The 101,413-nt window shown below is 41.8% G+C and overlaps 4 protein-coding genes across 7 annotated transcripts; 2 read left to right on the top strand and 2 right to left on the bottom strand.

The window, feature by feature from the left end:
• Window positions 1–26,277: 26,277 nt before the first annotated feature.
• On the bottom strand, window positions 26,278–61,202 carry MFSD11 (major facilitator superfamily domain containing 11). The gene is made up of 14 exons (XM_081935277.1): window positions 60,612–61,202; window positions 60,320–60,494; window positions 58,943–58,998; window positions 57,905–58,012; window positions 55,463–55,542; window positions 53,663–53,759; window positions 51,725–51,783; window positions 39,523–39,661; window positions 38,978–39,018; window positions 38,512–38,577; window positions 36,328–36,453; window positions 34,899–35,073; window positions 33,006–33,141; window positions 26,278–31,638 (listed from the first exon to the last, which is right to left on the bottom strand). The coding sequence occupies exons 2-14, from the start codon at window positions 60,413–60,415 to the stop codon at window positions 31,483–31,485; spliced, it is 1,335 nt and encodes a 444-aa protein (XP_081791403.1). The 5' UTR covers window positions 60,416–60,494; window positions 60,612–61,202; the 3' UTR covers window positions 26,278–31,482.
• Window positions 61,203–67,814: 6,612 nt separating this feature from the next.
• On the top strand, window positions 67,815–71,220 carry SRSF2 (serine and arginine rich splicing factor 2). 3 transcript variants are annotated; one of them, XR_014173750.1, is made up of 4 exons: window positions 67,815–68,348; window positions 68,644–68,955; window positions 69,856–69,969; window positions 70,423–71,220. XR_014173750.1 is itself a non-coding variant. In XM_081935224.1 (3 exons), the coding sequence occupies exons 1-2, from the start codon at window positions 67,987–67,989 to the stop codon at window positions 68,945–68,947; spliced, it is 666 nt and encodes a 221-aa protein (XP_081791350.1). In that variant the 5' UTR covers window positions 67,815–67,986; the 3' UTR covers window positions 68,948–68,955; window positions 69,856–71,220. The 3 variants fall into 3 exon arrangements, 2 of the variants coding, with proteins under 2 accessions (XP_081791350.1, XP_081791351.1); XM_081935224.1 differs by having other exon boundaries at window positions 69,856–71,220; XM_081935225.1 differs by having other exon boundaries at window positions 69,221–71,220.
• METTL23 (methyltransferase 23, arginine) lies at window positions 71,219–77,581 on the bottom strand. 2 transcript variants are annotated; one of them, XM_081935223.1, is made up of 6 exons: window positions 77,463–77,581; window positions 76,564–76,771; window positions 74,738–74,842; window positions 72,578–72,815; window positions 71,573–71,657; window positions 71,219–71,399 (listed from the first exon to the last, which is right to left on the bottom strand). In XM_081935223.1, the coding sequence occupies exons 2-6, from the start codon at window positions 76,672–76,674 to the stop codon at window positions 71,222–71,224; spliced, it is 717 nt and encodes a 238-aa protein (XP_081791349.1). In that variant the 5' UTR covers window positions 76,675–76,771; window positions 77,463–77,581; the 3' UTR covers window positions 71,219–71,221. The 2 variants fall into 2 exon arrangements, with proteins under 2 accessions (XP_081791349.1, XP_081791348.1); XM_081935222.1 differs by having other exon boundaries at window positions 71,219–71,657.
• Window positions 77,582–77,730: 149 nt separating this feature from the next.
• On the top strand, window positions 77,731–96,751 carry JMJD6 (jumonji domain containing 6, arginine demethylase and lysine hydroxylase). Its single transcript, XM_081940584.1, has 7 exons — window positions 77,731–78,000; window positions 81,488–81,876; window positions 84,573–84,859; window positions 90,556–90,691; window positions 91,978–92,116; window positions 94,934–95,061; window positions 96,380–96,751. Exons 1-7 carry the CDS (start codon window positions 77,872–77,874, stop codon window positions 96,414–96,416), a joined length of 1,245 nt encoding a protein of 414 aa, XP_081796710.1. The 5' UTR covers window positions 77,731–77,871; the 3' UTR covers window positions 96,417–96,751.
• Window positions 96,752–101,413: the final 4,662 nt, after the last annotated feature.

The raw sequence follows: 101,413 nt of genomic DNA, 5'->3' as shown, positions 1-101,413 counted from the left end.
TGGAAGGGAGGCAGGGAAGGAGGGAGGGAGAAAGGAAGGATAGGAGGATAGGGAAAGAGGAAAGAAGGCAGGCAGGCAGAAGGGAGGGAGGTGCAAGGAAGGAAGGAAGCATAGATAAGCAGGAGGGAAAGAAGGCAGGCAGGCAGGAGGAAAGAGGAAGGAGGGAACTGGAAGGGAGGCAGGAAGGAAGGGAAGGAGGAAGGGAGGGTGGAAGGAAGGATAGACAAGCAAGAGGGAAAGAGGAAAGAAGGCAAGCAGGCAGGAAGGAGGCAGAAGGAAGGAGGGAAGAATGGAACTGGAAGGGAGGCAGGGAAGGAGGGAGGGAGAAAGGAAGGATAGGAGGATAGGGAAAGAGGAAAGAAGGCAGGCAGGCAGGAGGAAAGAGGAAGGAGGGAACTGGAAGGGAGGCAGGAAGGAAGGGAAGGAGGAAGGGAGGGTGGAAGGAAGGATAGACAAGTAAGAGGGAAAGAGGAAAGAAAGCATGCGACTACGGTGGGAGACGAGGAAAGACCGGTGTGCTATGTTATGCAGAGGTGTACTTATAACAATTTTATAGACAAATGATACTATTTACAGTCGCGCGGGGGGGGGGCGAAATGTTTTCTTCTTCCTAGGGGGGGCATGACAGAAAATAATTGAGAAGCACTGGTTTAGGGGCACCTCCAGGTCCCAGAGTGATTTAGCAGGCTAAGCTCTCAACAGAAAGAGTTTAGCCATCCTTTCAAGATTAACTCACTGAGTGTCTTTAGTATTAGTCTGAGCATTAGACTTGTATGGCACTCCTCACTAGTTGGTCTTCAGGTAAGGTAATGATAAAGGTTCCCCTTGTACACATGTGCTAGTCATTCCCGACTCTAGGGGGCGGTGCTCATCTCCCTTTCAAAGCCAAAGAGTCAGCATTGCCTGAAGACATCTCTGTTATCATGTGGCCGGCATGACTAAATGCTGAAGGCGCATGGAGCACTGTTACTTTCCCTTTTTCTACTTGCATTTTTACATGCTTTCAAACTGCTAGATTGGCAGATGCTGGGACACGTAATGGGAGCTCACCCAATTACACGGCACTAGGGATTCGAACCGCCGAACTGCCAACCTTTCTGATCGACAAGCTCAGCATCTTAGCTACTGAGCCATCACGTCCCTTCTTGGTCTTCAGAGCAAAACTGCAGTATACTCAATAGCCACAATGACTGAGAAATCAAATGAAATAACAGGACGGACGGACGGAAGGAAGGAAGGAAGGAAGGAAGGAAGGAAGGAAGGAAGGAAGGAAGGAAGGAAGGAAGGAAGGAAGGAAGGCCATTTCATGAGAAGTGGGAAACCACTTCTACATTGACACCACTTTTCTTTACCCCCAGAGATTTGCTGGGAAAGGAGCAAATTGTTTTTGAACTCTAGACAAAGAAGGGAGAAAAAATCCCTTCCCTTCCTCTTTTTATTCAATCCTATCAAACTTCACATTTTCAAAACTCCATCACTCTTCACATTATACCACATAGGTTCTTCATGTGGATGAAGATACAGGTATGCTCGCAAAAGAAGGTATGTTTGATTTTTAAAGAGGGTGACAAAAGAGAATGTAGATAAAGGCAAGAAAACTTATCCCTTGCAGAAAATGCATTAGCTACTATCAAAATATGCACATTGAAAGAAGCACCCACAAATGTCTTGTTGAATTTCTGGGAGGATCATTTTAACCATTGTCCAACTGATGGAGAAATGGAACAATCGGATTTGAGATTTGAAAAAACAGGTATCTTAAATAGTCAGGTTTACCCATTAGTATTTATAAATAGCCTTTAAAATTAAGAGAGTCTTCAGATGTACTTCTGTGATCTAACCTAGTAAAATCACCCCTCTGAGACCCCCCTCCTCCTCCTCCCTCCACCTCCAGCACAAAAAGCAAAGGTGTACCTGCCACCCTTTATTTTGATTTGATTAGACGGGAAGGCTGTTTTTCCCAAGAATACCAGAAACCCCATCCTTTTTCTATTCCTCTCTCTCTTTCTCTGCAAGGTCCTACAGTTTAAGCGTATCAAATAGTTGTCGTATTCAATTTCTTTAGAATGAAAGATCCAGCCAGATGGCCGTCCACATGAAAAACATAGCAAAATCTGTTCTATTTTTTGCTTTTTCAGTGGGGGGAAAAAAATACCGTGAGTGCAAACATTACAAAAATAACTCAAAACCCCATTCTGTTCCTTAATGTCAATAGGAAGCAATTTTGAGATCATCCACAGCCACCCAGCCCTCATTATGCCAAAATAATTATAACGAGGACAGACTTGACATTGTCTCCACGGTGGCTAGAAGAAGCTTGGAGGCAGTAGTGGGGATTCTACTTTAATTAACTGGGATATACATTTAAAGGTCTCTGTAGAGGATTAAACTTCATAGTGCTAATTCATCTGAGCTGCAATCTTATGCTTATTTAAGAATAAGATGCACTGAAGGCTCTTCCTTGGGTTTATAAATGATGCTAAGCTTACATTAGATAGACTTGCTTCTAATGCGATGTGCAAGCCTTATTATGGTTCATTAAACCATGGTTTATGTATTAATGCTTTTGTGCAGAAAATACCCAGTTTAAATAAGGGACCAAAATGACTAGAGAAGGATGCAGCAAAGTATATTTTATTAGCATGTACAATTACAGGATCCCAGCCAAAGCATTGCGGATGAGCCCTGAACAAGTAGGGATACAGATTGTGTACATTTGATTCCTTACACTACATAAAATAAAGGAAAAAAGCACCAGACTAGAAACCACAAGAACATGAGTTCTAGTCTTGCCTTGGGCATGAAAGCTGGCTGGGTGATTTGGGGCCAGTCACTCTTTCTCAGCCCAGGGCACCTCACAGGGTTGTTGTTGTGGGGAAAACAGGAAGAGGAAGGGGTATTAGATACATTTGCCACTTTGAGTTATTTACAGTTGTTGTGGTCCGCCAGCAGCCTGCGGAGCTGGCAACAGAGTCGGACAGCAAGGAGGTTGGGGAGGAACATGGGCCAGTTCTGGAGTCTGGGGAAGGCTCGGAAGAGGACTCTGCGTCGGAGGCAGAAAGGGGGCCAGGGCCATCTGGGAGTTATGTGCTGCCTCCAGAGCCAGACATCAGCAAGGCAGAGGAACAGGCTCCCCTTGTTCCCAGTGCACGCATGCACAGAGCTGCCAGAAGGCAAGAACAGTTAAGACAGAAGGGATGACTTGGGAGTAAGGCCTGGAGGTGATTTGCCCCTCCCATAGGGCATAAAGGAGGAGCAAAGGCATGTGAGCCTTTGCAGAAAGCAACTTGGTTCATGCTGGTCAGTTTACCTTCTGAAGCTCTGCTTTGACTCTTTGCTTCATGTAGCCTTGCTAATTGCCAATTAAGTCGTTGAGAGCGTTTCAAGTAAGATAAAGATGGGTGCTTATCAGCCTTAGCCCGAAGGACTTTGGCAGCCTACTATAGGACTCTTCGCAACTATTTGGGATTCATTATGGGCTATGAATGAACATAATTCACAGCCTTTGGAATAAAGAGGGTTTTTGGGACTAAGCATGGGCTTTTTACTATATCAGGAAGCCTAGGTCAGAACAATAGTTGTCGACTTATGATCACAACTGGGACCAGAACTTCCTGTGCTAAGTGAGACAGTTGCCCAAGTGGGGTTGTGTTTAATTTTATGATTTTTTTGGTGCGATCACTAATCACCATGGTCATTAAATGAATTGCAGTTATTAAGCAAATCAAGATTCCCCCATTGACTTTGCTTGTTGGAAACTGGCTTGAGAGGGTTGCAGATGGCAGTTGATGATGATGATGGCAAACCATGTCAACCAAGCCGGTTGCTGGCTATCCAAATTTTGATCCCATGATTGCAAGGACATTGCGACAATCGTAAGTGCAAGGAGATCAATTTTTCCCCAGCACTGTAGGCACTTTCAACTATTGGCCATAAGATGAGGGCTGCTGTATACAAATAATAAAAGTGGAATAAAACTCTTTTCTAAAAACACTTTTTCTTGGAATCCCCTTGATAAGGGATACATTGATGACCTTACTATGGTGCCCCACCATTCCTTTACACTTTAAATATTCTACCCAGAATATGTTGATATCATCTGTGAACAATGGCCTGTGTTGTATCTACATACAAAGTTCCTCTTTTAACACTCAAGGACTACCACAAAGAAGAGGGAGTCAAGCTGTTCTCCAAAGCACGTGAGGGCAGGACAAGAAGCAATGGGGGGAAACTAATCAATGAGAAAAGCAACTTAGAACTGAGGATACATTTCCTGACAGTTAGAACGATTAATTATCAGAACAACTTGCCTCCAGAAGTTGTGAATGCTCCAACACTGGACGTTTTTAAGGAGATGTTGGATAACCATTTGTCTGAAGTGATGTAGGATCACCTACAAAGGTTGTAGGTAAGGAAAATGAGCATAAATCACTTTTTGAATGCCATTGTAGATGCTCAGATGCTCTATAGGGGTAAAAGAGAATTGATGTCTTGTCCTGGTTTCAGGCGTCAATGAAAGCTAGGTAAGCAGAGGAGGTGGTAACAAACTCATTCTATGGAAAATAAACCATCCCTGTGGACTGCAGAAGAATAGCAAATGCTCCCAGGGCAATAACAATGCTGGCAACCTTGCCATTTTTAAAGAGAACATTGGCACACCATTACTGGGGGAAATGCCAAAAGAGGGAGGAAGAGGCATCAATTATTCACAGGAAGTCTTGTGCATCATAAAAAAAAAGTGTCCGTAAGTGGACTAAATCAACTGTCTGGAATAGCTGTAGATAATTTCTAGACTGCTTATTTGGGAAAGCCTTGAATAGTCTTTCTAGGATCAAACCTGATTTGAGAGCAGTTTAATGAACTATCATGGCCTCTTGGAAAGAATTATGGGAGCTGTAGTAGTTCCATTATGATGCCTTGCTTATAAAATTACATTTCCTGAATTCCTTGAAGATGCCACTCGTGCCAAATTAACTGGACAGCTAGAACATGTTCGACTTTTCCATTCCTAACCATATATGCTTAGTTCAGATCTTTCAATGCACCCTGTGGAACAGACTTTCCCAACCTGATTAGATGTATCCAGATTGCAGTTGGAAGAGGCTGCTTTGACATACGAACAGTAGAAAGGTTCAGTTAACAACTCAATCGGTTTTTAAAAAGCAAATATTTGAGCAGAAAACAAGCAAACCCAGGGATGATGTTGTACTCCATTCAATTCCATTGTTCTCTCTGACTACAGACAAGATACCCTCACAATCACTTAAGAATCTTTTCAACCTTTTAAATTGAAGGATCACATCACAGGCTTTTGGACATTTTTATTCTGTCCTGGCAAATTGAGTTCACTAACGACTTTTGTCCATGTTAAATAAGCCATCTGGCTGATAACAAGCTAGCATCTGTGTCTGCGCAAGAGATGGCCAGCAGCAAAATTCCTCCACAAAAAGAAGGGGGGAAAAAACTGTCAGGCTACGGGGTGAGGTGGGACAGATTGTGTGACCTCAGCTAATTCCCCATATAAACTGTGGCTGCCAAGAGTCAAGAGTTTCTCGGGACAGTTATGTCAACAATCAACACTTGCTCTGTTAGAATCTGGAGCGGAGCTGAGGAGAGGAGGGAAAAGGCTGGCTCACCTGAGGCACCGATGGGGAGGAAAGGGCTGAAAGGGGATCCTGTCTAAAACTCTGCAGGGTTTGTCTAGCAGTTGCGCAGTGAGAGCTTTAGTCTGGAAAGATTCCTGTCTGTAGGCAAGCAGCAACAACCAGTGACGTGCAGTCAGGGGAGGCAGGGGAGGCAGAGCCTCACCGCTCTCATCATGAAAAGAAAAGAAAAAATCTCCCCTTTTCTCTTTCTTCTCTTTCTTGCATGTGCAAGCAAAATACCCCAGGATCACGGTGGCGGGGACAGCAACTCCTTCCACTGCGCTGCGGAGAAGAGCCACAGGAAGGAGGGAAATGGGACCACATGTGCAGGAGGCAGCCCTTCATGTTGGCTCAGGAAGGAGGGGAATGGGACCACGTGTGCAGGGGAAGGGGACCGCGGCTCACACTGATCTGAGGCTGGTGCTGAGAAGCCTCCTGCACACGTCCCATTCCCCTCCTTCCGGTGGCTCTTCTCCGCAGCACAGCGGAAGGAGTTGCTGTCCCCGCCACCGTGATCCTGGGGTATTTTGCTTGCACGCTTGCAAAGATCAAAGTTGTCACAGTCCTCCCTTCCTGATAATTTGATGACATCGCCAGCCTCACCAGTCCTAAACCTCACCGCACGTCACTGGCAACAACCATACCACTCTGATCAGCTACATAATGCTGTTTTTGGTTCCTTGCACCTGACGGTGGCCCAGCTTCAAGACCAAGAAGTCCATTAAACCGTAGGAGGGATGTCAAGAACCCAAGTTAAACTTCTGTGGTAAACTTAAAACAGCACCTGTATCTTCCTGCTGGCCAAGGAACAATCCATTCTATCAGTGGCTTCTTCCAGTAAAGGTTCTTATCTAAGTGGGCCAAGTTGTCTGTCTCAAAAATGGATGTGAATTTAGGCCCCAATCACGCCTTGCCAAGAATTGGGAGAGTTGTCCTGGTGGGCCTGAGGCCGTGTCTCACAATACAGGTTGTCCTTGAACTTAGGATCACCCTTGAGCCCCAAATTTACGTTAATAAATGAGGCCATTGTTAAGTGAGATTTGCCCCATTTTTTTTACAATATTTTATCACAGTTGTTAAGCGAATCACTGCAATTGTTAAGTGAATCAGGCGGTCGTTAAGCAAATATGGTTTCCTCCATTGATTCCGTTTGTCTGAAGCTGTCTGGGAAGGTTACAAATGGTGATCACATGACCCAGGACAGTGCAACTGTCATAAGTACTTGCCAGTCGCTAAGGGCCCGAATTTTGATCTTGTGACTCTGGGGATGCTTCAAAGATCCTAAGTGTGAAAAACGGCCCTACGTTACTTTCTTCAGTGCCACTGTAACTTCCAATGGCCACTAACCAAATGGCTGTAAGTCAAGGACTACCTGTGTAGCAAATGAGGACCCGAATTGCTCAATTTCATGACATATTAGAGAAAAAATTACTGTGATGCATCTAGAGCCAACTTTGTTTGTGGACTTCAAAGGCCAGCTACAGCTGATGCTTCAGATATGGCCCATAATGCTGGTGGTTTTGATTTACAGCGTTGTATGAAGTAGTTGGTAAGTGAATCATAAGTTGTGGCTTACCGTTTAATTCAAATCTAACCAACTGTGATTTCTTCAAATATACCATGGATAAGCATATCATAACTTAGAGCACTATGGATACTAGTTCAAAAATTGCCACTACACAAGGAGTTTCATAGCTAAAACCTTAATCCAAATCATTTTACAGTGACTTCAAAAGAATAATTGCACAAGGGGAAAGGGAGGGGACAGACAGAGGTAAGTCTACTAGATTTGCCACTTGTTGTTAGTTGTGAAGTCATGTCCGACCCACTGCGACCCCATGGACAATGTTCCTCCAGGCCTTCCTGTCCTGTGCCATTCCCTGGAGTCCATTTAAGCACACACAGACTGCTTCGGTGACTCCATCCAGGCACCTCATTCTCTGTCGTCCCCTTCTTCTTTTGCCCTCAATCGTTCCCAGCATTAGGCTCTTCTCCAGTGAGTCCTTCCTTCTCATTAGGTGGCCAAAGTACTTGAGTTTCATCTTCAGGATCCGGCCTTCTAAAGAGCAGTCAGGGTTGATCTCCTCTAGAACTGATTGGTTTGATTTGCCACTAGATGGCAGCAAAGGTTTAGAGTTTTGTGTATGTCTTTGCTACTATTTAGTGCATGTCTGGATTTATGCAGGCTAGAAACAGAGGATGTTTTGGATCCAGTGTCCTTTCTGAGATGTAGTAAGCTAGAAATTTGCCCAAAAAAAAGTATTGGAGGAAGAAAACGGAAAGCAACTTCAAAATTGTTGCCCAGACACAACTAAAAATCAAACTTGACTCTAAGGATTTATATGTATATAAACTTAACTTCTTAGGAGGGTCCGTGTGCAAATTACTGCATGTGGTAGTTTCTCCCTGCCATAAAACATAATAGGATGGGATTTGAGTTGTTCCCTAAATCAAATATTTTGATCACTGCTATCTTCATTTGGCTGCCTCATTCAAGAGTGTCTTATTCTGCCGGTAGGAAGGAAAGGGGCGATGTTTAAAGCGATCATCAATTCCTTTATTTCGTCAGATGGAAGAGAGAGAGAAATTGCAACTCCTTTCTATAATTAATACTGAATGCATTAAGAGACTTTATTAGAAATGGCCTAATAATGATGAATGAGATGCTCACAAAAGAGAGTCTGAAGCGTTTATTGGAAGTAATCAATACGTTACGTGTGCACGTAAAGATGATGAGAAAGCAATCAACTAAGAGCGAGAAAGCAAGAGAGGGTGTGAATCACACATCACGCCACACGGCTTTCTCACCCCCTCTCTTCCTTTAGCTGCATTTTAGACTACACTAGCTGATAACCTTCGCGGTTTAAGAGGCAGGCTTCTTGTCAGAGCCGACCTGGGCTAGGTTTAATTGAAAGTCTCCTGTTGGCAGTGGGAGTGAGATATTGGAAAGGGCACCTTCGGAGGACGGCGGCGGCGGCGGCGGCGGCGTACCACAAAGTGACTTTTGAAGCTGGAGAAGGACGCTGGGAAACTGGATAGATTACGTGGGGGCGGGAGAAGGAGCAGTATGAAGCAGAAGCGAGGGAAGAGTGCCCTCTGCTGGTCAGCTTCGGTAAACAGAAATCACCGCTTGCGCAGGATGCAAATAAAAAGGAGTGGAGAGAGAGAGAGAGAATGATGACCCTCCACCTTGTATGTTGTTGTTGTTCATGGGACTGTTGGAAGAAATGTCCTTCTGGGTTCAGTTCCAAGTGGGGGAAAAGACACTGGAAACATGGAGGCTGCTTGGAAAGATGGTTTAATGGTGGACAGGATCACATGGCTTGAGCTCCTGAACAGAAAATGGGGCATCACGTGCTTTCAAATGTTGAGTGAATAAGAAAAAGAGAGTGAGGTGCTGAACGTCCCTGGTTTTATGCCCTCTCTGGGCTTTGATCTTGATCTTGTATTCTGATTGGTTGTCAGACTCCCATGGGGCCATGCAGGGCAACTCTGTAGGCTGTGTTTTGAGTCCAAGTTTGGTTGAGCATTGCTTTTTCTCAGGTACCCTATGGTGAGATGGTGTTGGAAGAAATATCCTTCTGGGTTCGGCTCCAAGTGTGGAAAAAAAGACACTGGAGACATGGAGGCTGCTTGGAAAGATGGTTTTAATGGTGGACAGGACCACATGGCTTGAGCTCCTGAACAGAAAATGTGATCGCATGCTTCAATGTTGGTGGAGAAGAGAAGGGCTGCTGAGATGCTGAGTCCCTGGTTTTATGCCCTGTCTAGCCTTTGATCTTGAGCTTGTATTCTGATTGGTTGTCAGACTCCCATGGGGCCATGCAGGGGCAACTCTCTAGGCTGTGTTTTGAATCCAGGTTTGGTTGAGTTCTCAGATGCCATGTGGTGAGTGAATAAAGGCTGATCATACCTTAATCCCATCACCTTGGAGCTGAAGGGGAGAACTCTTTATTATGTAAAGGGACTGGCTTGGGCAATGGCCCATTGACCAAGGGGGATGGGCAGGAAGCTGCAGTGAGCTACTCTCAATTTAAAACACGTTTCTTCCTTTTCACATCCAGGGAAATATAATATTCTGCCTTTTCAATATTTCCTAGGATATTTCATTTTTCTGGGAGAGGGCTGGGTGATAACTTCCTACAATGGTAAAGGACTAATACTACCATACCTTAATCCAGCGGTTCTCAAATAGTGGGGCGCGCCCCCCTGGGGGGGCGCGAGGCTCTGTAAAGGGGGGCGCGAAGGCTCCCTTTCCATCTGGGTGCAACGGCGGCGAAGGTGTGGGCGAGGCATAATATATCCCGCCTGGAAGTGGCAGCACTTCGGACTGGATTTTCATTGGAGCCGCGGGCTGGAGCTGTGCAAGAAGCCTGCTCGGGCGGGGGTGGGAGGGAGGGAAGCAAGGGACCGCCCGTCTTCGCCACCGCGTAGCTCGCCTCCCCGCCAGCAGCTCCACTGCCAGCATTCCATCTGGAAGCGGAAGCGCAACAGCCGCTGTTGGGGAAGGGACAAAGGGGCGGCGGTCGCCCGATCTTGCCACCGCCACCCCTTCGCCCCTGGTAACGGCAACTGTTGTGCTGCTGCTTCCAGCTGGGATGCTGGAGGAGCTGCTGGCAGGGAGGGAGGGAAGAAGGGCAGAAGGGAGGTGGAAGGAAGGAAAGAAAAGCAGACACGCCGGAGGGAAAGAGGAAAGAAGGCAAGCAGGCAGGAAGGAGGCAGAAGGAAGGAGGGAAGAATGGAACTGGAAGGGAGGCAGGGAAGGAGGGAGGGAGAAAGGAAGGATAGGAGGATAGGGAAAGAGGAAAGAAGGCAGGCAGGCAGAAGGGAGGGAGGTGCAAGGAAGGAAGAAAGCATAGATAAGCAGGAGGGAAAGAAGGCAGGCAGGCAGGAGGAAAGAGGAAGGAGGGAACTGGAAGGGAGGCAGGGAAGGAGGGAGGGAGAAAGGAAGGATAGGAGGATAGGGAAAGAGAAAAGAAGGCAGGCAGGCAGAAGGGAGGGAGGTGCAAGGAAGGAAGGAAGCATAGATAAGCAGGAGGGAAAGAAGGCAGGCAGGCAGGAGGAAAGAGGAAGGAGGGAACTGGAAGGGAGGCAGGGAAGGAGGGAGGGAGAAAGGAAGGATAGGAGGATAGGGAAAGAGGAAAGAAGGCAGGCAGGCAGAAGGGAGGGAGGTGCAAGGAAGGAAGGAAGCATAGATAAGCAGGAGGGAAAGAAGGCAGGCAGGCAGGGGGAAAGAGGAAGGAGGGAACTGGAAGGGAGGCAGGAAGGAAGGGAAGGAGGAAGGGAGGGTGGAAGGAAGGATAGACAAGTAAGAGGGAAAGAGGAAAGAAAGCATGTGACTACGGTGGGAGACGAGGAAAGACCGGTGTGCTATGTTATGCAGAGGTGTACTTATAACAATTTTATAGACAAATGATACTATTTACAGTCGCGCGGGGGGGGGGGCGAAATGTTTTCTTCTTCCTAGGGGGGGCATGACAGAAAATAATTGAGAAGCACTGCCTTAATCCCATCACCCTGGAGCCAAAGTGGGAGATCTTTGTTATGTAGAATACACTGACTCAGGCATTTTATTGGCCCATTGACAAAGGTGGGGGCTATTAAGAGTGAGTCTGCTTCCTGCCTAAAAACATGTTTTTCCCTTTCTGATCCAGGGAAATATAATATCCTGCCTTTTCAATATTTCCCAGGATATTTCATTTTTCTAGGAGGGAGTGGTTGCTAACTTCCTACAATACCACCACCACAAATTTTGGGAACTAAAAACTGCACACCATCAGTAAATGTGCATCCAGAGCAAAATGCCTTATTAAGGAAGTTTCAGGCTCCAAGCAGCAAAGTCCCCAATTCAGACCTCTAGCAACACCGATGGGGCTCATACATCATGAGGAGCAACAAGGTAGCTTGCCTGATGAATCCACCCAGGGTGGCTGGCTAACTATGGTTTTGTCTTAGTACATTAGGTGAATGCAACCAATAGTATATTATGTAATAACCCATGACTAAACAATACATAATTTAATCTGATTCCTGTACATAGAAAAAATGAAAATAAAAGAGGTGAACTTGCCTGATTTCAGAAGGGGATATTTATCAGTCTCTTTATTTAATTTCATTTTATGAAAGACAGTGTGTCAGCAACTTTGATGCACCGAAAATTCTCACCTCTGATTTACAAAAGGAACATCTGTAATCTCCCCTTCATCTTAAGTCATTTTTATGCCTTTTTGTCTTCATAATTTTTTTTCTTTTCTGGTTGTCTCTTCAGGCAATCATTTTATTGTGATTTATCTGCATATTCTGTCACATTTTTAGCTTTGACACCATTCAAGCCAATCCTGTAAAGAAATAAAACTCTAATAAACGTGTCGACGTTTGAAAAGGAATGCGATCCATCAAAGTACAGCCTCATTGATCCCGCCTCTCCAAAGGCAATTTTTCCAAAAGCAACCTTGGAAAGAACAAGCATTTCTCCACTGTGATGAAAGCTGAGTAATATCTACAACACCAAAAGGCGGACAGATAACTGAATTGCAGGGCGGCTGTTTGGCCGCTTCCAAACAGAGGAGAAGATCTAATCACTTCTTCGGCTGACCTATTCTCTGGGCAGTAATCACATAATGCAATTGTCAAGGACATAACACTGAGATAGTTCTCAGCTGCTTCTTGCAGTTTCAAGGGTGCCATGCTGCAAGCAGGAACTCTCATAGCAGAAACAGCAAAAGTGGGGAGGAAAGCCATTGCGTTAGTGGGCCGCAGTAGGCAAGAACAGATCAGCATAGATACAACGGCATTTATTGACTCAAAGTGTAATTGAGAAACAGCAGGCAAATCCCTGTAATGTATATTCTGGGCCCACAGGCCTTAACCAATCATAATACTTGAAAGAGCCTGCCCAAATATGAATGTTCTAAGTTTCCCTCCAAAACGGTTGAACTTAACGGTTAGGGTCGAAAGGTTAGTTTCACTTTAGCAGGGCTTAACACAACTATATCTTAGGTTAGGCATGTCCAAAGTGCGGCCCCGGGGCCAAATGCGGCCCTTTTTCAAATTGCAAGCGGCCCGCAGCCTCTTCTCCCCACCGGAGTTATTTGTTTAGTCTTTCATAAAATACCGTATTTTTCGGAGTATAAAGATGCATCTTTTTCCCCTCAAAAAAGAGGCTAAAAATCTGGGTGCATCTTATACACTGAATACAGCATTTTCTGCCTCCCAAAACTCTGTCCCCTTCACCAAAATGGCTGTGCATAGCCTTTACGAGGTTTTCAGAGTGCTCCTGAGGGCTGTGGAGGGCATAAATGAGCAACAAACCGGGCCGTTTTTTGCTCAACTTTGCCCCCCCCCCCAGCCCCCAGGAGCACTCTAGAAGCCTCTTAAGGGCTATTCATGGCCTTTTTAAAAAAAAGGCCCATTTTCACGAAAAATGGGCCGTTTTGGGGAGAGTTGAAAAACTTTTTTTAAAATTTGCCTCTTCAAAATCTTGGTGTGTCTTATACTCCGAAAAATGCGGTAGTTAATTCGCATTTAATGTTAAGGATTCAAAGAATGTCAGGCTGAATGATCGGCCCCACATATTTTCACCTCACCAAATCTGGCCCTCCTTGCAAAAAGTTTGGACACCCCTGTCTTAGGTGATTATTCAGCAGGTTCTGACCAGTTCTGGAGAACCGGTAGTGGAAATTTTGAGTAGTTCGGAGAACCAGTAAATACCACCTCTGACTGGTTCCGCCTCCATCTATTATCTGCCTCCTGAGGCCCAGCTGATCGGGAGGGAATGGGGATTTTGCAGTATCCTTCCCCTGGAGTGGGGAGGGAATGGAGATTTTACAGTATCCTTTCCCTGCCATGCCCACCAAGCCACGCCCACCAAGCCACACCACACCCACCAAGCCACACCACACCCACCAAGCCACGCCCACAGAACCGGTAGTAAAAAAATTGAATCCCACCACTGAACTATATATATTCAATACATAACAAAAGCTACTTGAATAAAGGAGTCACAATATAGCAGGAAAAGCAAGTCAGCAGCTCACCACCATTATAAACATACAAACCAGTTCATGGTTCAAGGCCCAAGTATCTTTAAGACTGACTTTCTTCAACTGTTTCTGCCCATAAGATGATGTGGCAACCAGACTAATATGCTCAAGATCCAAGTGATAATGTAATGTCATTTGATGGCGCCTTGGAGATGGGTCTTCTCTAAAGCTGCCCCACATTAAACAACTAAACAAAAAAATGAACAATAATGGCAGCAATATGAAACAACATACCCAGGAAACTCTCCATCCCATCCCACTCAAATTCATACATCCCATTTCATCGGCATGGGCACAAAGCATCCCGGGCCTCTTTTCCAAAAATCAGGAGGATTTGGGGCTATCCTGATCTCAGGAGGGATGTTCTTCAAAGGGTTGGGGAAGAAAAGGGCACAAGGGTTGTAGTGGGGAAAAACCTTACAGCAAAGCTGTAGTTTGCCCACAGGTTTCCATTTGAATGGGTCCCTGTGCTGTTCCTCCATGGACAGACTTTTTCAGTACAGTGAAGAGGACAAAGTCCAGGCGCAAGTTCCTTCAACAGCAAAGCCACTCTTCTTCCTGATAACTATAACAACAGCAATTTGGCAGTTCAAATCTCACCAGGCTCAAGGTTGACTCAGCCTTCCATCCTTCCGAAGTGGGTAAAAGGAAGACTCAGATTGTTGGGGGCAATATGCTGACTTTGTAAAACTGCTTAGAAAAGGGCTGTAGGGGTGGGTTCCTGCCAGTTCTAACCTCTTCTATAGAAGAGGTTCCACAAATCTATAGTGCCGTTTAGAACTGGTTCCAGCTCCCTCCCTCTGCCTGTCCACACATCATCAAGATGAAGAGCGAGACGAGGAATTCTGGGAGTTGAAGTCAACAAGTCTTAAAAGCTGTCAAGTTTGGGGGGTTTTTTTCTAAAGGGTTAGGGGTGCAAGGGTCTTGTAACTTGACAACTTGCACACTTCAATGCCAGAGTTCCTGAGCCAACATTTTGGTTGCTAAGCAAGAGCGTTGTTAAGTGAGTTTCACCACATTTTACAAGTTGGCCACTCCCACCCAGTCACATGGCTGGCAAGCCACTCCCACCCAGTCACATGGCTGGCAAGCCACTCCCACCCAGTCACATGGCCGGCAAGCCACTCCCACAAAGCAGGCCACACTTACAGAAGAGGTTCTAAAAAAAATTGAAACCCACCACTGGCTGTAAAGCACTATGAAGCGGTATATAAGGCTATTGCTATATGCCCTGGTGGCACATTGTTTTGCAAGTGCAGTATTGCAGGCTAACTCTGCCCACAGTCTGGAGTTCAATCCTGATGGGGCTCAAAGTTGACTCAGCCTTCCAGCCTTCCAAGATTGGTAAAATGCAGACTCAGATTGTTGGAGGCAATATGCAAATGATGCTTCTTCATTGTAAACCACCCAGAGAGTCTTGTAAAGCATTATAAGGCATCATATAAGCTTATATGCTATTGCTGTTTCTAATGCTATGTTGGAAGAAATGGCCATCTGGGTTCAGTTCCAATTTCAAAACAATGAAAGTAGGCTTTTCCTGAGTCTGCTGATCCAACATTCAAGAAACCCTATCCTTTCATTGATTTGGGTAGTAAGTCAATAAAAATCCTCCTAACCATTGTTGGAAGAAATGTCCTTCTGGGTTCAATTCCAAGTGGGGAAAAAGACACTGGAAACATGGAGGCTGATTTGAAAGATAGTTTAATGGTGGACAGGACCACATGGTTTGAGGTCCTGGGCAATCAAGCACATAGGAGAGAGAGAGAAGGAGAGGGGGAGGGGGAGGGGGAGATTTATACCCTCTCTTTTGGTCCCTGCCTTGGAGCCTCCTGTTCCTGTGTAAGAAATGTATTCTGATTGGTTGTCAGACTCCCATGGGGCCATATAGGGGTAACTTTGTAGGTTGTCTTGAGTCCCAGGCTTGGTTGCGTCTTGCTGGGTGATGTAATGAAGGGGCTTTGGGCAATTCCTATTATGGCTTAATGGCTTTGTCCTGGTTTGGATCTTTAGTGAGGACTAATCCTATCACCCTGGAGTTGAAGGTCTCTTGTAGATAAGATGGCCCAGTCTTTTGTCTTGTAGATAGGTTGGCACCAGTCTTTCGGGGGCCATTAACAAAGGTGGGAGCTGCTTTTATAAGAGCATGTTTCTCCTTTTCTCATCCAGGGAGGTATAATATTCTGCCTTTTTAATATTTCCTAGACTATTTCATTCTTCTAGCAGAGGGGTGGGTGCTGACTTCCTACAGCTATAAGCAACACACACAATAACCAAGAAAAAGTTCACATTCAAAATTGGCAGAAAATTAGGTTTTGTATTTGCCCCTAGTTTTATTTAAGTTTTAAATAAACCCAGAGTATTAGAAAAGCTTATTACATTTCAAATGATTCTCTTCCATCTTGTATCTTAATCACAACCAAGCCTTCTGCTCAAGGAAGCCCACCTCACTCCTGAAATTGATTTTCACGTACAATTGCAGAGTGTGAGAAGGAATTGAGGTAACAATGTGAAACACTGCCATCTGCCGTGGTTAGATGAAAAATAGGTTAGGTTTCAAAGGTACAGCCCTTTCTAACAAAAGGTGTCTGGAAATATATTTGGTAGGGAAATCTCAATGACATGTTGCAATCACGTTGTCTTCAGCCTGATATTTGCCGGTCCTTATCTCACCATTTTCTCTACCACAAATAATCCACTTTGCTCATAAAAACCACCATATTACTCTTACTACTCCAGGTTCCATCAGGTCCACAATGCTAGCATGACAAGAGATGGTTTGGGAGGGTTTTTTTGAGACACCAGGTATATTTATCTACTTATTAAAATGTTATTTATTTCCCATCTTTTAGTTTTAGAAATAACTCAAGGCAGCAAACATTTAATACTCCTTTGTCTGTTTATTTTCCTCACAACAATCCTGTGAGTTGGGCTGAGAGAGGGTGACTGATCCAAAGTCACCCAGCCGGCTTTCATCCCTAAATCAAACTAGAACTCCCAATCTCCTATCCTGGCCACTAGGACAAATTGGCTTATATTATTACCTCAGTATAAACTAAGATGCACAACATGTGCAATTATGCATGGTACCCCTGCTATCAAATTATGCTTTCTAAGGCTTCCTGACCCTACCCCCTACCCCAATTTGCTGCTGGGACTTAGTAATATCCCTGCAAGACAGCTTACCCCCAAATTCATTTTTTAAAAAAAATACGGTTACTCTCCGTATGGACACCAGAATAGCTTTTGTTTGTATGTGTTATGCTTATTGATATTTACTGTATTAAAAATTAAAATGGGTACATTCACTGGTGCTGCTGACACTTCTCATAATTGTTGAGTGGGATTTTAATGTTGTATTATTTTTCAATATAGGCTGGGATATAATTTTGATTTTGAGGAGGCCTGAAGGCTCTTGTTGGAAACACACTTTAAAGAAATACTGCTTTAGATGGTTCCATGGAAGCCATTGGTGCAGGCATGAAATCTTCTTAGCTTTGCTACCGGATCGGAACTGGGAGCTCGCACGGACGCTTCTGCGCATGCGCAGAACATCCGTGATGACATCTGGGCAGGTGAGCGGACCCTCCCGCCACCGCCACTACTGGTTCACCCAAACAGGGGTAAACTGACAGAATGCCACCTCTGCATTGGTGCCTTTGGAGGAGTGGAAAGGGGAGGGAAATGATGTCATAAATATGATGATATCATCATATAAATGGAGTGTCTTGTATATTCACATGTCATGTAACAGGTATGTAATTATGGTATTTGTGGTGATGTACCATATTTTTCAGAGTATAAGAAGCACCTTCCCCCCCCCCCCCAAAAAAAAAGAGCGTGGAAATGTTGGTGTGAAGGCAAAAACACTCGTTTTTACAAAAAATGGGTGGAAAAATGGGCCATTTTTTGCAAAAACGGAAGCATTTTTGCCTTTCCCCTCCCCCCAGCCCCCAGGAGCACTCTGCAGGCTTCAGCGGGGCTGGGGGAAAGCAAAAACACCTCTGCTTTTGTGAAAAACAGCCCATTTTCTGCCCATTTTTTGTAAAAACGGAAGCATTTTTGCCTTCCCCTAGCCCTGCTGAAGCCTCCAGGGTGCTCCTGGGGCCTGTGGAGGACAAAACCTTTTTTTTTCTTACTTACCTCTTAGAGAAATCTTGGTGCTTCTTATACACCGGTGTGTTTTATAGTCCAAAAAAACATGGTAATTCCTGCCTGTTATCATTTTCCCAACACTGTGGGTTTCTTATGGACACTGCTGATTGATGGTACCACTGATAAAGTAGTGAGAAAAAAATCAGGATCACCCCCACATTATTTCTTTGGTTTTGATTTAGCATGATTCCTGAATCTACCCACTGTGATTTGTCAATTGCAGTTCATGGCGTTGTACAAGAATACAAGCATTAGGGCTTGTTAAAACAAAAACACACACCTTCGTATAGGTGAACCCAAACAGAATTCAACATCCCATACTTTATGTAAAATAAAAATAGCAAATGATCTTTCGTAAAAATACAGGTACCTAACATGAAAATCAAAATGTCCCATAGTTTTGGGCCCATGTGATTGTGACTTACTATTATCTCCACAGCAGCCATTGTCGTAACTAATTACAGATATATGGCACAATATCAAAACTTAAACTTCAAACAAAACTCAATCATATTCATATAGAGTATTTCAACTCTGTAGTGAGAACAATTACACTTGTACATAAATTGATGGAGCCGGTGTCTCTAGACTTACTGGAAAATTTCCAGGAGAAAGAATGAAAGTCAAGTCAACCTAGACTGAGAGGAATGAAGTCATGAACTCTGCATTATTCTCACCAAACAAAACAACCAGATTTTTATGAAGAAATAGTTGTTCTGCTTGCAATGATTATCACGAGGACTATAAACAAAGATTAGGGAAATGGTTTGCCTTTGTCCGCTTCCTAGAGCTGAGAGAGAGAGAAAGAAACTGGCCGAAGGTCACCCAGATGGCTTTGTGCCTAAGATCTCACAGTCTCCTGGCCTCTTGCCTTAATGCCTTAACCGCTATACAGGACTAGTTCTCTTGCTCCACGTGCCATATATCATGGCTTTATTGCTCATTGATAGTATGGTTATTTTTCTTAGTTCCTTTGGGGTCTATTACGGTCTTGAAATCATTTAATTTGAATTTGACATTTGCATGAAATGGAACTGTGGGTAGCAGGTTCCTGCAGGACTTAACCCTAAGGAGGTGGGAGCCCAATAACAACTCAGAATATTAGTGCATCAATCCACTCCAGAGTCATTGGCATAAAGTTAACTGATATTTTTCAAACTGGAGTAGAACTGTCAAGGATTGACCTAGGATAGTGATGGCGAACCTTTTTTGTGCCAAGTGCCCAAACCGAAATGTACGTGCATGCACATGCGCCGAAGCACCGAAAACCCAAAGACCAGCTGACCGGTGCATGCATGTCTGTTTTTTGGCAGTTTTGGCTGGTTTTTTCAGGCCGTTTTTCGGGCCATTTTCTGGTGCTCCAGCACCCACGAAAACCAGCTAGAAACCAGAAGAGCAGCTGGCGGCAGCGCGCATGCCCACAGAGAGGGCTCTGTGTACCACCTCTGGCATGCATGCCATAGGTTCACCATCACAGACCTAGGACATATCTCTGCCTTTCAACTGCAGCTCCTCCTCAACAAGGATGTTCCTGAGGAGAACTTGTTCCATAAGGAACAATTCCACAAATTAGTGTCACATCATCCATTGGCAGATGCCTTGTTGTAAGGGTTCCCTTGACAATATTTTCAAAGCATTATGTAAGAGGGTTTGTTGCACCACTCACTATCTTCTCTTTGGCTAATAAAATGACTCCAATTTAATGATATGCAAAGATTTTTAAAAATATAAATTAAAATGATATTAAAATAGATGTCCCTCCATCTTCCCTGGGTCTTTATGTCACCCAGGCTCGGGTCGGTGCTGAGGCTCAGGACCCTGGGAAGCACCCCAAAATTCGGGGTAGCTGGTGAAGTATTTTAATGGAGATTCGGGTTAAGGTCAGGATTGCAAATAGCATCCAAATGTAAATCAGAGTCCAAGGCAAAGTATTGCTCAAAATTCTAATTTATTTAGAGAACCATGTTGGCACATCTGGGAAAACACGAATCTGAAAGCTTCCTGGTTTTCCCCACCTAGTTGAAAGTTCAAGATCTTGCCCCCATGCCCACAAGTCCATCACATGGTACAATCTCTCACTGCCATGCTGGCAGTTCCACCCATCCCATTCTGGTCAGGTGCAGAGGTGCAGAGACAAAGGATGACCTTGGCTTTCTAAAAAGAATTTTGTTATGGCTACACAGTATGTGACTCCTTACAATCCCCCTTCCCATTTTCCCACAATAGAAAATGCATAGCAGACTAATAGAAAGTGTGGCAGGCCAAAGATCCAAAAGAAAAGATGGCTGCAGGACTGACAATAGAAACAGCAGAGGGCAGAGTCATTTGCCAATTCATGAATTAAAACAGAAAGATAATTCAATGATAGCCTGTTCCCAATGCTTTTTCAGACACAGAGGAAACAGAGGGGTCCTTGCTGCTCTCTGAGCTTGCTTGTTTTCTTGCCCAAATTATAAGGGTTTACCCCTTATATACAGAACAACAATGACACTGAAATCCCCTAAACTCCGCTGAAGATGTTACCTAGCCTGGTAACAAAATGTTCCGAAACCAACCCACAAGCTTGGAGAATGAACTATCCTACACCTAAGCTACAGATATTCGCCACTATTGCAAACCATCATCAGTGCTAGTAAGGAGTATGGTTTGCTATCAGTTTATATTCTTGTGACTTGCCCTGTCAGTGTTGGTGGGCGTTAATAATGTTAGAGGAAACTTTTCGGCTGGCATTTCCCTGGTCATATGGAGATTTATGAGGCAAGACTGGAGCTTTCACACATTATATTTTTGTTTTTGCCATGGAGTTGATTATATTGAAATCAGTTTCAGAATGGTAGCAGAAAGGCATTTCAGCTGGAATGGCATTTTTCCCAGTCACAAAATGCTGCAAATGGATTAAATGGAGAGAATGAATGATATTGCCTACAACATCATTTGTCACTTGGTTGAAAGATATATGGAACTGGATGCAGTTATCAATCAGAAATGCTCAGTTTTGTTGTAAAAAGAATAACTGGTCCTGATCACACTGGCTTCCTGTTGAATCACGTAGAAACATTTATATAATTGAAATCAAGTCAGAGGTGATTTTGATTGATGGAAGACACAGACGAGGCAGTTGAAAAGGAGACTTTGGAGATATAATTGAGAAGAGAGGTGAGATGAAAGAAGGCATGAAAGCAGGTAGGAAGGAAGGTGACAGAGAGAGACATGTTTATTTTATTTATTCTAATATTTATTTTTTTATTTGGTTTGTCAAACACGTACAAAATAACAGGTATAAGTATAAACATGGACATGAACAAAGGAAATGAGTACAAAAAATTGGGGATAGTAGGCCAGGGATGGTAGGCATGTTGGTGCGCTTATGCATGCCCCCTTTACGAACCCCTTGGGAATGGGGTGAGGTCCACGGTAGACAGTTTGAGTTTGAAGCTATGGGGTTTAGAGGATGTAACAACGGAGTCAGGTAGAGCATTCCAGGCGTTGACTGCTCTGTTGCTGAAGTTGTATTTTCTGCAGTCGAGTTTGGAGAAGTTTACCTTGAGTTTGTATCTATTGTTTGCCGGTGTATTATTGAGGTTAAAGCTGAAGTAGTCGCTGACAGGTAGGATGTTGTAGCAAACAATTTTGTGTAATATGCTTATGTTGATCTCTCTCAGATTCAATTTCCATAAAAATCTGGATGTTGGCATATGAAGATTAATTGATTGATTGATTAGAAACGCTGTTTCCCTGCTAGACCACTTTGATCCAGCTTCAGCCAGCTTCAACTGCCATCAAGATGGAGACTCTGTTGTGATGATATATCCTCAAGTGGTAGGCAGACCATCTCAGCACTGGGCTGAACCATATGTGTGGATGAGGCTTAAAAATGTCCAACTAAGGGAGTTGAGGGATTACATTTCCACAACTTGTTTTTTTTTAAAAAAACAAGACTTTTAATGAGGTCTTTTTTGTAATATATAACTGAAGGTGGTGAACGCAGCTAATACTCCTCCCTCCTCCTATTTTCCCAACAACAACAACCCTGTGAGGTAGGCTGGGCTGAGAGAGAGTGACTGGCCCAAAGTCACCCAGCCAGTTTTTCAAGCCTGAGGTGGGACAATAACTCACTGTCTCCCAGTTTCTTCATCACTAAACCAAACTGGCTCTCAATTTTCTCATTACTTCAACATTTTGGGGAAATGAATGAGACTGAAAAACAAATAGAAATATTTGCCAAAGAGACCAACTGAAGTAATAGAGAAGAAAGAGATGGGAAAGCATAGAATTACACAAGATTAGAAAAATTCCAATATGGAGTAGCAATCCATTCACAGACTATACATTAGAAGGAAGTATAAAAGAATAAACCAGGAAATATTCCATCTTCTCCCCCACCAAATACACCAAACAAATCAATTACATAAAAATAGGGAAAGTCAGCATTATTACATGGGGGAGGGGGGGAGCTAGAGGATTTGCCAAATGATCGGGATGTGACATGGGGGCACAAACGGGCCATTTCAATTCCACAAGGGTTGTACCATTCAATTCAGTGAAAGAGATTTATTGTTCTCAAAATAGCTGCTATAGAACTCAAGGTCAATTGCATTATCATTTCACATTGACCCGAACAGCTTGATCTGAATTACCATAATACAGAATTAACATTGTCTAGATATCCCAGTTTATTGTTCTCGGATCGCCTTACTTCCCTATTTTAATCTTCACCTTACTAAGTGTGCATTTACTCCTTATTCAGTTTTAAATTATATGCACTGACAAAAGTTTGCCCCATAATAAATGTGCTTGTTTTTTAAAGTTGGGAATGGATACACTGCAAACCAGCCAATTATGGCTTTCTTATACTTTGGTTTGAAATGTTTTCAATAAAAAAAAAATAAAAGTAGGCTTTTCCTCTGTTCATGAGTCTGCTGATCCAACATTCAAGGAAACCCTAGCCTTTCATTGATTTGGGTAGTAGATCAATAAAAAATCCTCCTAACCTTTATTGCATCATCTCCCTAATTCAACCATCTATATTTACTCTTGAAGTCTTCATAGATCTATGAATTGCAAATATTAAAAGCTCAATTCTTCCTTCTTTGGAATATATATCTCCATCCAGTGGTGGGCTTCAAATTTTTTTAGAACCTATTCTGTGGGTATGGCCTGTTTTGTGGGAGTGGCTTGGCAGTCATGTGACCAGGTAGGAGTGGCCAACTTGATTTCACTCACCAGGAGATGTCATGGATTGGGTAAAATATGGTGAAGCTCACTTAACAACGCTCTTGCTTAGCAACCAAAATTTTGGGCTCAATTGTAGTCATAAGTCAAGGACTATCTCTGCCTTCCTCTGCAAGGCAGCCTTGTCCTAGTAAACTATTTCTCCAATTTTCCTCTCTGTTAGAGGCACCAAAATAATCCATACAATGTAAGGTTTCTTGCTGCAGCAGGGGGTTGGACTAGATGATCTCTTAGTACATTCTAGCCCTAAATTGCTGTGCTGCTTTTCTTTCTTTCTGCTAACAAGGAAATCTGCCTGAGGCTCATTCCACATGCCTGCCAGATAGAGATAATGAAATAATGATCCTTTAGAAAGTTTGGCTCCATTCACAAGCAGGGAATCATCCAAACCCTTTTAGAAACACAATGCTCATATTGCACAAGCCCCAAAACTTCAAAAACATAAAACCATATAACATATAACCAATTTGTTCTTTCTTACACCTTTTCAATTTAAAATTAAGACTTGTGGACTTCAACTCCCAGAATTCCACAGCCAGGCATGCTCAGTTCCTATTTAAAGCGACAGCATTTGTTTTTCTCCTTTGCGAAAGAAGTTTCCTTCTTTTTCTTCTCCCTTCCCCTCCTTCCTCCCTCCCCCCTCTCTCAAACACACACAGAGAGAAGTTGGATTGGATTATCTCTCCTACCCCCTTCCCTCTCTCTCTCTCTCTCTCTCTCAAACAAATGAACAAACACACATACACACACAGAAAAGTTGGATTGGATATCTTTTCCAATGGCTGCCACCCCCCCCATTCCCCCACTGCCTTCCCCAAACACCTCCCCCATTGCAAATGCAGCCTGCTGTCTGGGTGGGAAATGCCTGGAATGCAATAAAGCCCACCCACTCACCTCCTGCTGGCAGGCTGGGGTGAGAGGAGGCAGAGAAGCCAGTGGGGAGCCAATCAGAGCCTTCTGAAAGAAAGAGGCTGGGGGAAAGTGTGTGTGCTACAGCATGGCTCTTTGCCTGGCTTGCTGCCTTCTCCTGTGGTCTCCTCAGTGCTCGCTTGTGCTCTCCCTCCCCAAGAGTAGTTTGATTGCAGGCGGAGCCACGTTGCCTTTTCAAACTTGTAATCAGTGAAGCTGGGCTGGATTTTTACATAGCTTTATCCAGCTGTGTGTGTGAGAGAGAGAGAAATGGATGGGGGTCTGGGGAAGTCACTACACTTAGAGAGGGAGACCACAAACGAGCACTGAGGAGACCACAGGAGGAGGCAGCAAGCCAGGCAAAGAGCCATGCTGTAACACACACACTTTCCCCCAGCCCCGGAAGGCTCAGATCCGCTATGTAAAAATCCAGCCCACTGATTACGTTTGAAAAGAAGTGGCTCCACCTGCAATCAAACTACACCTGGGGAGGGAGAGCACAAGCGAGCCAGGTACTTCTCTCCAGCCTTTGCCCAGAGCCCCGCACAGCACCAGGAGGATGAAGTTTGAATTCCTCTCCCTCCCTCGGACTCACATACACTTTTTCCAGCTGCTTCAGAGGACTTCAACTCTGCTCTTGCCTGTGGTCCTCTGTAGAAGCCCCACCCTCGCTTCCTTCTCTTTGAGAAGCACCTTGCAAATGGGCTGCAGGGCAGGGAAGCGTACCGGTATGGGGGCATGGCCGTGGAATTGGTATGCAAAAGTACGGCAAATTTCTGGAACCGGTACGCCCGAAGAGGTGCAAACCGGCAGGAACCTATCTCTGTCTCCATCTTAAATGAACTCATTTAACTGTGGTTTCTGAGTATAACAAATTTCTGCTTCTTTTCTGCATATCAGCTTATTTTAACATGGACCAAGAGGCTACTTTGTCAAAAAAATCATCTTTTTATTTAGCAAATGGATAGGCAAAATTCTTGGTGCTCTCTGAGCTTGGTTGTTTGCAGAAGTTTCATTACCCAACTAGATAATATTATCAGTGCAAGTGAGTGTTCTTATGTTACCTTGGTTAGTTAAAATGGCTGCAACCACAACCAAGTTCAAAGAGCACCAAAAACTTCACAGTTCAACCATGAGCTACAGATATTCTCTTCTACTGAAGACCATGACTGTGTGAAACATATTTTAGGATGAAATGTTGCCAAGTCCTCTCCTAATATTTTAGCCTTCGCCTACCCAGTGCTCTCTAGACCCAATTAGGCAATATAATCAGTGCTGGTGAACGTGGGGCTTCGTAAAGCTGGAAATATGGCCAAATTTAAAAGGATACTACACAAATTTCTCTCAAGATAGTAGATCTGTATGGTTCCCATAGTTTACTTCACTGAATTTATCATGCAGCTTATACTTTATGTACCGTAAATGAAATTTCTGCTGAAGGAGTGGCTATTAGTATTAAAAACTGTCTAGATCTTAAGGAATAACTTGTCAAAAAAAGTAACAGCAACATCTTGTTCACAGGATCAGGATTATGATAGATTTTCAACTATTACTTTTCTGCTTGCAAAATACTCCTCCAAATTCCCAATTAAGGGATGTTACTTCCTGCGGAGTTAAAGTGTCATCCACCCTTTCAGTTAACAAAAATATATGCTAGCATGAAATTTGTTGATCCTGTTGCCAATCCGTATTGTCTACTTCGACTTATTTCTGAATGGTGCTGTTCCCAATTTTGAATGTGTTAGCATGCGGTAGGCAAAGCAATTGCTTGAGTTCCCTGGCTTTGCTGTTTTCCCTCTCTGAATCGCCAGATAACAAGAAAAACGTCCACTGATCACAGTGCTAAAGGAGGAACAATTCTGACTCTTCTAAGCTTCTGCCCTCGCCTCTGCTCCTAAAGCCTCTTTATTCATAACTTAGAGTATGCTCTTGCAGACTTACTTTACAAATGAAACAAGCAATGTTTTCACTAAGATTTCCCTTTCTGTAGGCAACAAATGCCAACTTCCAGATGGCTCAATATTCTATTCCAGCCCTGCCCTAACTTAGCAGGATTTAGAGGATTTCTAGCAAAGTACTTAGCTACTGCTATTGCAGTTTTAATAGACAACTGGCATAGCACTGTTGAGGCCAGCTTTTTAAAGGCAGTAGAGTGGCAGCAAGCAAGGTTGTCATGGCCCATTGGGGAGGGGGGTGTTTACCTTGGCCTAGAACAGATGGTATCAACACCCTGATTCCACCCATTAGTAGTCCCTCAGCTACATCTGTGAGATGGGTAGCAAAACAATAGATTTTATGCACCTGGCAGCTCTTATATTTTATCAGCTAATAGCACCCCCAGCCTTAGTCGGGGTTAGTTTGGGTGAACAGGAAAAGGGAAGTGAAAATCTATTTGTCTTGGATGTGCGTGTTTACATTATCTTTTCTATTCCCTGCATTCAGAAGATGTAAATAAAAATCATGTAACCTCAAAATAATTCCAAACCAAGTGTTTCTTTTTTTAAACTCCCAATGCAACTGTTACTCCTAGGGGCTGCCCCAAGAGCTACCAATAAAAAGATAAAAACAATAACAACCCCCCCACAACTTTTAATACTGTAAGTATTAACAATAGTTTAAACCTATTTCACTCATGGGATAGGAATAAAATGTAGGTACGGTATGCACATACAGAAAAAGTAGCATTTGTATTATGTTAAGTTTCATACCTTGGGAAAAAAATGGTAAGATTCTACAGCTTCTGGTAGGGAAGGATAGTATATTGACTTCACTTCAGACTCAGAACAATTTTTACTGTATGTTGTAAATGTTTTATAAATACTAATGTATAAATGTTTTATAAAATACTATGAATTTTAGAAAAATAAATGTTATGATTTTTTAAAATGCCAGTGTGTTAAAATTCCATTTACCATTAGCAGTATTTTAAAAATGGTTTAAAACCAGCATAAAATTAGGAGCAATTAATGCCATTATTAAATAGATAGGCATCATTATCAAATACATGGTGAAACAGGTTAGTAGTACAACACAGTTGCGTGGCTATTTTTTAACAAGCACTATTTTTAAAATGTGCATAATCATTGCATACAGTACAATTACATTAAAAGCCTCTTAAGGTTTTTTTTGCAAAATTTATTTATTGATTTCATTCATTTTATTTCTGTAATCATAAAAAGAAATAAGCAGTATTAATTTTTAAAAGTATTTCAATCCATATCATGTGACTGAGAATAGTTTCATATTTTTTTTAAAAAAATGATGAACATCTAGACATAACACAACTACATCAACACAATCAAAATGGCTAGTTTGTTGAACACATGGTTGACAACATAGAATAAGACTCTGTTTTCTGCTTATCTTTTATATTTTGTTTTTAAGATTGTAAAAATTGTGAGTTTTGGATGGATTTCTATCACTAGTGTGGGAGCTGCCAAAAAATTTTATATATCCCCTTACCTTTCCCCATAAATGTTTAAAAACCAATAAAATTCCTTTTTTAAAAATGGCTAGTTTGTGAAATCATTTGGCTGGACATAACCACTTGGAATAACTAAGCATATATGCCAATATCTAATTGCTCAAACTAATCATTTTTCAGTCAAGTGGGGATTTTTAAAGTAGCCCAGCCTGTTTTAATGAGCTTCTGTATCACCTGAATAGATGCAATTAATATTGGCACTAATTCCCTACATTTGCAAAGGCTGAGGATCATTAGGGTCTTTGGTAGTTTTGCTTTCTGTCAACATTCAGAATCAAAACTGTATCTCAAGGATACAAATAACTACGTCTAGGCCAATATACAGATAAACTGTTTTGTTTTTTAATCAGAATAATTTACTCTGACAATCTTTCGCTCTCAAATCCACAAACATGATGCTGGATTATAAACTTAAGGAGATGATTACAAAAAAAATAGTTTGGCTTAAATTACTTTTGGGTTTTTTGGCAATTATTTGTTTGGATCTAAGGAACAAATCAATTAACCCTGTCATACGCAATCTTCACATGGAGTCAAGAATTGGAAAGATTTTAATGTTCCTGGTTTTATGAAGTAAAATCAATTCTGTAATTCTTTCTGCTGCATTCAAAGCTACCACTTTGAAATCTGTTAATAAAAATTGCCTTGCTAAATGGCAAAACTTTCCCCTAGCTCTTAGTATTGACAGATATGTCTCTTAAAAGTGATTAGCTGTTATGGCTAGACTACTAAATAAATAACATTCAGTATCAATGCTACCATGATTTTAGATGTACAAATAAGAAAGTATATACTGAACACAAAAACTATTCACTGTTTTTATGCAATACTGTTTCTCCGCATAGTACTGTTTCAACAGAATGGTAAGCAAAAGTATTATTTTATACACAAAGTAGTAATAACGAGGTTTTGAAACATGCTATTTTCAAAACTGAGATACAGTTCTGTGTCCACATTTTTCTAGAACTGATCATAATTTTTATGTTCCCTTATAGCTGACTTCAGACATGTTCTGCATTGAGAATGCAAAACTCTGGCTTATGAGTTCTATAATTACATAAGATTGTGTGTGATATTCCTCAGTTAAAGCAATGGGGGGAGGGGGAGAGAGGATTGTATTGTATCATTGTCTGTTATTTATTCTTTATTTGTGAAAGTACCCCAGGGATTGGACAACTCTTTGGAAGCAAAGTGCACTCCATACAAAAAGCTGAATTGAATTTATGTCTATTATTTAATCAAAGAACGTCTAAATCGACCATACTTTTTAACTGATTACAGTGTCAATCCTACAGTCAATTGACTTAAGCAGCTCCCCTGACTCACTAAAGTTTGCTCCCACTCCCAGGTGAATATTGATTGCAGTTTGAATATACATGGATTCACATGTGAATTAAAACAGGCAAAATCATCTTGATTAAACTAATCAAACATTTTAGGTATGCTTCAGTTTAGCACCTGACAAAATATTTGTAGATATTGTACTATAGATATACATTCATAACATCTCAGTGCTTGTCTCTCCAGCGAAATTATGGCACTAAAATGTAGTGTATAATGAATTGAAGCTATAAACTGATAATCTAATTAAATCATACTTATCCCTGTACTGGATGGGCAATAAACAGCCCTAGGCCTTCAAGTGAACTCTTTTTGTGACTCTTAGCTTTTTCTTCTCATGACTTCTGAAGACCAATGACAATTTCCCACCATTTTGAGTTCAGAAATACATTAAAAAGTTCTAAAATAGAGGTGAAACTCGAAAAATTAGAATATCGTGCAAAAGTTCATTTATTTCAGTAATGCAACTTAAAAGGTGCTTTTGGCAGTGGGCAGCTGGAAAATGAAGTCAGCATCCCCATAAAGCTCGTCTGTGGAAGGAGGCATTAAGTGCTCCAAAATCTCCTGGTAGACGGCTGCGTTGACCCTGGTCTTAATGAAGCACAGTGGTCCAAAGTCCTGTTGCTCCTTGGTCCAAAGTCCTCTTCTCTGATGAGAGCAACTTTTGCCAAAAACACCAAACTGGTTCAATGACTGTGGGATTACTGTGCTTGATTGGCCTCTCCATTCTTCCTCCATACTCTGAGTCCTTGGTTTCCAAATGAGATGCAAAAGTTGAGATTTATGGGGATGCTGACTTCATTTTCCAGCTGCCCACACTGCCAAAAGCACCAAAACCTGGTTCAATGACTGTTGGATTGCTGTGCTTGATTGGCCAGCAAACTCGCCTGACCTGAACCCCATAGAGAATCTATGGGGCATTGCCAAGAGAAAGATGAGAGACATGAGACCGAACAATGCAGAAGAGCTGAAGGCGGCTATTGAAGCATCCTGGTCTTCCATAACACCTCAGCAGTGCCACAGGCTGATAGCTTCCATGCCATGCCGCATTGAGGCAGTAATTGCTGCAAAAGGGGCCCAAACCAAGTACTGAGTACATATGCATGCTTATACTTTTCAGAGGTCCGATATTGTTCTATGTACAATCCTTGTTTTATAGATTGCATGTAATATTCTAATTTTCTGAGATGGTGGATTTGGGGTTTTCATGAGCTGTACGCCATAATCATCATAATTATGACCAATCACGGCTTGAACTATCTTGCTTTGCATGTAATGGGTCTTATCTCATATATTAGTTGCACCTTTTAAGTTGCATTGCTGAAATAAATTAACTTTTGCACGATATTCTAATTTTTCGAGTTTCACCTGTTTGTATATAACAACAAAAACACTCCCAGAAATCCAACCTTATCTCTACATATGACTTTACAGACATCAACATTAAGTGCAACATCAGCTACCAAAAGGTAAAGCATCCTTATTTTGCACTTTAGTGCTATACTTTGGCTCAGTGGTGGGCTCTGGCAGAGACTACTCAGAGGCGTGGCGCGCACATGCACATGCACAGTGCAACAAAAATGCTTCTGCACATGCGCAGAAGTCAAAAACAATATGGCGGTGCCTACGGCACTGCCGGGACAACAGCGGGGCTGTGGCAGGCCTGGTCGCCAAGCTACTACTGGTTCAGCCAAACCAGTCCGAACCGGTAGAAACCAACCACTGATTTGGCTCCAATGATGATGTTCAGCAAATCAATACAAAGTAAGTACGGTAGATACAAAACATTCCATATATGAAGTGTTCTCTTTTGGGTGGCCCACATCCAGACCTGGAACATGCATGTTCCAGCAGAAATGTTTCAGATACGGATAACAGGAAAATGCCAAGGACGTCAGCAAGGTAGGGAGGTAGGAAAATCGGTGGCATCAATTTAGGGGAGATAATCAAAGGGAGATCCTATGAAAAACTAGGATAGATATGTCACCCTTGAAAAAGAAAACAGTGGCAACTAAGGAGAAGCAGGAAAAGAAATACCCTGAGAAAATCAGCAGGCAGGCTAATTTACAGCCTTTGTAGAGAAAGAGAAAAATATACCTGGGCAAAGTGTTTGAGATTGTAAGATCTTTCCAGAATTGTTTCAGCACAAACCCAGAATAATCAAAATGTTCCAGGTTTCAATTCCCACCAAACTGTAATCTATGCAGAACTGTTTATCAGAACATGTAAAATACAATGTGTTTATTTCAATTAGAAACTCACTTTCCAGTTTCCTATGCTCTTATTAGAAATGCACAGTGATGAATTTTGCAGAAAGAAATACAATAAGGTTGCAATCCTATACCTAGTTTCAAGTCTCAGTGAATTTGAATACGGTTCAAATAACCACGTGTGTATTAAAAGAACAGCAATAGTAGAATTTCCATAATGGCTATTCTTAAGCTCAAGTAGATCTGATTTAAAAAAAGAGTGCCTCTCTGTCTGAATTGAATTGAATTGTCCCCTCTACAGGGTTCTTTCTTCACATTGTAGTCTGTGATCTCCATCACTATTGATTGATGAGGGAATAAAACCTTTTAGAACTGTGGTGTTAAATATATCTGTATTCCATAGTCTTTCCAATCAATTTGTGGTTTGGAAAGATGACTATTGCTTCAGGATGACCACACTACATTTATCAAATGTTGTGATAACCTGTACTTCTGGCTGCTGCTTCCCATTCCACTCTGAAAAACGTAATTGTTCCAAAAAATCCAACAACTGCCATTATTAAAAGTTGCCACTGAAGAAACAAATAGTTGCTGTAGAAGAAAGCAATAGCTGCACAGATAGACTGAAAAGAAAAAAAAACATGTTGTAAGTGCAATCTTAATGACAAGCCAACTAAGTTATAGACATTGATTTTTAATGCCATCTCACCTCCACTTTTAATTACTGGAACATAAACTTTCCTATTCATGTTTCTTTATAGAGGCAAATACACTTATTCCAAACTGGACATGTCTAATATACAGATTACTTTTTGTGAGAGTGTTGTTTGTGTATACAAAATCCAGCACAGTATTTTAAATTGTAGGTTGAATGGCCTAGCATTATTGATATACATGAATTTTGCATTTCATTTAAATATCATGTAATGTATAAATGGATTATGTCTCATTTGGAGTAAATGAGATCAGTAGCAATTACTTCTGAATAAATATAAGACAGTGTTGCAAAAATACCAAAATATCTTTTCTATATAAGCATACCACCTTGAACTCCAGGGTAATTTTGATGGAGGAAAGGCAGGCTACATATTGAACAACAAAAATATACTATTGTGGATGCATTCTTTGCTACCATAATGCAACTGTTACTTTATAGTTTTTACTTGATAATATCACAGGAACTTTTCTCAGAAATTAATTCTACTCTTGCTTTTTCTTAGCACAAAGGGCAAAGTTTCTTTTAAGCCATGCTCAATTTCTAATGGCTAAATACACAGAGCCATAAAATTCTTTGGCAAGTGTACAGCAATATAGTATGGTATTACTTCCAGAATGTGGTAATCATGGGTGGGTGTTAGCCCAGTCTATATGGTTTTCTGATAATTTCTTGCCAAATATTATCAAGCCTAATTATACTTAGTAAGCAAGTGAGACAAGATTGGCTAAGTGCTATGACCTTCTGAGACATTTTCCCCAATGAAAATGGAAGTTATTAGGTACCTCCACTTTTGGGCTTAGTAGTATCAGGCTAAAGACTGGGAAGCTATGAGTTCTAGTCCCACTTTAGGTACAAAGCCTGTTGGGTGACCTTGGATCAATTATTCTCTTTCTCAACCCTATGAAGAAGGAAAATCACTTCCAAAAAATCTTGAACTGCATGGATTACAATTGTCCTCAACTCACAACCACAATTGGGAGTAGAATTTCCATTGCTAAGGTTGTTAAGGGAGTCATGTCCCAATTTTGTGTAATAATGTATGCCAGCTACTAAGTGCCAGTGACCATGGTGGGAGTGCTATGATAATTGTAAGTGTGAGCATTGTTTATAAGTCACTTTTTTCAGTGCTGTTGTAACTTTGAATATTTGTTAAACAAATTGTTGTAAGTCGAGGGCTATCTGTAGTCCAGGCAGCTGCTGGAAGTCCAAAACTGACGAAAAAGCACCAAACATCACCACCATCTGGTTCTGCCACTTGGAAGTAGATATTACCTGAATGAATTTAAATATAGCAAAGGCAGGTGCACTGTCTTCAGAATACAAGAATCCCAAAATACTAAGGAGTTGAGTGTTGAAACAGCTATCTCCAAAGCCCAGTAAGAAACTGCAAAAAATGGCCAATTCTTTGCTAAAATAAAGAAGCAATAAACAATAAACTCAAAATTATAACTGAAAAACAGTATTATGCTCAGTTCTATCATTTTTTATTTTCTTCAGGTTTGAGAAATACAACAGAAAAGTGGTCAATCACTTATTCATTCAATTTTTATAGCCGCCGGTCTTAAATGTATGACTCATAAACAAGCAACATTTAAAACACCAACACTATTTTAAAAACTGCAGTTTAAAACAATAAAAATACTGCATATAAAAAACCCATTAAAATCACACATAGTTTGTTTAGCACAGATATCAGAGTAAATGCTAGAGGGCCATGTTTCTCTAATAATACCTTCTCTCAGGAATTGTGTATCATTTGTTTGTACATAACCTTTCATATACATTTACAAAATAGCTGACAACAATGGAATTAGATTCCTGTAATTCTTCCAACCTTCAATATGCTTTGATTGGGACTATTAATAGTGTTCTCTTTTAGTGTCACTGATTTCATGTAAGGTTCGATAATCATCAAACTTAATATGCCTCTTCCTCATAACATTGTCATGGCATTTTATCTCAAACAGAAAAAGATTGCTGTTGTTTTACTATGATGCCTTTTTGATCAGTCTAACTTTATGGCATTCCAGTACTTGAACCGATGGGTTCTGATCAGGGGTGAAATGCTACCGGTGTAGCAAAAAATGCTAAGGTTCGCCCGAACCGGTAGTAAAAAAATGCTTTAAAAAGTGAAAAAAAAGGTTCCGACAATCACACAGCATAGCTGATTGTCATGGAACCTTTTTTTCCCACTTTTTAAAGCATCTTTTTACTATCTATTCACCCAAACTGGCAGGACAAAAATGCTTTAAAAAGTGAAATAAAGAGGGTCTGGAAATCGCACAGCTCACAACTGATCCACACGATCATTGGAACCATTTTTTCCACTTTTTAAAGCATTTTTTTCCTGCCCGTTCGGGTGAATAGGTACGAAAAAAATGCTGTGAGTCACGTGATCGTCAGACCCTCTTTATTTCACTTTTTAAGGCATTTTTTTCCTACCTGGAAAAAAGTTGCCCACGCTCACCCGGTCACATGACCACCACCAGCAAGCCAGACTCACAGAACCAGTGGCATAAAAAATAAAATAGATTTCACCACTGGTTCTGATGCATCCATTTTACAGTAGAGAAGCACAAATCTATCCTGAATTATCCTGTGTTACTTCAAGATTTATGCATGTGATATAGAGACCATATTTTGCTTGTTATTATTTGATTAAATAATAATTTGTGACCATTAAACAATATATTGAATATTAATCAAGATTCATAATTCATTTCAGAATAAACTGGAGATAGCTTAAGGTACTTGAATTCTAGTAATTTAGCTATAATTTCACCTAAGAAAAGTTTAACCCCACCCTGTCCATCTTCGAACAGATCTTATATGACTGAAGAATTTCCAGTTATGAAATTCTATAAAATTTCTAGTTCTATTCCATAATAGGGAAACACAAATGCAAAAAAATAGCACAATACTGGAATTTGAAACTGAAAGTTAAATATGTCATCCTGACAATGAAACTTAAAAAATGATCTTCAAATGCTAGTAATTCTTATAACAAAATGATTGTGTCCAAGAAGAAGAAGAAACTACAAGAAATGGGCAATAATTCCAGATTCTGTGAGTTAGCTACATTTTCATTTATTACTTCTGCAAAAAATATATATACAATAATTGTCTTTTTAAAATAATCTGGACGGAAGAAGCAAAAATACGTACTTTGGTTCCATGAATGCAATGCTATCTGTTCCTTCCATGGAGGCAATAGGTGCATCATTTGGTATATTACAAAAAATCAAATAGAAAGCTATGAAATGGATCACAATGCCTAACATCACCACTGGGTTCCTGCCAAATCTGTGGTTCTTACTTAGGAGGCCAAAGATTCCTCCACCTGTAACAGTAAATATATAATTATTATCCATTAAAAATTGTTTTCTTTAATGCAGATGCTCACAGGGTAAATTAAGGAACAAGCTTTTTATTGAAAATGTTAAAAGGAAAGTGTTTTCTTGAAGACTGGTTTCTTAAGATTTCCAACATTAAGGAAGTATCTTAACTGGAATAGTTAGAACCTACCTTAGCAGCACTGTACTATAAAATTCCAATAGCTGCCAGTTTGTTACCATCATCCATAAGGATGCTATGATAATCTGCTGGTGGCACTGTCTCTTTAAGGAGACTCAGTAAATGCATACTAGTACATGTCAAGCAAGAACTCTAAAAACACTCTGTCTTTGTTTTCTTGCATATGCTTCATTATCCAACTAGGTAACATCATCGGTGCTAAAAGGGAGTAGGGTTTGCTCTCTGTTTATATACAGTGCCTTGCCCTGTCAGTGTTGGGTTACAAGTGGACTGGTGTCACAACAAATTGGAGTGTTGGCCAACAAATGGACTGGTGTCATAGCAAACTGAAACAGCGCTACATTAATAATAGCATTACACTGTAATAATAATAGCATTACATTGGAATAATAATAGATTACAATGGAGCATTACACATGTCATTATATCAAAACAATATGTCTGCTTTTTATATTGTACAATGTACTGAACTCACATATTCTATAACGGGGTGTCAAACTCATAGCGTCACATTGTCGTCACGTGACATATCACAACTTTTTCCCCTTCACTAAAACGGGGGTGGGCATGGCTAGCATGTGATGCATCTAGCCCAAGGGCCGCGGGTTTGACACCCCTGTTCTATAGTGACACATAGGATGAAGGCAAAGAATAAATATGTAATACAACCTTATTCATGAATTTAAAGCAAAAATAAATAAATAAATCCTCTGACAATGCTTTGTGGAGTCTTGTTTAACCTTTGTTCATTTATTTTGCAATGGTAAAGTGAGGACAACTGAGAACTTAGGGTGAGACCTGCCTACTTGATCATTCCTCTACAAGGAAAATTTAACAATTAATTTTGGACTTCTAGTATCTTAGTTCTTTGCTGAATTACTTTATCTACCTGTATATTATATACATGTACTCATTGATCACATTTATTATTAAATTTATTTATTTAATATCAGAAAATATTTTCTTTTATTTAGAATAATAGAAAATATTTTCTATTATTTACAAGTTTCTCAAAGTTTGTTGTATCATTTCATTTTGTTGAGAAGCAGTTTGAACTCACCTAATATTTCTCCAATGCCAATGAAAATACCAGAGAGTCCAATAAGACTTTTTTCTTCAGCACCAAATTTCTTTATAGCGCCTATACAAGTTCCATATACTCCAGAGAAGAATGTTAATTCCAGCCCTTGAAAAACAACATTATTTCAGTCATTATTATATGCAAGTATTTATCCTTAAGTAAAACACTTTCAGAGGAACTTTCAATAAATATTTCAATGATAATTATTTAGCAAAATTCCCATACCCCTCACAAGACTCAAAAAAATGAACACCACTTAGAAACAAACAGTGTAAAGACCTCTTTGAATAAAGAAACCAGCAACTATCCCTGCTCTTTGCTAACTGTATAGTAACCTGACAGATCATGAGGGCCAGAATTGCATTTTTACCATAAACATGCCCCAAATTCAACAACTCAATTCCAAAGTAAATTAAAAACTTCCAGAGTTAAACTTGGCATGTTGGCTACTTGGATATGTCCATTAAGGTTTTTTGGCAATAATATAAGATGTTTCTTTTTCAATTTCCCAACCAAAGATAGAACTACAATTTTCTGGAGACTCTTATCCAAGCTCAAATCATTCAATACAGCTTGGCATTTTTTAAATCAATCATTAAGTAGATGCCCCTGCCATGGGCTCTCAAGGCCTCCCCCCACCCATGGTACCCCAAACTCCACTACCCACTCTTTGTGGTTGCAGCAGTCCTTGGCCCTGCTTCCCACCCCATCAGGTCCCACATCATCATACTTGAATCACCCATCATGCACTTATCTTTTGAAGGTCTCCGGAGTTCAGGTTAGAGAAGCAAAGCAAGCTGCTCTGTTGCTGGGCCACATGGTGCAATCCTGGAAGTGGCCACCATTTTCCAAGTGGATGCAATTCAATGCAGCTGCTTGGAAAATAATGGCCACTTCTAGGATTGCACCATGTGGCCCCACAGCCTGCCTCCTTCCCTAACTCGAGCTAGAGATCTTCCAAAGGTAAGTGAGTAGGAGAGTGTGAGGCCCCGTGGGGTGGGCAGCCAACAACACCTAGAGGAATCTAGTGGGAGAGATATGTAAGGGTGCTGCAACATCCCTGCAGTTGATTGTAGGGGAAACAACTGTGGTGGAACAGCAGTGACCATAACTTCAGGACTAGATTATAAGTAACTTTTGAAGGTCTTCAAACAGTCAACCAGTCATAAGTCAAAGACTCATAACTACCATGTTTCACTGAAAATATGACATGTCCTGATAATAAGGCCATGCTACATTTTTCTGGTGGGCAAAAATATAAGCCCTCCCCCGCAAATAGGCCCCCTGGACAACCCCCACCTCCGGCCAGGTAGAGCACCGCTCACCAACATAGCGGTATCCTGAAGGTGCCAAGCCGTGGGAACCGGGGAGGAGGCAAAGGTGATTGCGTTGCTTCGGGGTACCGCTAGGTTGGTGAGCAGCGCTGTGCCCAGCTGAAAAGGGGGGTTTCCGGGTGGCTGCTCTCTTGTGAGCGGGCTGCCAAAGAGCCGGGCACAGCCTCATTGGCTAATAGCTGTGTTGCGCTGTCACAGCAGTGCAACACAACAGCCATAAAGCGACCATGCTCACGAGCAGCCAGTCGGCAAATCCCCTTTCCAGCCGGGCACAGCGCCATTCACTGACCTAGGGGTATTGCCAAGGCATGTGAGTGCCTGCTCCCGCGGCTTGGCGCCTTCAAAATGCCAGTGAAAGGTGCTCTGCACGGCTGCAGAGAGGGGTTGTACGAGCGGCTGTTCCGCTCCCACTCGCGCGCCTCCCAGCCTCACGATGCCCTGGCCCAGCTCTCCCCACAGAGCCAGAGCACCTCCGCTGCTGCAGCCGTCACTATCCCAGCATGGCCTTTTCGGCGGCTTCCAAACCGAATCTTCTGGCAGTGGCCACTCTGGGCATACGCTCTATGGTTGTGGGCCAGCTGTGGGACCCTGTCTTATTTTCGGGGAAACACAGTACCAAACATAAGTCAAGGACGATCTGTAGTTTCCTCGCAGCCCCATGGAATTACAGTGACATCAACTAATGCAATAATGTCAGGAAAAAAAGGTCATTAGTTGATTTTCATGAAGAAACAAAATATTGGACATTTAGAAAAAAATGTAAGCAATATAAGAAATGTCTGTACTGCATAAACTTTCAAGATTGGTATTTGCAGTCTTGTTCCATTACCTGTGTAGGCTGTTGGGACACTAAGTAGCAAAATCCGTTTTGTAGCACACAATTTGAATGATCTTTCTACAAAGAATGCAAAATGGAAATATTTAATTAAACTTGATGTGAAGAGAATCTTCATTGATTTGTAATTCAAAAATTGGAAACTGGGCTTAATTCCAATACCCCTTTCTCTCTCAATGACAATGAGCTCTTTTCTGGTGGTACTCACAGTTTTGACGTAAGTACACTATGGAGCTTAACAAATCAGTGGACTATACCTTGTGAGCCAAAGCAGGATAAACAATTAATCCAGCTGCACCAAAAATAGGCAATGTTACAAGATTTATAGTAATGTTGCTACTAACATTATATCTCTGCCTCCTTGAGGAGGGAAATCTCAGAAAGAAGTTACAAGGAATTGTAACCATTTGTATTTGACTCTTGCTGAGCATGTAAAAATGCCCTGGGAACTTTTACTTACTTATTGCATCCACGGCCCTTGATGTTTTGCTTTGACTGGACCTGATAAAACAAGTATTTATTTAACGTGAAAAAATATGCAATATATTAAGAAAATCATTATCTTGCATCATTATCAATGTTTTCCTTTACTCAGTACCATTTGTCATTTAAAAAAATAAAATATCAATATAGGAAATATTGATTTAGAAATAAGCCATTAACCTAAACTATATGTGCATTAAACTTTTGACATCACTTTTTTTTCATGAATCCCCCCTACACATCAAAATAGGTCTGCCCAATATCATGCAACATAAAAATGTATCAACACAAATTAACTTTCCTAGATAAATTAGGTATGTAGTTTCATGTAAATTATCTTGTAGCTGTACAGTTTAAATCTATGCATCCTTCCTACGCTGAATAACTGGGGCAAACTGATTATTTTCTAGTTACAATGCCTCTCTGCATTAAATACAAGCATCCTTTCTTAGTCAAAAAAGAGCAGAAATATTTGACTAAGAATATACTGATATAACAAAAAAATCAACCATTAGCACCTACACTCTCTCTGCAATGTTTTCAGCAGTGGTTTCCTCTTCTTCTGAATTTGTTTCTTCTGGAGTTCTAATGAGAAAAAACAAAACAGTGCCCACTAGACTGATCACCGTCAGAGAGATGAAGACAGTCCTACGGTCACTTTCTGTGGAGAAGAAAAATAGTGTGTTATACCTTCTTCAATGAACAGTGTACTCATTCAAAGTTGCCAAAACATTCAGGCTATTTTTCAGATAAAACAAAATATAAAGTACAGAACAAAATTTACATTCATAACAAATGTCAGTAAATTTTCACGAATCAAACCAAGATTCTGTATTTGAAGATAACTATCCATATTAAAATATTGCTTTAGTATGGTCATGGAGTTAGTCACTTAATTAGGCAATTATTAGGAAATAAAGCAGAAAAGCATCCAAAACTTTTAATATATTCAGAGGAAGAACTCTGCATAAATATTCTGGTAGATAGTTTTAATAGGCATAATACTGCCTTTGTATTTAAATTCATATTTACAGTAACATAAGGAGGAAATTATCTTCCCAAATGCTTTCACAAATGGTTTTTCTAGTTCTCTCAATTACAAATATAAATGCTTATATATATGTATATATGCATATATGTATACATACACACACACACACACACACAGGATATGTGCATGTGTATCTAGAGATATTAATATAGAGATATAGATTTGATGATTTAGAATATATATATATATATATATATATATATATATATATATATATATATGAGAGAGAGAGAGAGAGAGAGAGAGAGAGAGAGAGAGAGAGAGAGAGAGAGAGAGAGAGAGAGAGAGAGAGAGAGAGAGAGAGAGATCAGTTGAAAATTTCAGTCTTCAAAGAAGTCTGACTGTATCTGTTTTCTCTGGTTCCCTATTCTTCACTTGTCTTTTAGCTTACTATAGCTGATTGGTAAGTAAGGAAAGCAAATTTTACAGTTTTTCAGAATGTAATGTGTTAGATATTAACATATATCGTAGGAAGTCTCCTCTCTGGTCCGCTGCTACAGCGGGAAACAGGTATCGCTCTGATTGGTCGAGAGGCGTACCCGAGTCCTATAAAAGGGGAACCCTCCGGCCACAGAGCAAGCTGGATCACTACTACTACTAATAAAGAGCTGTTAAGTCACTTCGTGTCCGCAGTCTGTTCTCTCGTTGCCCAGATCTAACATTGGCGATGAGGGTGGTATCGAGAGACAGATAGGACGAAGAACGCTACTTCAGAATCTTCGGATTTGATCCAGCCTAGGAATTCGGCAGAAAATCCGGCAGCCATCTCAGGACACCGCAGCGCGGCAAATTCAAACAAGAGAAGATGGCGATGCACACTCCCCCCGCTCCATTCGACCCAGCGAACGACGAATGGGAAGCCTTCATGATTCGTTTCGAGTGTTTTCTCGAAGCGAACGAATACACGGGGATAACCGACGCCCGAAAGAAAAACATCTTCCTTGGCTACTGTGGAAAGGAAGTCTTCAACACGGCCAGAGACCTCACCGCGCCTACTCCGATACAAGCGGTATCATGGACGGTGTTGCAACAGGCTCTACAGACTCATTACGCGCCAAAACCTTCCCGCCACGTTTGCCGCCAGGAATTCAACACGCGGAACCAGAAGGCGGGAGAATCAATCAACCAATATGTTGCAGCCCTGCGTAAAGCAGCAACTCACTGCGAGTTCAGGGATCTGGACGAGCATATCCTGGCACAATTTGTCTGTGGGTTAAAAGACATTTCACTACAAAAGAAGCTGTTGGCAAACCCAAATTTAACCCTACAGATAGCACTGAACGAAGCAAGGGCATCAGAGTCAGCGGAGAAATCATCGGTAACCATACAACGCGGTTTCAGCGTAAGCCAGCCAGCACCCAGGCAAACCAGAGTTCACTACGAGGACACAAACCCCGACTACGAGGATCCCGAGTTCGAGGACAGTCACCTGATGCGGAGCAGTCACATGAGGCCTGGGGGGAGACCCGGATTCCGTTTGCCGCCCTGCGCAAGCTGCGGAGGTAATCACCCCCGGTCTACCTGTAGGTTCAGGAACGTTGTTTGTTCACACTGCAACAAACTTGGGCACATCGCACGAGTGTGCCGGAGCGAAGTCCCTGCCTCACGGCAGCCACCTATGTACCGCCAACAGAAGCCCAACCCAGGGGCTTGGCGAAATCAAAAAGGGCGCCCAGAGAGAAATCCACAAGTGTTTACCCAGAGAGAAAATCCCCAAAGAGCTGAGCGAGCGTATTCCCAGAGAGATTACACACAAAGAGCTGAGAGAGCGTTCTATCAAGACGCTCAACGAGAGTATTTTCAGGATACAGATGCTGAGATAGAGTTGACCCAGAGAGAGGAATTGCGAACGTATCTCACCACAATAAGTCAGGTCCGCACCAAGCGGCCAAAAAAGCTGAAAGTCACAGTCCTCTTGGAGGGCTCACCTTGCGAGCTGGAAGTTGACACAGGATCGTCCCTGACGATCATTTCATGGGCATCCATGAAACAGGCTATCCCTAGTCTCAAAAAGAGCCAACTACGCGTTCCAGACATCCTGCTTCGAGACTACCAGGGGAACCGAGTCCCCATCGTGGGCCAAGGCACATTCCAGATCCGTTTCAAGGACATCGTAGCCCAGCTGCCCGTGACCATCGCCAGCGCACCGTTACAGAACCTTTTGGGACTAGATTGGTTTGAAGCCTTGGGGTTAGAAGTCACCGGAATCAACGCCGTGGAGAACAGCAGCGCTGAGCAGATATTTAAGGAGTTCGAGCATGTGTTCAGCCCCGGTCTTGGTAAGTATGTGGGTAAACCAATCTCATTCAATTTAGACCCCAAAGTGGCGCCAATCCGACTTAAACCGAGACGAGTGCCTTTTGCACTCCGCCCAAAAATAGATAAGGAAATAGATAAGTTAGTGGAGCAAGGAATCCTTGAGCCGGTGGATCACGCGCGCTGGGAAACTCCCACTGTGACCCCAGTCAAGCCAGACGGGTCAGTCCGCATCTGCGCGGACTATAAATGCACAATTAATGTCGCACTACAACAAAGCGCATATCCTGTGCCAGTAGTACAACACTTATTGCACTCGTTGGGGCCAGGGAAAATATTTGCTAAATTAGACATGGCACAAGCTTACCAGCAATTGCCCGTGGATAGCGCCACAGCGGAGGCCCAAACTATAGTGACGCATAGAGGAGCATTCAAATGCAACCGGCTACAATTCGGTGTGAGCATTGCTCCAGGTTTGTTCCAGAGCGTCATGGAACGACTTTTGCAAGGGATACCGGGAGTCGTCCCCTATTTCGACGACATCTTAGTGTCCGCTGCAAACGAGGAGCAATTAAATAAAAGAGTCAGAACTGTTTTGGCCAGAATCAGAGAGAAGGGTCTCCACCTTAAAAAGGAAAAATGCCAAATTAACTTGCCTAGCGTAGAATTCCTGGGATATAGAATCGATGGTCAGGGAATACACCCCACTTCAAAGAAAATTAAGGCGATCCAGGACGCCCCCACACCACGGAATCAGACCGAGTTGCAGGCCTTCCTCCGACTATTTAACTTCTACAGCGTTTTTCTGAGACAGAAGGCGACCGTTGCTGAGCCGTTACATCGACTACTCCAGAGGAACGCACCATGGAGATGGGGACGATCCGAAGCAGCAGCTTTTGCCGCAGTAAAGCGCCTGCTCACCACTGACTCGCTGTTAGTCCAATACAGCCAGACACTACCGCTGGTATTGACCTGCGACGCATCACCTTTTGGAGTTGGCGCAGTCCTTAGCCACAGGATGCCAAACGGAAACGAAGCACCCATCGCTTTCTACTCTAGGACTCTTTCATCGGCCGAGAGGAACTACAGCCAGATGGACAGGGAAGCGTTAGCTGCTGTAGCTGGAGTAAAACGTTTCCATGAATACCTCTACGGCCGCGATTTTGAACTAATTACAGATCACAAACCGCTGTTGGGGCTTTTGGCGGGAAACCGCCCCACTCCAGTCTCCCTTTCTCCACGCATGACCAGGTGGACTGTTTTCCTGGCTGTGTACTCCTACAAGTTAATTCATCGACCGGGCTCCACTCTAGGACACGCAGACGCACTCAGCCGTTGCCCACTACCGGACCTTTTGCCAGACCCCACTCCCGAAGTACCGGTGTTGCTCATTGACTGTTTGGACTCAGGACCGGTTTCTTCCTGCGACGTTGCAAGGTTCTCCTCTAAAGACAATATAATAAAGCAAGTTCAAACTTGGGTTTGGAGGGGGTGGCCGAAGGGAAACGTGGGCCCGGAATTCAAAGTGTTTTGGTCGAAACGGGACGAACTCTCAGTGTTACAAGGTTGTTTATTGTGGGGGGATCGAGTTGTTATTCCTTATGCTTTACGTAGAAATGTGTTAGATGCATTACATGTTGGGCATCCGGGGATCGTTAGGATGAAGGCGTTAGCGAGAAGTTACGTTTGGTGGCCAAACATGGACAAAGAGATAGAGGAGTGGGTGGCCACTTGCGATCCATGCCAAGAATCGAGACCAGCACCCCCGGAAGCGCCCGCCACAGAATGGGAAAAGCCAAAAGCACCCTGGTCGAGAATACACATCGACTTCGCAGGGCCAGTTCAAGGTCAGACGTTCCTTATAGTTGTGGATGCATACTCCAAATGGCTAGAAGTAGTCCTAATGACTTCAACCACGGCAGAGGCAGTCATTAAGGTTCTACGGCGACTTTTCGCCACTCATGGCCTGCCCGACCTCCTGGTCTCCAATAACGGGCCCCAGTTCACGGCCATGCAATTCGAAACATACTTAGCAGGTCAGGGAATTCGGCATGCCCTCGTCGCGCCATTCCATCCGGCATCAAACGGACAGGCGGAGAGAATGGTGCGATCCGCAAAAGAGGCCCTCGCTAGGATGGGTCCAGGTGATTGGCAAACACGCATTGATCATTACCTATTAATCCAACACATTACCCCCAGCGCAATGACGGGTAGGAGCCCCGCTGAGCTACTCATAGGCCGCCGTCTACGGTCTCACCTGGACCGTCTTCACCCAAATTACTCTGCCACAGCACCCCCAGACTCCACAAGCAAGATTCGGAGCTTTAGCATAGGGGATTCAGTATACACCCACAACTATGCAGGGGGGACATTGTGGATGCCGGCAAGGGTCATTGGCATCATGGGTCCACGATCGTATCTGTTAGAACTGGAAGACAGACGGAACTGGAAAAGGCACATCGATCAAATTCGGGGTCGCCTGGCACACTCAGACCTACGAACCGAGAACGAGAGCTACCAACCAATGCAAAGCCAGCCACTCGAGAGCCCCAACACAGAGAACTACGACACCTGCGAGCCCAGGACAGCACAAGAGGCCGAGCGCGAAATGGAACAACCCCCAAGCAACGTAAGCAAACAGACCCCCGAACGCCCAAGCAACGAAAGCCTGCAAACCCCCGAACTCGAAACAGAGAAAGCAACCGATCCTGCAACGACTTCTGACCAACCCGAACTGCGACGCTCCACCCGAGTAAGGCAAACGCCTACATACCTTAAGGACTACATAACTAACCGCAATGTTCCGTCTAAGAGGGGAGGGGTGTTAGATATTAACATATATCGTAGGAAGTCTCCTCTCTGGTCCGCTGCTACAGCGGGAAACAGGTATCGCTCTGATTGGTCGAGAGGCGTACCCGAGTCCTATAAAAGGGGAACCCTCCGGCCACAGAGCAAGCTGGATCACTACTACTACTAATAAAGAGCTGTTAAGTCACTTCGTGTCCGCAGTCTGTTCTCTCGTTGCCCAGATCTAACATAATGCTTTATTACAGTATGTATACAGGCTGAATTAGATTCCCAAAGACTCTACTGATGCAGTTTGCAAGTTTACGGCTACCCTCCTCCAAGGAGGAGGAGGAGCTTCCAATGATGATGGCAGGTGTCTCCTGAGCTCCAAGAACACCATGGAGCTCCCGCCCGATTAAGGGTTGCTGCCGGCCCCCGTATCATCCGAGGGGGCCGAGAGTTCGATAGCCCCACCACCCAGGCATGTTTCGGGCTTGTTTTGGCCCACCAGGGTGGTCGGTGAAGACCGGAGGGAGGAGAGGACTGGAGGGCTGCAAACGGCTGCAAACGGCCACCGGCAGGAAAAAGCAATGGCTGCGCCGGCGGGAAACGCTGAGAAACACCAAGAATAGAAGAGAAACACCGAAAAACCCTAAAAGAGCCGGAAAAGAGCCGGAAAAGCTGAAGGAGAGTGAGAAGAAGGGGGAGAAGAAGGGGGTGAGAGGCCCCGGAGGCATTGGAGGCATTGGAGGCACCGGAGAGATCCCTGAAACATCAAAGGACCCGAGGGAGAGAAACAGGAAACATTTGATAGGTGAGAAGGACTGGGAGGCAGCCGGAGGCTGCTGGAAGAGACAAGGGGAGATGACTGCGACGATGGTTGAATGGAGGAAGTTGCAGCCAGGGACCCCTTGGGATATTTTGTCATCTTGTCATTCCTGGCTACTTGCTTCTGGCTACTCCCATTCCCCCCCCTCCCGGGCCCCTGCTGGCTCGAGCGGACTAACATTGGGAGCCTAGCAGCTGGGCCAAGAATGCCCCCCCATCCATCGGGGGGGGCCACATACACCATGAAACAGGTGAATGGAACTATCACCTATCCTGTGCCTACATTTTCCATTTACCACCTTTGCCTTTCCCCCCACCATCTGGGATATTCAATCATGGCTTGCTCTCCCCCCCCCCTTTCTCTCCAAGTTCTAAGTACCACCTGGACGTTGAAAAACCCTCAGCCCTCCATTGAGACTCTAGCCCACTGGTTTTTAACTATTAACTTTTATATCATCTGCACCCTTACCCTATCGGGATGGTCAACAACCTACCAATTTACTCGAGGACAGACCTGCTTCGCCTGCGGGAGGCCCCTCCCTTGCAGGTATGGCCCTTGGCTCTCTCAAGGGCCAGCCTTGATGACGGGTTCGTGAACCCCGAGAGGTGGAAGAAGAGGAAGCTGAGGGGCTTTTTAGTAAAATGTTTTATACTGTTTTTAGGGGGTTCTGGGAAGGGGAGGGGGGATAACCAGGCCAGGAGGGAAGCCAGTGCCACACGAAGAGGTGAGTCCAGGAGGGAAGTGAGCGGAGTGGGGGGGGAGAGGGAACAAACTATTCCAGTAGAGGGTTGTTTTATTACAACGGTCGCGGGGAGGGGGGGATGCGAGGACAAGAGAAGATCACAAGGTCGGTTGGGAGACCGTGGCTGCTGGCTATGCCCGGTCGTTTGTACCAACCCCCGCAACCTAGGTGGTCGGGATCTACAGAGACAGGGCCTGCGGCTGATGCTTTGCAATGCAAGGTCCGTGACTAACAAGGCCCCCCTCATTAATGAGCTGATCTCTGAGGGGGAGCTGGACCTTGCAGGAATAACAGAGACCTGGTTGGGTCACGAGGGTGGTTTGCCCCTCGTGGAAATGTGCCCACCAGGTTTCCATGCATTTCATCAGCCCCGGGCCCTGGGTAAGGGTGGAGGGGTGGCGGTGGTTATACGGGATGGTCTAGAGCCGAGGGAGTTCACTGTTTCTCAGATACCCGGGTGTGAGTCACTTGGTGTGAAATGGGGCCCAGGGAGGCAGTGGGGTCTGCTGATTGTATACTTGGCTCCTCGCTATACGTCAGCAGCCCTGCCCGAGCTCCTCGAGCTGATCTCGGAGACGGCGGTGGAGATCCCCAAACTTTTGGTTATGGGGGATTTCAACCTACCGTCGACGGGAGCAGCATCCGAGGTGGCTCGGGAGTTCATGGCTTCCATGACAGCCATGGGCCTGACCCAACTAATTCAGGGCCCCACACATGAAGGTGGCCACACACTGGACCTTGTTTTTGTATCTGAGCAGTGGACGAGTGATCTGGGAATAGGGGACTTAGACATTACTCCCCTGTCATGGTCAGATCACTCCTGTCTCCGGCTAGACTTCCCTGGCGCTACCCCCCACCGCGAGGAGGCGGAACCAGTTTGTCCAAGCTGGTACCGCCCCAAGCATCTGATGGAACCTGATAGGTTCCAGTCGGAGCTTGGGCCGCTACCTGTAGCCCTGACCCGCGCTCGGTCGGAGGACCTAGTGGCCGCCTGGAATAGGGCGACGGCTGGGGCCTTGGACCGGGTTGCGCCTTTGCGACATCTCCTACGGCAGCGACCCACCCGGGCTCCCTGGTATACCGAGGAGCTGAGGGTGATGAAGCGCCAGAGGAGACGTCTAGAGAGCAGGTGGAGGTCCTCACGCTCCGAGTCTGACCGAACACAGGTAAGAGCCTATTTACGGACTTACCTTGTGGCATTGAGAGCGGCCAAACGTAGACATTGTGCCGCTCTTATTGCGTCTGCGGATAACCGCCCTGCCGCCCTGTTTAGGGTCACCCGCTCCCTCTTGGTGCAAGAGACGCGGGGGGCACCCTTACAGGGTAGAGCAGAGGAGTTTGGAGAATATCTGCAGAACAAAGTCGCTCAGATCCGGAGCGGATGGGCCCCCTCCAGTGGTCTGGACGGGCCGTCAACAGTGAGTCTTGTGAGTCCACTCTGGGAGGAGTTTGACTCTGTTGCCCCCGAGGATTTAGACAGGTTGCGTGGAAGGCTGCGACCCACCACATGTTCATTGGACCCGTGTCCCTCCTGGCTGGTACTGGCATCCTGGGAGGTGACACGAGGCTGGCTTCTGGGCCTGGTGAATGCCTCGTTGGGTGAGGGATCCTTACCTACCGTCTTGAAAGAGGCGGTGGTGAGGCCCTTACTCAAGAGGCCTTCACTCGACCAAATGGAGCTAGCTAATCATCGTCCAGTCTCCAACCTCCCTTTTTTGGCGAAGGTTGTTGAGAATGTGGTGGCGCAGCAGTTTCCGCGTCACCTCGATGAATCCGATTATCTAGACCCACGCCAGTCCGGCTTCCGACCTGGGCACAGCACTGAGACAGCCTTGGTCGCGTTGGTTGATGATCTCTGGAGGGCCAGAGATAGAGGTTGTTCCTCTATCCTGGTCCTATTAGATCTCTCAGCTGCTTTTGATACCATCGACCATGGTATCCTTCTGCGCCGGCTGGAGGGGATGGGAGTCGGAGGCACCGTGTTACGGTGGTTCGACTCTTACCTCTCCGGCCGGATGCAATATGTGTTGACAGGGGGGCAGAGATCGACCCCGAGGCCACTCTCTTGTGGGGTGCCGCAGGGGTCGGTTCTCTCGCCCCTTCTGTTCAATGCATACGTGAAGCCGCTGGGCGAGATCATCCGTGGTTTTGGGGTTGAATACCATCTGTACGCTGATGATACGCAGCTGTACATTTCAACCCCAAACCACCCCAACGAGGCTGTTGCAGTGATGTCCCGGTGTCTGGAAGCCGTCGGGGTCTGGATGGGGGACAACAGAATCAAACTCAACCCCTCCAAGACTGAGTGGCTGTGGCTTCCGGCACCTCGGTTCAGCCAGCTGACTCCATCGCTGGCCATAGGGGACGAGCTACTGCCCCCTGTGGAACGGGCGCGCAATTTGGGCGTCCTCCTTGATGCCCGGCTGTCAATGGATGACCATGTCGCAGCCGTGGCAAGGGGGGCGTTCCACCAGGTTCGCCTGGTGCGCCAATTGCGCCCCCTACTGGACCGAGATGCCCTACGCACAGTCACTCATGCGCTGGTGACGTCTCGCCTAGATTACTGTAATGCTCTCTACATGGGGCTTCCCTTGGGACGCGCCCGGAGACTGCAGCTAGTCCAGAACGCGGCCGCGCGGGTTATCATGGGGAGGTCTAGATACTCCCACGTAACACTGATCCTGCGCGAGCTGCACTGGCTACCTGTGGTTTTTCGGGTGCGTTTCAAGGTCCTGATTACTATCTTTAAAGCGCTCCATGGCTCAGGACCTAGTTACTTGCGGGATCGCATCCTCCCACATACATCCCTGCGGCCAATCCGCTCTCACAGAGAGGGCCTTCTCCAGGTGCCGTCCACTAGGCAATGCCAGCGGGCGGCGCCGAGGAGTAGAGCCTTCTCTGTGATGGGCCCAACCCTCTGGAATGACCTCCCCCCCGACATTAGAACCACCTCGGACTTCCGCTCCTTCCATCAAAAATTGAAGACTCACCTGTTCCGACTAGCTGGCCTGGCATGATTATAAATGTTACATCTATGAACTCCTGGTAGTATATTCTCATCTGGTTATTTTAAGGGTAATGTTTTAGTTTTAATTGTTTTTAGGGCTTTTAGCTTCATATTTATTTATTCTTCTGTACAGGACTCTTAATTTTAACCTCCTCCACACACATACATACATACATATATTTATAACCCTATTTATATTTGTATTTTATCTGTGATTTATTGTGGACTGTACACCGCCCCGAGTCCCTTTATGGGAGAGGGGGCGGTTTAGAAATGTGAATAAATAAATTAATAATAATAATAATAATAATAATAATAATAATAATAATAATAATAATAATAATAATAATAATAATAATAATAATAATAATAATAAGGTTTTTCTCACTTCCCAGTCTAGTCAACAGCCTTGGAATTCTCAGTATTTCCACTTGCAAGCATTGATCAGATGTGCCTGCTTAGCTTCTAAGATCAGTCAAAGTGCTGTGGCTCTAGGATTAAGCTCTGGATGAATTGAATGACACCCCAAAATAGATATGCATTTTAATTACAATACAGTATGCATCATTGAGATAATAATCAGGCCTCTGAGAGAATGACGTTGGAGTTGCTCTCTGCTCTATTCAAAAGTAGCTGCAGTTGTGCAGATAAGCGCGCGCACATACGCACACACTTTCCTCAAGTATCCATCAATTTCTTCAGAAAAATACTCACAGGCATTTAAGTCTATGTTCCAAATGCCCAATTAATTGAACCACACCCTGGTGTTTTCAAGAACATGCTGACATCTAGAGGCAGCCTCACCCCATCCAATCTTTTGAGCCTAACATAGACTTAAATGCCTGTGAGTATTGTTCTGAAGAAATTGATGGATACTTGAGGAAAGTGTGTGTGTGTGTGTGCGCGCGCGCGCTTATGAAAGCAAATACTAAGACAGAGTGGATAGGAGAAAAGACGATAAACAATCCTGGTGGGAGTCCTGCCTGGAACCTGGAGCTTTGTCTATGCCAACTAGGAAAGAAGCAACTGCACAAAAATAGCATTCCATCGTAAATAACACAGGAACTTGGGTGGCAAGGCAAAAGTTGTATGCTACAGAAAAGAATGTGAGACTTCTATATGAACTGAGTATTAAAAGACGGTCTATAAAGGCCTGAGTATTAAAGATGTATTTTCATGGCAACATCACCTTGAAAGGCCTAGAAGGGTAGGGTTGATCCAGAGCAATAGCCTGTTGATGGGGAATGCATGTGTTGCAATAAAGCATTGTGTACAGTTTTACTTCACTGAACTGTGTTCAGTCCTTGAAACACAAAGAACCTCACAAGGCAGAAAATGAAGATTAGGGAATGAGGAAAAATAAGAAACAGGATTCCTTTTTAAATTAATGTTTTACTATGAATTATAAGAATTGGCATTAGTCTTCAAAGTTTCACACAGGGTCAATCCAGAATTATTTTTAAAAGGAAAAATGGCAAAACCTTGTTCAAATACATGGTTAGGAAACTGTACATACTTTAAATATCTTAAATCATTGTTCAATGCACACATAACATCACAGTGTGAGACAATTATTTGTCTCTCCTACCCCATCCAATATTTTATTTGTATCCCTTTATTATTTTTACAAATAATTGAAGGTGGCAAATATATTCAACACACTTTCCTCCTCCTATTTTTCCCCAAACAGCAGCCCCCGTGAGGTGGGTTGGGCTGAGAGAGAGTGACTGGCCCAAAGTCACCCAGTTGTCTTGGTAGGTAGTTGGCTAGGCCAAGGGATAATGGAAATGGAAAAGAAGAGAAGAGTGGGAAAGCATTTGCTTGTCCACTTCAGGCAAAAAATTGCTTTCACACAAGCTTTTCCTTTTCTTATCTAACTGCCGAGACAGTAAATTATTCTGCTTGTCTGGGTGTAGGTGATTAAATATCAAGGGACACAACATATTTTAAAATGGGATTTGTACGGTATTCAGTGAGATATTGTAAAAATTCAAAGATGGAGACAGTAGGCTGAATACACAGGCTTCAAAGGATTTCATGAACAATACCAACCTGATATGTAAGTTTTCCCTTGCCAGGCAAAATATATGTAGAGATTTCCAAAAAACAAGCTGTAAACAAAAGATAAGTAGTGGTTAATGCATTATTTGTGATATAAGAAAGAAAAAGGTGAATTATAGTTCAAATCAAGATTGAAATCTTAATAAACCCCAAATAATCTCAAGGATTTATCTGTAAAATGTTAAATTATATTGGCATTGCAAGTAAATTCCAACATACCCAGCCAATAAGAGCTCATCTTTCCAAGGTATGTATGTTTTTCTTTCATTATATCAGCCTTCTTCAAACTAATACCCACTGGTGGGTTGGGTTTTCAATTCCCATAGTCCCAGTCAATAGGACTTTTGGTCATAATAGCTAGCAACTATGAGAACTGAAGTGCAACACAAACAGATCATATCAGGCAATGAAGGCTCCATGACAATCATGGAAAATTCACAGCACAAATGTTAAAGTAGACAAATATTTTGGCTCAACAAGAAGCAGCTTAGGAATATGATCCCAATGATGGAAACAAAAAATCCAATATATGGAAGCAAGTAATAATGGCAAAGTTTAAAATAACTGAAGAGGAAATACTGCATTTGATTTGAAAATTAAAAGTAGGAATGAAGACAGTTTCCCACCTGCAACCTGATTATACCACTGCCCTTTCACATTGTGACTTTTCCTTCTCTTCAGATCTCATTTTTTAAAAAAAAATGTTTCCGGGATCAGTTTAGAATGCTAGATTAAGCTACCAATTTATCCATGAAACAGGGCGGCAGAACCTAGCTGACTTTGGCTAACCTTGAAATCTAAGCAAGCTTAGATCTTTACGTATTGGGCAGTAACTACCAGAGGGCTGCAAGGTAGACTGGGAAAATGAAAATATATCCTTAAAGAAGTAAGGGGAAATAAATTGGAATTATTCCTCAGAAAACTACACAAATGTGTCAATGAAGTTACCAGTGCTGGATACTATCCTCCAGGGCTGTGCTGTGCTGAAAACAGACCTCTGCTTTTTTGTTTAGCAACTTTTTATTTTAACAGATGTGTTGCTTTTGAATTATTTTGTCCTACCTTTTTATGTTTTAATCTTTATTATAAGCTCCTTTGACTATTTGTATTTTTTTATTTAAATTTGCTTGCTGTCCACCTTTCCGATTTTGCTTAATAAAAAAGAAAAGTACCAGTTATATATTTCCTTTCAGGAAGCAGCAAGTATCGTTCACAATTCCCAACTTCAACCCAAGAACATCCTCATTAGAATCATGTAAAAGAGGTAGAGAATAAGGGACTAGTCCCACGTTTGACCAATGTCCATTGGCTAAAGTAGAAGCTGAATTTCAATTACCCTGATCTAGGTCAAAGCAATCTAAGCCATCTAGAACAAAATATGTTCTAAATTGAACATGCTATTCATACTCCCTAACTTATTTTATAATAAAATCATGGAAATTTCTGAATGCTCTCAAATATTTTCCTATGACACAGATGAGACAGTGACTCAATATAAATTTAGAATAAACTCTTTTCCCATTTAGGACTCTTTAAATGATAGTTGACATAGAAAGCAGAACTTGAAGGGAACTGTAATTTTAGAAAGCACATTTTTTGTGTAAGCCCCAAAACTGACAGCTCAGTTATAAATTGTGCTTTCACAATCTTGCTTTAAGTATCCAGAGAAATACAGCCTAATTATACATTTGTTTCCCAACAAAGGGATTTTTATATTAGCACCATCTGTGCACTTTCTGGTATTGGGTGATTTCTTCTTCCCTTAGCTCCCATTTGCCTGAAAAATGGTTTAGTGAGTTCCTAATCCTCCAGAATAAATTAGGGGTCAACTGAGAGATGCAAAAGGGAGAGGACTCCATTGAAATCTGTGAAGTTTTATTTCATTTCACAGCATAGGATTTAACCAAAAGCAATAGTTTAATTATTTACCTGGATTGCAACAATGCCCAGAAAATTCCACTGTTCCTGCCAATTGTGTTTTCATTTGAATTTATTGTTAGGCAATTTCCTTGAGCAGTCCACAATACTGGAAATGTAATAATAATTATTGTAAACAAGAAAAGAAATATTCTAATGTTTGCTTATATTGGTATCTGAAAATGGTTGAATAACATAACATATTTGTATTCTTGGATGCTTCTCGGGGTTGCTTCACAAATGCTTACAATTGACCCTATTTAAGTATTCAAATAAAGCAGATGATATGGTAAAAAAATATGTTAAGTATTAAAATTGTATTAAGGTATTCTAGCCACGGGTCCAACTGAAGTTCCAATCATTACACATTTTACACAACAAACCTATATAATGCATACTTTATAAACTACAGACAGTATTGTTCAAAGTGAATGCCACTTTAGCTGGAATGTCATTATTGTAATTTTGGGAACAAAGACAATTTAAAGAGATCCTTAGCAAATCTAAATTCCATGGAAAGAACTTCTTGGCTAATGTGTAAAGACTGTGCTTTTAAGAGGGAAAAAAGTAATTGCAAGTCCCATTGAACGTTTCTTTACAAGGAATAACCATGTATATTTATATTATTCGTGTAATGTTTCTGGAGTGGTGCAGTGACTCAATGGTTAAGATGCCAGGCTTGTTGGTTGGAAGGCCAGCAGCCCAGGTTTGAGACCAGAGCACCATCTTCCATTTTTGCCCCAGTTCCTGCCAACTAGCAGTTTGAAAGCATTTAAATGTAAGTGTATAAATAGGTACCACATTGATGGGACAATAACTGTGACGTTTTGCTGGCCACATGACCACAGAAATATCTTCAGACAGGGCTCGCTCAATGGCCTTGAAACAGAAATGAGCACCACTCCCTATAGTCCGTAACAATTAGCAGAGTAAAATCCGCAGGGACTGCTTTACCTTTTATGTAATGGTACTAATGGTTAAGAACAGTTTTACTACTGGTACCTTCTTAATACTGGGGAATGGGACACATTGTTTGCATTCCCCTCAATGGAAAATGAGAAAAGTGTGGGAAAGCAAATTGAAAAAAAGGTCCATATTACTCAGAATCAACGTAGGCCAGTGATGGAGAACCTATGGCACGCATGCCACAGGTGGCCAGCTGAGTTCACCCTTTTTTAAAGCAGTTTTTCACCCTCCCCAGGCTCCAGAGGCTTTATAGGAGCCTGGGGAGGGCGAAAAGAGCCTCCCCTGCCCCCTCCCCCTGAAGCCTCCGGAGCGCAAAAAACCGGCCCTACGAGCAAACTGGAAGTTCAGGAACGGACTTCCTGTTTGCTCGGAGGGTCGTTTTGAGTGCTCTGAAGGCTTCAGGGAAGCCTCTTGGCGGTCCCTGAAGCCTTCGGAGCACTTAAAATGACCCTCCGAGCAAACCGGAAGTCACTTCCGGTTTGCTCGGAGGGTCGTTTTGAGCCCTCCGAAGGCTTCAGGGAAGCCTCCTGAAGGTCCCTGAAGCCTCTGGAGGGCTTCCAGGGGGGCGGGGGAGGCTGTTTTCGCCCTCCCCATGCTCCTATAAAGCCTCTGGAGCCTGGGGAGGGCAAAAAAAGCATGCAAAAATGGGGGGGTTGCACATTGCATTATGGGTGCAGCACGCCTGCACACGACCCCCCTGCGCTCCCCCCACTTATGGCAAGTGAGCCAAAAAAGGTTCGCCATTGCTGACCTAGGCTCTCACCCAAATCTCATGATTCCACCAAAAGCAAAATAAAGTCCTTCATAAAATGGAAAGCATCTTTCAGGTTGAGAGGAAGAACTTACCAGCAGCAGCTACTCCAAGGAAAACTGAGGCTGTGTAGAAACTCCAAACAATAGGCTGGATAAAAATGGCAATATATATGCTGAAAAGAAAATATTTTTAATACGTATGATGCCATGCTCACAGATAATTTCTATCACTAATTGGGAGTAATCTGTACTTGATTGATTTTCAGTTGTTCTTACCTCTCCCAATTAATTCTAAATCCTATATTTACCCGCTTACCAGATATCTAACAGAATAGCAGAATTGGAAGGGACCGTGGAGGTCTTCTAGTCTAACCACCTGCTCAAGCAGGAGACCCTACATCAGTGTTGGTGAAACTATGGCACGCGTGCTGGAAGTAGCACCCAGAGCTATCTCTTCAGGCATGGGACCCATCCCCCATTGATCTTCTGGGTTCCAGCCCACTGGCCACCTGGTCTTCACGCACGCATGGATGCCAGAAACTGGAAGGCCAGGTGGCTGACACACATGTGCACGCTGGAAACCACAAGATCATCCTCCCGGCATGCACATGTATGCCAGCCACCTGGTCTTCCAGTTTCTGGTGCTCCTGCGCAAGTAAAGACCAGCTGGCTGATGCAACGGAACACGGAAAAGCAACAGGCGACGGATCACGTACCCAAAGAGATGGCTCCGCTGGTCACTTCCAGCACATGCCATAGGTTCACCATCATAGCCCTACATCATTTCAGACAAATGGCTGTCCAGTCTCTTCTTAAAAGCCTCCAGTAATGGAGAACACATAATTTCTGAACACAAGCCGTTCCACTGGTAAATTGTTCTCACTGTTATGAAGTTATCTCTTAATTCTAGGTTACTTCTCTCCTTGATTAGTTTTCATCCATTGTTTATTGCCTTAACGTCTGGTGCTTTGGAAAACAGATTGACCTCCCTCTTCTTTGAGGCAGCCCCACAAATATTGGAATACTATCATGAGCCACAGTGGCACATTGGTTAGAGTGCAGTACTGCATGCTATCTCTGCTGATCGCCAGCTGCCTGCAATTTGGCAGTTCAAATCTCAGTAGGCTCAAGGTTGACTCAGCCTTCCATCCTTCTGAGGTGGGTTAAATGAGGACCCAGATTGTTGGGGGAAATATGCTGACCCTGTAAACCGCTTAAAGAGGGCTGTAAAGCAGTGTAAAGTGATATATAAGTCGAAGTGCTATTGCTATATCATCCCTAGTCCTTCTTTTCACTAGATTAGCCTCAACCAATTCCTACAACCATTCTTCGTATGCTTCAACTTCCAGGCCCCTAATCATCCTTGTTGTTCTTCTCTGCACTCTTTCTAGAGTCTCAACATCTTTTTTATATTGTGATCAAAACTGGATACAGTATTCTGTGTGTAGTCTTACTAAGGCTTTATAAGGCAGTACTACCTTGTAGTACTTAGTACTCCATTCTATCCCAGTAATGCGACCTAGGATGGCTTTGGCTTTTTCGACTGCTGCAACACATTACTGGTTCATATTTAAGTGATTATTCACTAGGACTCCAAGACTCCACCTCACACTTACTGCTACTGAGCCAGGTTTCACCTAATTTGTACCTGCACATTTGGTTTTTCCTGCCTAAGTATAAGACCTTACTTTTCTCGACAATGAATTTCATTTTGTTGGATAAGGCCAATTGTTCAAGTCTGTCGAGATCCATCAGGATCTTGAGTATATCATCTGAGGTGCTGGTTATTCTACCAGCTTAGTGTCATCTGCAAATTTGATAAGTTCCCCTCATCTAAATCATTTGTAAAGATATTGAAAAGTACTGGGCCTAAAAATGGAACCTTGAGGTACCCCACTGCTTCCTTCCTTCCATGTAGATGTAATTCCATTGGGGACTACACGTTGAGCGTTATTTGGCAGCGTACATCTAGTGCTGATGCTGTTTATCCCATCTTTTTCTAGCTTACTAAAATCCAAGTATACTATGTCCACCGCATTTCACTGGTCTACTAATTTAGTCATTTTGTCAAAGAATGAAATAAGATTTGTTTGGCATGATCTGTTTTTGACAAACCCATGTTGGTTTCTGGTTAGAAATTTGCTTGCTTCTAGGTGTTTGTAGATCTGCTGCTTGGTTATCTTTTCCAGGCTCTTCCGAGATACTGATGTCAGGCTGATTGGTCTGCAGTTTCCTGGATCCGCTCCCACCCACCCCTTTTTTGTTGTTGTTTCAAGAAAGGATTGAACAAACATTTGTCTGGGATGATATAAGGTCTCCTGCCATGGCAGGGAGTTAGACTAGAACAGCTCCAATGTCTCTTTCAGCCCTACGATTCTATTCTACTCTAAGACCAGCTGTTATAACAATAGTAGTTATATCATACATTCCCCATCAGTCAATTATATACAAAACAAGAGCAGGTTTTCTAGGTGCAGCTAAGTAAACGGAAATCAGCATAAATTATATACCAGGAATTGAAGCAATTTTACTTACCTATAGAAGATACCACTAATGAACATGGAAAGTTGTGGTCCTATGACTGCCACCACTGAAGGTGAAATTATATTTGATGCTGAAAACACTCCATAAATAACAGCCATACTGTACAAAGGAATAACAATGATTAGTAAATCTTTAACATGTACTTGAAAACTAAGAGAAAAATAAGGAGGAATTTCTTTGTTTTGGGGGGGGGGGAGTGGAAATGGTTCTACAAGGTAAATCTGTCAATATACACACTCTATGTATGCAACCACAACAATTTTTCAAGCACCATGGTACTACCACATTGCTACACTAATTCACATAGATGCTGCATCTAAAAGTATTTTACATGAAAATGCAAGCTACCATCTTTTACATCTCTCCCCAACCCATATACAAATTTTATCCATGAGAATTGGATTGTTTGTGCAGAATGTTTATTTTAGATTATGTTCCTCTGGAGGTGAGAATTCAAAGACAAATTATAATTCTACCTGTTTTTAGGTTTAATAAAAACAATAAAGGAAAAATGGTTACGTACAGCATGTAATACTAGGGTGAGGTCACAAATAATAGTAATAGTTTTCATCTATAGTAAAACTAGCTGTAATTCCCCTAGATCTCCAAATGGAAGTTCTTTTAAACTAGGTTTAGTAAAAACATGCCAAAATCAGTATATTGTCCATTATCCTGTCTTATTCAAATCATAGTTTGAACTTCTCTAGGATCTTTAATTTACAACTGAAAGCAAGAATTTCTGAACACTGACACATAAAAAAGGAAAATGAGGAAGAACTGATACATGTATCATGCCTCATTCTCATAGGATGAATTCATCCTGTTCCATTATGCCTGAACCTAGTCAGAAAATGTACCCGAAAAGCAACAAGTTAAAATCTTCAATAAATGATAGTGTTGCTGCTCCATGAGGTATGGGTTTTAATGTTCTAGATTTTTAATGTTGTAAGCTGCCCAGTTACTTGTGTTAAGTTAGGCTGGCATATAAATTACTTAATAAATAAATAATAAAAGGTAAGCGTAAAGTACCTTGTGTAGCCACTTCCATGAAAATCAGTATGATTTAAATTTGTAATAACAGTTTGCTGTAATACATTAAAATACATTAAAATGATTAACAATGTGAACTATTATCCAGATTGTTTTTTTAAATGTATTTAAGTTTTAAATTACAAAACAGACCCACAAGTCACTATAAATACAAGTATTAAATATGCCTGTTTACAATTACTTGGACAAAGTATTTGCAATTAATATCCTAAGTAAACCAAGTTGTTTTAAATTAAATTTGCATCCAAGAGCATTACATTAGAAAGTAAACAAAAGTCAAAAATCTAACTAGTTTTAATATCCACTTTCCTTCTGTTAAAGGAAAAACATCATATTGCTTGATAAAGAAGTGTGCCCAAATCTGCATTTGCCCACAGAAGATAAAATGAGGAGCATCTGTAGCAGCAAACATGATGTGGCAAGTAATAAATCCTTAGTTTTTTGTGCAGCACTGTAGTACTCTTAAACCATCATGTAAGTTAATCCCATGCTTAGAGGCCTGACTGACAAAAAATTGCTGTTTCCATACTCTCCTCTCAAAAAACATTACCTAAAATATTTTTATACAATGGTAAAACTAGACAACGCCTCTATAATTCCATCATTAGAGTCAAAAAGAAGCTTCTAGAGAATGTTCTGATTTATTGGCTAGCCCCAGGACATCAGACACATTTAACTGGACTGTGCAAAGCCAAGGATGGCCTTATCCTCCATATTGTTCAAGACAAAAAGGAAAAGAAAAAGAAAAAGGAAGAGCAGAGGATTGCCTAAATACATCTAAGCAGGAGGTATTCTCTTTCCAATTACATTTGCTCATTGTTCCCCTTTTCCAAATACCATTTTATATCTACAGATATGGGTTCCTTATTTTAATAAGATAAATTCTCATTAAAAGTTATTTCATATGAAAGACTGTACAATTAACTCCTGTGTTTCAGGATTGGCTAAAAGTTAGACGATCGCAAGCCCTTTTTTGATTTTTCCAGAGCTAGACTGAATGGTGAAGACTTTGGCAGAATAACTAAAGTCTCTAGATGGAGATTTTAGATGGGTGTGTCAGGGTGTTTAACATGGCTGGTGGCAACTGACTATGACATGTTTTAGAAGTAACCTAAGAAAAAAAGATCTTCCAGACAGTCTGAATTATAATTTCTCCCAGCACAACAGAAAGAGGGTTGCAATTTTAAAATTATGCTTTTTGAGCAATCAGGAAATTCCACACTTATAATAATAGATAAAGGAAATGGCAAGAAAAAGACTGCAAACATCGAGACAATATTACATTCTGAAATATATATTTCTGTTTCATCAAGAAGCTAATCAATGCACATAGGTAAAAGAAACATTTGCTCTTACCGCTATATTTCCACATGTTTGGAAAGCAGTGAATATAAACATGAATGCTATTCCTAAAACAATGATGTTCAACTGTTTTTTTAATTCAGAATTCATCTTGTATTTTATCAGAATGTTGTCAGACTAAAATGTAAGTTAACATTTGTCTTTCAAGCTTCTTCCTTTTTTTAAGTTTCTGAGAAAGGAACAAAAAACACAAATTCTGCATTACTAAATTAGCATCTGTTTTCTGAAAAAACGAAGTATAAAGGAAATACCAGCAAACAGAAATGAACAAATAAAGGGTCTCTACCTTTCAAATGCAGAACAGCAGCAGATGCAAAGAAGCAAAGAAGACACATTCTGACCCAGATCTTCATTTATCTACTATATCATGAAATCAGATTTTGACTTGGACACCAATTATCTGATAAAAGGAACAGCTACGGAGATTATTTCCATTCATGACAGACAGGAAATACAAAACAGTTTACAAATCAAGTCAGCTGATCAAATGAGCAAAAAAAAAAAAGCACTCATGAATTCTGGGAAATGCAGTTCAAAGAGCTACACACCAAGGAAAACAAAGCATTTCTAAACAATGCTACAGAACAGAAACACAGTGATAAGTGTAAGCATGAACAAAATATCTTTTAGATAATAATGACTGTACATTTTGTTTTTCTCATTTACCAGGAAATTTTGAGAAAATCTAATTCTGAATAATCTGATATATGATAAAGGGAAAACCTTGAATTGATTTGAATCATTATTGAATCTAAGCTTGTCTGAAAGGAGTACGTAACAAATTAATACTTCTTTTAAGTCCCACTTAATTCAATGGACTCTAAACCTCATTATTATTTATGATAGCACTTGCAACCTGTATCTATGAGAACAAATTGCTTTATTATAAATAACAAAAAATATGTAATAATGAATGTAACCCTCCAAATCAAAATGTAACCATCAATCATTAAAATGTGTAATGCAGTTCAAGAAAAAAGGTAACATCCTAGACAAATATATAATTGTAGTATATAAAGCAAACCTCATGAGAACTAAATCCAATTATATTAATGCATTTGTGGTTTCCCTCATCTAATTTTCATATCCAAATGCTAGATTCAATACTGAATGTGTATCTGGAGAAACCTCTGTCTGTCTGTCTGTCTGTCTGTCTGTCTGTCTGTCTCTCTCTCTCTCTGTGTGTGTGTTTGTGTGTGTGTGTGTGTGTGTGAGTACAGAGCTTTCCCAGAGAGGTCCAGATGAACAGACTGCAGAGTTCTGAGCTGGAATGTGTGAGAGGAGGAGAAATTCAGGATATCCATATCCTAGAATCTCTCGTAATATATATAATAGATTAAAAGCTATAGCTTTAAATTGTAAGATTCTGTCCAATAGATATAAGCAAATAAAGTATTGGACTTTATCTCGCTGTATCATCTTTGGGCTAGGGCAGTGATAATTAATCTTTTTATAAAAGTGTGTCAAAACTGTGTGCATGCACACTATCGCACACATGCGCGTGCCCACTCACCCGCACATGCGCGAGCGATCCCCCCACCTGCATATGTGCAAGCGACCCACGGGAGTGGGGGGAATTTTCGCCCTCCACAGGATCCAGAGGCTTTCCTGAAACAAACTTCTGGTTTGCCTGTTGGGCCATTTTTCATCCTCCCCAGACTTCAGGAAAGCCTCCGAAGCCTAGAGAGGGCGAAAAATAGGCCCAATGGGCCAACTGGAAATCTCGAACTGCCGGTTGGGTCATTGGGCCCGTTTTTCACCCTCTCTAGGCTCAGGAGGCTATCCTAAAGCCTGGGGAGGATGAAAAATGGCCCCCTCCAGCCCTCTGGAAGGCCAAAAATCATCTGGCGAGCGCCGGAGCCGAGGGCTGCCATACCAGCAAATATGCTCCGCATGTCACAGGTTTGCCATCACGGGGCTAGGGCCTGACACATTCCTGGCAACTATTCTTAACTACGACACCCACCCACGCACCAGAGGTGGTTATTCAGCAGGTTCTGACCAGTTCTGGAGAACCGGTAGCGGAAATTGTGAGTAGTTCGGAGAACCGGTAAATACCACCTCTCACTGGCCCCACCTCCTTCTATTCTCTGCCTCCGAGTCCCAGCTGATCAGGAGGGGATGGGGATTTTGAAGTAACCTTCCCCTGTAGTGGGGAGGGAATGGAGAGTTTACAGTATCCTTCCCCTACCATGCACACCAAGTCACGCCCACCGAGCCATGCCATGCCCACCTGGCCATGCCCACAGAACAGGTAGTAAAACATTTTGAATCCCACCACTGACAAACCCACCCACCAAAAAAACCTTACTTACAATCTAGTTCCAGAGTTCTGATGGCTGCACATATACATATTCATAGTCACAAGTGCATTTGGGTAATTGGGAACCTCTAAGTGAGATGGGAGATTAATAAATAGAAAATATAAACTCACATTTACAATCAGTTGCAGCATTTTATAGTCTTGTGACCACAATTTTTAACTTTTTTGCCAGTTTTGAGCTTTTTTAGTCAGTTTCTGGCAAAAAAAAACATTCATGGATTCACTTAACAACCGCTGAATTCATTTAAGAATTGCAATGCTTACTTAATGACTGCATAAAGTCATAAAATAGGGGCTGGTCAACTTAAAACCATCATGACTTACCATGGAAAATATGGGCTCTGTCATGGCCATAGATCAAGGACTACCTGTAGTTAGTTAACACTAACAATGTAAGTAAGATAACACCTACACCTATTAGATATTTTTAGGTTGGGATTCAAAATGTATTACTCAGTGCTGTACACTAAAATCAAAATAAGGGCAGCTTTCCCAGTATTATATCTCCTACTATTTTTAGAATTCTGAAATATGTATTAAAGAAGCTATACTCAACATAGTATGAGGTATTTTCAAGAAAATAAACACAGACTTTTTGCTCCTCATTTGCTTTCTATATTATGGATTATGCATTTTTCATTTTAGTTGCTTGGATAATATACACTATTGTTATACTCTCCCACTGAATTAGAAATTACTTCATTATCAACTTTTGAACTAAACATTGGTTCAAATAAAACTATATATCCCACAAAAATGTTGGTGACAACGTTGAATAAGAATATACTTTGATTCAGATTTACAGACGGCAGAATATTACCTATGCATCAGCTTGGAAAGCATTCTTTAAATCATGTCTCTCATTTTTTTATGTATTTCTCCTTTTCTAGTTCATGATTATTACATAAGTAATATTTGTTGTTTTATTAATTCATCAGATAAACACTTCCCAGTATTCACTCAGAAAAAATCATTAAATAAATACTATTTTCAAATATCTTACTTTGCTCTGACTTTAAAAAATGACTTAATTCACTAAATATCTGCAAAAATATTTGAACATTAGTTTACTTCTAATCCCCACATTATTTTAGTGTAGCAATAAACATCTAATCTCAATTTTGTGGCCAAAGGACTGGAAATAATTGATTTATATTCTAATAGGAAAAAAAAGAGAATTGCTAAAAAATGCTCAAACTAACAATTGCACTTCTCACATACAGGAAAGCCAATGATCAATATTTAACAATCCTGATTTCAATATTTAGAGTTGCTATATATGCAAGTTAAAATCAAGAGGCAGATAACAGAGATCATAATGTCAACTTCCCATGGATAATGAAAAAGACAACACACACACACACACACACACACACACACACACACACACACACACACAGAGTTTCCCTGAAAATAAGATGTCCCTGGATAGTAAACCCAATCGGGCTTTTGAGAGTATACGCTAAAATATGCCCTCCCTGAAAATATTGCAACACAGCAACAGCCATGAGGTGACCATACTCGCCGCCTCCTGCACCTCAAAAATAATAAGACCTCCTCAAAAATAGGGCAAGTGCTTATTTCGGGGGTCAAAAGAAAATAAGACCCTATCGGGGAAACACACACTCTCTCTCTCTCTCTCTACATATATATATGTATATTTTGGCGTATTTGGGTCTTTTCCCGTGTAAGATTGACAGTATCTTGGCAACGTTTCAACGAGGTCACACTCGTCATCTTCAGGCTGGTACCTTTGGCTTCGTGCTTGTGTGAGCAAAGTGTGATCGGACCTGCCGTTTTTCTATAAATATAGGTGGGGAATCTATAAATATAGATTCCAAAAAAACATAATTACCAATCTAATCCAAAAGGAGACACCCCCCAAGAACCGAGACACAGAATAGGACGGCATCGCCCTACTCCCTTATATCAAAGGCACCACAGATAAAATCAGCAAAATTCTCCATAAACCCAATATCAAGACAGCCTTCAACACTGACCAAAAAATAGCCAACATCTTAAGAAACCCCAAAGACAAAATCCAGCTAGAAAACCAAGGAGTCTACGAAATACCATGCAAAATCTGCCCAACCACATACATTGGACAAACTAATAGGAGAATAAATGCATGCATTGCAGAACACAAGAACGCAGTCAGAAAAGAAGAAAAAATTTCCTCCCTTTTCCAGCACCTTAAAGCAACAGGACATGAAATTGATTTTGAAGGAACCAAATTACTCTCTAAAACTGAACACTTCAACAAGAGAATAATTATGGAAGCTATCAAAATAGAGAAACACCCCCACAACATGAATAAACATGATGATACCTCCCCCTACCAGACTGGTGGGGGTGGTTTTAGAGATTCTTTGGTTGGGCTCTTGGCTTTTTCGGCAGTTTCTTGTTTGGACTATTGTTTTCCTGATTACTGGTCTGATGTCAATCTTGGAGTTAATCTATGCTGATCTAGGTTCTGATTGCTGGTGGTGCTTGGGTCTTTTTGACTGATTATCTCTTTTGCAGTCTCTTGTTGATGTCTATGTGTCTATTGATGGCTAATTTGTCAGAGTGGCAGGCTTCTAGAATTTCCCTGGCATTCTTGGACATAGTGTTGGAAGAAATGTCCTTCTGGGTTCGGCTCCAAGTGGGGAAAAAGACACTGGAGACATGGAGGCTGCTTGGAAAGATGGTTTTAATGGTGGACAGGACCGCATGGCTTGAGTCCTGAACAGAAAAGGTGATCACGTGCTTCAATGTTGGTGGAGAAGAAGAGAAGGGAAGAGAAGAGAGTGAAGAAGGGCTTGCAGGTCTTTTTATAATCTGTTCTGTCCCACCTATCTGTTTCCTGTTCCTGTGTAAGAAATGTATTCTGATTGGTTGCCAGACTCCCATGGGCCCGGGAAAGGGCAACCCTCTAGGCTGAGTTTTGAATCCAGGTTTGGTTGTGTTCTCAGATGTCATGTGGTCAGTTGAGTAAAAGGCAATATTATCCTGCCTTAATCCCATCACTCTGGAGTTGAAGAGAACTCTTTATTATGTAAAGTGGACTAGCTTGGCCTTCTTAATGGCCCATTGACAAAGTGGGGATGGGCAGGAAGCTGCAGGAATTTACTTTTTTTTAAATGTGTTTCTCCCTTTTTCACATCCAGGAAAATATAATATTCTGCCTTTTCAATATTTCCTAGGATATTTCATTTTTCTGGGAGAGGACTGGGTGATAACTTCCTACAATAGCTTGGTCTAGGATGGTCACATTTTCCCAATTGAAACTATGTTTAAGTCTGTCTATATGTTGTGAAACTAAAGAGTTTTCATCATGCCTTCTGACTGCCAGTTGGTGTTCATGGATGCATTCTGCCAGTCTTTTGCCTGTTTTTCCCGAACGCCATCACTCTGCTAAACTAATAATTCTCTCACCACTGTCAAACTATTCACTAAGGCTGCATTACTATTACTATTAGTTTTCTCATACTTCCTATCAGACACTTCCTTCCACTTATGACTGGATGACTGTAACTTTGTGCCTTATATCCTTACGATTTATATTGATATTGTTTCCTGATTGCTTATTTGTACCCTATGACTATCATTAAGTGTTGTACCTTATGACTCTTGACGAATGTATCTTGTCTTTTTATGTTCAGAGAGCATATGCACCAAACACAAATTCCTGTGTGTCCAATAAAGAATTCTACTCTAATTGTTTGTCGTACATAGCAGTTGTTGCAGTCATTACATTGTATGTTGTAGATGTCTCGTTTTTTCCTCTGGGGTTGCTGGGTTTGTTTGCTTTGGATGTTTTGAAGGGATTTAGTTGCCTTGTGTGATAACACTAATTCCATCTATAGTAGTCTGTTGATGGTGACCTTTGTCTCTCAAATGCAGATGGAGATCAGGACAAGATTCAGCAATCCATCTGCATTTGAAAGACAAAGTCACTCTTTCCAAGACAGCAAAATTCATATTTTGGATAGACAGCACCATTGGTTCCAGGGGGTAAAAGAGGCCATTTATGTTGCTAATGCAATTAGCAAAGAATAATACAGCAAAGAACAGGAGATTAAGAGGAGAAACTATCTTCCAGGCTATGCAAACAAATCAAGATGGCAAGAAATACTTCATACATCAAGCCTGTTGAATAAAAGCTCAACAAAACAATTGTTTTGGGGGATGGAAAACCAACTAGAAGGGCAAACTGTTTTGTATCTCACCTAGAAAACTAAACAGTCAGCTTGCTATCTTTTTATACCTCGAAAAACATTGCATAGTACTGTACTTATCCTTGGAATAGTGCAAAATACTTTACAACACCAAGTTCTTTTTTCACTCATTTTAAATAAGTTTCCCTGACCTACAAAGGGAGGCCTGATAAAATGGGCTTTGAAAATCTTAACATAGTGCTGCTACTACTGTGGTTATTGTTTCATTTTCCTACGCCTCATAACCTTCAACAGTCAGAATCGCTACCCCAAACTGCAAGAGCGTCCAACTAACTATTCCAAGTTGAGACAAATACCGCCCTTGAAAAGACACCCCCCCCCCCCACTCCGCCGACCCGGCTCTCATTCAGCGCGAAGACACAGTAAAGAAAGCAGCCTTCACCCTCCCCTCCCCCCTTGGCCTCGCGCTTCCATTTTCGCTCGCTTCTTTTCACGCGCGCCTGAGGCACGTTACGTGCGCGCTCCCGCGTGTTATTAGTCAGCTTCCTCGCAGTCTTGGCCGCCATTTTAACGACTAAACTTCTTGTCTTTTAACAAGCGTATACGATGCCAAACACTTAACGGTTTGTTAAAATCGATAGGCCGACTAAATTATAAGGAGCAAAGGCGGTTATACCTTTTCCAGAATTGTTATTTGGAATGGGAATTAACGCTCTGCAGCCTTCCGCGTGAAAAGCCTAAACAATCGCTTCCGGGTTTCCGCACTAAGGGGCAGATGAGCTTTCGCAGTCGATAAAAAGTTTATTTTCGTCCTTTTCTGCTTGGATGGATGTCAATTGCCATCACCACTGCCTTTTAATATCGTCTTCTCCCTTTGGAGCAACAAAAATCGAATTTAAATTCGAATGAGTTGATGTATAAGGGAGGGGCGCGGGTAGAATCGAGAACTGCTTCCGGGCCATCGGCGGCCATTTTGTGGCGCTTAAATACTTGAGGAAGGGCGGCACCTCGTTCACTTGCTCGTGGCAGCGGTCGGAGATGGTGGCTTGCAAGTGAGCTCTGGTCTGGACGCCGACGGCCAGGCGCTGGTAACGCGAACCCAACACGGCAACCATCTCTATAACCTTTAGAGATAGTTTGGCCGCTCCGGTTTTTTCCGTATTTTTGTGCCCAGAACCATGAGTTACGGGCGTCCGCCTCCAGACGTAGAAGGCATGACCTCCCTGAAGGTGGACAACTTGACATACCGTACTTCTCCGGACACACTCCGCCGCGTCTTCGAGAAGTACGGCCGCGTGGGGGATGTCTATATCCCCCGCGACCGCTACACCAAGGAGAGTCGCGGATTCGCTTTCGTGCGTTTCCACGACAAGCGCGACGCGGAGGACGCAATGGACGCCATGGACGGAGCAGTGCTCGATGGCCGCGAATTGCGGGTGCAGATGGCCCGTTACGGCCGGCCTCCGGATTCTCACCACAGCCGCCGTGGCCCCCCTCCGCGTCGGTATGGAAGCGGCGGTTATGGACGTCGCAGCAGAAGGTGAGATTGGGAGTGGGAGGAAGGCCTATCGGGCAAAAGAAAGGCCGGTTCTTACTAGAAAAGCATTTAAACGGGATATGTGGTGTAAGGGAGAAGCAGAAAAAAGGCCCGGGCTAATTCGTTAGCGTACTAGTTGGAGGGGGGAGGGAAGTCGGCGGGAAAGGGAGAGCCACGTGATCCTGAATGGGCGGCGGGTGGCCTCTCAGCCGTTGGCTCTGAGCGAACTCCCGAAAGATAGCGTGTTCGACTTCCTGGATGTTTTCCAACCGCCCGTCTCTTTCTCCCTTCCACTCAGTCCCAGGAGGCGGCGTCGGAGCCGATCCCGAAGCAGGAGCCGATCCCGATCACGCAGCAGATCGCGCTACAGCCGTTCCAAATCGAGGTCCCGCACGCGATCCCGCTCTCGTTCCACTTCGAAGTCCAGATCGGCCAGGAGGTCGAAGTCCAAGTCTTCATCGGTGTCCAGATCTCGTTCCCGTTCAAGATCCAGGTCCAAATCCAGAAGCCCTCCACCTATCTCGAAGAGGGAATCGAAGTCGAGGTCCCGTTCTAAGAGCCCTCCTAAATCTCCTGAAGAGGAAGGTGCTGTGTCATCTTAAGAAAAACGGTAAAGTATCATGTCTTCTCCTGAACTTGCATGCTTTATTCTAGGAAATTAGTAGGCACTGGGATCTTAAGCATTCTGGATAAGAAAATGGGGCATGTTCATTTCTTGAAAGAGTGTTTTAATTTACAGCTAATGAAAGGCATCTTCATGTTTTGTTGCAATTAATAGCTTGCTTTTTAATATCTATTGTTTGAGACGCAACCTATTTCTGAATTGACTATTTTCTTACTGTTCTTATCCAACATCTGCATTTTCCCCTTTAAAGCTGCGGTCTCCTGTTTGCTTAAAGAATATTGGCCAGTATTGCAGATTTTAACTGATTTGGCTGATCCTCCAGGGACCAGTTTCTGTGGGCGTGTATTGGAGCAGGTTTGTCTTTAAATGTTAAAGATACACTATCCTGTTAAAAATCTGTTCTATGGATACAGTTCTCAAGAGCAGCAAACACTTTTAGAAGTGAAATGCAAAAGTTGGTGGAAAGCAGTGTCCTTGGTGCAATTGTGGGCTTATAAGAATATGCTCAGTGGGGAAATGGATAGTGTGTCTTTAACCTCCCTCAAATTGTTTAGTCCTGTTTTTTTCAAATGGGGGCCTAGAATGTTAAGGATAATGACTAATAACACATCAAAAGTTTTGAATATGGATAAAAGCATAATTAATAAACAGGTTGGATTTGGATTAGGGGTGGTTGTTGATAAACAACATGTGGTGTGGTTAATGAAGAGATCTGACAAATTTTCCAAACTCATGATGGCTACATTGGTATCACTGCAATAGCGGGAGGGAGATATTGTACTTGCTTGGAAACATGTTTAAAACATCAATACAAGTAGGTATTTAAAAGTATCCATGAACAATATAATGTATACAAGGGCTAAGCATTATCTTTTTCAAATTTAGATACCGCAAATGGATGAGAAATCTACATAAAGGATGCCTTTTGGAGGAGAAATGATCATCTGAATTGCCAGTCCTTTGGAGAGACTCCTGCACAAGCAACAGGCTGTTGAAAAGGTTATTTTGTAACACTTTGTCTAACTTTTTACTTTGTTTTTGAGCCTCAAATGGCAGACTTTTACTTTTATGTGCCATTTTGTTGCTATTATTCAAATTTCTTGTAATTTAGTGATGTGAACGACTACAGATTTCATTATTGGCTTGGATATTTGAGGTAAAAACTTCATTTTTGTTCATATAGTGCTGACTTGTTTGCAAATTAAACTAATAAGTAATATGCAGCCTCAAGTTTAATATTAAATATGCAGCTATAGTATGCTGAAAAGCTTTATGCTGTCCAGATGTTCAATTCTTGCCTTTGTTCTCCCAATTTTGAATTTTTAAAATTCAAGCACATATGCAAATACTTCAAGTCAAACATTAAACTTTACAGCTGACAAATTAATTTGAAAGATTTGTTTTTATCAGACAAAATTCTAATCTCTTCTCTTATGTATTTTTGTGCACTAGGCGCAGTTGTGTAGCAGTTGAGTAATGCTGGTTAGCTGTTAAGGTGGCGTGTTGCAGTGCAGAGTGCTTGGCTGTTTCCTGTTTTCTCCTGATTGCTCCTGTAAAGATGCCTTGTCGTGCAGAAACAAATGGCTGTCCAGTTAATTGTAATTGCCTGACAACTGCACTTCCAGTCACCCGGGCCTTGCATTAAAATAATGGAGCATACAGTGAGCACATCTAGCTGGTGATATACACACCTTATTTTTCCAGAATGGTAAATTAGACCATCTACATATGTGAACTTGCATATGAAAATGTAATGTTAAACCATTTGATTCATTCCTTTTAAGTACTGATTTGGAGTATCTCTTAAAAACATTCTGTATTATAACCACTGTGTCTGTAGTTTAATAAAAGCAACACTTTTGGTGTTCAGGTTTTTTTTTTAAAACTGATGGTTTGAGTCAGTTTTGTCTGTTAGACTAGGACAGATCATATTAGTTTGCAATTTAAGTAAAATTCATCCAGCAAATTCATTCCTATAAGTCCTAATTAATGGGACTTAACTCCTAGATAACAAATATTGTTTTTAAAACATGGTAGGCTCAAGTCACATTTTTGGTATTCCTGTGAAATGTGTATATATCCTTAATTCAAAGGAAACATGCAGCAGAAATTAGTGTTGGCATGAACAATGAATAAAATTACTTTTAAAAAATCCTGAGAATAAACTGATTTGTATGCAATGGTGGTCAGGCAATATGAAACTATCAAATAAGCAATGATACATTTTCATTAAAATCCATTAGGAATGTTTCTATGTTTTCAGTCCTTTATTTTTATTTTTTTTACTGATAACCATCATTTGAATAGTGTGCATCCCTGGAAGAGAAGATCCTGCAAGTTGTTCCTTGTTGGCTTCAAATGACTGCGATGGCACATACGTGCTTTCCATCTCCCATTTGTATAGTAATCCTTCAATAGACCAGTTGGCACTGGGGAAAAAGCAAATTTTAAAAGCTTTGGGACAAGGTTGGATTGCCAATAGCACTCAGAAACTGAACATTCTTTAAAATTAATAGTGAGAAACTTGAGACATTTTGAATAAACTTTTAGTGCCAAAGTACATAAATATGAAATCAGTGGGAGAATAAGAGTAACTATATACCTTCTGACTTGGTAAGTAGTCCAAAATTGGGCATGAGGGTTTCTTTCCATTAAAAAGTGCACTGTACTTACAACATCTTCAAAGTCTTAAAGAAAACCAAATGTTAACATTTATTTTGCTATTAGAAATAATTAAATTATATACATTGCTTTTCCATTTCTTCAGTCCTATGATTTCTGACTTGTGTTCTATTGTAGTCAACCTTGCAGTTAGTCTTCCTTATCAATGCTTTAATACTTACTACCCTGAACTAACTACATTCAAAAGGGATTTTCAAATGCATGTCAGTTTAAAAATGTATATTTGGGACAATGCTGTTTTTTAATTACAAAGCTTTTACAGTCTATCTGTAAAATAACGGGGCCTGAAAGTACCATCATAAACAAGCACTATCAGGTGACTGTTGATCATTGAAATAAGGGATTAATCCCTGATGTCTGCCAGATTTACTTTTACCATCTTAACTCCAACATAGTCAGAGATAATAAAATGGCATTTTCCATCATCTTTCTATGGCTTTGGAAACTAGTTTCATGGTAAAAGTGTTGAATTAAAGTATTTGAAATAATTCACTTGAAGGTCCCTCTTTGGCTCATTGAGGTATTGAAGCCAGATGGGCTATTGTGGGATAAATTGAGGAAAGTATGTGCATACTATATAACTATAAAAGCAGAGTAAACTAGTTGGCTTCCCAAAATTTGAATTTCAAGTAATCACAATTGCCAAATTTTACCACTAACAGGACACATAATTTATGCTGTAAATCTTTGAATAAAAAAGTAATTGGGAGTTCTAACTGAGCACAAAGATTTGTAATAAAATCTTTTCATCCTTTTAGAATTGCATACCATTTTAAAGTAGAGCAATTTGTTTCCCCATTAGTTCCGATGTTGGAATAAGTAGGACTTACAAAATCTTGGGTTTGCAAAAAAACAATTTTTTTCTTTGTCATTATTCACATACTTAGAATAGTTCCAAAAATGAATATTAAGAGAGACTACTTGCCTTCTGGTTCAAAAAATACATCCGCTCCCAAAATAAGGTCAACTGGGGCTAAAGTCAATAGACAGGGTGATATGTGACCCCAGGTAAGCCCTATGACACATATCCCAGAGAGATTATTCATCTGGCAGCTTCTACGGCAGTTGTCCAAACACTCAGAGAACTCTGCGTTATCGGATAATATTACTTGTGCTCCACATTTTGCTGCCATTATTCCAGGTAGGCTCACACCTGCTCCAATCTGAACAGAATAAAACCTAATTTGTGACAGCAATTGTGATACAAAACATTAATATTCACATTCCCCACCCACCTTCATTTGCTAGAATTGACAAATAACTACCAAGTTTTTGATACTTTTATCAAAAGGTTTGCATTCTAAAATAAATGTAAGCAACCAGAAATAATAGCCTGCTGATGAATAAGAGGTGTCAAATTGCTTTATTCAAAAGAACAACTTGGGATATAAAATGCAAATTCATATTTGATACCTAGATTAATCTATCCAAGCCATTTAGCCATTAATCTATCCAAGCCATGGATGGTATCTGAGCAGAGAGGGCTGGAAATTAAGTGGATTAACTCCATGGTTGAGATGGACACTTCTAATTTCATGTATAAATAACTAATCAACAGCCACAATATTTGGTCTGTTCTAAAATATCTGAGAAATTACAAATTTGAGGCACTTTTTAATATTTTCAGATTACCATGTTTTGAACTTTATGCCTGCTACTATAGAAAGTGATAGCTGAACTACAGAAACGGATTCTCTGACTTAATTGCATTGGATAGTAATTTGTTTTGAATTAATATTGTTGATTGGAAAAGTTGCTTAAAAACAACTTGATTCCAATCACAGAACACACAGATAGGCATAATGAAGTGCAATTTTATTTTGAAACATAAAAGTTTTGTATACTTATATACAGGTATGGTATATGTGTAGAATACTGTATTGTTTCTCTTAACAGTGATATACACAAATATCCATTTGCTTAACACTGTTTCAGAGTTACAATTGTTGAGTTTAATTAAACTGAATATTTCATTTGACAGAGTGTGATTAGACATTCAAGAAATTTGTCTCTGGTACAGAAGCACTCTATATGCAAAGCAATATAGTAATAATACCAATAAAAGGGAGAGTAAAAAGTGATGGCATAAGGGGAAAAACTGTCTTGTATAGTTGTTTTGGCATACATTGCCCTGTAGCACTCCAAGGGAAGAAGTTGAAACAAGTGACTGCACCAGCCTATAAACAAGCATTTTGGGCTCTTAGTAACTGGCTTGCATTTATGAAGGATACAGCATCTTGTTGGTCACAAGATCATAACAGTTGCAATGTCTTGTGATCACATTTGCAACTTCTGGCAAGCAAAATCAATGGAGGAAGCCATATTTGCTTAATGACCCTATTATAATCACTTAACTATGGTGATTTGCTTAATGGCCATAAAAATGATTGTAAAATCAGGTTTGATCAGGCAATGACTTGCTTAATGACCACTTTGCTTAGTGACTGAAATTGTGGTCCCAGTTATGTAAATTTGAGGACTTCCTATATATACACACCCACAAATGACTAAAATATATTCTATAAGATTTCTTCAGTATTTAACACAAAAATTATCTGTTCTTTTTGCAGAATTTTGGCTTGCCTAAAATAGTGTTCAAATTCATAACAAATTTGATGCAATTTCCCAGTGCAACTGCAGGTGGTCCTCATTAAGTGACTGTCTCATACAGTAATCACTGTTACAACAGCAATAAGTACTTTGTGACTAGTTTTTGCTTTTAGGAACTCTAGATCTGTAAAACAAAGGGAAGTAGAAGTACAGTTTCACTTAGTGACTGCTTTGCTTACTAACCATGTTCCATTTGTGGATGCTAAACAAGGATTACCCGTAGTAAATTGTTTGCATCATATATTTTGGTGTAAATACAAGAATGTTAAAATTGATGAATAATCATTACATATAATTTTCATCTGCACCATTCACATTTTATTTATGTAATTTACAATCCTAATCTCTGCTCCCTGGAGGGGGGATTGTGGGTGAATGTACAATATTCATTCCAAACTAATCCAACTGAACTTTTTTTCTTCCCTGTTTAAGGCTCTAATTCCATCATATCTAATGAAAATAATGTAACATTTACCTCTAGTATTCTTTTGCCAGAGACAAGTCTTCTATGAAACCAGATATACTGGGCCAAAACCACCGCACAAGGCCAAACATACATACCATACCGAGGATCAAGAACCTAAAAAACGTTTATATTGCAAAATAAGATAGCATTAAAATAATTTTAAAAATATTTAAATTAGATATATATTTTTCTGTTTTCTTGGTCTTTAAGTAGTTTGTAAAATACTTCTATTAATACTCTTCTACAATGTGCTAGAACTGCATACAAATAACAAGAGAAAGCTGAAATCAACCCACAATATATTTGGAATAATGAATATGCTGTATATTTTCTATTAGATATCTATAGAAGAAAATATTCATTAGAACACATGCATTTTGTAATCTTTTCAGGCTCAATTGTGACTATGCAGCTACATATGTAAGTACAATGAACTAAAATAAAATCCAGCATGTGAGCCTACTAAAAAAAATGCAGATAGATGTAATTCCTCCTTCAAATCTTAGTGAATGGTTACAGGTTCACCCAGAAAGGACAGCAAAGTTACTGTTTTGTCTGTGTCTGTTGGTGTGTGTATTGTCTAACAATTGACAAAGTAAAGAAATTTACACTAAACTTCTTAACCACTTCTACTTAGAATCGAATAACTAAATCTGTCTGCCTAATCTTGCTCAAAGCTTACAAACACAAATACCAATTCAGGATATGACTATGTTAGATTTGATTTAGTTTAGGAGAATAACATGTAGTTAGGGAATGCCTGTTTTAATACAAATTGTGGAACTGACATATTGCAACATAATGAGTTTAAATGTATTTACTGAGATAAGCCTTCTGCTCTCAGTATTTACAGCTAATTTCAAAAGAAAAAAAAGCCATGATTACAGAAACATCTGTTATATTCAGGGATTAATCTATAAAGTCAGGAAGTCAAATTATAAAGCATTTAAGAGCAACATAGATGCATTGTTTCCTGCACACAAACTTGCATGTGTTTTCTATCTTGTAAAGGCAACTGTCAAATATCAAAATGTGAAGATTTAAGTCAATTAGGCATATCACTGAAATATGACATGCTTGTGTACACAAAACTACAACTGAGCATTAAGAATTTTTGAATCTAAGAAAGTGTATCCATTACCAAAAACATTCTTCATTCATTGATTTGTTGATCAGTCACAAATAAAGGCTATCAAGATAAGCCCTGGGATCACTTCAGGATTTATCAGATCATTAACCACTGATAAACATGGGGAAATGATCAGTATATACCAAATGTAACTTTGAAATACTCTGGTAACATGTTGCTAAATAAATCTGCAACCCTAAATGATCACTTGAAAATGTGCCTCATTGCATTCTAAAAGGTTTACATTGAAGAAACATACAGGGTACCCTACTAACCCTGTCAGATTTGTTTTTGAAATATAATAGTCCTTAACTTTTTAAATTTGCCATTTCACTTACAGAAATAAACAATTTAAGTTTAAATTTAAGCTCTTCATCAAACTAGTTTGAAAAACCAAAACCTCACTGGAACATGAACCCACTTTAGAAAAGCTGTAGGGTGAAAACCGAAACAAACCATGCCTATCAAACTCTCTTAACCCAATTTTCAGTACAGCATCTGTACTTAGAAAAAAAAAGTATTTCAAAATTAGTCGAGCAATTTCTGTGAAATGCAAAGCTATGAGATTATCTTCCAAGGTCCTTAAATTGAAACCTCTGATTCTCATTCAGAAGGTAAGAACTCTGCTCTGGCAGGTGGATCATGCCAAATCCAATCTGAGCATATTGGCAGACTACGTGCCAAACCATAATCACAAAAATGGTACCTCAGGAATCAGCACCACCAACTCCCGAGGCCGGTCATCCCCGTCTCCGTTTTTCTGATCTTTTCCAAACCGGTATTCCTTCACAGTCAAGTTGGACGCTATCTCGCACATGCCGGGTTTTGCGAAAGGATCGATATGGCCCGATTGGCCATCCGCAGTCAGGCTCTTCCAGCACGTCTCCGGACGAGACAGCCAATCATGTCCATTTCTAAGAAGGGGGGAAATTATGAAAACCCAGCCGATAAGAATGGCATTTAACAGTTACCTCCCTTTCCCAGGTTTTCTTTGTTTTCTCTTGTTGTTTTTACTTCTCTCCCACTGAAGACAGACGGTTTATTCTTGCAGGCTAACTGATCCTATGGAGAAATGCTAATAGAGCTTAATTTCGCCTGGTTTCACTCGAACTTTCCCGGAAGGATTTGAGACGCTTTACAGAGCAATCCATTGCAGCCACTTGGGGAGTTATTGCATTTAGTGTAATGTGAGTGTCATATAATCCTTCAAGGATCGAAGTCCCCTTAGACCAATAAACAGTTAAAAAAAATTCTACACAGATACCGAGAATCAAACTGCACCTCCCTATGAATGAGCTTCCCTGTGCAGTTTGGAAACCACCGTCCTTCAGTGTAGGCGGAATAAAACTCCAATATGAGAGTCAAGCTGGTGTTTATGGACACGAGGTTGGGATTAAATCCCGCGGGAACAGAGGGGATTTCTAAATTAAGATTCCTAGGAAAGTGACTGGAAATCCCATTGCCTGAAAGAGTCGTGCTCAATGGGCAGCTTCCGCCCAAGCGCAGCCGCTGCAACAAACCGATCCTCGCTTCAGCATTTTATCCCCCCCCCCCCCCGACTCTTCACTGGGTCTTCCTGGCCTATAAAGCCACCCTCCCACCCACCTCGCAAATCAGCGCCGTTTAATTCCGCGCCTTGCTAAGAGCGCACTCCCCCCCCCCGCCCTTCGCGTTGCGCATCAGCGACGCCTCGGTGAGGCGTGACGCCCCAAAATGGCGCCGAAGCGCTTCCTCCTCCACTGTGGCGCCGCCCGCCTCGATTTCCGCTGCTCCAAAGATCCAATGGGAGCTGTCCCGTCCGCGAGACCCCACCCCACCCCGCGCCAGCCAATGGGAGGAAGCGGAGGTTGAAGGCCCTCCAGGCGGGGTGGCGCGTCAAGGCCGCGATGCGGCGGCTGAGTCGGCGCGTTGGTGAAATTTCTGGAAGCGGCGGGGCGCTGTTGTTCGGGAGGGTGCCGTCTCGGAATCCGTAGCCGGAAGAGTCGGGCGGGGAAGGCAGAGCCGCGTGGGGAGCATGAACCACAAAAGCAAGAAGCGCATCCGTGAGGCGAAGCGGAGCGCGCGCCCTGAGCTCAAGGACTCCCTCGACTGGACTCGCCACAACTATTGCGAGAGCTTCCCGTTGAATCCGGCGGGCTGCAAGGTGAGCGAGAGGGCTCGGAGGAGAGTCTGAGGAAGGAGGCTGCGGCGGGGAAAGGGCGGCTGTCGAAAGCCGCAGCCGGACAGGCTCTCATAGGGGATCAGATCCCTTCCCGGGGGGCGGGTGGGTCCTGAGCGGGTCGGGTCGGCTTTCACGTCAGATTCTGTAACCTTTTCCTCCGGGATCTCAAGGCGGGTTAGGTAGAGAGCGGTCTCTTTTCTTCGGCTGATCCTACCGACAGGAATCCCGCTTGGTAGGTTGGGCGCCGAGAGAGGTGAGGGGTTTAACCCACCCCATGTCTGGGAGGGGGGTATTGTGTAGGTTCTATGGGGTTCAGGATCGACCCCGAAAGATCAATGGGGCTATTTATCCTTTATTATTGCTATGGTTATTCGTAGTGCTCTTAGTTAAAGTAGCGACCACTAAGTTATTTTCAATATAGAATGTTTGGCGGTCGAGGAACAACCCGAAGGTCCAGCGAAGGGGTCGTGGAGATGAAGAGTTTGGGGACAAGATAGGATCTCAAAAGTGAGGAGGGTCCTTAGCACGTTGGCTAAAAAACCCCTCGTCGTGTGTTGTATTTTGTATGGTTTGGGCTTCCATTAAAGTGGTAGGAAAGGAAGCGTGATCACAAAAAGGAGGGGGTCAATTTATTTTCCAAAGCACAAGAAGGCAAGACAAGAAACAATGGATGGAAACTAATCAAAGAGAGAACCTGGAATTAAGGGGAAATTTCCTAACAGTGAGGACAATTAACCAGTGGAAAAGTTTGCCAGCAGAAATTGCAGGTGCTCCATCTCTGGAGGTTTTGCAGAAGAGACTGGACACTCAGTCACTTGTATGAAATGGTATAGGTTCTTCTGCTTGAGCAAGGGGTTGGACTAGAAGACCTCCGAGATCCCTTCCAGCTCTATTCTTTTCTGATGGGTGCGTAAAGGATGCTTTGTTGAATTCAGCGGGACTTAATTACTGTGGAAACAGTTTCTGAACAAGAATTGATGTTTGTCAGAGAGAACCTACACTTGTGTATTTTTAACTTTTTAATCACCAGAATTATAGATATGAATGGGATAATAAAGGGAAAAAGAAAAGGAAATGTTCATAGCAGATAATTATTTTAAGATGTTTATGATATGCTGAGAAGACATTTTTATGTAAAATAGATTTCATACAGTAATATATGTAGGTAGAGATTAGTTTAGACAAAATATAGAAAGTGGAGAAAAGGTGAATTATAAGATCTTGTAAGAATAGCAAGGAAGTGGTTGCCTCCTAAAAGTTAAGAGGAAATCTGCATGCTGCAAATGCTTGTATCTTTTATGTTTTCCTGGAATCCAGTCCTATTCACATAGTAGGAAGCATTTTTAATTATATGTGGTGTAGTTCTTAGTAGCCGTAAATAAGATTAAGCAATAATTGGGTTGTTCACTACCAAGTTAAATTATGTCCAATTTTTAAATGGAACAGCAACTAGAACCTACCATAAGCAACAGTGTGGCATGCTACAAATAAAGTTGGTAAAATCTCATTCAAGTTGAGCTTAACTCATGGTCACTTAATGAACTTCAGCTTATTAAGTATGTATATGTTTAGACAAATTTCATGCCAGTAAGATATATCAGTATAAAATATAGAAGATGAAGGTGAGGATATGGATGTGGGTCCATTTTAGTTTCAGATATAGAGTACTTCATTCTCAACCAGGGATATTTGTTTTTGGAACTGCAGTTAAGACTGCAGTTTCCATTTTTTTCCCATCAGACCTATCTTGATTTTCCTTCAAGCTTTGTTTACTTCACAAAACTTTTTTTAAAAGGGGAGGCAGAAAGGTGATGGAATTCTTGCTATTATTAAACAGTAGAAAGTCAGAGCCTTTGTGTGTGTGTGTGTGTGTGTGTGTTGTGCATCACCCAGGGATCAATCAGTAGATTCAGTTTTATACTTTGCTCACATTTAGAACACAGACTGTTCTTCCCTCTTTCTTTTGACTGCCTCATCTCTCGTCATAAATTTAGTTTTAAATTTTTCTCTTGCAACTTTACTAGGATTGGAAATAAATATAGTAGTCCTCAATTTACAACCAGTTGTTTAGTGGCCCTTCGAAGTTACAACAGAAACCAGAAAAGCTACTGGATCCAAAGTCACAATACCCAGTCCCCTCCTCTCTCTGCAATCACATGACTACATTTTGGGCACCTAGTCCACATTTATGAGCATTTGCAGCATCATAAAGTCACATGACCGGGATTTACAATGTTTTTGCTAGAAGAAGGCATTTCCAGTTTCTGGCAAAAAACACTCCGTAGTGAACAATGGACTTATTTTATGATTGCTTCAGTAAAAAGGTCATAAAATCAGGTGCAGTCTCATGGTGATCCGCTTAACTTACAATCAAAACTTATAATCAAAATTGCAGACTTAATTGTGGTCATAAGCTGAGTATTACCTGTAATGACAAATTCATACCCTACTGGTCTTTATTTCTCTATTGCTTTCCCAGTTAAAACTTTTATCTCCTACTTTGCTAACAGACACATATTTCAAAATCTATTGCGTCTGTGAAAACCTCCATGCCATTTGATGTTTCTGAGGATAAGAGATGTGATAAGGCTCTTAAATGCTTTTAGATTAGATTGAAAAATATTCTTTGTTGTTCTCCTTCTTGTCCATTACTTGTACCTGAAGATTTTTCAGGGTGGAATTGTGTAATACTTTGCATCATGTGCACACAAGTGTAGTACCTCACTTAAGCTCTTTAAAGCAAATGAGTCTTTTCCAGATTTGTGAGGCTGCTTTGAACAGCTGCAGGTAAGTTCTGGATCATGCCTCAGTGCACTCCCATGCAAGGACTCTTTTCAAACTGAGTGCAAGGCACTACAAACACCTTTCTAGGATGTTCTTCAAATAATGGAATAGGTTTATTCTCTGCACCTTCTTCCTGATGGGCAAGAGTAAATTAAATTCCAATTTACCATCCACACAAGTTTGTTTAGAAATGTTGTACAATATTTGAAATGCATATTAAACAGCACTTTTTTGCACATTTGTCTGTCACAGGCAAAAACTAATGATCAGTTTGGTAGCTATCATTTGAAACATTTTTCATTAAGATTTTGATTATATATTTGCTTACCTGTGAGTACTTGTGAACTTAACAGCAGTTCTTTATGGGATTCTATAGTTTAACAAATTAAAAAGGCAGAATTTTTATAAGTGGCAGTACAGTAGAATGGCCTCATGTAAAAATTATCTCATAAGTTATATTACAAACACTTCTATTTCAAAATTAAAAAATAAAATGCACTTCATCTAGCAGTACCTGGATAAATTTATGCAATTTATAAGGAAAACAAAAGTTTAACATAATCTCAAAACATTTTTGTTGACTTTGTGGGTCTCATTCTGTGGGGCTAATAGAATCAGTAATGTTCTACTGTATTATATTCTTTGTTACTTCATTTTAAAGGTAATTCTTCATCCATTCTTATAGGATAATGTGGAAAGAGCAGATGCCCTCCATTTGTCAGTGGAAGAATTCATTGAAAGATACGAGAAACCTTATAAGCCTGTTGTCCTGTTAAATGCTGAGGCAGAGTGGTCAGCCCAAGAGAAGTGGACTCTGGAACGTCTGAAGCGCAAATACAGGAACCAGAAATTCAAATGTGGGGAGGACAACGACGGTTATTCTGTGAAAATGAAGATGAAATATTACATAGAATACATGGAGACTACACGAGATGATAGTCCTCTCTATATATTTGACAGCAGTTATGGGGAACATCCAAAGCGCAAAAAACTTTTGGAGGACTACAGGGTACCCAAATTCTTCACTGACGATTTGTTCAAATATGCAGGAGAGAAGAGAAGGCCACCTTACAGGTATCAACTAGCTAACCTCAAGCACCAAAAGTCTGGCTTATAGGACAGTGAATGTCCCTTGTTCTCATTTGTCCTGCTCATTCAGACCAGGCACTAAGGGTTGTTTTTGATGTACACAGTAAAACAGGATGACTTTCCAAATAGCAGCTACATTTAAGTTACAACTCATAAATCACTTAAAGCCCAGATAAAGTTAATATGTTTTTTAAAAGGTGAACTTGTGCAGTCAGTGGTCTTTTCGCTTTTCTTACCAATACTGGTCTTAGCCAATAAAGTACTCTCTGAATGGGTCGAAAGCAGTGACGTGCAGTGACGTTTATGACTGGTGAGGCTGGTGATGTCATCAAACCACGTGGTTGCTCCGATCGCAGGGGCGCAGCCCAAACGGAGAAGTTTCTTCAGCTCCAGCCTCAATCAGCGCAGCCGCGGTCCCCTTCATCTTGCCTCAGGAAGGAGGGGAATGGGACCATGTGTGCAGGGGAAGGGGATCGCGGCTCTGCTAATCTGAGGCTGTGCGCTGAGGAGCCGCCTGCACACGTAGTCCCATTCCCCTTGCAAGGATCCCAGGCTCGCCCGATGTAAAAAATGCCTAGGTACCGTGTTTCCCCGAAAATACAACCTGTCCCGCGCTCACTGACCTAGTGTTATCCTGAAAGCGCCAAGTTACAGGAGCCGGGGGTGGGGGGAGCGCTCACGTTGCTTGCCGCCTTCGGTATACCGCTAGGTTGGGGAGTGCCTGCTGCCGCTGCCCGCTGCCGCCCCGCGCCACCCGCTGCCGCCGCCCCGCGCCGCCGCCGCCCCACCCCGCCCCGCTGCCCCGCTCCGCTCCACGCATAACATCCAAACTCCAAAACTTCCAGCATCGGCCGCTCTAGGAGTGCTCTCTATGGTGGGCCGGCTGCCGGACAGAGAGTTTTCCGGACAGAGTCTTCCAGCAACCGGCCCACCATAGAGAGCACTCCTAGAGCGGCCGATGCTGAAAGTTTTGGAAGTTATGCGCGGAGCGGGGCGGCAGTGGGCGGCGGCGGCAGCGGGGCGGCGGCGGTGGCAGCGGGCGGCGCGGGGCGGCAGCGGGCGGCGGCAGCAGGCACTCCCCAACCTAGCGGTATACCGAAGGCGGCAAGCAACGTGAGCGCTCCCCCCACCCCCGGCTCCTGTAACTTGGCGCTTTCAGGATAACGCTAGGTCAGTGAGCGCGGGACAGGTTGTATTTTCGGGAAAACACGGTACCTAGGCATTTTTTGCATCGGGCGAGCCCGGGATCCTTGCAAGGGGAATGGGACCACGTGTGCAGGAGGCTCCTCAGCGCACAGCCTCAGATTAGCAGAGCCGCGATCCCCTTCCCCTGCACACGTGGTCCCATTCCCCTCCTTCCTGAGGCAAGATGAAGGGGACCGCGGCTGCGCTGATTTAGGCTGGAGCTGAGGAGCCTCCTGCACACGTCCCATTCCCCTTGCAAGGATCCTGGGCTCGCCCGATGTAAAAAATGGCGAGATCGGCACACTTGGGGCTGCTGCTGAGATGTCCAGGGAGGCTAAACCAAGCCGTGCGCCTCTCCCAGCCACTTTCACGGCTTCCTGGAGTAATTCTTTTTTATTTTCATGATGAGAGTGGTGAGGCTCCGCCTCCCCTGCCTCCACTGACTGCACGTCACTGGTTGAAAGGCAATACTGAGTACAGATTCTGGGAAATACAGTCTGAATACATGAATAGCACTGGATTGATAATAGTTGCTCTACTGTTTAAATGCATCTATTGTGCAGTTCTGGATTAGATTGTTTAGACAACAATGTCCATAGTTGGGTTCTACTATCATTGGGAAAATAAAACATTTTATTCATCTTTGCTTTTAAGATAATTGCTAGGGCATACTTTTGGATGATTGTGTTAGATTGTTGAAATGTTAAAAAAGAATGGAGGATATTTTCTATCCTTGAATTGTTCTTTTTAGTAATGATGCTTTGCATTATTTTCTTTTTTATTCTCCTACATTAAAAAAAGGCAGATTTTGAAATCCTTTCTTCATAGAGTGGAATGTTCATGGGACATTCTGAAAACCATTCCTCACTTGGCCAGGATTCACATTTTGTAAAATAAACTACATACCGTATTTTTCGGAGTATAAGATGCACCAAGATTTTGAAGAGGCAAATTAAAAAAAGATTTTGCACTCTGTAGACCTCCCAAAAACGGCCCATTTTTTGTCCAAAAAAGGTCATGCATAGCCTTTAAGAGGCTTATAGAGTGGTCCTGGGGTCTGGGGGGAGCAAAATTGAGCAAAAGACGGCCCATTTTTCACTCATTTCTGCCTTCCCCAGCCCCCAGGAGCATTGTATAAGCAGCCTAAAGGCTAATCACGACAATTTTGGTGAAAGGGGTGGGGTTTTGAGAGGCAAAAAATGCTGTTTTTCAGTGTATAAGACACACCCAGATTTTCAGCCTCTTTTTTTGAGGGAAAAAGGTGCATCTTATACGCCAAAAAATACAGTAGCTGTCTTGAAATGATGTTTTATTTTCCATTAGGAAAGGGATTACAAAAAGAATTCTATTTTTTATTCAGAAATATAGAAATAATCTTTCTGAAAACTTTTGCACTATGGAACAAAATATTTAGGTCTGCTTTAGAAAAGGAAAGGAAATCTTTATTTTGGGGGAAACGTTAACAAGAAAAATAATTATATTTTCTAATATTGCAGGTGGTTTGTGATGGGCCCACCTCGTTCAGGAACAGGCATTCACATTGACCCTCTGGGAACCAGTGCATGGAATGCTTTAGTCCATGGACATAAGCGCTGGTGTCTCTTCCCTACCAGCACTCCCAGAGAACTGATAAAAGTGACCCGTGAAGAAGGAGGCAATCAGCAAGATGAAGCCATTACTTGGTTCAGAGTAATATATCCCCGAACGCAACTTGCCACTTGGCCTTCCGAGTTCAAACCTTTGGAAATAGTACAAAAACCTGGAGAGACTGTGTTTGTGCCAGGTATGTGTATTCATTAAACTATGCTGAAGTCTATTTTATTTTACAGTAAGGATGGTCAATCTATGGTCCTTTGTGGGGGGGGGGGTGCTCCACTGCCTCCTTCATTCTTGTCATTGCATTTTGCTAATGTCAAAGCTCCAAATTAGGTATGTTTTAGAGGGGAAAAGGATAAAAATTCTAATCCTCACAGAACATAATTGGGGGGGGAACACAAGTGTAGATTTATGAACGTGTGGCATGACCCCCTCTTTCGTAGATTTACTAACCAAGGTATCCTGGAGGACTCAGCCTATACTTTTTTTGCATTTTTATATATTTTGTTACTATGTCTCTAACAAAGTCATATGATATTGTATCATAATACAGCAGAAATCAGTCTGGTGACATTTAATCTCCAAAGCCCTTCTCAAAGACCCAGGATTTCATTCACTTTTGGAAGACCATAAGCTTAGAAGCACCATTGTCTTAGGAGGCAAGCTATAGATCAGTGATGGCGAACCTATGGCACGCGTGCCACAAGTGGCACACGGAGCCATTTATCAGGGCATGCGAGGCGCTGCCCTGTCAGCTGGCCAGCGCGCATGCGCGTGCTGGCCAGCTGAGTTCACCTTTTTAAAAGCTATTTTTCGCCTTCCCCAGGCTCCAGAGGCTTTATAGGAGCCTGGGGAGGGCAAAAAGAGCCTCCCCCGCCCCCCCGGAGGCTTCAGGGACCGTCCCTGAAGCCTTCAGAATGCTTAAAACCACCCTCCAAGCAAACCGGAAGTGACTTTAAGCGTTCCGAAGGCTTCAGGGACTGTCCGAGGCTTCCCTGACGCCTTCGGAGCGCTTAAAACCACCCTCCGAGCAACCCAGAAGTCACTTCCGGTTTGCTCGGAGGGTGGTTTTAAGCGCTCCGAAGGCATCAGGGAAGCCTCCGGGCGGTCCCTGAAGCCTCCGGAGGGCCTCAGGGGGGTCGGGGGAGGCTCCTTTCGCCCTCCCCAGGCTCCTAGAAAGTCCCTGGAGCCTGAGGAGGGCGAAAAAAGCATGTAAAAATGGGGGGGGTCGCGCGTTGTGCGTGCATGCGCACTGGGGGGGTCGCGCGTTACATTATGGGTGCGGCACGCCCGCACTCGACCCCCCTGCGCTCCCACCACTTGTGGCACGCGAGCCAAAAAAGGTTCGCCATCACTGCTATAGATTAATCGCTGCTTACTGTAGACGTTAGGGTTCCTTTTCTAATTTAATTCACAAGAAGTTATTGTCTACGTCTCCTGTAGAAGAATATACTCCAATTAGATAATCTTTTTATGAAGATCCCTAAGCCTTTGAATACAGCTGCCATTCCTTAAAATCAAACATCTAGAAAATCTGCAAAGGCTTCTCTTTATATATTCAATAGTATAATGAACGTAAAGGAAACATTACACATGGATCGACGAATAAACCTAATATAAAGTGAGTTGTTCAGATAGAAAACTGAAATAGGGATGCTCTAAACAATTAGAATGTTATGGAAATTATTGTGAATGAATCCATGAATAATATCTTCTGAATGACAGACACCTTAATTAGTGCAATCAGGCTATTGACAGGCTGATCGTTCTTAAATAACTTCTTAAAATCAGTTACTTCAATGCATTAAAACAGCTACTTACTTTACTTTCTTTACTTTACTTTAATTGGATTTGTTAACCGGTCCCTCTCCCCTAGGGGACTCGGGACTTGTCCAAAGGTCATTTTAGAATGACTTTTACATAGTTGGGAAAAGTAATTTTCCTTATTCTTTCAGAGTTTTATCAAATGGAAATAAAGTCCCTATAGTCAATCTGATTAAATAATTTTATTACTAAAACATGGTGTAATCATTATGATGTTGATATGATACCAGCAAAATCCAGGCTCAAGTTCACCCTTATACATGGAAGTTCATTGAGTGATTTTGGGCAGTCGCACATTTTCAGCTTAAAATTGAATAAATAATTTGTCATGGTTTAATAATGTCTAACGTGATACATGATATTTTCAGTTCACAAGAAACTGAATGTGGATTGCAGTCATCTTCTATGTCAGCTACTTGCTTATTTTATTAATTACATTTTAAGAGTGCTTTAACAAAATAAGATAACTTTACTTGTCTTTTTTTTTTACTGTGAGCACACTGGCCCACATTAAAAATGAAATTCAGAAATTGCCTGTTCAGAAATATTCCACCTTTATTTAAACTCAAGAGTATTGCAACACTAAATCTTCACTGGCACTATCTGTTAAAGATAATTAAAAGCTAGAAAATTTAGTGATATGTGATTTTAACCAATTTCATCATACAAAATGTTGTATACCCTCTGAATATTTTAATTACTGTCTAAAAAAGTCATTTGTATATAATTTTTATCTAAACTTAAAAAAGAAGATAAATCTTATGCAAACTAATAAGAAATCAAAGAGACAAAGAAAAAATCAAAGAGACAAAAGGTGCAAGAAAAAATAGAAAAAAGATGCAAAAAGTGGCTTCCTGTATTCTTCATTTATATATATAAATTTTTTCTTTGTCTCTTTGATTTCTTATTAGTTTGCATAAGATTTATCTTCTTTTTTAAGTTTAGATAAAAATTATATATATAATTTTTGAATAAACACAAACAAACAAGACACAACAAACACCATAAAAACATCATCCATTGCAGATTATAAAAAGTGTGTCAATTGGTTACAAAAAACTTTCACGCATCCCTTCCACCGTCATCACCTATTATTCAAATCAAATTATATATTTTACATCAGATATATTTATATATAGAACTATCATCATACCTCATCCTTCATATGACTATAGTTGTTTTAACGTCCCTTTTTAACAAATATTCCAAAGTATAAAACAAAACCACATAATGGCATTCCATTATCTATTTTCAATACCATCCAACAACATTATATCTTTATAACACATTCAAAATAAAAATTATTTATGTTTGATAACAAAATTTTGCACCTCTTAATCACTGTTTACAATTTATATCCAATTTCCCTTTTATCATGTCGATACAAAAATTACATTATTATCATTATCAATCATTTATTTAAGAATAATTTGGCTAAGTTTATCTTACTTTTTCCCCTTTTTTCACCATTTAAAATTTATACCAAATTTAGCGAGGGGTGGCAGGTGGGGGGGGGAGAAACGAGGCGTGCCTCTTACCTGTTCAGCCCCGCTGCGTTCCTCACCCATTATCCAGTGAAGTCTCTTGTAAAAAAAACCTCACAAGTTGAACTCACGAGGTTTTTTTTACAAGGACAAAAGGGCAAGGAACGCAGCGGAGCTGTCAGTCTGCCGTAGCACTAGGACACCCGTCTCGCTTCTCCCCCCACTGCTACCCCTCACTAAAGAGACATCGGGGAAGGGAAGCAGCCAGGCCCGCCGTTATCATTGGGGCTTGGTGGGAGGTGTTCTTTTTGCGTGAGAGGGAATGGGGTGCGAGGTGCATTGATGGCCTGCCACCTCCCACCCCCAATGTAACAGCTGCCTGGCTTCTTCCCTTCCTCGATGTCCTTTTAGCGAGGAGGGGGGGGAGAAGTGAGACGCGCGTCCTAGTGTGGAATGGGACTGTTTTCCTCCTGCCCTTCGCCCACCTATTTCGCCCCCAGGGTTTCTCCCCCAGTCATCCACCTCTTATCATTCTCCTCTGCTGTGAGGCACCTGGCTGTTCGTCCTTCTCTTCCGTCCCCAGCCTTTCCTCACGGTCCTTTGGGAGAGATACCCTGGCCTTTTGGCCTCAAGAGACAGTTAGCCGCCAGCCAATCGGAAGAAGGGAAGGGAGAAAGAGAGAGGCACGGAGGGAGAAAGTGTTTTGTGTCGAGTTTCCAGTTCCCTGGGTCCGAGTTAGAAAATCTAATAAATCTTTGCATTCCCCCCACCCCAAAATGCTGGTGAAGATTTCTTTCTCCAGAGAGGGCCTATTTCCTCTTTTATCTTTGCACAGGCTTTAATGTATATTATTAAGAGTTCACCATTGTTCTTTGATAAGATTCCCCAACACGTGCCAACCATAGGTATACTTCACATTTTGAAAACACATTCAGGCTCCTTCAAATCCGAGGCAACTGGAAACTCGACACAAAACACTTTCTCCCTCCGTGCTTCTCTCTTTCTCCCTTCCCTTCCTCCGATTGGCTGGCAGCTAACTGTCTCTTGAGCTCAAAAGGCCAGCGTGAAGAGTATCTCTCCCAAAGGCCCGTGACGAAGGGCTGCAGACAGAAGAGAAGGACGAACAGCCAGGTGCCTCGCAGCGGAGGTGAAGTGATAAATGGATGACTGGGGGAGAAACCCTGGGGGCGAAATAGACGGGCAAAGGGCAGGAGGAGAACAATCCCATTCCACTGTAGGATGCAGGCCAGCAACGCACCTTGCACCCATTCCCTCTCACGCAAAAATAACACCTCCTACCAAGCCCCAATGATAACGGTGGGCCTGGTTGCTTCCCCTTCCCGACTTCCCTTTAGTGAGGGGTAGCAGTGGGAGGAGAAGCGAGACGCGTGTCCTAGTGCTACGGGAGACTGACAGCTCCGCTGCGTTCCTTGCCCTTTTGTCCTTCTAAAAAAAACCTCGTGAGTTCAACTTGCGAGGTTTTTTTTACCAGGGGCTTCACTGAATGAATGGGCGAGGAACGCAGCGGGGCTGAACAGGTAAGAGGCACGCCTCGCCTCTCCCCCATCCCATCCGCCACCCCTCGCTAAAGAGGCGGCGGGGAAGGGAACCAGGCAGGCTGCCTTTACCATTGGGGTGAGGTGGGTGGTGTTGGGCCGCGAGGCACGCCTCTTACCTTTTCAGGTCCGTCGTGTTCCTCGCCCTTTTGTCCAGTGAATCCCCTTGTAAAAAAACCTCATGAGTTCAACTGGCGAGGTTTTGTTTACAAGGGGCTTCAATGGGCGAAAGGGCAAGGAACACAGCGGAGCTGTCAGTGGTAGCGCTAGGACGTGCGCCTCGCTTCTCTTCCCCCCCCCCCAACCTGCCACCCGTCGCTAAAGGGCTGGCGGGGAAGGGAACCAGGAAGGCTGCCTTTACCATTGGGGTGGGGTGGGTGGTGTTTTTTTGCGCGAGAGGGAACAGGTAGGGGGTGATCACATTGCTGGCCTGCCACTTTTTTTGCGGTGGGCTCTTTGCACGGGAGGGAATGGGGCGTGAAGCACTTTGCTTGGTGTGCAGCTCTTTTTGATCTGGAAGCTGTACCGATAGGTGGTACAGTGGTAATGGCGGGGACCAGTTGCGCATGTGCTTAAATAGTTGGGAACGGGCTTATTTTCAGGGGAGGGCTTATTATGGCGCATGCTCTGAAAAGCCCGATTGGGCTTATTAGAAGGGCGTGTCTTATTTTCGGGGAAACACGGTATGCTGATAACTTCAGCTTGTGTCTACTCGAATTTTACATAAAAAGGAGTACAAATTTGTCAGCTTTTGCAAAAAAGGATCCCCTCCCCCCATCCCTTCCATTCTCTGCCCAATTCTCCATTCTCTACAATATATGGAAAACTAAAAGGAGAACTTGTGTTGGAAATTTAAGACAGAATTAGTTACTATTGATGATCAGACCTTTGGGATATATTACAAAGAAAACATGTAAAACAAACAAGCTATTTATTGATTGTAAAGTTACAGTTAAAACAATGATTTACATATTTTCTTCTGTTGATGATCATAATCTTCTACAGTGTTGCATTTGTAGGTGGCTGGTGGCATGTTGTTCTCAATCTTGACACGACTATTGCTGTCACTCAGAATTTTGCCAGCTGTACAAACTTCCCTGTGGTGTGGCACAAGACAGTAAGGGGAAGACCGAAGTTATCTAGAAAATGGTACAGGTGAGAGCCGTCAATATTATTTCAATGATTTCCCAGGTGCGGGTTGGATAAGCCAGCTGTTGCTTCCTAGAGCAATGCAGACACCTGGAATAATGCTTAATGTAATATGTGAAATGTAAATCTAATTAAGTTTTTTGCATTTTGGAAAGACTTTCTGGACAGTCTGGCTTGTAATAGCAACATGGTCCATGGAGTCCAGAAGAAGAATTAGGCTTCTGGATTTCAAGATTCATTAAGGTGACTCAACTATATATTTAAAAGTTATAGTTTTAAGGCTGAGAATGTTTGATCACTCAGTTATTAAACACAAAAGTAATATTAAAGTGATTACTGATTAAAGTTATTTTAATGTTTACATTAAATAAATACAATTAAAGATGAAGCTTCCTAACTTTACTGTGGATGTAAAATGCATCCCAACTGGCTCCAGGATTTCTAAACTTTTGCAGAGGAATAGTCTTTTGTATCCTACCAAGCATTGCTGGATCAAACCAAAGGTTAGGTATTAGAGTCCCATAACAATGTGTCACCTGGTCTTTGGGAAACCAACGGATTCAGTAGGTCCATGCAGGCAATAGCCCTCTCTTGTTATATTTTTGGTAAGCAGTTTCATACTTTTAAGAAAAATATTAATCGTCTGTTCTGTTGTAGGATTAATTTGGGTCATGTTTTAAGAACAGAGTATTTGTACATTCCACTACTCATTTCACTTAGCTACCTAAGATACATAATATTTTATAGCTGTAGTAGTTTGATATTCCATAGATTGTGTGCAAATGCAAATTCCCGTGTGGGTGGGTTTAATGCCAGTTAAACACTTAGGGAAAACCTTTAAAAATGAAGTGAAATGAGGACGATAGGAAGGAAAAACTGATTTCACCAGTGAAATATTTTGCTTCTTAAATTAATAAAATGGGCAGTAAAAGCTGGATTTTGAGAGAACAGAATAATCTGCCGTCCATTACGGAGCCCCCACTGGGAAGACGCCTTGGCAAAGTCACAAGCAAAACTTCCCTGAGGTGGATAATAATCTTGCAAAGCAAACATTTTTGAGACAACCGTTTCTTTTTTTCTTTAGTAACAAATATGTTATGACCCAGTTTATTAGCTTTTACCAAGTCACTATTTTTTAATGTATTGCTTGAGGAGGAGAGCAGGGCATATTCTTGTTATATTTTGTTATGCTGTAAAATGCTGAGTGGTCTATGGAATAAAGTAGGGTATGTTGTACTTTTCCATCTCTTTAAAACATAATGCTTTTATCCTCTTTATTTATACACCCCAAGGGTCCTCAAGCAGGAACACCCTGAACTAGCTGTACTAGCTGATTCTGTTGACTTACAAGAATCAACGGGCATTGCTTCAGACAGTTCTAGTGATTCATCCAGTTCTTCCAGCTCCAGTTCTTCAGATTCTGATTCAGAGGTAAGGACTGGGCTGCTGCGGATTACATCTGCATTGGAACTAAACAACACCTGCTACTTAACCCAAGCTGTAGCTATACGTAAAGACAAAAAAAATCAAAACTGTCTATAAAAAAGGGGAGGTAAGATTCTCAACCAAAATCATTGACATGATTAATTGAAAAAGAAATCCTGAGAAGGATCTGTCCCGCGTGGTACTGGAGACGGTACCTTGAAAGAGCTATGTTCTCCATTTCATACAAAGTTGCAAACTCTGCTCCTGCCCATTATACCAATTAACATATTCGGAAGAAACATTTTAGAGGCAAACTGTGTGTGTGTGAATAGCATTCATACTTCTGTTATGACCTCCTCCAAATAGGATATTTCATTCCCCCCACCCCCAATAGTAAACCATTAATAGACCACAAAAGAGTGATTGAGTATTAAGCTTAATGTTGAGGAAAGAGAGGCTTACAGTATGTTGGTGAGCCTTTCTTCCATTTTGGCTTCTTCTACTTGGGAATTTAATTGAGGCAGCTGGTCTTCAATTGGTACCGGTTAAGGCCAGCTCTGTCTGTAAGAAGACATCTACAACTTGGTTATGGACAGGCATAATGTAAATTATGTTTTATCTCTTACTGCATTGCTGGTTATCATCCAACAACCCTTTTCTGGATGTCCAGCTCCCTTTTGGGTAAAGGCCATTCTGCCACTTCTTGTGTGTAGTTTGCATGCACTTTGTAGCATAGTTGCCTCAAATTCCCTTTAATCTGGACCATCTTGGCAAGTTACCTGGGTTTCTTTTCATCCTATTACTTCCAACAAAGTGAATAGAGTTCTAAATGAACCATTGTGAGCTAGATCCTTGCCTATCCTGGCTCTTTGTGTAGTTGGGGAGGGTGGGTAATTCTGTGGACCTGGGAAAAATACCTCTTTGTAGGCAGGTTTTATGCCAGTAGCCTATAAGGAGGCATTAATCATCTCCTCCTTAGGAGGTCTTCTCTGGATAATTATAATCTGGCCTCCAACCTTTTTGTGACAAAATGTGTTGAGACACTTGTTTGGGATCAACTACAGAGCAATGTAGAAGAAGTGGGTTATCTGGACTTGGTATCAGGGTTCATACCCTGGCAATGGATAGAGTTGGCATTGGTTGCTTTGTGGATGAATTACATCAGTACCTGGACATGGATAGTTTGCTAATTCTGGTTGCTAATTCTGGTGCCTTTCAACAGCCTTCTGTTCAAGTGTTCTTCTAGATCAGTGATGGTGAACCTATGGCATGCGTGCCACAGGTGGCACGCGGAGCCATTTGTCAGGGCACACGAGGCGCTGAGTTCACCTTTTTAAAAGCCATTTTTCACCCTCCCCAGGCTCCAGAGGCTTTATGGGAGCCTGGGGAGGGCGAAAAGAGCCTCCTCTCCCCCCCCCCCCCGGAGGCCCCCCAGAGGCTTCAGGGACCGTCGGAGGCTTCCCTGAAGCCTTCGGAACGCTTAAAACGACCCTCCGAGCAAACCAGAAGTCACGTCCGGTTTGCTTGGAGGGTCTTTTTAAGCGTTCCGAAGGCTTCAGGGACCATCCGGAGGCTTCCCTGACGCCTTCAGAGTGCTTAAAACGACCCTCCGAGCAAACCAGAAGTCACGTCCGGTTTGCTCGGAGGGTCGTTTTAAGTGTTCCGAAGGCTTCAGGGAAGCCTCTGACGGTCCCTGAAGCCTCCGGGGGGCCTCCGGGGGGGCGGGGGAAGCTCTTTTCGCCCTCCCCAGGCTCCTATCAAGCCTCTGGAGCCTGGGGACGGTGAAAAAAGCATGTAAAAATGAGGGGGGGGTCGCGCGTTGTGCGTGCATGCGCACTGAGGAGGTCGCGCATTGCATTATGGGTGCGGCACGCCCGCACACGACCCCCCTGCGCTCCCCCCACTTGTGGCACACGAGCCAAAAAAGATTCCCCATCGCTGTTCTAGATGGAGTATGGGGATTGGAGGCACTGTTTTGTAGTAGTTCTGCTGCTTCCTTTGTAATTCAAATTGATGGTAGTTGCAAGGGAGAGAATAGCACATAACTCCAGGTCAGAGACACTCTAGAAGTCCTACCACAGCCTGGAGTTTTGTGTGATTTTGGATGGAAGAGAACAGGCTCAAACTAAACCTTAGTTATACATCAAGGTTTTTCTACAATCCCTGTTTTGTTTCTGGATGGGGTTAAAGCATATAAGTAGTCCTTGCTTAACGTTCATTTGTTCAGCAACCATTCAAAGTTACAGTGGTGCTGAACAAAGAAACTACTAGTCCTTAAAATTCTGGCCATTGCAATGCCACCCATAACCTCCTTTTGGCTGCCTGCCAACTTAACTACCACCACCTGGCTCTGCTCATCACCGTACCATGTGCCACTGCTGTACCAGCTAGGGCCTTCTTTTGTTCAAGAGCCTTTCATAGAACTTCTGCTCATGTAGAGGAGTGGCGTGCAGTGTGGTAGGCAGGGCTTGTGACAGTAGGGTAGAGGGGCAGCCAAATGGACAGAGATGAGGGGGAGGTAGTTTAAGTGGAGGTAATCTCTAACCTTTTTCCAAGAATGGCTTGGATTCGGTGAATCCTCACTTAATGACTATGGGATTCATTGAATAACCACAGCTGGGATTGCCAAAACTGCCATTACTAAGTGGAAGAGTCTCATGACACTTTATTTAATGACGGTTGCTAATCCCAATTATGGACTGTTAAGTGAGGACTAGTTGTACTGGATGTTGTTCCTCAAATGTCGTGGCTTCTTTTTCTGATGAAGCCTTATAAAAATGGCAGTTTTGAAATTATTTATTTAACTTATTATTCCGTGTTTAGTGCGATTCTAGCTCTGAAACCGAAGGAATGGTGCATCGAAGAAAAAAGCGGAGAACATGCAGCATGATGGGAAATGGTGATACTACCTCTCACGATGACTGTGTGAGCAAAGAGCGTAGCTCCTCCAGGTATTAAATCAAAATACTCACTCTTACCAGCCAGTGATAAAAGTTAGTGAGATCTATAGCTGTGAACTAAACTAGATTGCAGTCAGAGAATAATCAGGAATATCTACAAAGAATAAAGCTTATCCCATTATATGTAACCAGATATCCCATTTCTAATGCTCTAAACTAGTTTTTTTCTATTTATCAAAAGTCCTGAGGAGGACTTTTCTTAATTCATTAATTCTAAGTCTTTTGTCAAACTATTCTCTTCATGTAAACAGTATGCGCACAATTGAAAATGCTGTTGTTGAGGTATTGGATCAAATGTTATACTTGTAAAATACTTTAAAATGCTACAATTAGTAATGGAGGAATAAGAATTTAGTGTGCAATTATATAATGGAATGTCTTATATAGTTAATTCCCTGTAGTGCTGTTGCCATAAATACCTCCAGGGTAACTATATTCTATCAAAGATTATTATTTATATTAGATCTTCCTTTTTAAAATTATGTATGTTGATATGACTGGGAGATTATGGTTGGGCTACTAAGTGAACTAAAAGCAGCTGACAAGGTCATATAAGAAAGTAGCACCGTCTTTTTTAGATTATTCATTATAAATCAAATAGAAATAGAAATCAAATAAATAAAATTTATTTATTTAGCTTTTGCTTAAGAGAAAATCCTGAATGTATACAGATCTTATATTTCTGTGGCAAGGGATGCGATGGTTCAGTGGCTAAGACGCTGAGCTTGTTGATCAGAAAGATAGGCAGTTCAGCTGTTCGAATCCCTAGCGCCACATAACCGAGTGAGCTCCCATTACTTGTCCCAGCTTCTGCCAACCTAGCAGTTTGAAAGCACGTAAAGAAATGCAAGTAGAAAAATAGGGACCACTTTGGTGGGCTCTGTGCGCCTTTGCCGTTAGTCATGTTGGCCACATGACCACCGAGACGTCTTCGGATAGCGCTGGCTCTTCGGCTCAGAAACGGAGATGAGCACTGCCTCCAGAGCCGGAAACAACTAGCACGCATGTGCTGGGGAACTTTTACCTTTAGCTATATTTCTCTGGACAAAATCTCAGGGTAAATAGCTCATCCCTTTTAATTTTTTGTATCTAAATTCTCACCAAATATTGAATGATTAAAGGCTCTTTCTCTAGTTCCTTCTGATTTCATTTGTTGTCACAGTGAAAGAGATTCCTTTGATGTTGAAGAAAATAGGATTACTTACAAGAAATCTAAGATGCATAGTTTTCCAAGGAAATACTGTATTGTCACTTGCATGTTACAAGACACTTGCCATTACAGTTATTTATATATTTTTTATTTTGACAGAATTAGGGAATCTTGTGGAAGTCGTGCTCATCCATGAAAGATAACAAGACCTTCTGCAGATAGTTGCAACCAGCCAGATGTCTTCTGTTCCTCCCACCAGCTGTACTCTTGAAGCTTTTTGAAGACTTTCCCACTCCATTTTTATTTTAAAATCTAAACTTTTAACTTCTATTCCCTGTTACCAAAGTCTGACGTCTTGCTAACTAAAGGAGAACACTCAAGATTTCTATGTGTTCAAACTTTTTTTCCATATTCTACCAGACAACGGTAATAAACGGAAGGCAGTGTTGATGTCTATAAAGTCATCCTATAGTTTCCAACACTATACAGTCAACAAAGGAAATGGCAAATTTCTACTAACAAAACTGTCTTTTAAAACAAACCCTGCTCCAATATTGTCATATGTTTACAAGAGGAATTCTAGTGCATTAACAACTGGGGGTCAGACATACAACTGTTAGTCTGCAATTGGCCAGCAGATCTTTCATTGTAGCACAAGCAAACCAAGATGATTCTCCTATTGTGTAAATTATTACATGTAAAAGCACCTTTTATAATTCTGAATATATTAATAACATCAATCCAACCATGGACCAGTGAGACTCTTTATGAAAATATTATTTGAACCAACAGTTCATCATCATTGCTTCGGTTTTTTTTCTATTTTAATATTTAAAAATAACTGCAGATACTTGCAGTCACTTTGGAAGTATAACCCAGAAACAAATGGAGATGGGAGAAACTAGCTGCCTCATTTATCTCTCCCTGTGGGAATTTCTGGAAACATATGAAGGTAGAAGGATTTATTCCTAAAAGGAGTGGGTAGAGTCTGAATAAATATAAATAAAATACCTATTTAATGAGGAACTGCTTTTTGGGAGCCTACAAACTTTCTACTGTTATCTACTGTTCTAGTGTTGTAGATATTTGAGGTGTGTTTATTCTGTCCTGAATAATGTGGTTGTATGTCTGTCATGACAGCTGGATTATTTCAGGATGTGCTGCTGTTTCAATGGCACTTTTGTTGGTAACAGAGACGGTATTCTGTTCTGAGTTGTGCTTATAACTCCATTTATGAAGGTAATTCCATTCCAGGTTGAAAAGATTAGATACAGCAAAATGAAAATATTCTGTACACTGATCACCCTTGAAAATGCAATAAGTGATTACTGAGATTTTCTTACAAGGTATGGAGTGCAAGTTATTTAATTCTATATAACTGAAGATGCTTAAGAAAATCCATATTTAATGGATGTTGGAATGTGAAATCAGCTCGTGCATGGCCATTTACTAACTGACTCCTGGCCAGAGTTAGGGTGTCGAAGGAGTGGCAATTTTAGTTGACTCTTCCTTATGAAGAGATGTTAAAAATGCTAGTAAGGAGTACAAATTTTTCAAAAATTGCTTCCTTCTCTCTGTATCTTTCCCCTAGTAGGAACGTCATTTCAAAATCTCATTTCTCTCTGCAAATGGAATTTACTTTTTAGGCAGGATGTTCAGGAACAGCCCATTATGTTTCTGAATACAGTTAAATCTTGTTTGATTAGACCTTGATACCATGAACTATGGCTGGGGTTTTAAGATTCATTAAGTGTTCAAGTTGCAGGTTCTTTGCACCCAGACAGGCAGGAACACTTTCTTTAAAACTAGAAATCTGTTATATTTGTGACACAAGGAATCAGATAAATCTATTCACTTATAGGTTCTTATTTTGGATTTTAATCAGGAAGTTAATATGACAGAAAGAAATGAGCATTATTTTGACTAATAAAAAAAGAACCCTCCGTATGTGGTATTTCCTATATAATGGAATCTGATTTTTCAAAACAAAGAAATAAACCTGAAGCTTTTTTGTTCGGTTTGCATGAAAAGTTACTAATAATGGCATTCTTAGCAATAGTAGCCATAGACGGTAGTGGAATGGCATAACTTTTTAAATCTTTTTAATAATGATGAGGTTTGTTTGTAACAGCTGTTTGCTTCTGATGTTACATTTTATATTTCAGATTCCCAAATTGATAAATAAACTTGGTTATTCCTTCTTTTAAAAAAGAATTAAATTTTATTTATAAAATTGGGCATACTTGTACATGAGACTTAAATTAGGGTTTGCCTCCAGTACTAACAATTATAGTTTTATGTAGTGGTTAATTTGGTTTAGCTGTGCTTTTTCTCCTATATTTTTCTCCTATTAAGCTAAAGCCAGTTTACCAAGTTATAAGAAGGTCTTCTAAACAATGTATTTAGGCTAAACACTAAGATGAGCTTTTGTCATCTTCTTTTGAAGATGCTTTTATAAATTATCTTTATGAATCCCAGGAAGATACATGTTTTGAAGGAACTACATGTATAATAACTCAGTCCTGGCATTTTAAAAAAATAATTCTTGTTACAAAGTTAATTTCTAGTTGATTGTTAATTCCACTTTAGTCACCATTTACCAGAAAAAATACATGTTCTGAGCAACTAGTTCATTATATTGAGTCAATTTACCCTAAACTTTTCCATATAGATCTTAATTCACATTTTATGAAGATCTAAATTTTTTGGCACTTCTAAAGGTGAAGCCCAACTAACTGGTTTGTATTGAAATCCATCCTAAGAGTGGAGCCCGAAATGCTCTGAATTTTATTTGTTTGATGGTTTTTAAAAAATAAAAGTCTTATTTTCTATTACTTAACATTTTGATTTAAATTTCATTCATGTCTCTATATGATAAGTAGTCAGAATTTTAAGACAAATAATGGATCAGGTGCAATATGAGGATGGTAGCATCCCATTACTAATATAGAAGTTTAGAATGTGCTGTATTTCACACATGAAGGTAAACAACTACTTCAGAATAGGCATGGACATTGCTAAATACATGCTTAGCTATAATCCAGTTAACAGCAGAATAATACCTGTTAGTAATATCCTATGAGTATCAGCTACTCAAGGTGCAGTAGAGAGAGCTTTTGAGGAGTTTGGTGGTACGTTACAAGAAGTAGAAATGCAATATCTAGAAAGAACATCTTAAAATGCAGAAATGGAGAAACCTGGATTACAGGAAGCTTTAGTTTGAATAAACACAATAATGCAAGGAAAAAGGTTTTCCAAAGAGAAATATTGCCAAGCAACATAAATGCAGTTTCTAACCTGAGACATTGCTGAATTAAAATCAGGTGAAAACGAAATGTAGTTCAGTTTCAGAAAATGAAATGTAGTCCAGAACCAATATTTTAAAAGTGACTTTTGTAAAATCATTGCTGGGTGCTTGTGATAATTGAGAATTAAGTCTTATTTTAATAGTAAAGGTTTCACCTGTCCAATAGTGCCTGACAAGGGGGTGGTGCTCATCTCAGCTTCTTAGCAAAGGGAGCCAGCATTGTCCAAAGATGCTTCTGTGATCATGTGACCAACATGACTTTATATGCTTAGGCACAGGGAAATGGTACATGATAGCTACTTACTCACATTTGCATACTTTTGAACTGCTAGGTTGGCAGAAGCTGGGGCAAGTAATGTGAGCTCACCACTGCATGGTGCTCAGGGCTCAAACTCTGGCTGTCAGCTTTCTAGCTGACAAGCTCAGCGTCTTTAACAGCAGAGCTTAAAAAACACAATTTGTGCCTTCAAACTTGTGTTTAAGAATGTAGTTCAGGTGTATGTTTGACTCTTAATAAAATGCAGTAGCTGCAATGCTACCAGATAGCTTGCTTATGTCACTCCATATTACCGATGATGGCCTTTCCCCCTGGCTAGCAATCATACAGAATAATCTCACAAAATATACCTTATATAGCTTCAAGCACTCAGTGGCAAAGACCTCTAACATTCCAACCTGTCTAGTAATTCTCTGAAAGTTGATGATTTTAGTCCTTGTGATCAGTTACATTAGTGAATCAGCAAGTTCCATAAGCTGTCTCCAGCTGCAGCATAAGCTTCAACATTATTTTAAGAAGAAAATAGTAGTTACTACGCAAAAGAAGCAAATCCCAGTCACCTTGATATCTTCCTCCTTTGAGCGGGATCCTGGATGCAGTGATCTGTGCATCCTTGAGTGCATGTTTTAACAGGAAGCAAGTGGCGCACACTCTTAAACCATCATTGGACCCAACAGATAATGAATAATGAGCCAACGTGACACAGTGGTTAGAGTGCAACACTGCAGGGTGTTTCAGCTGACTGCTAGCTGCAGTTTGGCAGTTCAAATCTCATCAGGCTCAAGGATGACTCAGCCTTCCATCCTTCCCAGGTGGTTAAAGTGAGGACCCAGATTGTTGAGTCAGGCAATATGCTCTGTAAACCACTTAGAGAGGGCTGTAAAAGCACTATGAAGTGGTATATAAGTCTAAGTGTTATTGCTATTTGCTAATACTCATTCAGTCTCCAACGTCCCTTTTTAGATTGTCAGTTGAGCTTCAAGGGGCTTTAGGAGAAGTGGATTTTCTGAATTTTGGGGGGGTTGGATTTCAGGCCAGGACACAGCACAGAGGTGGCACTGATCTTGCATGTAGATGAGTTCTGGCAGATTTGTGTTGTTTTCTGTTCTTCTTGACTTCTCAGTAGCCTTCAGGGACTAGGAGGCACAGTGTTCCCCTTTCTTCATAGCTGGTTCCAATTGGTATTTCTGGGGAAAGAACTCAAGCTTGAGTTTCCTGATGTATTTCAAAGGTTCAATGCTGTTGTTAAAACATCTATATGAAGCCACTGGATGAATTCATTCACTGGCCAGGGGTCAAATAATAACCACATGCTGATGATACTCAATTGAATAACAGGCTGACCAATTAATGCCTTCAAAATCTTCTCTTAATATCTGAAGATGGTGGGGCCTGACTGGGGAGGAACAGTTAAAGGACAACTCTGGCAAGACTTGGTGATTATGTAGTTTGGACTGCCCCAACGCCAAGGTCTTTCCACTTTCATCTCTGGATGAGTTTGTTCTTCCCCAGACAAATGCAGCACGCAATAGGGAAGTTTCTGGGTTCACAGTTGCAGCTCCATAAGCAAGTGGTAAATATGAGCAGAAAGAACCTTTTCTTTAAAAGA

This window comes from Natrix helvetica (assembly GCF_964273705.1).
Source record: "Natrix helvetica genome assembly, chromosome: 1".
NCBI lineage: Eukaryota > Metazoa > Chordata > Lepidosauria > Squamata > Natricidae > Natrix > Natrix helvetica.
Note: the sequence above shows the minus strand (reverse complement) of the source record. Positions and strands in the feature narration are given on the sequence as shown.

Bases quoted from the DNA above. Each gene is read 5' to 3' on its own strand.
- SRSF2 (XM_081935224.1), top strand. From the start codon at position 67,987: ATGAGTTACGGGCGTCCGCCTCCAGACGTAGAAGGCATGACCTCCCTG. The intron at 68,349-68,643 runs GTGAGATTGGGA...CCTTCCACTCAG, and splicing joins TATGGACGTCGCAGCAGAAG to TCCCAGGAGGCGGCGTCGGA.
- MFSD11 (XM_081935277.1), bottom strand. From the start codon at position 60,415: ATGAATTCTGAATTAAAAAAACAGTTGAACATCATTGTTTTAGGAATA. The intron at 35,074-36,327 runs GTGAGTTCAAAC...TTACTGTTACAG, and splicing joins TGGCATTGGAGAAATATTAG to GTGGAGGAATCTTTGGCCTC. The intron at 33,142-34,898 runs GTACGTATTTTT...TCTTTATTTTAG, and splicing joins ATTGCATTCATGGAACCAAA to CAAAGAATTGGCCATTTTTT.
- JMJD6 (XM_081940584.1), top strand. From the start codon at position 77,872: ATGAACCACAAAAGCAAGAAGCGCATCCGTGAGGCGAAGCGGAGCGCG. The intron at 81,877-84,572 runs GTATCAACTAGC...CTAATATTGCAG, and splicing joins AAGAGAAGGCCACCTTACAG to GTGGTTTGTGATGGGCCCAC. The intron at 84,860-90,555 runs GTATGTGTATTC...TTGCATTTGTAG, and splicing joins AGAGACTGTGTTTGTGCCAG to GTGGCTGGTGGCATGTTGTT.
- METTL23 (XM_081935222.1), bottom strand. From the start codon at position 76,674: ATGTGCGAGATAGCGTCCAACTTGACTGTGAAGGAATACCGGTTTGGA. The intron at 74,843-76,563 runs GTACCATTTTTG...AACGTTTTTTAG, and splicing joins TGGTGGTGCTGATTCCTGAG to GTTCTTGATCCTCGGTATGG. The intron at 72,816-74,737 runs GTAAATGTTACA...TATTCTGTTCAG, and splicing joins CTGGCAAAAGAATACTAGAG to ATTGGAGCAGGTGTGAGCCT.